The sequence below is a fragment of the Physella acuta genome, unplaced genomic scaffold (genome assembly GCF_028476545.2).
Source record: "Physella acuta isolate Inbredline_101_S28 unplaced genomic scaffold, ASM2847654v3 ptg000829l, whole genome shotgun sequence".
In the NCBI taxonomy this organism is placed as follows: Eukaryota; Metazoa; Mollusca; class Gastropoda; family Physidae; genus Physella; species Physella acuta.
In genome coordinates this window covers 64300-208478 of record NW_026732347.1, presented here as the reverse complement: position 1 = coordinate 208478, position 144179 = coordinate 64300, and the positions used below count along the sequence as shown (strand labels likewise).

Here is a 144179-nt window from a genome sequence, read left to right as displayed (position 1 = left end):
CATATATACTTTATTTCTTGGGGGGGGGGGGAGACACCACGAAGTGCCGCACCGGATGGCACCTGACCTAGCGACGCCACTGAGTGTGATTATTTGTATTTGAATCAGGTTTCCTTAAACAGCTGTACTTTCATGACAAGGAATTACATGTTTTCGTTTCTGTGGTAGATCAAGATTTAAATAGCAAATAGTACGATTATTCTCAGCCATATGGTGTTGCATAGAGGGGAATAATAGAAAAAATATAAATTTAATATCAGTTGGACTTTTTTGTTTTTTAATTATATTAAAAAGCAATAACATAATTTATAATAATAATAACATAATCTATACCAATTGAAATTCGAAAAAAATCACTACGTTTTAAATACATATAGCAATAAATAAGTGGCAATTACAATCACATGAGAAGAGCTTTGCTTTATACAGTTGATATTATTTTTACTCGTACCATGTCAAAAACCAGCTTTTAGTTATATGTCTACATCTGAGCACCAGATGAAATAAAGGCGAACAACAAGATGAGAGATTCACCCATCTTAATATCACAACTCACTTTCATAACGGGTGTTTGGTATCATAAAAACAGGAATCACAATCAAAATACCAATCATCTTCAAAACACAACTCAATACCAAAACACCAGTCACCTTCAAAACTCCAATCTCCAAAATACTAGCAATCATCAAAAAACTCATTTCTGTCAAAACATCAGTCATCATCAAAACACCAAATCGCCATAAAAGCAACATTCACCATCAAAATACCAATCACCACGTAAGCATCAGTCAACTTCAAAACTCCAATCTTCATAACACAATTCACCAGCGATACACTAATCTCTGTCAAAACACCAATCATCATCATAACATCAAACACCATCAAATCATCAGTCACCATCAAAACACCAATTACCTAAAGTTGGCGATCTAGTATGGAAACCCTCTATTTCAGACAGTGCATACGAAATTCGATCTAGCATGTATGTGTAGGCGGTCACAACCCATTACCCTTTGTGTTGTTTGACCTCTGTGGGTCAAACGTAGGGGAAACACACCGTGGGAAATGACCTGGTTTCCGGTAAGGTGAAGGTTGACTTACTTACACTTCGGGCAATGTGCTATTTTGTTTCACGTGTTTCGCCAAACGTGACGCCGGTAAGCTGCAAAGTCAGCTGATTTTATTTTGTATGAAGTCAAGAGTAGAACATTTGTTGCTTGGTTTACCATGTCTGTCATTCTCTGGGTTTGTTTGTGACAAATGGTTACCAATGAAGAAAATAATTTCAGGAGCATAAGGAATTAATAAAAAAAATTAGTAAGTTTAGTTTTTTAAAAAAACCCACAAAAACAAAACAAAAACACCGCTTGTGTAAGCGAGTGTGAGGTACGAAACCCGATATTAACTACTAATTAGTTGAGGGGAGGGTGTGTAGGAGGTGGTGTAGGGGTGGTGTAGAGGTGGTGTAGAGGTGGTGTAGGGGTGGTGTAGGGGTGGTGTAGGATGTGGTGTAGGGGTGGTGTAGAGGTGGTGTAGGGGTGGTGTAGAGGTGGTGTAGGGGTGGTGTAGGGGTGGTGTAGGGGTGGTGTAAGGGGTGGTGTAGGGGTGGTGTAAGGGGTGGTGTAGGGGTGGTGTAGGGGTGGTGTAGGGGGTGGTGTAGGGGTGGTGTAGGGGGTGGTGTAGGGGTGGTGTAGAGGTGGTGTAGGGGTGGTGTAGGGGTGGTGTAGAGGTGGTGTCTAAATTTATTCCTCATGTTACGCAGATTGATGAGTGTGAAGAACATATTCCCTTTCATGGGGAGTTCATTGATTGGTTTACGTTATATAAGTTAAAGCCTATGTTTAATGTTCATCTTGTCTTTTATTTCTAATACTTCCAGCATATAGCTTTAATAAGGTTCAACGAAACAATTAGCTTTTTACTTTTTAGTGTAGTTTATATTGTTGATTTTTTTCCCCTTAAAAAACAAATTTGATGTTAGATGTACTAAAGTATGGAACCATCAAATATGATCTGCCAAGAAAGTTGTATTGAAATGGGAATGGTGGTGGTGTGAAAAACCACCAAACATTTATATTGTTAATATAAAAATGTACCGTTTGATCTGAAAACTCCTGCCGTGTTAGTCTAATGTCAAGGTCACGTCATGTAGAGCAGTCATGTGATGACGTGAGACACGCTCTACTGGATCACGTGCCTGTTTCAGCTAAATTTCCTGGCATCCTTACCGGGTAATGCCGTTGGTCTAGGTGAGCACTGCGCCGTTTACTAGACGGTTCGTTTATAGTACAGGACTGGGTTTTGTTATACATGGGCCTATGTTATGTTATTTTATCTCACCAGTAGTTAGTGTATGGGGGTGCTGGAAAAAAGAAATATGCATGGAAAAATGAATGATAATATAACACTTTCTTTTGGACAAATATGAGCCAAATCTTGTGTTTCAATAAATTAAAAAAAAACTTTTCATTTAGTATCACTGCTATTTGATAAAACACAGACAAAGTACAACCTTTAAGCTATGTCTTTTTCTTTGTTTAACAATGCAATGATTCGGTATTTCAATAAAATACAAAATAACATCCGTTTGATACAACTTTTAGAACGTACATCACTTTTTACTTTCTCGTATATACGAAGTATAGAGAAAGTCTTGTAATCGTGCAAAAAAAAAATCGAGATTTTTACAAATCGCGACGTTTTACACCTCACTGATACGGAAAAACATAATTTTGCAATCTTGTCCGTATGTCTGTGTGTCTGTCTGTGTGTCTGTCTGTGTGTCTGTCTGTCTGTCTGTCCGTGTGTAAACACGATAATTTGAGTACCGTTACAGCTAGGTTGATGAAATTTCATATATAAGTATTTTATCAAAATCGTAGAATCACTTTACCCAAATCTTACACGATCTCTACAAAAGTTCAATATCCATCACCATGTTGTATTTGGCATTATTGGAAAACTGGATGTTCATGTATTTGTTTTTTGTATTTTCCTTCATTTGAGAAACAACCAAAGCTTACAGTGAGATTTACAAATTACTCAAAAAACGGTATTTTCTTGACCAGGTTTTTGCTACCGATTACTGTTTTTCTCATTTAGCAGTTATAGCACTCAAAAGCTTACTACATTTATTTTACTAATGATCCCACCGTATTTTTATTATTTGTTTTTCGTGTAATAATAAAACAAATCACGAGATAATTGTAATTGCTTTTACAGAAAAAACATTATGATAAAAAATATACAAATTTAAAAACTTTCGTATACTAAAAAGAGTGCAATTTTTCTGAACAGTAACTTCATAAAAAAAATGTCGGAACAAAAGTTTAAATATATACTGAAACATGAGCAGCCTAATTTGATTGCTATAAGAGCATACATAAAAGAAGCCGTAGTGTTTTAGTAGTGCTGAAAACTTTTAAATGGCGGACGTTTTTTCGGGGTTCTATGACAACCGAAGTAGTTTTTTATTGTGTATTACTTACTTTCATGTGCCACACTTGATATAAGTAATCTAAAGGCTGAAGACCTTTAATTGTAAAGAAAAAAAAAGACGCGCATATACGTTTAGCATTGGAAACTGTTAAGAACCGTAAATTCTACTACTATTAAACACCGTTTCTACGTTTCATAAAGATTTCTCTCATATGGAAGAATGTACCAATTTCCATCCCCCTCATCCCCTGCACGCTAGTCAATCAATGGCCACGTTTATAATCCATAGGCTTTAACGAGTTCATTAGACTTTACATCGGACTGTAGACGACACATGTGTTAATAAGTAGGCCTACGTCATTTGCTCCGTGTAGACTTTACTAACATTGGATGTTAATACCAGATGTGATGGTTGATAAGTATTGATTTAGTTTATACACTAATAACCATTTATTATACACCCCGAAACATGTTAAGTAGATTTAATTTTTTTTTTGTGGTTTGTATCCAGCTTGCAAAATAGATTTAACAGCACTTTGGAATATTTAGAATAAGAAAAATTAAAGTTTTATATTTCATATAAAAGTATTTAATTGGGAAATAAAGTTTTACTTCCTTGAACTTTGATGCAATTTTAAAATCTTACACAACCGATGTTTTTTATTTGTTAAGTAGTTAACAGGCTGCTTTAATCATTTCATATTTGCACAGCTATTGTTAACACAACAGTCGTGTGAACCTTGGTCCTATTTCTAAAACATGAGCCTACTTGTAAACTTAGTTATGAAAATTGTGAACTAACTCGCTTTTATAAAATTAAGAATAAAGTAAAAATAGTACAAAGGAAAGAAAACCATATGTTCTTGCAAACCAATTTTATTTCATTGTTCAGCTTTACACTGTAAAAAAAAAATTCAGTGGTCTCATTTTATATCATTTTATAAGAAGTTCATCTAAATTTAAAGCTAATTACTTATCCATAGCTATTTACGTGAATAGTGAACATGGGAATGGGGATGAATGGGAGTGAATGTTGTTTGTGCTGTGTACTATGTCCCGTTCCTCCCTGTTCAATCCTCGTGCGGTCAGCTGTGTCAGTCACTTAATCATATTTCGGTTTGTACCCGTTTATGTACGTGTGTACGGTGTTAGTACATGAATTGCTTGCCTCAGTTCAGTTAGTTACGGCTATAGCGTTAGTTAAGTTTAATACAGTTGTTCTATAGCCACTATATCTTACTTTCTTGTACTAGTTTGTTAGTATTTAGAATAGACTGTGCTTGCGTAGATAGTATAAATAGTATTAGTCTTTTTTTTTAATGTTAACGGCGCTTGTTTTATTTAGCCCCGTGTTTTTGTAAGCCGTCTGTGGTGGTTTGTCTTATATGTTGTGTGCCGCACTTGATTACTCGTAACGGAGTATCAGTGTGTTCACAACAACGTGTATATACATATATCTGTTTTCTTCTGTTTGTTGTTTTTAATTTAGTTTGATGTAATTTTTCTTTTCTATAGAAATAACATTATCTGCCTTAGTCATTAACATAAAGTATAAACTCGAAGACAGTCTAATAATAAAAACGATTAATTATTTTAGCATCTAGTAACATTTTAGAGGGAAATAAAAGAAAATACACTCATGTACACAAAAAAAACGTATTGACAAATATAGATGACGAGCCGACCCTTGGCGTAGCATACGCCGCTATTTAGTTGTTTTATTTTCTACTTTTCAGTACTTAATAATTTGTGGACACTACTAATGTTGCGAATGAAAATATTTTGATTTGAAACACTACCAGTAACTTGTAAAGGACGATTATCCTCATCCTCTCTCCCTCCCCCGCCCCCGTGAAGCAACCGCCCGTAACGACAGTTCACAGACGACAATGAATAGATCAAGCAGAACTTGTTACCTCCCCTTAAATTCAAATCCTTTAAAATCCACGTTATCTGCCCCTAATAACCGTCACTATTTCGACCGGGCTCTACGATTGTAAACATTTAACGTGAACCACAGCTCACCAGACTAGTGGGGGTGGGGGTGATAGCAATATAGTCTATTCCGCATGCCGAGAGAGCGAGGGGGGGGGGGGGCTGGTCGGCATGCGTACGTGATGTTGTTGACCCGCATGGTCCCCACGTAGAGAATTTTATAAATAAATAAATAAATAAATAAATAAATATATATATATATATATATATATATATATATATATATATATATATATATATATATATATATATATATATATATATATATATAATACAAGATACCTAAGTAAAAGACTAATACTTTGTCGAACAAAGTAAGAAATTGTAATCGGTTATTTTTAGATTGAAACATTCATGTTTCAACCGTCACAAATATAAAAAAAATGCTATGACATACGGAATTTTAAGTGACAATCTCCTTCATCTGGAAATCTAAATAAAGAAGAAATCAAATGAAACTATAATAATTGCTATGATATGAAAATTAACTATGTTTTTATTGTTACTGTTTAGTCGTTTTATTACCTACGAGCCAACCCGCGGCGTAGCATTCGCCGCTATATAATTGTTTTATTTCTTCTTTCCAGTAACTCATAATTTGTGATTCGACACTACCAACGCTGCGACTGAAAATATTTGCTTTAAAACACTATCAGTAGCCAGAAAGGGACGATAACCCCCATCCTCCCTTCCCCTCATCATTATCCCGCCCCCCTCCCCCATGAAAGCAGCCTCCTCTTAGCTACCTCCACTAAGTTTTACATCGTTTTAAAAAAAACATTATCTTTTCCTAATAGCCGTTACTAATTCGACCTGGCTCTAAGCTTGTAAACATTTAGCGTGAACCACAGCACACCATCCTCTTGGGGGGAGGGTGGGTGGTAGCGATATGACTAGAGTGGAAGGTAGGGGCTGCTAGGCGAGCTTACGTGGTAGTGGCGGTGTCCCGCATCGTCCCAAAGTAAATAATTATATATATATATATATATTATATTATATATATATATATATATATATATATATATATATATATATACATATATATATATATATATATATATATATATATATATATATATATATATATATATATATATATATATATATATATATATATATAATTATATATATATATATATATGTAGCTGTTTGTCATTGTATCTTTATTACTTCTTCTCTCATGCCGTAACCCTTTACATTTTCACTTCATTATGATATGCTTTTGGACGTATATAAAATTGACATTTAATAGGCTAATGCCAACTTCGTGTAATGATCATCATTAAAACGACATTTGCGAGAATAATTCTCAAATCATGAGAGTTGATATTACTGATTTTAGCGTTTTGTTTTTTACTCTAAATAAAATTATTTATAAAATGAGCATTTTATTTGTCACTTTATAAATAGTTCCCAACTTCATCTCTCGTGTAATTAGTTAATCTAAATTATATGGGGCAGTATGGCCGAAGAGACGGGCTTTGGAATGCTAACCCGAAGATCCAGAATTCGAATATGAGTTCAAGTCCGTAGGACGTCTTTGAGGTATTTCACATTAGGGAAAATAAAGTCAGTTTAGCATAGTGCACACCTCACTATCGACTCATATAACGATGTCACCTGAAACATGTGAACTCTTCTTCACCTGCCCCATCATTAAAATTTATTAAAGTTCATGTTTAATGTTTAGAATGGAATCAATATTTATTTCTTAATGGATACAAAATTAAAGTGTTTTACCCTTTACGTCGCTCACAATGGAAGTCAGGACAACAGTATTTACCAGTATTAGGGTCACAAGTACCAATCTTTGTACAGTTACTGTTTGTAGAAAAAAAAATTCATAAAAAACGTTTTAATAACAAGCTTTTATGTAATAATGCACTAAAAAGTAGAAAATAAATTATAGACTACTATTTAAATTACTATAAAGAAAAGCGTGGGGCACTTTAGTACTTTAGTACTTATTGGATACCATTACTAATATTTGAGAAGAGACCCATATTATAAAAGCTTCAAAAGAAGATATTTGTTTTGCGTTTAGAGATACATTTTAATTTAATTTCATTAAGCCTAATTTGTTTCATTTTATCAAGACAAACTTTTATTGGTTGTTTAGAAACACCATTATCGATCATTTGATAACCTCTCTTAATCGTCATTTTTATTCAAAACTTTGCCAAAAAAAAAAAATTGAATGACATTTAAGACTTTCTCAAACCGAATGACGTCAAGTTTATATACATTTTGTTTGAGAAAACTTAATGCTAATATACTTTTTAAAACAAATTCATAAAAAACGTTTTAATAACAAGCTTTTATGTAATGATGCACTAAAATTAGAAAATAAATTATAGACTACTATTTAAATAACTATAAAGAAAAGCGTGGGTCACTTTAGTATCTATTGGATACCTTTACTAATGTTAAGGAAGACACCCACGCTTTTCTTTATAGTTATTTAAATAGTAGTCTATAATTTATTTTCTAATTTTAGTGCATCATTACATAAAAGCTTGTTATTAAAACGTTTTTTATGAATTTTTTTTTCAGTACTTTACATGTTTTATCTACAATAGAGTTACATGACTAAAAACCATTGCGCGCCTACTGCATATCACGTTCAGTAGGCGCGCAATGGTTTTTGAACGCAGCCATTACGTGGTCGTGATGGCGCAGCTATTGATGACGCGTGTGGTGTGGTTGGCTAGACATGCCTACTAATTCGGTCCAAATTTTAATTAATTCATAAAAAATCAATTAGGCATCCAATTAAGTCAAATTTAGTTTCAGATTGCATTGTCTTCATGTCGTGACCCACGTGCCAACTGTGAATCGTGTCGGTCAAGTAGAACTGTCCGAATTTTCACTCCTGCGTTTCCGTCTAGACTGACGACAGACAGAGGAAGTGAGTTAAATAAAAGCTCGTAAAAAAATTCATAAAAAACGTTTTAATAACAAGCTTTTATGTAATGATGCACTAAAAAGTAGAAAATAAATTATAGACTACTATTTAAATAACTATAAAGAAAAGCGTGGGTCACTTTAGTATCTATTGGATACCTTTACTAATGTTAAGGAAGACACCCACGCTTTTCTTTATAGTTATTTAAATAGTAGTCTATAATTTATTTTCTACTTTTTAGTGCATCATTACATAAAAGCTTGTTATTAAAACGTTTTTTATGAATTTTTTTTCAGTACTTTACATGTTTTATCTACAATAGAGTTACATGACTAAAAACCATTGCGCGCCAGTAGAATATCACGTTCAGTAGGCGCGCAATGGTTTTTGAACGCAGCCATTACGTGGTCGTGATGGCGCAGCTATTGATGACGCGTGTGGTGTGGTTGGCTAGACATGCCTACTAATTCGGTCCAAATTTTAATTAATTCATAAAAAATCAATTAGGCATCCAATTAAGTCAAATTTAGTTTCAGATTGCATTGTCTTCATGTCTTGACCCACGTGCCAACTGTGAATCGTGTCGGTCAAGTAGAACTGTCCGAATTTTCACTCCTGCGTTTCCGTCTAGACTGACGACAGACTGACGACTTACGACAGAGGAAGTGAGTTAAATAAAAGCTTGTAAAAACTACTAAAACGCTTAAAATAACACTGATAGCTTGCAAACATGACAACGTCTTTAAAAGCTTTCATGTAGCTTTCATCTTTTAAATAAAATCACCTACCTGTCTGATAATACAACAATATTGGCAAGACTCATCATAAGAAGAAAAACTGCTATTTTCATTTTTATCATTTGCATCGGCTGTAACCAATTTAGAAAAAAATAAAGAATTCATTTATGTACGTTGTAATAAGACGAATAGAAACGTTCATAATAAAATTATATTGCTTACTTGGCGTATGGAGAAGAGGTCTACTTCAAGTCGATTACTTGCAATGTGCTATACGAAGTATGGCTGGATCAACGACCACTTATTATACCTTAGGTAATTTTAAATTAACCCACATTGGTTGATGGGATCAATTTCAATTTGTTGAATTCAAAACGTACAGTATAATCCTCTGTTGTAAATCAAGCTCAAGATAATCAGAAAATGGTTCTTGACTGTGAATGTTGACGATGGTAATTTTAGCAATCTGTCACAAGTGATAATGACGTACCAGCAGTTTAGATTAAATTTACTTACACCTGTTTTATATTGGACTTTAAGTATTGATGGTGCTGTACACTTACCTATGATACAGAGACAACACGTAAGCTTGTTGTATATGTTAAATACTATAATGGGACGAAACTCACAGTTAGAGTGTTAGTAATAATAGGATGAAAGAAGTCTATGTTATAGTGTAGATTGGGAAATAATTTGATGGTAGCAGATACGTAGCGGAGGTAGCGTATAAGAAATATATATTACGTACGCGTAACGTGAGTGTAGGTCATGGTAGCATAAATTGAATGTACGTGACCGTAGCATACAATGAGTGTAGATGGTGGTAGCATACATTGAGTTTACATCTATGCTACCCGTGTTCATATATTACAAAATACATGTATTGGCATGTGTTTAAGTTAGAATATAGGTAGGTCAAACGCCTGCATTTCCCGTAGCAGTGTTAACTATCTGCGAATGGTACACGTAATTTGAATAGGTAGTTTCGTATACAGAATCGATTTCAGTAGCCCCCCCCTCCCCCTATCCCTAGTGAATGGCGCTCGTTAAAACGAATATAGACGACATATTGCTCATTGTGAAACCCGGAGCGAGTTATATGACCGCCGAGGCGCCGGTTGATGCTCCTGTGTGTATAATTTATTTTCTCATTTTTAGTGCATTATTACATAAAAGCTTGTTTTTAAAACTTTAAAATTTTCAAGCTTTTATTTAATTCACTTCCTCTGTCTGTCTAGATCGAAACGGCCGAGTGAAATTGCAGGCACTTCTACCTGACAGATACGGTTCGTAGTTGGTACGTAGGTCAAGACATGAAGAGAATGCAACATGACATTAAATTTTACTTAATTGGATGCCTAATTAATTTTTTATGAATGAATTAAAATTTTGCCCGAATTAGTAGGCAGTTCTATCCACACGCGTCGTAATGACAAAAGCGCGTCATCACGTTCAATAGGTACACAATGGTTTTTAGTCATGTAACTCTAATGTAAATAAAAACATGTAAAGTACTAAAAATAATTTTATAAAAAAAAACGTTTTAATAACAAGCTTTTATGTAATAAGGCACTAAAAACATTTTATGAAATGTTTTAATAGTTTAAGTTAAGACAGTTTAAGTAATTAATAATGAATTAATATCATATCTAAATAGCAATGTGCCATCTACCCTTGTGTTATCTATACTAATAGTTTCGCTGTCTCTCTATCTATCTATCTGTCTGACAAGAACGCTCTAGAGAAAACACAAGGAATTTAAAAACCTGCACAGTAATTCGAAAAACGAAATATGACGTCGACACATTTAGCGTCGAGTAGAACATAATCTCAAACCAGAGAGTGCACACAGTAATGTAATGACGTCATTGAAACATTGAAAATAAACCGGTAGTGATCTCCCCTAAACTTTCTCGAATATTCTTATATAAAACAACAGGGGATGGTAACTGGGGATATAGTTATGATTTTTAATCCATTTTAAATACTTAAACTTTTAAAAATAGAATAGAATCTCATAAAAAAAAACATTGCGCACCAAGCAAACGCCGAATAAAAACGCGTATAATAGTGCGCAATATTATTAGTACTTTAAAAATTTACATTAGTTTTTTGAGAAATCGGAAGTAGCGTAAATTACTACTTCCAGTCGACGGAAATTACTCAAAATTTAACAGAAGGTAGAGAATTAGATCTTTTACTTACATGTGAAATTTCATTTATCTATCTGAAATAGTACTCAAGTTATAGGCTTTTGAAAAATTCAAAGTAGAAAAAGTACCACTTCCGGTTATCCGAAATCGCTCAAAAGTTGATACGGATCTACGATTTTGATAAAATACTTGTATATGAAATTTCATCAATCTAGCTGTAACGGTACTCAAGTTATCGTGTTTACACACGGACACACACACACACAGACACACACACAGACACACAGACATACGGACAAGATTGCAAAATTATGTTTTTCCGTATCAGTGAGATGTAAAACGTCGAGATTTGCAAAAATCTCGATTTTTTTTTTTTGCACGATTACAAGACTTTCTCTATACTTCGTATATACGAGAAAGTAAAAAGGAAATGTTGTCTAATCTAAATGGTTTGCGTGAAGAGTTTCTTGCATACAATTCTTCGGGTAGGGGCGAAGCCCCACCCCCGCGTAAGAACGTCTGAGGGGGGTGGGGGTGGGGGGGGGGGGTTGAGTGGGGGGGTGGTTTTAATTTAGACTTTTTCCTCCCCGGAGAGGGGTGGGGGGTACTTGAAATTTTCGGGGGCGGGGGTAGAATTTTCGGGGAGGGGGCGGACACTGGAAAAAGTATATAATTATATTTTGTTGAATGGGACGGTAGACATGCTTTTTTTGGGGGGGGGGGGTGGGGGGTGGGGGGGGGGTGGTGTGTGTGTGTGTGTGGGGGGGTGGGGGTGAGTGGGGGGTGGTTTTAATTTAGACTTTTTCCTCCCCGGAGAGGGGTGAGGGTACTTGAAATTTTCGGGGGCGGGTGTAGAATTTTCGGGGAGGGGGCGGACACTGGAAAAAGTATATAATTATATTTCGTTGAATGGGACGGTAGACATGTTTTTTTTGGGGGGGGGGGGGGGGGGTGGGGGTGGGGGGTGGTGTGTGTGTGGGGTGGTGTGTGTAGGGGTGGGGGTGGGGGGGGTGGTGTGTGGGGGGGGGTGGTGTGTGGGGGGGGTGGGGGGTTGGGGTGGTGTGGGTGGGGGTGTGGGTGGGGGTGGGGGTGGTGTGTGTGGGGGGGGGGGTGGTTTTTGTTTAGAGAAAAGAGACAGCACTATCAACCTAGCGCCCGGTGTATCCTTCCTCAACGGGCCATTTTTCTCGTACAAGAATAATCGAGAAAGTTAAGGGGAAGTTACTCCCGGTTTATTACACTGTCATCTCCTAAACACGCTAACTTCTGAATAACAGGATGTTGTTGTTTTCTTTTTAACCAACTCCTGAGTGTACCACTGCTAATCGCAAGCTAATTAACTCATAAATTCATTGTATTAATTAATAATATCTAATTAATTATAATGACTATAATTATATTGGTAAATACTAGACTCTGGCTATATAAAGAGCCAACTCCCAGTCACAACTCACCAGACCCACCAACTAAACAACCGTGTTGTAGCTACATCAGCAGATATTTCAAGATGTTCAAGGAAATCTTCCTGCTCTCTGTTATTGCCTGTGGTAAGTTTTTGTTTTTGATTTTAGATATTTTTTATCGTAATTTTAGACGGAATCTTATAAAAAAATTAAACCTAAATAATTATTTAATAAATAAAGTAGGCAATATAAAGATAACGGATGTGGCCTTAAGTTGTCCGACGAAATTTGCGTAAAGCTTTTCTTGTGTTAGACTTGCAATTTTTTAAAACCTTAGCGGGATAGTTTTTATTTGATGTAATGCAGAAAAAAGCTAATAAGTTATAAAGTGCAGGCTTAAACAGCGACTATTTAATAATCCCCTTTCACGGGAAATCGGCTTTAGATAAACAAAACACGGATTATAACTTTGTTTTGTTGTATAACTGGGCTAGTACGGTTGGGCATGTTTCTTCAATAGACATATTATGTAGCCGTCTAACGTATGATATCATGAATGTCATGTAACCGTCCATCGTATAATGTGGTAAAAAATTTAACTCTTAATCTTACATTTTCCAGCCGTCCTGGCAACAGAAAACTACTGGTGCCCTAAGTCAGGCGACGCATTCCAATGTTTCGAGTCAGCTAAACAAGCCAGATTTTGTTTGTCTAATGGCCAGGAGACAAAAACTATTTGCGGCAAATGCAGGAAGAAGTTCGAATTTTGCAGGTGGGTTCAGCTGGGTTTTTGTTTCTTAGTTAGACTGTTCATGAACAGTATGTGATCTTCAACTATCGCTTGCTCTATAAACGTATCAAATAACTTTGTGTATAGAGCCTAACCAATGTCCTAACTGTATCCCCCAGAAACGGCATGAAATCCTCCACCAGACCAGATGTTGACTGTGGCCCAAGTTGGCAGAGTACACCATGTACAGATGACATCTCCGAGGTTCCTACCGTTTTCTAATCACACAGGTAGGTTTTAGAACGAGTTATGACAAATTTTAAACGAACGGCTGTTTTCTTTACATGCTTAAATAAAATATTTTAAAAACTTTTTACTTTTTTTTATCCTATTGTTTATTTCTTGATTAATAACTACCATAATAACTTTCAATAAGTTTTTATTAGGTGAATCGAATCTTAGCCACATTTTAAAAATATTATTTTTTTAACAATGTTCATTGTTCATGTAAACCAATATTACAATAATGTGTGAATAAAAGTTTATTTACTTGTTTATTCTACCATGTTTGCCCAACAAATTCTCACGTTCTACACTAAAGTACGTGTTCATCTCTAACAGATGTTCCCTTTAATTTCTCCGCAGTTTATCGTAGAGTTCAACATGTGATAGATCTCCAAACGTCATCACCATACAGAAATATCACTGTCAAGTTTCATAACGTACTCAGCCAATGTTCAATGTTTTTATCATATTCTTTGTTTATGTTATAGCAATCGCTTAATTTATTATCTTAATAAATATTTGAAAAATTAATTATTTTTCTTTGTTTTTTTCTGCTTTACGTGTACGCAATTACATTAGAAAGGCTTTAATATTATTTTTGGAGAAATTTTTTGAAATGTAAAAAAAAGTAATTTTTATTCACTTATTTTTAAACTTTAAATGGTATGTTACAACAAACAAAAATGTTGTTAAAGGAATAATGGTTGTTTATGAAACATTTTATTTCAAAATTCTAATCTAATTTTAAATTTTATTTGACAAAATAAAAAGTAAAAATTTAAAAGAAATAACATTTGCAGAGAATTAAACGTAGTATAAAAGTAAATAAAAGTAAGGCAATGTCACGGCTTCATTGCGCCCTTGATATTTTAAATTAAAATGTTAGCAAAAAATACAAGAATCAATCAATCAATTAATTAATCAATCAATTAATCAGTCAATCAATCATCAATCATTCAATCGATCGATTACTTTATCAATTAACTGATTGATCGCGATCAATTAACCAATCAAACTATCAATCGAACGATAGTCGTCAATCGATCAACAACAAAAATCAATAGCGATTAATCAAACAATCACATATACAATCAAATGATCACTCATACTGCCTCCGTAGTTAATTAATCAATTAATTGATTGATATCAAGCTTAATAAGGAAGAAAAATATTGTATTAAAAATTGCTTTCGTCTACCTGCATGGGATCAGCAAAATCAACACGAGTAATTTTTATCTTTATCAAAACCTTATTATACAGCTAAAAACTTTGCTGTTCGTAACTTCAATGTCCTGCGCTGATCTGAAAAAATATTTACGAGTTTAGTATCGCCTTTGTCTATGGTAGGTTCAAAACGATGCAAAATTACCTAAAAAGATAATGTTTTTGGTTCATAGTGTTGTCGTATGATCAAAAGTGCTAACAAATTTTAGAGGAAAAGTTGGAATTTTTGTAGCACATTAAAAAAATTAATGATTCTGGAAAATTAATCTCTAATAGGGACCCTTGAAAAAAGACTTTACACATCATGGGGGGGGGGGGGGGTGGTATTCGAGTGTGGTATTAACTGTGAAAAAAAGACATCAAATTTTAACGTCTTTTGTGATTTAAAATATGATTGAAATTACAGATAAGAATCAAATATTGTACTTTGTTAGCGTGTTAAGTAAGAATATAGGTACTAAGCGAACTTAATAGTTAAAGTAGAAAAAGAATCCTAATTACTTCCACTTTTTAAAAGTTAACAAATATTATTGTTACTACAAAAGTGCTTTTGTTAAAATTCAGTTCTCGAGTCAATGTCCTGAAATTTGTAACATCCTTTAAAATGGGATCATTTTGCATAGATCCAATCAACGATGTCACATCATTGTCATTACGAAGGTGTTTTTTTTTCGCCTGTTTTTCAAAACTTTACCTTCTAAAATTCTATCTTTGACGTCATCACTTTTAACAACCAATTTATTATTAAAAACTAAAATAGTTAACTCATTACGATTCTTGATAGAAAAAAAGCATTCTTACATTTGAAATCAAACTTTTTTTTATTAGCTGTTCACTAGATAAATATCACTCACCCAAACTGGATAGAATTAACATTGGGTTGATAGCTTGTAAATGTCTTTCTTGTGTCGATACAACATCTTTTCTAAAAATAATTTAATCATATATATATATATATATATATATATAATATATAATATATAGGCCTATATATATATATATATATATATATATATATATATATATATATATATATATATATATATATATATATATATATATAACTTTTATTAGGTGTGGTCTTTAGAACTGGGTTGCAAAGTAATATATTTTTATATCAATTTTTTTTTATTTCACGTATCGAACATTGCAGTTACATAACCATCTTCAGCGACATTAATATTTTAGTGGAAATGAAAGCTGTTTCCGAATAATTGAAAAAAGAAGATGGCGTTGGATGGGGCACATCCCAATTCAAAATCCAGATGTTATCGCAGAAATGGCGCTAAACTGGAAACATCAAGGAAAAAGTAAGCAGGAAAGCCAATGGAGACATGGAGGCGGGAAAGCAGCTGGCAGAGGCAGGACTGTCATGGGGGACTGCCAGGAAAATTTCCGGTGACCCAAAAAAGGGAGGGAGCTCTTTGTGGCGGCCTCATGTGTCTTGGGCACAAAAAAGAAATGATGACGAGTAGCGTGGAGAAGTAAATGTGAAGTTATCCCGCAGCTAATGTAACTTACTCCTTGTTGTTGGCTTTATACAATTATCACTAGACTTGTCCTCACACAATCATCACTTTACTTGTCCATACTATCATCACTTAACAGTCTTCACTGTACCGAGCGTCACACAATCATCATTCTTTTTGGCCTCAAACAATCTACACTGTTTTAGCTGGTAGAAAATATTTCACTTTGCAATAGCCGTGTCAGTGAGGGGGGGGGGGGATTTATATGGATTGGAAAGGTTAGGGGGGTATTGGAATTGGGATTATTAACCTTATTTTATCTTTAATGCTAGCAGTAACCACAGTCAATTTATCAAAACTGTTAAAATCCTATTTACTTTTTTAATTACCATCATAATTTCTTGCTATACTATGAACTCTCCCAAAGTCAAGGTCATGTCTTGTAGAACACACACGTGATGACGGAAGACACGGTCTGCTGGGTCACGTGCCTGTGTGTGGGGGGTAAACTTGTCTGGCACCAGTACAATGAAAAGTCGTTGGTCTGTGTGAGCACTGCAGGCCGGTTAGTGGACAGTTCGCTTAAAGGTGGGGGCTTAAAGTTGTCGGTAAAAACCAGGGCTTAAGTTTGTTTTTCTAGTTCTTCTGTTGTGCCAGGGCTTTGGGTTTATAAACGAGTAGCAAATTAGGGCGAGAGTCTAAATTGTATTAGTTAAACAAGCAATTTGAAAACAACTCATATAAGACCAAACTTTGACTTCATATAACACGATCATAGAAACAGGTAAACTCTATTTCATCTGTCAACTCTATCTCATCTGCCCAACTGCCCAATGGATCTCTATGTCTAAAGAATATTTTTTGTATTTATTTTACTTATTGTCGGCCAAGTCCAAGTGTGTAACTTACATTTTTATTTCACTTTAATATTCACTTCGGCTTAATAAAAGATCAGTCAAGCATAGAATTAATTATATTGGTTTAACGTGAAATAATAAAATGTTACTCAGTCATAAGTACTGAAGTCATACGTGTTAGTTGTTCTATACTACTCTATAGGTTTGGAAGGCGCAAAGATGTGTACTCTAAATTCAACATCGATTTGTATTCGCCTCACAACAACTATTTGTACAACACACTCAAAAACGTTTTTAACACAACACTCAACAACTATTTCTACACAACACTCAACAACTATTTGTATATAACACTCAACAACTATTTCTACACAACACTAAACAACTATTAGTAAACCACACTGAACATAAACTTATACACAAAACACTTTTTTATTTTTAATGCCACCCGCAACTTCTGATAAACGGTGATTTTTTTAAAATCAGTGTTACAAACCCGTTTAAATAGGAATATCAATTACCATCTGATTAGCTTACAATTTTGTTGTGTTAATTACTGACATTCAATTACCTATAATTACCCAACGTAGAAGGCTAGAGACTGGCTATAAAAGAGTCAACTCCCAGCCACAACTCACCAGACCCACCAACTAAACAACCGTGCTGTAGCTACATCAGCTGATATTTCAAGATGTTCAAGGAAATCTTCCTGCTCTCTGTTATTGCCTGTGGTAAGTTTTTGTTGATGATTTTTAGATATTTTGTATCTTAAATAATTTTATATCTATTTACATTGTATGTGGATGAAAATTTTAAAACTTTTTAAAAATTAAACACAAATGTCGCAATTGTGGGTGCTTCTTTCAGTTTATTGCATACATTTGTAAAACTTATCGAGATAGGATCCCGGGCTCTGATGGGTACCTGTTTTACTAGTGTTAACGCCTATTTGTGGATCAAAGACGGTTCAACTTTACTTACTTCAATGCATCAAATAATCCTCTATCGTATGTGCTTTATTCTATATTTTACTTTATTCCAGCCGTCCTGGCAACAGAAAACTACTGGTGCCCCAAGTCAGGCGACGCATTCCAATGTTTCGAGTCAGCGAAACAAGCCAGATTTTGTTTGTCTAATGGCCAGGAGACAAAAACTATTTGCGGCAAATGCAGGAAGAAGTTCGAATTTTGCAGGTGGGTTCAGCTGGGTTTTTGTTTCTTAGACTGTTCGCGAACAGTATGCGATCTTCAACTATCGCTAGCTCTATAAACGTATCAAATAACTTTGTGTATAAAGCCTAACCAATATCCTAACTGTATCCTCCAGAAACGGCATGAAATCCTCCACCAGACCAGATGTTGACTGTGGCCCAAGTTGGCAGAGTACACCATGTACAGATGACATCTCCGAGGTTCCAACCGTTTTCTAAAACATGCAGGTGAGATATATCATAATTGGTCTTTTGGTTGACAAAACTCTAATTGAAGTAATTACTAAATCTTCTGATCTAGATTATAACGGATGATGACTATTATAAAAAGTAATCGATTATCGTGTAATTAGTTTGAAAATACAATATCGGTTCATCTTTAAAATGAGCCAAAGCTGTGTCATATTTAAAGATATATTTGTAACTTTTTTCAAGGTAAAAGCATTACCCTGAGATTATGACATTTAAAAGAATATTTACATGTTTATTCCAAGATCTGAGATTTAAATATTATTTACATGTTTATTCTAAGATATGAGATAATAAGTTCTTTTTATGTCATCATTGTTTGCCTTATTCAAAGTTCTTCTATAACAGCTGCCATTTGTTTTCTGTACAGTTTATCGTAGAGTTCAACATGTGATAGATCTCCAAACGTCATCACCATACAGAAATATCACCTTCAAGTTTCATAACGTTCTCAGCCAATGTCCAATTTTTTTATCATATTCTTTGTTTTTGTTATAGCAATCGCTTAATTTATTATCTTAATAAACAATTTAAAAAAAACACATTTTTCTTTGTTGTTTTTCTGCCTTTTGTACGTGCGCTTACTTAAGAAAAACTTTAGTTTTTTAGATTATTTATAAAATTGTAAAAAAAAAAAATTCTTTTATTTCTTAGTTTTATAGTTGTATTCAAGTAAACAAAAATTTTATTTAATGTTTGTTATTTAAACATTTTATTTAAAAAAATCAAGTTTAAGTTTTAAACTCATTTAATCAAAAACGAAATAAATGAAAGTAGGTGATTTAAGAAGTAACATTTACAGAGTACTAAATGCATAAAAGTAAGTCAATCTCACAGCATCATTGTGCCCTTGTTATTTTCAACAATACTATTAGCAAAGAATACATCAACCAACCAACCAACCAACCAATCAATCAATCAACCAACCAATCAATCAATCAATCAATCAATCAATCAATCAATCAATCAATCAATCAATCAATCAATCAATCAATCAATTAATCAATCAATCAATTAATAAATGAATGAATCTATCAATCAATCAATCAAACATCAATTATTTATTCGATCGATTACTTTATCAATCAACTGATTGATTCAAATAATGAATCGAACAATCAATCGAACGATAGCGGTCAATCGATCAACAACAAAAAAATAATAGCGATTAGTCAAACAATCAAATATACAATCAAACGATCACTCATACTGCCTCCGTAATTAACTAATCAATAAATTGATCGATATCAAGCTTAACATGGAAAAAATTAAACCGGGAGTGATCTCCCCTAAACTTTCTCGAATATTCTAATACAACACTACGGGGGATGGCAACTCGGGACATAGAGAATATTATTAATCCATTTTTAATAACTTAAACTTTTTAAAATAGAATAGAATCTCATAGAAAAAGGAATTGCACACCAAGTAAACGAACAACAATCTGTGTTTAATAGTGGGGAATAATATAAGTACTTTATAAATTCATATGCGTTTTTTGTGAAATCGGAAATAACGTAAATTACTACTTCCGGTCAACGGAATTATTCAAAATTTGATGGAAGGCAGAAAATTAGATATTTTACTTATATGTGAAACAGAGGCGTAGCGACCCTTCACGGCGCCCGGGAACAAACTTTCGATTTGCATCCGCCCCCTCGATCTTTTCATTTACACACCCCCCCTCAAACTTTCAATTTGTTTTTCCAACCCATTTTGGTGCCCCCGCCCTTTAAGGTCGGCGCCCGGGAACATATGTCCCCTCCCCGCCCCCCCCCCCCCCCTCGCTACGCCTCTTATGTGAAATTTTGTTTATCTTTTTAAAAAAGTACTCAAGTTATAGGCTTTTGAAAAATTGAAAGTAGAATAAGTTCCACTTCTGGTTACAAGAAATCGCTAAAATAAAAAGTTGATACAGAACTACACACACACACACACACACGGGCAGAGTAAACTTTTTCAGCCTCGATTACACGTAGTAACGCCAAAATTTTGATAAATCTGGATTTATTATTTTTGCCCGATTAAAATAAGTTCTCTATCCTCCGGATGTGATGAAAGACGGAGGTGTAAAACGGTGAAAACTTTCAAAATTTCAAGTGATTTTTGTGCACAATTCCAACACTTTCTCTATGCACTGTAAACGAGAAAGTAAAAATATTCAAAACGTTTAGGAGAAGATTTTTCCAGCCTTATTTCTGGGATTTTACATACTGGCTATTCGAGTAATTATTTTACTTGAAAACATTTGCACACCTCTTAAATTGGGAAAATTATTATTGGTTACACATTAAAGAACGCGCTTATTTTGATGCAGCAAAATGTACACAATATTTACATCAGACTAAAAAATTTAAAAAAAAGGTAAACGAAAATATAATTTTATAATAAGATCCTAGATTTATAATCCTTGCAATTTAGTTGTAAACATGAATTCGCGGCGTAGGCTGAGAAATGAATACGAAATGTCATTTTCAATTGAAATATCTAGTCATTGTCAAGACAATTCTATTTGAGACTCAATAAGCTGGATTTCATATTGGACTCACAATACATCCAATAAATGAAACGTTATGGACTTTTAATGAGATAACGAGAATCATTCAACTATTTTTGCTAATATAAATCTAGATAAGAAATCGTTGTTTTTTGTGTTTTTGTTAGTTCTGCCTTCATAGCGGGGAGAAAAAAAAACAATATTTTAAGAACCATATATAAATGTTACAAATGTAGGGAACTTGAAAATAATTATTTAATGTTTAGGCGGCTATGTTTCTGTTTGTTTTCATCAACCTTAATTCATAACCTAAAATTTGCTTTCGTAAGACAAACATTGATTGGCTGTAAAAAAGCTCCGTAATCGATCGGTTTTCTGAAAACCCCAACTTTATACTCGAAGCTTTGCCAATAAACTTTTTAATAAAGTTTTTGTTTTTAAAACCGCATAGCTAACTCATTCCATGTTTTTGTGCAGTTTCAGTGATGAGATGAACAAAAATATATTTTTGGCTTTTTGAATTGTTGATTAGTTCCCGAAAATAATAAAGAAAACATCAAAATTCATCCAATTTTTGTAGTAAAGTCCTACAAAAACCCCACAGAAATTACGACCACATTTATTTTAATAATATCACACGTGATATTTAAAATACTATTGGCGTTTCAACTTATCTCGATACTATTCTTGTATCCAGTGGGTATCATCCCAACCTCAATCATGCCAAAGCTTAAATCCAATTTTGAAAACTAATTAGGGGACATACATAGACTGGCCGTTTTCGTCCCATCTTACCTTTTAGACCTAAAACTACGTCACAATTTTCTACGCTATAAATAAAATGACACGGCGTTATCTAGTCTGACCTCACTCTACCCCCACCTAGCTGGTGGGGTCCCAACAGCTCGCTTATGGATATAGGGAGGGCGTATCGATATTTCCGAGTGTATGTGATGTCCTTTTATTGAAAAGCTTTTCATTTAAATCTATAACTATGTGTGTTTTAAATGTTTAAACAGTTTTTGAAATAAATATATTTCTAATTCAGGCAATACGATTTTACAGTATTATTCGTGGGGGGAAGACGTCAGATTCAGTTGAACATACGGAAGAGAAACCGAGCAAAGGCTTAACCTCAATATATGTTGGTATCTTGAACTACAAACGTTTAGAATAAGACTTCTAATAATAAGAAGAATCTAAAAGTTGTGAAACTACAGCAAGTGTGTTATCTCAGTCTGCAAATGAAAAAAATCTGAAAAGTATGTTTTATGAAAGACAGTGCATCTACTTGATGAAGATACGCGTCTTCCAACAAAGCGTATTGGTGTGTATAAAACGATTCTTCACAGAGTACCATGATTGGAAGAATGTATTTAATACTTGTAAACTCGAGCAATGAAAGCAGGCCAAAACGTCGTATACTTTAGTAAAGTTTCGCATTGGTGTCGAGAGTGCGCTTTTTAACTTGATGTAAACTTTCGAATTGCAAAACCAGTAAAGCTCTACAACATTTGTAGCTATTGTTAAGCTATGAACAAACAAAATATCAGCTCTCAAATCGTGAAGTGTCTGGGGAATGTGTGGGCTAAAAAAATGCTTTATGATTTCACTGTGAAAATCGGTGACGAAGCTATCGAATGTCATCGACTCATCCTGGCTGCCTGCTCGGATTTTTTCAAGGATCTGTTTACATCAGGCATGAGAGAAGTGACAGAGAACTGTGTTGTTTTACCACATGTTTCTAGTGATGGGTTTCGGTTAGTTTTAAAATGCCTTTATACTGGTGAGGATGTTTTAACTTTCGAAAATTTGTATGAAGTTTGGCTAGTAGTTCGTACGATGCGAATCAATTTTTTATTGGATATGACTGAAACATTTGCCATTGAAGCTATTAGTATAGACAAATGGGAAAACATTTACAAGATTGCCAAACTTTTAAAATCAGAAAAAGTACTGTATCAGATTCATGTATTCATGTTAAAAAACTTTGATCAAATTAGTCTTACATCAACATTTCTTCAGCTGCCTATCTATGAAGTACTTGATCTATTAAAGAGCAATGACCTCATTGTAAAAAACGAAGATGTTGTTTTGGAATCGGTGATAAAATGGGTCAATTACGTTCCCACTGTGCTGAACGATCGTGTAAGTAAAGATAAAAATAGCTCCAAACGGAAACGTTTAATGCTAGACCCCAAACCTAAACTGGGCTTTAGGATAAGTGAAGAATTTTCTAGAAAAGATAAATTTCCAGAGTTGTTGAGGGAAGTCAGGACATGCCTTGTAAGTCATCCACTTTTATTGCGTGTTTACAATATGGACGTGGTATCCACAAATAAAGATTCAAGAGACATAATTGTCAAAGCTTTACTATATCACGTGAAGAATTTTAGACAAGGTCATTGGCCCAGCGCTGCTATACACAGAGCTTGTAGTGGGTACACACATGGTGGAGTCTTTGCAGTTGACGGAGGAAACTTTAAATTTATAAGTGCACACGATGAGAAGATGTACACCATTACAAACAGCGATTTGTTGCAAGACTGTGTTCAGTTCACCACCGTTCAGGGTGAACTGTATGCTATAGGTAAACAACTTTCCTCTCCCAGTGGAGAGTTTAATATTGCTGTATTTCGGGAAAACAAGTGGAATTGTGGTAGAACAATGAAATTTTGTAGTTTGATATTTTTTTCAGACGGAGATTTACTTCACATTTACGACAGTGCACTTCCTGGTTTATACATCTTCAATCCAAAACCGAATAAAAACCGTCTAGATTTAAAGATAGCAACCTTTGCAAATTTTCCAAATGGTAATTCTATCGTGCATGCAATGAATCTTAAGAACTTTATTTTATGTTTTAAATCGGAAACTCTAGACGCCAGAGAATGGACAGACGTCATTAAAATTGATCTGTCGGCCCGAACTGGAGACCTTGCTGCCCATCTCGACGTACCAGCTGAACATTTGATCAGCTTCAAGAACGACAACAACCAATACATCTTGATTAAAAATGGCGCCCTCTATCTTGTATTTTATTCTTTTTCCGATAGAGACATCCAATTTCAACCTATTGTTAATCTTTGGGAATTGGAGAGGAAGTTGTATGGTGCTTTCGCTTACAAAAATAAACTTATAATTATTGGAGAACATCCAGGTCCCGATACACCTAAAGTGCAAACACTACCTGAAGTACCTAACCACTTTAAAGTGGTAAAGTACTGGGGCATGGAAACAAAATGTTCTAATATCGCTCCAATCATTCTACCCACAAATGACCTCAAAGTTGATAGCTACGATTCGTAAATATTTACTTGTGCTCGAACCAATCAAAATATTATATATATATATATATATATATATATATATATATATATATATATATATATATATATATATATATATATATATCCGGAGAAATTACCATTATCTTGAGTTCTGTTAATCGAAGGCCATAAAATACTACTACGCTTTTATATCACTACATTACTACATTTTGTTTAGAACGTCTTCCATTAAGATTGTATATGTTTTATGTTAAATGATGTATAGCAGCTGGAATAATATAATGAAGCGATTGGCAGAATGTTCTAATTTGCCACACGGAATGATTTTGAATAGCGAAATAATATAGTAACAGTGGATGTATTACATTTAACTAATTTCAAACTTTTTTTTAAAAAATCTGGTTTATTAAGTTACATACAATATCTAATAAAATACATCAACGTATATAATAATTTTATTTTATTCTGTAAAGGTGTTGAAAATTATTTAATTGGCTTTCGTTGTTTTAGGTAGTTTATAATAGGTAAACTTATTAGTAAATTGAAACTAATTGATATTGCATGATTTTAATTCAAGCCATTTTTTAAATGACCAGCCCCTGATTATTAGAGAATAACTAAGACTAAAATACGAAGGAATTGAAAATAAGTTTCGGCATTATACAGGATGAGGACGAAAAATTAGAAAGTTAACGTCTGCACCAGGTTTTTTGTTTCTATCGTACCACCATCAATGCAAAATGCAATTGCTGATTAAAAATTCATAACATTGTGTTTGACATTTCTTTGTTAATATTTCTATGTAACTAGCCAATACTATTTTTGTGTGTGGTGGTGTATATATATATATATATATATATATATATATATATATATATATATATATATATATGTATATATATATATATATATGTATATATATATATATGTATATATATATATATATATATATATGTGTGTGTCTGTGTTGGTGAGTGCGTGCGTGCGTGTATATGCGCACGTTTCAGTGTGTGTGCGTGTTTTCTATAAATTAACTCTGAAAGGTTTTCAGTTGGTAATGTAAGTATGAAGACTTTCGGTATTACTCCTACCACAACATTACTGACACATTTGCATCCTGATGGATCTGAGATTGTGTCGTCCAAGACAGTTCCTCACATCAATCCACATCCAGTTTTATTGATTGCAATAGTGTGTTTAATATCTCACGACAAACGAGACATTTTGAACCAGGGGCGGAACTACAGTGCTGCCAGACCCCGCAATGCGAGGGGGGAGGGGGGGTCCACGTCACTTAAGGGCTCACAGCCAACCTTAAAATAATTTTTATAGTTACATTTTTATAAATTTTCTTGCATTTTTTACTTGATGGTTGTTTTGAATTATCTTTATTCTATAGACACCACCCCACGCTATAGTATATTCTTTTTCCCTTTGTTTTTAAACCATTGCGAAAGCCGAGTCCTCTTTCTCCTACAATCAAACTTATCAAAGATAAGCAAACGTTCAAACCACTTCCATGACTTATTTCCCTTCTTTAAATTGTCAAATAGGTGTGTTCATTAGCTCCTTTTAATAGCTTTATACTAAACAAATTAAAAAGCAATTAGCTCTCTTCATTATTTATTTTTACAAAGTAAAGAACTGTATTTAAATTTAATAATATAAATACGAAAAAAAAAACATAAAAATAAAAATAACACGAGACACCATTACTAATAGAAGTTAAGATATCTTCCGGCAGAGATAAAATAAAACAGATTTTCAAAACAGACTAATGCACTCATACACATGACATGTTGTTGTAATTTGTTTTAATTGAAATTTTTTTTTTCAAAACACGACCAGGCCAGCAATGAGTATCTTATGTTCGTATTTTATGTTATATATATATATATATATATATATATATATATATATATATATATATATATATATATATATTTAGGCATATATATATATATATATATATTTAGGCATATATATATATATATTTAGGCATATATATATATATATGTGTGTATATATATATATATATATATATATATATATATATATATATATATATATATATATAGGCATATATATATAGGAATATATATAAAGGCATATATATATATAAATATATATAGGGGGGGGCAAAAAATTTTTTTTTGCGGGGTGGCTTTTTTTTTTAGTTCAGCCACTGTTTTGAACGCGCTTTGGTTTACCAAAAAATGACTCACTTTTTACTTTCCTATAACAACAAGTCAATCGGCTTCAGAATTCTAATGTTTACAATTCGTACCTAATTAGTCATTTGATTCAAAACGGGACATAAAAGGTGTTTCTTGTCTGCGCTCCGCCTTCTAACTTGTGTCTAAATAACGGAGACGTTTAACTCCGGAGATGCAGGAAATACTTTCATTCTGAAGTTTAAAAGTCTGGTGAATATTGTCGTATCGAATTGTTTTGTTCTGAAAGTGGGTGACCTTAAAAATTGGACGCCTTAATCTCACAGCAGATATGTACAGAGGATTATCTTAAATAAGCAATTTTAATAACTGATAAGGAATAATGGGCACTCGTTTCAAAAGGGCGCTTATTTAAACACTGACCTCAAAGCATTTCATGTGCCCGTGTCAACCAACAGATGATTCAGATGCTGACCTTAGGATGGACTGTCCTCGTTAAGCTTTACATTTATTTATTTATTAAGAACCGTTACATCCAGTTTTGATAAAATTTTAGTTGAATACATTTTTTTCTAAAAAAAACTAACCTAAATTGGTCGCGTGTGTGTTTGTGGGGGGGGGGGGTCAAATAAAATTAATGTTCCTTCTTAACATGTATTAAAGGTTGTCCATTACTGAGGTCAGACTACATAGGGGACGCTCAATCTTTAGCTATAGTGTGAGACGAGGGGTGGGGGAGTTTTCTGAAAGCTTAACACACACGTATACGATATGTTCAAAAATCAAATTTTAACCATAATTTCACTTTGGTAAAAGAATTTCTTTTTTAAATTACAATTTCAATATGATAAATGTACTTAATCTTGATCAAGCTCAGTAAATAGTTTAGAAGAAAAAATATTCTTATAGAAAACAACAGGGGATGGGAACTCGGGATATAGGCATGATTGTTAATCCATTTTAAATACTTAAACTTTTTAAAATAGAATAAAATCTCGTGTAAAAAGAATCGCACACCAAGTGAACGCCAAATAAAGATGAGCATAATAGTGCGCAATATTATTAGTACTTTGTCGAGATTTGTAAAAATCTCAAATTTTTTTTTGCACGTTTACAAGACTTTCTCTATACGTATATACGAGAAAGTAAAAAAAATCGCTGGATTTTTACTTTCTCATATATATGAAGTATAGAGAAAGTCTTGTAATCGTGCAAAAAAAAAATCAAGATTTTTTAAAATCTCGACGTTTTACACCTCACTGATACAAAAAAAATAATTTTGCAATCTTGTCCGTATGTCTGTGTGTGTGTGTGTCTCTGTGTGTGTGTCGGTGTGTCTGTAAACACGATAACTTGAGTACCGTTATTTCCATTGAAAACATGTTTTTTTAAATCCCTGGTGATGTTCGGGTCTACCACTTTAGTTTTAATAAGACTCAAGACAACTTGGGTACATAACTTGCTGTAGTAGAGTAGACAAGTCGACAAATGTAAAGTGATGCCTCAGCTTGTGTAACTCACACTATGCTCCTTGTTTCAAACAATCATCCCTTTACTTGTTTTAACACAATCATCACTTTACTAGTCCTCACACAATCATCACTTGTCCTCTCACAATCATCACTTGTCCTCACACAATCATCACTTGTCCTCACAGAAACATCACTTGCCCTCACACAATCATCACTTGACTTGTCCTCACACAATTATCATTTGTCCTCACACAATCATCACTTGCCCTCACACAATCATCACTTTACTTGCTCTCACACAATCATCCCTTTACTTGTTCTCACACAATCATCACTTTACTAGTCCTCACACAATCATCACTTGCCCTCACACAATCATCACTTGACTTGTCCTCACACAATCATCACTTTACTTGCTCTCACACAATCATCCCTTTACTTGTTCTCACACAATCATCACTTTACTAGTCCTCACACAATCATCACTAGTCCTCATACAATCATCACTTGCCCTCACACAATCATCACTTGACTTGTCCTCACACAATCATCACTTGTCCTCACACAATCATCACTTGTCCTCACACAATCATCACTTGACTTGTCCTCACACAATCATCACTTGTACTCACACAATCATCACTTGACTTGTCCTCACACAATCATTACTTTACTTGTCCTCACACAATCATCACTAAACTAGGACTAAAACAATCTGTTTGGTTTCATCTAGTAAGAATTTTTTTTTCTTGGTAAGAACTTTGTCTTACAGAAATGAGGAAAGGGGGTGGGGGTTATTCAAGGGGGGGGGGGGGTAAGAACTATTTTGAATTATTTTTATTTGGGGTGGGGAGGTGGTATATTCGCTATCTTGCTTTATTTCGCTAACGTTAACGACTGTTGATTTTTCAAAACTGTTCACATATTATTTCCTTTTAAATTTGCAAGCATACTTTCATGTGCCATACTATGTCTTTAAGTCAAGGTCATGTCTTGTAGAGCAGGCACGTGATGACAGGAGACACGGTCTGCTGGGCCACGTGCCTGTATGGCACCGTGACACGGTCAAGTCGTTGGTCTGTGTGAGCACCGCAAGCCGGTTAGTGGACAGTTCGCTTATAGGTGGGGCTTAAAGTTGTCGGTACAATCCAGGGCTTAAGTATAATAACTTTTATTGTGATAGTTGCACAAGCAATTTGAAAACAGGTATTTTATGACTACAGTATACATTCATATAATGTAACAACAGAAATAGGTAATCTCTATTTCAGATCCAAATGTGTAACTTGTTTTTTATTTTACATTTCGGCTTTATAAAGATTAAAGAAAAATCAAGTTCATTTTATGATAGATTTTTAGCGCAATTTCCATACTGGCAATTGCGTTTAATAATTCGTCATTTCTGGTTGGATGAATGCGTGGATGTGTGTCCGCAGCTTTAAGTCGTATCTCCTCCTCAACGAAGCAATATCGAGGACTAGTTCCAAAGCCAATATGTTAAGCAAGTTCCGAGGATGATTTTGAGAAAAAAGAAATTCCCGGAATTCCTTCCAGGATTTCCCGGAAAAGCCAAAAATTGTCGAAAAAATGCAGTTTCTGGCCCATATCTCGGCAACCAGACCACTTAGCGACTTGAAACATTTACCAATCGATTCCTGCCATAATTTAGAACAATATTGCAGAAGAAAGTTTTCAAAAATATCCTTTCGTTTGGTCACAAAAAATATTTACTACTTTTTTAAACTGAGTATCGTGTAGGCCTAGGATGATGTTTACTACTTTTTTAAACTGAGCATCGTGTAGGCCTACTCGTTAAAATAAAACTATTTCCGTTGATATAGGTTAATATAGTTGTCTTTTTTAGCGCAATTTCCATACTGGTTTCTATTTTGTTTTGAATTATTAAAACTACTTGTGTTGCATTATTTATATGCTGAATATATGATTTATCTCGATTTAAAATTGTTATGGATAACATAAGGAAATTGCGCTTAAATTGTCACTAGACTTTTTATAGACTTGTTTTTTAATATAATGTTTTATTGCTGAAAAGATTTTGTAGGCTGAAAGATTTGAATACTACACTAAATGTTTCAAGGGGTCATCCATAAATGACGTCACACTCGTAGGGGGGAGGGGGGATCCGTTATTTTGTGACGATGTGTGATGAGGGGGAGGGGGGGGGGGGGGGGTTCAGATGTTGTACGTCACATTTTTTAATTATAAAAAAAGCAATGTTAAAAAACGAATTTTAGACGTTATTTCGCGTTTTAGATAACTGTTTTAATAAATTGTAATAGTTTAGACAAGATTTTGGAAAAATATCGATGTTTTAAAAAAAATCAACTGCAATTTTGAGAGGGGTTGTAGGTTGAGGTGTGACGTCATTTTAGGGGGGGGGGTCTGGCTTATTGTGACAAACTTGTGACGGAAGGGGGGAGGGGGGAGGTAAAAATCGTCAAAACAGCGTGACGTCATTTATGGTTGACCCCCAATTCACAACACAGATTTCTACACATCACTCAAAAAAACTATTTCTACACATCACTCAAGAACTATTTGTACACCACACTCAACAACTATTTGTACACAACACTCAACAACAATTTCTACATTCTACACATCACTAAATAACTATTTGTACACAACATTCAACAACTATTTGTACACAACACTCAACAACAATTTCTACATTCTACACATCACTAAATAACTATTTGTACACAACATTCAACAACTATTTGTACACAACACTCAACAAGTATTTATACACAACACTCAACAATAATGTGTACACCAGACTCTGCAACGAATTAAACTGTTACACAAAACTTCTGATTAAGGGGATTTTGTTCTCAGTGTAAGAAACCGTTTATATGGAAATATCAATTACCATCTGATTAGCTTATATTTTTTGTGTTAATTAGTGACAATCAATTACCTATAATTATCCAACGTACAAGGCTAGAGACTGGCTATAAAAAGAGCCAAACCCCAGTCACAACTCACCAGACCCACCAACTAAACAACCGTGTTGTAGCTACATCAGCTGATATTTCAAGATGTTCAAAGAAATCTTCCTGCTTTCTGTTATTGCCTGTGGTAAGTTTTTGTGTTTGACTTTTTGATATTTTCTGCTATAAATTGTAAATTATTGTTATTGAGGTTGATAAAAAATGTGTAACTTAACATAAATGGCAAATTTGTTGCTGTTTTTATCAAATCGAATACTTAAAGAAAAAGTATTGTGGGTACTACTTTAAATTTACTGAATATATTTGTAAAAATATTCAAGTTCACATCCCGGACTCGAGTCACTAAGAAATCCCTGAGTTCACGAAGCTCTGATGAATACTTGACTGACGTTAAGCAATCAAATGCGGCTGGGCATAGGTTCGACCATACTCTCCACTTGTATTCAAACAAATGAACTCTACTTCACCTGCCCCGTGTGTATTGGACACAAACAGTAGAAGATGATGATTTTTAAAATTGAAATTGAAAACAAAAGATTTACATCGAACGCACTCTTTTTTTTCTTGAACGTATGAGAACTTGGTGAAAGGCATTAACTTATGTAAAAAATAACAATATTTTAAAATGAAGTTGCCATAGAACAGAAAATCTCTGCTACAAAATCTTTTGAAGGTTTTAAATGTCTAACTAGCGTTAATTATTTGGAGATCAAAGAAGGTTTAATTTTACTTACTTCAATGCATCAAATAATCCTCTATCGTATGTGCTTTCATCTGTATTTTACTTTATTCCAGCCGTCCTGGCAACAGAAAACTACTGGTGCCCTAAGTCAGGCGACGCATTCCAATGTTTCGAGTCAGCTAAACAAGCCAGATTTTGTTTGTCTAATGGCCAGGAGACAAAAACTATTTGCGGCAAATGCAGGAAGAAGTTCGAATTTTGCAGGTGGGTTCAGCTGGGTTTTTGTTTCTTAGACTGTTCACGAACAGTATGTGATCTTCAACTATCGCTAGCTCTATAAACGTATGAAATAACTTTGTGTATAGAGCCTAACCAATGTCCTAACTGTATCCCCCAGAAACGGCATGAAATCCTCCACCAGACCAGATGTTGACTGTGGCCCAAGTTGGCAGAGTACACCATGTACAGATGACATCTCCGAAGTTCCTACCGTTTTCTAAAAAATGCAGGTGAAAAAACATTCCATTTGTTGAAATCATGCAAGTGAACCAAATAAAATCTAATGTGACGTTTAAGATTACCTTTTAATAATCTAGAAAATATAATCTAACATACAGTTAAATTTATCTTCATGGAGATTTTATGCTTGACAAAATATTAATAAAATACTAATTAAAATAATTTAAGCTGACTATAAATTAGCAAAATAATAAGATTGAAACCTTACTTATATGTAACAGATAGTATATTACACTTAATTAATACGATTGAAATATGACTTAAATTTAATTGGCTGTGTATTACTTTAATGCAACTTTCATTGACCGTTAATTAAACTTAAGTAATACGATCTAAACTTTACTAGCCGGTTTCTTCCCTAAAATGTTTAGAATCCCATTTGTGTTGCATCAATGGTTTTGATGTTTTCACGGCTGAACAGGTTGTCACATAAAATCAGAGATCTCTACGAGTGAGCTTCCTTCAGAAATATCTCAAGCAGAATTTGAAGACTTGCTCAGCCTTTGTTAAGTGTATTAATCATTGTATTTATTTATGTTAATTGCCATCTGATAACTAATGATAATAAACAATACAAAAAAATCATTTTGTTTTAGTCCAATGTATTTAGACTCTAATAACTACAGCTACGTTACTCCGTTACTTAAATAAACGGGGGGGGGGGGGGGGGGGGTCTTGAGAGTTTGAACCCTCGGGTAGATAAGGCTCTTCAGTCAGACCCAGCAACCCATCTAAGAGAGAAAACTCCTAAATCAAACAGGTTTCCATTCGGCAGCTCCTACGACACTACTGATTCCAAGCTGTACAGGTAACGTCCTGTCCCTTGGATGAATCAGCTGGGCCACATCTGGTTATTCTCAACTTAAGGCCCAGCCTTTATGCTTGGATTTCCAATGCGCAATCATCCAATAATCTAGCACACTTTACAGCCATATACGTGGAAATAATTAATTGAGCAATTATTTAAGCACATATGAACGATAATCTTTATCGTGTTGTTAAAACCATGTGATAGTATTGTGAAAAGCAGAAAAGTGCCAAATACTAAACTCGCATTTCGATGTAATAACATAAAAACTTACAAACCGCTTCTACCTTTAGTAAATAATATAATTAAACAAAAACATTTAAACTAAGCTTATATATTTTCAACCATGCCAGGCAGGACATCAGGCTAGGATGGAGGTTATGATGATCAGTAGATAACGCTGGTAAGAAGAAAATTTTAGTTATAAAACTAGACTTACCCGTCATACCTTGGATGACTGTGGGTTTCGGTGGTCATCCATAAATGACGTCACGTCTGTGACTTATCAAAATAAGTTCTCTATCCTCCCGATGTGATGAAGTACGGAGGTGTAAAACGGTGAAAACGGTGAAAACTGTCTAAATTTCAAGTGATTTTTGTGCACAGTTACAACACTTTCTCTATGCACTGTACACGAGAAAGTAAAAAAATTCGAAAACGTTTAGTAGAAGATTTTTCCAGCCTTATTTCTGGGATTTTACATACTAATTATTTTACTTGAAAACATTTGCACACCTCTTAAATTGGGAAAATTATTATGGATGATACATTAAAGAACGCGCTTATTTTGATGCAGCAAAATGTACACAATATTTACATCAGACTAATAAATTTAAAAAAAAAGGTAAACGAAAATATAATTTTATAATAAGATCCTAGATTTATAATCCTTGCAATTTAGTTGTAAACATGAATTCGCGGCGTAGGCTGAGAAGTGAATACGAAATGTCATTTTCAATTGAAATATCTAGTCATTGTCAAGACAATTCTATTCGAGACTCAATAAGCTGGATTTCATATTGGACTCACAATACATCCAATAAATGAAACGTTATGGACTTTTAATGAGATAACGAGAATCATTCAAATATTTTTGCTATTATAGATCTAGATAAGAAATCGCTGTTTTTTGTGTTTTTTGTTAGTTTTGCCTTCATAGCGGGGAGAAAAAAAAATATTTTAAGAACCATATATAAATGTTACAAATGTAGGGAACTTGAAAATAATTATTTAATGTTTAGGCGGCTATGCTTCTGTTTGTTTTCATCAACCTTAATTCATAACCTAAAATTTGCTTTCGTAAGACAAACATTGATTGGCTGTAAAAAAGCTCCGTAATCGATCGGTTTTCTAAAAACCCCAACTTTATACTCGAAACTTTGCCAATAAACTTTTTAATAAAGTTTTTGTTTTTAAAACAACATAGCTTACTCATTCCATGTTTTTGTGCAGTTTCAGTGATGAGATGAATTTTTTTTTTTTTTTGGCTTTTTGAATTGTTGATTAGTTCCCGAAAATAATAAAGAAAACATCAAAATTCATCAAATTTTTGTAGTAAAGCCCTACCAAAACACCACAGAAATTACGACCACATTTATTTTAATAATATCACACGTGATATTTAAAATACTATTGGCGTTTCAACTTATCTCGATACTATTCTTGTATCCAGTAGGTATCTTCCAAACCTCAATCATGCCAAAGCTTCTAAATCCAATTTTGAAAACTAATTAGGGGACATACATAGACTGGTCGTTTTCGTCCCGTCTTACCTTTTAGACCTAAAACTACGTCCCAATTTTCTACCCTATAAATAACGTGACACGACGTGACTTAGCCTGACCTCACTCTACCCCCCCCCCACCTAGCTGGTGGGGTCCCAACAGCTTGCTTATGGATATAGGGAGGGCGTGTCGATATTTCCAAGTGCATGTGATGTCCTTTTATTGAAAAGCTTTTCATTTAAATCTATAACTATGTGTGTTTTAAATGTTTAAACAGTTTTTGAAATAAATATATTTCTAATTCAGGCAATACGATTTTACAGTATTATTCGTGGGGGGAAGACGTCAGATTCAGTTGAACATACGGAAGAGAAACCGAGCAAAGGCTTAACCTCAATATATGTTGGTATCTTGAACTACAAACGTTTAGAATAAGACTTCTAATAATAAGAAGAATCTAAAAGTTGTGAAACTACAGCAAGTGTGTTATCTCAGTCTGCAAATGAAAAAAATCTGAAAAGTATGTTTTATGAAAGACAGTGCATCTACTTGATGAAGATACGCGTCTTCCAACAAAGCGTATTGGTGTGTATAAAACGATTCTCCACAGAGTACCATGTAGGAAAGAATGTATTTAATACTTGTAAACTCGAGCAATGAAAGCAGGCCAAAACGTCGTATACTTTAGTAAAGTTTTCGCATTGGTGTTGAGAGTGCGCTTTTTAACTTGATGCTAACTTTCGAATTGCAAAACCAGATAAGCTCTACAACATTTGTAGCATTTGTTAAGCTATGAACAAACAAAATATCAGTCCTCAAATCGTGAAGTGTCTGGGGAATGTGTGGGCTAAAAAAATGCTTTATGATTTCACTGTGAAAATCGGTGACGAAGCTATCGAATGTCATCGACTCATCCTGGCTGCCTGCTCGGATTTTTTCAAGGATCTGTTTACATCAGGCATGAGAGAAGTGACAGAGAACTATGTTGTTTTACCAGATGTTTCTTGTAATGGGTTTCGGTTAGTTTTAAAATGCCTTTACACTGGTGAGGATGTTTTAACTTTCGAAAATTTGTATGAAGTTTGGCTAGTAGTTCGTACGATGCGAATCAATTTTTTATTGGATATGACTGAAACATTTGCCATTGAAGCTATTAGTATAGACAAATGGGAAAACATTTACAGGATAGCCAAACTTTTGGAATCAGAAAAAGTACTCTATCAGATTCATGTATTCATGTTAAAAAACTTTGATCAAATTAGTCTTACATCAACATTTCTTCAGCTGCCTATATATGAAGTACTTGATCTATTAAAGAGCAATGATCTCATTGTAAAAAACGAAGATGTTGTTTTGGAATCGGTGATAAAATGGGTCGATTACGTTCCCACTGTGCTGAACGATCGTGTAAGTAAAGATAAAAATAGCTCCAAACGGAAACGTTTAATGCTAGACACCAAACCTAAACTGGGCTTTAGGATAAGTGAAGAATTTTCTAGAAAAGATAAATTTCCAGAGTTGTTGAGGGAAGTCAGGACATGCCTTGTAAGTCATCCACTTTTATTGCGTGTTTACAATATGGACGTGGTATCCACTAATAAAGATTCTAGAGACATAATTGTCAAAGCTTTACTATATCACGTGAAGAATTTTCGACAAGGTCATTGGCCAACCGCTGCTATACACAGATCTAGTAGTGGGTACACACATGGTGGAGTCTTTGCAGTTGACGGAGGAAACTTTAAATTTATAAGTGCACACGATGAGAAGATGTACACCATTACAAACAGCCATTTGTTGCAAGACTGTGTTCAGTTCACCACCGTTCAGGGTGAACTGTATGCTATAGGTAAACAACTTTCCTCCTCCAGTGGAGAGTTTAACATTGCTGTATTTCGGGAAAACAAGTGGAATTGTGGTGCAACAATGAAATTTTGTAGTTTTACTTCACATTTACGACAGTTCACTTCCTGGTTTATACATCTTCAATCCAAAACCGAATAAAAACCGTCTAGATTTAAAGATAGCAACCTTGGCAAACTTTCCAAATGGTAATTCTATCGTGCATGCAATGAATCTTAAGAACTTTATTTTATGTTTTAAATCGGAAACTCTAGACGCCAGAGAATGGACAGACGTCATTAAAATTGATCTGTCGGCCCGAACTGGAGACCTTGCTGCCCATCTCGACGTACCAGCTGAACATTTGATCAGCTTCAAGAACGACAACAACCAATACATCTTGAATAAAAATGGCGCCCTCTATCTTGTATTTTATTCTTTTTCCGATAGAGACATCCAATTTCAATCTATTGTTAATCTTTGGGATTTGGAGAGGAAGTTGTATGGTGCTCTCGCTTACAAAAATAAACTTATAATTATTGGAGAGCATCCAGGTCCCGATACACCAAAAGTGCAAACACTGCCTGAAGTACCTAACCACTTTAAAGTGGTAAAGTACTGGAGCATGGAAGCAAAATGTTCTAATATCGCTCCAATCATTCTACCCACAAATGACCTCAAAGTTGATAGCTAAGAATCGTAAAGATGTACTTGTACATATATTATATATATATATATATATATATATATATATATATATATATATATATATATATATATATATATGGTGAAATTACCATTACCTTGAGTTCTGTTAATCGAAGGCCATAAAATACTACTACGCTTTTATATCACTACATTACTACATTTTGTTTAGAACGTCTTCCATTAAAATTGTATATATTTATGTTAAATGGAAAAATATAATGAAGCGATTGGCTGAATGTGCTCAAAAGCCACACGGAATGATTTTGAATAGCGAAATAATATAGTAACAGTGGATGTATTACATTTAACTAATTTGAAACTTTTTTTTTTAAATCTGGTTTATTTAGTTACATACAATATCTAATAAAATACATCAACGTATATAATAATTTAATTTAATTCTGTAAAGGTGTTGAAAACTATTTAATTGGCTTTCGTTGTTTTAGGTAGTTTATAATAGTTAAACTTATTAGTAAATTGATACTAATTGATACTGCATGATTTTAATTCAAGCCATTTTTTTTAAAAATGACCAGCCCCTTATTATTAGAGAATAACTAAGACTAAAATACGAAGGCTAATTGAAAATAAGTTTCGGCATTATACAGGATGAGGACGAAAAATTTGAAACTTAACGTCTGTACCAGGTTTTTTGTTTCTATCGTACTACCATCAATGCAAAATGCTATTGCTGATTAAAAATTCAGAACATTGTGTTTGGTATTTCTTTGTTAATATTTCTATGTAACTTGCCAATACTATTTTTGTGTGTGTTGGTGTATGTATATATATATATATATATATATATATATATATATATATATATATATATATATATATATATATATATATATATAGGCATATATATAGGCATATATATATATATATAGGAATATATAGAAAGGCATATATATATAAATAAATAAATAAATAAATAAATAAATAAATAAATAAATAAATAAATAAATAAATAAATAAATAAATAAATAAATAAATAAATAAATAAATAAATAAATAAATAAATAAATAAATAAATAAATAAATAAATAAATAAATAAATAAATAAATAAATAAATAAATAAATAAATAAATAAATAAATAAATAAATAAATAAATAAATAAATAAATAAATAAATAAATAAATAAATAAATAAATAAATAAATAAATAAATAAATAAATAAATAAATAAATAAATAAATAAATAAATAAATAAATAAATAAATAAATAAATAAATAAATAAATAAATAAATAAATAAATAAATAAATAAATAAATAAATAAATAAATAAATAAATAAATAAATAATCAAATAAATAAATAAATAAATAAATAAATAAATAAATAAATATATATATATATACATATATATATATATATATATATATATATATATATATATATATATATATATATATATATATATATATATATATATATATATATATGGGGCCTAAACAAATTTTTTGCGTTGTGGCCCTTTTTTTCTAGTTCAGCCACTGTTTTGAACGAGCTTTGGTTTACCAAAAAATGACTCACATTTTACTTTTCTATAACAAGTCAAGCGGCTTCAGAATTCCAATGTTTACCTCACGTACCTAATTGGTCATTTGATTCAAAACGAGACATAAAAGGTGTTTCTTGTCTGCGCTCCGCCTTCTAACTTGTGTCTAAATAATGCGGACGTTTAACTGCGGAGATGCAAGAAATACTTTCATTCTGAAGTTTAAAAGTCTGGTGAATATTGTCGTATCGAATTGTTTTGTTCTGAAAGTGGGTGACCTTAAAAATTGGACGCCTTAAATCTCACAGCAGATATGTACAGAGGATTATCTTAAATAAGCACTTTTATTAACTGATAAGGGAGTATGGGCACTCGTTTCAAGTGGGCGCTTCAGGAGGATAAGCAAATGCTTCTGGTGTGGAGAATGGGTCCACAAAAGTGTCTTTTGTGCAATTGTGGACAAATGTGTACAAATTTTTCTTTGTTGTTTTTCTGCCTAATGTATATGCGTTTACTTTTTTTGAAAACTTTCAGTTTTTGTTTAGATTACTTTTAAAATTGTAAAAAAATGTTCTTTTATTTCTTAGCTTGTAAAATTGTATAGAAGTAAAGTAAAAAAAAAAATTGGTTTAATGGTTGTTATTTAAACAATTTATTTTTAAAAATCAAGTTTAATTTTTAAACTTATTTGATCAAAAACAAAATAACTGAATGTAGATGAATTAAGAAGTAAGTAATATTTGCATTGATAAAACGCTTAAAAGTCAATCGCACTGCATCATTGTGCCCTCGATATTTTCAACTATAATATTGGTGAAGAATACATCAATCAATCAATCAATTAATAAATTATTATATTAATCCGTTGACCGATCGTGATCAATTAATCAATCAAACCTTCAATCGAACCATTTCGATCAAAAATTAATCAATCATTGGCGATTAATCAAACACTCTATAAATCAATCAACAATACTGCCCCGCTATCAGTTAATCAATTGATTGATCATTTAATCTATCAATCGAGATCAAACATTTAAAAATCAATAAATCAATCGCAATCGTCGAACAATCAAATAATCAATCAATCGATCACACATACTTCTTTCCGCATTTGTATTATTTCAACAACAAAAAATATTGTTGCAGAAAAAAAAATGTCTGCTGTCTACCTAAATGAAATCAACAAAATCAACACGAGTATTTTTTATCTCTATCAAAACTTGGTTTGTCCAGCCAAAGTCTTTAGTTGTTCGCAACAACAATTTCCTGCACCAATAGGGAACAGTGTTTCTTCCAGACTTTTTTCTCCGGTAGGGTCACTTAAAATTTTTGGGGGCGGTAGACTTTCTTCGGGGGGAAGGGCGGTAGACTTTCTTCGGGGGGGGGGGGGGGGGTAGACTTTTTTCGGGGGGGGCGGGGGGCAGTAGACTTTCTTCGATGGGGGTGCGGTAGACATTCTTCGGGGGGGGGGGGGGGGGCGACAGTAGACTTTCTTTGGGGGGCTCCGAACTCTGATAGGAAAAATTGTTCCTGAGTTTAGAATCGCCTCGTCTATGATATGATCAAAACGAGACTAAATTACTTGTAAAAGGCAATAATGACTTTGGTTCATTGTGTTGTCATATGGTCAAACGTGCTGACAAATGTTATACATTTAAATGTTGGAATTAAGTCTTAAAATGTTAGTATTGCATTTTTTATTTATTCTAGTAAAATTAATCTTTAATGGGACCGTTGAGAAATAACATTTTACATCACGAGGTAGGGTTTGAGTGTGGCATTAACCTTAAATCAAAGTACATAAAATTACATTTATTTGTTTAAAATATAGTTGAAATTACAAATAAGAATCAAATATGTGTACATTGATATTGTGTAGAATATACTAAGGGAACATAACTGTTAAAATAGAAAATATAATTCTTATTTACTTCCCTTCTTAAAATTTTATAAATTCTATTGTAAATACTTTCGTGCTTTTAGCACAATTCAGTACTCGAGACAATGTCCTGAATTTTTAAACAACCAATTTATTATTGAAAAGTAAATTAGTTCATTCATTCAAAACAACACGTTTTGAAACATACAAAAGATGTGAGCGAATCACCGGCAGAAGCTTGGTTCATATCTACCATGGCACACAGAATCATGGTATAAATACGACATCAAATTTAGTTCTCCACAAATATTATCATAATATCAGGAATGGAGTTCGTTCAATCTAATAAAGGTATTTTAATGTGATTTTTGAAGGCTGTTCATATCAAGCATTAGGTTTGTTTTTACTTTAAATAATAATTTTGATTCTCATTATCTCATTGGCTTTTTCTCACATAAACCTCAATCGGCTATTTTTTTTTGTCCTGGCGGTTTGTGTCAATGGGGGGGGGGGGGGGGGGGGGGTGTCCAGTGTGTTATGTCGCAGATTTTTTTCGAACACCTGTAACATTAGAGACAAACTTATTGATATCGAACCTTCCAAAGTAGCAAAGAAAAAAAAATCCGACAATGGATTAGACTATATATTGAAAACATATTTCTTTTTAAAACCCTTGGTGACGTTTAGTAAAACTCACGACAACATGGGTAAATAACCTGGCAGAAGTAGAGCAGACAAGTCAAATGTAAAGTGATCCCGCAGCTTTTGTAACTCACTCTATGCTCCTTGCTTCAAACAATCATCACTTTACTTGTCCTCACACAATCATCACTTTACTTGTCCTCACACAATCATCACTTTACTTGTCCTCACACAATCATCATTTTACTTGTCCTCACACAATCATCACTTTTCTTGTCCTCACACAATCATCACTTTACCTGTCCTCACACAAGTCCTCACACAATCATCACTTTACTTGTCCTCACACAATCATCACTTTACTTGTCCTCACACAATCATCACTTTACTAGCCCTCACTACTTAACTAGGCCTCAAACAAACTATTTGGTCTCATCTAGTAAGAAATATTTTGCTTGGTAAGAACTTTGCTATACAGAAATGAGGAAGGGGGAATTTATTTGGATTGAAAGGGGGGGGGGTGACTTTTTAAAATTATTTTATTTGGGGAGTGGTGAGGGGTATAATCTTGCTTTATTTCACCGTAGTTGCTAACTTTAACGACAGGGGATTTTCAAAACTGTTTACATCCTATTGACTTTCATGTTTACCAGCATACTGTCTATGTGCCAAACCATATCCCAAAGTGAAGGTCATATCTTGTAGAGCAGACACGTGATGACAGGAGACACGCTCCGCTGGGTCACGTGTCTGTGTAGGGTGGTAAACTTTCCAGGCACCAGTACAAGGAAAAGTCGCTGGACGGTGTGAGCACTGCAGGCCGGTTAGTGGACAGTTCGTTTAGTTGGAGAATTAAAGTTGTCGGAACAAAACATGGTTTCAATGTGTTTCACCAGTTCTCCTTTAGTGCTAGGCTTTGGGAACCAGTAAGGCGTAACAAAATGGAGGTTAAAGAGACTTAACTTTTATTGTTATAGTTACACAATCAATTTAAAAACAAGTAGTATATAAATACAGTATACCTTCATATAACGAAATAAACTATATTTCTGATCTAAATGTGTACCTAGTTTATTATTTTACTTTTATAATACTACACTTCGGCTTAATAATGATAAAAAAATCAAATTCAATTAATCATAGTTTTTTTTTTAATTTATACGTGAAATAATAGTGTTTTATTTGTTAAATAGTTTTTGTAGGCGGAAAGATTTTTACCCCACACTAAATCTTTCGTACTCAAACAGCGGTTTGCCTTCAACTCACAACAACGATTTCTACACAACACTCAACAACAATTTGTACACCACATTCTGCTACGAAGTTAACTGTCACACACAACTTCTGATAAAAGAGGATTTTGTTCTCGGTGTAAGTAACCCGTTTATATGGAAATATCAATTAACATATGATTAGCTTATATTCTTGTGTGTTAATCAGTGACATTCAATTACCTATAATTACCAAACGTAGAAGGATAGAGACTGGCTATAAAAGAGTCAACTCCCAGTCACAACTCACCAGACCCACCAACTAAACAACCGTGTTGTAGCTACATCAGCTGATATTTCAAGATGTTCAAGGAAATCTTCCTGCTCTCTGTTATTGCCTGTGGTAAGTTTTTGACTTTTAGATATTTTCTGCTATAAATTGTAAAATATTGTTATTGATGTTGATGAAATTTTTTTTTAACTTAACACAAATGGCAAATTTGTTGCTGTTTTCATCAAATCGAATACTTAAAGAAAAAGTATTGTGGATACTACTTTAAATTTACTGAATATATTTTTAAAAATATTCAAGTTCAGATCCCGGGCTCGAATCACTAAGAAATCACTGAGTCCACCCAGCTCTGATGGGTACTTGACTCACGTTAAGCAATCAAAAGAAACTGGGTATAGGTTCGACCATACTCTCCACTTGTATGCCGAGATCATTCAAACAAATGAACTCTACTTCACCTGCGCGTGTGTATTGGACACAAACAGGAGAAGATGATGATTTTTAAAAATGAAATTGTAAACAAAAGTTTTACATCGAACGTACTCTTTTTTTTTCTTGAATGTATGAGAACTTGGTGAAAGGCATTAACTTATGTAACAAGTAACAATATTTTAAAATGAAGTTGCCATAAAACAGAAAATCTCAGCTACAAAATCCTTTGCAGGTTTTAAATGTTTAACTAGCGTTAATTATTTGGAGATCAAAGAAAGTTGAACTTACTTACTTCAATGCATCAAATAATCCTCTATCGTATGTGCTTTCATCAGTATTTTACTTTATTCCAGCCGTCCTGGCAACAGAAAACTACTGGTGCCCTAAGTCAGGCGACGCATTCCAATGTTTCGAGTCAGCTAAACAAGCCAGATTTTGTTTGTCTAATGGCCAGGAGACAAAAACTATTTGCGGCAAATGCAGGAAGAAGTTCGAATTTTGCAGGTGGGTTCAGCAGGGTTTTTGTTTCTTAGTTAGACTGTTCACGAACAGTTCAACTATCGCTAGCTGTATAAACGTATCAAATAACTTTGGGTATAGAGCCTAACCAATGTCCTAACTGTATCCCCCAGAAACGGCATGAAATCCTCCACCAGACCAGATGTTGACTGTGGCCCAAGTTGGCAGAGTACACCATGTACAGATGACATCTCCGAGGTTCCAACCGTTTTCTAAAAAATGCAGGTGAAAAAAACATTCCATTTGTTGAAATCGTGCTAGTGAACCTAATAAAATCTAATGCGACTATTAAGATTACCTTTTAATAATCTGAAAAATATAATCTAACATACAGTTAGATTTATTTTCATGAAGATTTTATGCTTGATAAAATATTATTAAAATACTATTTAAAATAATTTAGAATGACTATAAATTAGCAAAATAATAAGATTGAAACCTTACTTATATGTAACAGATAGTATATTAAACTTAATTAATACGATTGAAATATGACTTAAATTTAATTGGCTGTGTATTACTTTAATGCAACTTTCATTGACCGTTAATTAAACTTAAGTAATACGATCTAAACTTTACTTGCCGGTTTCTTCCCTAAAATGTTTAGAATCCCATTTGTGTTGCATCAATGGTTTTGATGTTTTCACGGCTGAACAGGTTGTCACATAAAATCAGAGATCTCTACGAGTGAGCTTCCTTCAGAAATATCTCAAGCAGAATTTGAAGACTTGCTCAGCCTTTGTTAAGTGTATTAATCACTGTATTTATTTATGTTAATTGCCATCTGATAACTAATGATAATAAACAATACAAAAAAAATCATTTTGTTTTAGTCCAATGTATTTAGACTCTAATAACTACAGCTACGTTACTTAAATAAACGGGGGGGGGGGGGTCTTGAGAGTTTGAACCCTCGGGTAGATAAGGCTCTTCAGTCAGACCCAGCAACCCATCTAAGAGAGAAAACTCCTAAATCAAACAGGTTTCCATTCGGCAGCTCCTACGACACTACTGATTCCAAGCTGTACAGGTAACGTCCTGTCCCTTGGATGAATCAGCTGGGCCACATCTGGTTATTCTCAACTTAAGGCCCAGCCTTTATGCTTGGATTTCCAATGCGCAATCATCCAATAATCTAGCACACTTTACAGCCATATACGTGGAAATAATTAATTGAGCAATTATTTAAGCACATATGAACGATAATCTTTATCGTGTTGTTAAAACCATGTGATAGTATTGTGAAAAGCAGAAAAGTGCCAAATACTAAACTCGCATTTTGATGTAATAACATAAAAACTTACAAACCGCTTCTACCTTTAGTAAATAATATAATTAAACAAAAACATTTAAACAAAGCTTATATATTTTCAACCATGCCAGGCAGGACATCAGGCTAGGATGGAGGTTATGATGATCAGTAGATAACGCTTTACCTATATGAGATAATATAATAAACTTTATTAATACGATTGAAATATGACTTAAATTTAATTGGCTGTGTATAAAATGTAAATAATTACATCGAAACATTACTTAAATGCAACTTTAATTAACCGTTAATTAAACTTAAGTAGTACGATCTAAACTTTACTAGCCCGTTTCTTCCCTAAAATGTTTAGAATCCCATTTGTGTTGCTCTGTTATCAATGGTTTTGATGTTTTCACGGCTGAACAGGTTTTCATATAAAATCAGAGATCTCTACTTGTGAGCTTCCTTCAGAAATATCTCAAGCAGAATTTGAAGACTTGCTCAGCCTTTGTTAAGTGTATTAATCAATGTATTTATTTATGTTAATTGCCATCTGATGACTTATGATAATAAACAATACAAAAATAATTTTGTTTTAGTCCGCTGTATTTAGACTCTGATAACAGCAGCTCATTACTTAAATAAACGGGGGGCTCTAGAGTTCGAACCCTCGGGCAGATAAGGCTCTTCAGCCAGACCCAGCAACCCATCTAAGAGAGAAAACTCCTAAATCAAACAAGTTTCCTTTCGGCAGCTCCTACGATACTACTGATTCCAAGTTGTATAGGTAACGTCCTGTCCCTTGGGTGAATCAGCTGTGTGGAGAGAGGGGGTCTGGTACACGGGCCACATCTGGTTATTCTCAAATTAAGACCCAGCCTCTATGCTTGGATTTCCAATGCGCAATCATCCAATAGCAGACTGTAGAAATAATTAATTGAGAAAACATTAAAGCACACATAAACGATAATCTTTTATCGTGTTGTTCAAACCATATGATAGTATTGTGAAAAACAGAAGAGAGCCAAATACTCAACTTGCATTTTGATGTAAAAACATAAAAACTTACAAACCGCTTCTACCTTCAGTAAATAAAATAATTAAACAAAAACATTTAAACCACGCTTATATATTTTCAACCATGCCAGGCAGGACATCAGGCTAGGATGGAGATCCTGATGATCGGCAGATCGCGCTTGTAAGAAGAAAACTTTAGTTATAAAATAACGCTATTCAGCATATCACGATAAGTGCGAGATCTTGATAATCAGTAGATAACGTAAGTCAGAGTATTACATCAAATTTGTAGTTTTCTAACATTTGATACGTACTCTACCTTCCGTGTCTCAAATGATGATTACTTGAGTACCATTTAAGCTATGTTGAAGAACTTTCACATATAAGTATAAAATTGTATGTGCAGGTTTCGTCAACTTTCAATCTATTTCTTGTAACCCTAGGAAAAACATAACGTGAGTACTGTTTTAGAAAAAAATTGGATGACTTTCAGTTTTTGAGTAACCTCCGACATCCAGGAATGGTAATTTACTCTATTTCTGCCATCCCCATTACTCCTATAAATAAACCGGGAGTGATCTCCCCTAAACTTTCTCCAATTTTCTTATATAACACTACGGGGGATAGCAACTCGGGATATAGAAATATTATCAATCCATTTTTAATTGCTCAAATTTTTTAAAAATATAATAGAATCTCGTAGAAAAAAGAATTGCACACCAAGTGAACGAAAAACAATATGTGTATAATAAGGGGGAATATTATTAGTACTTTACAGATTCATATGCGTTTTTTTGTGAAATCTCTCAATGGAAATTACTCAAAATTTAACAGCAGGCAGAAAATTAGATATTTTACTCATATGTTAAATTTTGTTCATCTATCTGAAAAAGTACTGATGTTATAAGCTTTTGAAAAATTGAAAGTAGAATAAGTTCCACTTCTGGTTACCGGAAATCGCTCAAAAAAGTTAATACAGAGCTACAAATTTAATATAATACTTGTATATGAAATTCCATTGACCTAGCTGTAACGGTACTCAAGTTATCGTGTTTACACACACACACACACACACACACACACATCCACACATCCACACATCCACACACACAGACATACGGACAAGATTGCAAAGCTATGTTTTCCCGACTCATGGAGCTGTAAAACGTCGAGATTTGCAAAAAAAAAAAATCAAGATTTTTTTTTGCACGATTACAAGACTTTCTCTATACTTCGTATATACGAGAAAGTAAAAATATTGGATAACGTTTAGGGAAGATTATTCCAGTCTTATTTCTGGTATTTTACATTCTGGCTATTCGAGTAATTCTTTGACTTGAAAACATTTGCACACCTCTTAAATTGGAAATATTATTATCATGGGTGACACACTAAAAAACGCGCTTATTTTGATGCAGCAAAATGTACACGATGTTTACATCAGACTTATAGATCTACATTTTAAAAAAAAGGTAAACGAAAATGTAATTTTATAATAAGATCCTAGAGTCTAGGACCTAGACACTAGATTTATAATCCTTTCAATTTAGTTGTAAACATGAAACCGTGGCGTAGGCTGAATACGAAATGCCATTTTTATTTGAAATATCTATTCATTGTCAAGACAATTCTATTTGAGACTCAATACGCTGGATTTCACATTGGACTCACAATACAACCAATAAATGAAACGTTTTGGACTTCAATGAGCTAACGATAATCATTCAAATCATTTTTGCTAACATAGATCTAGATAACAAATCGTTGTTTTTGTGTTTTTATTAGTTTTGCTTTTATAGCGAGGAGAAAAAAAATGTAGAGAACTGGAAAATAATTATTTAACGTAAAGGCTACGTTTCTATTTGTTTTCATCAACCTTAAATCATAACCTAAAATTTACCTTCGTAAGACAAACTTTGATTGGCTGTACAAAAGCTCCGTGATTGATCGGTTTTCTGAAAACCCCAACTTTATACTCGAAACTTAGCCGATAAACTGTTTAATAAAGTTTTCGTTTTTAAAACCACATAGCTTAATCATTCCATGTTTTTGTGCAGTTTCGGTGATGATATGAACAAAAATATATTTTTGGCTTTTTGAATTGTTGATTAGTTTACGAAAATAATAAAGAAAACATCAAAATTCTTCAATTTTTTTGTAGTAAAGTCAAACAAAAACCACACAGAAATTACGACCACATTTATTTTAATAATATCACACGTGATATTTAAAATAGTATTGGCCTTTCGACTGGTCTCGATACTTATCTCGTATCCAGTGGGTATCATCCCAACTTCAATCATGCCAAAGCTGATATAAAATATTTAAAAACTAATTAGGGGACATACATAGACTTGCCGTTTTCGTCCCATCTTACCTTTTAGACCTAAAGCTATGTCACAATTTTCTACCTCATAAATAACGTGACACGACGTGACCTAGCCTGACCTCACCCTACACCCACCTAGCTGGTGGGGGTCCCAACATCTCGCATATGGATATAGGGAGGGCGGGTCGATATTTCCAAGTGTATGTGATGTCCTTTTATTGAAAAGATTTCATTTAAAATCTATAACTATGTGTGTTTTAAATGTTTAAACAATTTTTTAAATAAATACATTTCTAATTCAGGCAATACAACTTTACAGTAATATTCCTGGGGATGAAGACGCCAGATTCAGTTGAACATACGGAAGAGAAACCGAGCAAAGGCTTAACCTCAACATCTGTTGGTATCTTGAACTACAAACGTTTAGAATAAGACTTCTAATAATAAGAATAATCTAAAAGTTGTAAAACTACAGCAATGAACACACACAATATCAGCTCTCAAATAGTGCAGTGTTTAGGGAATGTGTGGGCTAAGAAAATGTTGTATGATTTCACTGTGAAAATCGGTGACGAAGCTATCGAATGTCATCGACTCATCCTGGCTGCCTGCTCGGATTTTTTCAAGGATCTGTTTACATCAGGCATGAGAGAAGTGACAGAGAACTATGTTGTTTTACCAGATGTTTCTTGTGATGGGTTTCGGTTAGTTTTAAAATGCATTTATACTGGTGAAGATGTTTTGACTTTCGAAAACTTGTATGAATTTTGGCTAGTAGCTCACAGGTTGAGAATAAACTTTTTATTAGATATGACTGAAACATTTGCCATTGAAGCTATTAGTATAGACAACTGGGATAACATTTACAGAATAGCTAAACTTTTAAAATCAGGAAAAGTACTGTATCAGATTCGTGTATTTATGTTAAAAAACTTTGATCAAATCAGTCTTACATCAACATATCTTCAGCTGTCTTTCTATGAGCTACGTGATCTATTAAAGAGCGAAGATCTTAATGTTCAAAACGAAGACGTAGTTCTCGAAGCGGTGATGAAATGGGTCAATTATGTCCCTTCAGTGACAAGTGAGTTAGTAGAGGATGATCTTTGCAAAAAGAAAGATAATACCAAAGGAAAACGTTCAATGTTAATCCATTCGAATGTATTTGGTTCAATTGTAGATAAGGAGTTTTCTAGAAAAGATAAACTTCCAGAGCTGTTGAAAAAAATCAGGACATGCCTTGTAAGTCATGCACTTTTAACGCGTGTTTACAAGATGGACGTTGTATCCACAAATAAAGATTCAAGAGAAATAATTGTCAATGCTATATTATATCACGTCCAGAAGTTTAAACACGGCCATTGGCCCATCGCTGCTCTACACAGAGCTTGTAGTGGGTACACACATGGTGGTATCCTTGCAGTTGACGGAGGAAATTTTAAATTTATAAGTGCACACGATGAGAAGATGTACACCATTACAAGAAGCGATTTGTTGCAAGACTGTGTTCAGTTCACCACCGTTCAGGGTGAACTGTATGCTATAGGTAAACAACTTTCCTCCACCAGTGGAGAGTTTAATATTGCTGTATTTCGGGAAAACAAGTGGAATTTTGTGATGAAGATAAAAAGTTGTAATTTGATATTTTTCTCACGTAGCGGCTTGCTGCACATTTTTAACAGAGACGAGCAGAGCATATACACCATTCCGAAACAGAAAAAATATATAACAATGGCAGAGAGACTTCGAGATTTTGATAAAACCAATTATGTTGAACATGCAATGAGTCATGATAACTGTATTTTATTATTTAGTTCTTTATCTCTCGATGACACAAAACGAACAGCCGTTTGCAAAATTGATGCTTTGGATAATTGTTGGCATAAACGGTTTCTTGATGGGCCATCTGAACACTTGATCAGCTTCAGAAATGACAACTTTAATTATATTCTGCAGAAAAATGGATGTATGAGTCTCGTATGTTTACCTCATTATGGTAAAGACATTCATTTTCGAAGTCTTGTCAAGCTTTGGGATTTAGAAAGAGAGCTCTATGGTGCTTTCGCTTACAAAAAGAAACTTATCATTTTTGGAGCGAAACCAAACCCCGATTGCCCTGAAATGAAAACACTACTTGCAGTACCTAATCACTTTAAGTTGGTGAAGTACTGGGGCATTGAAGCAAAATGTTCTAATATTGCTCCAGTCATTCTGCCAACAGCTAATCTCAGTGAGGATAACCACGATTCGATTATATAAATTTTCGATTTAAATTAGCAGTATATCTATAAATACATATCTACAGTACATTTTTATATTTTTATATACATACACACTTATCCATATATTAATTATAAAATTGTTTATATATATATATACACATGAATGTGTGAATTATACATATTGTATTGAAACATAATAAAAATAAACCGGGAGTAATCTCCCCTAAAATTTATCGAATTTTCTTATATAACACTACGGGGGATAGCAGCTTGGGATATAGACATGATGTTTAATCCATTTTTAATTTCTTAAACTTTTTTTAAAAAATTCATAAAAAACGTTTTAATAACAAGCTTTTATGTAATATTGCACTAAAAAGTAGAAAATAAATTATACAGCCAACTACGAACTGTATCTGTCAGTTAGCAGTACCCGTAATTTCGCTCAGGCGTTTCGATCTAGACTGACGACAGACTAAAGACATAGACAGTGAGTTAAATAAGAGCTTGTAAAATAAGCCGGGAGTGATCTCCCAAAAACTTTCTCGAATATCTATCTATCCATATATATAATTCTCTTCTTGGGGACCATACGAGGCAGCTTAGCCGTTCCTACCCCGCTTTCTAGGCATATCACTGCCACCCTCATCCCAACCTGTCAGGTGAGCTATGGTTCACCGCGAATGTTCACAAAAGTAGAGCCGGTTCGAATAAATGATGGCTATTAGGGGCAGATAATTTAGCTTTTAAACGATTTGAAACTAAGTGGAGATAATAAGTTCTGCTTGATATTTTCATTATCGTCTGTAAACGACTGCTTTCACTGTTGCGGGGTGGGGAGGGGGGGAAGGGGGTAGGGGTAGTGTCGAATTCCCAAGTTATGAATTGTTGATAAGTATAAAGTAAAACAACTAGATAGCGGCGTATGCTACTTCGCGAGTCAGCTCGTTCTTATGTAAAACAACAGAGGATAGCAACTCGGAACATAGTCATGATTTTAAATTCATTTTTAATTACTTAAACTTTTTAAAACAGAATATAATCTCGTAGAAAAAAAGAAATGTACCCCAAGTGAGCGCAAAACAAAATGTGTATAATAGTGCGGAATACTAGTAGGCCTACTTTAAAAATTCATGAGTTGTTTTTTTTTTTTTTTTTTTTTTTTTTTTTTTTTGAGAAATCGGAAATACCGTTAATTCCTACTTTCAATTAACGGAAATTTCTCAAAATTTGACAGAAGGCAGCAAATATTTGATTTTTTACTTACATGCGAAATCGCATTTATCTATCTAAAATAGCACTCAAGTTATAGGTTTTTGAAAAATTGAAAGTAGAAAAAGTTCCACTTCCTGTTATTGGAAATCGCACAAAATTCGATACACATCCACAAATTTGATATAACACTTATATATAAAATTTCATCAACCTAGCTATAACCGTACTCAAGTTATCGTGTTTACACACGCACGCACACATAGAGATAGAGAGAGAGAGAGAGGGGAGAGAGAGAGATACGAACAAGATTGCGAGTTCGGGTGTCACCCGATGCGGCACTTAATGGTGTCACCCCCCAGAGGCGTAGCGACCCTTCCCTGGGACAAACTTTCAATTTTCGATTTGCACCCCACCCTCAAACTTTCGATTTGCACTCCCTTCCCCTCGAACTTTCGATTTGCACCACTTAAAAGACTATTTAACACTCGAATTAATCACTTAATTAAGTGGAATTTTTCTATATATATTTTGCTATTTTTTGCCTAGGTGTCACCACCCGAGGGCAGCAAAGGAAAAATGAATGATGAATGATTCACTCACTCACAATAGATCCAAACGAGTTTGAGAAATTGCATTTCATTATTATGACATGGATAAAAATTGTGTTTTAGTCCATTTTGATTCATAACGGTATTAAAAAGCCTTAAGAATTGCATAAATTAAATATTAAAAATCATCATAATCATAAGTTTTTATTTTAGAGAACTTAAAAATAATTTTTTTTTGTTTAATGTTTTATTTGTATTATGCTTATATTTTAACTGAGGTTTTAGTATAGTAAGACAAACATTGCTTAGCTCTTTAGGACTTCCTCCGGTGTTTCTGATAAACCCACGTACTGGTAAATTGTACTCAAAACTTTGCCGATCAATTTTTAAAAATGAATTAAATTGTTTAAACTTTTTAAATTACATTACCGGGTTATTTCATGTTTTTGTTTATGTTTTAGTGAGAAAATGAAAAAAATAAATTGGGTTTGGCTTTTTTTTTAATAAGGTCCGATTGTTAGGTTCAGTAAAACCCTTACAATGAAGATTTTATAACCACATGTTTAAAAATATTTTCTGGAACATTCAAGATCTATCTTTTATTTCCATACTTTTTACACTTAAGCTCTGTTCGTTTTTAATTTGAAATTTAATTAAAGTTACGCACCAAAGAAACGCGCTAATTTTGATGCAGAACGAATGAACACATCCGCTTTGTAGTTTAAACATACATAGACTATAAACAAATGTAATTTTTTAAAAAACATCCAAAATGTGAAGTCCTTACATTTTCGTTGAAGGCTATACCCGACGCTACCTTGGGTGTGGCAAATGTACACGCTTTTTATTCAAGTGTTTTTATGTAAGGATAGCTTGGGATAATGTAAGTTCATTTAAGAAAGCACGATCCAATACTATTATTACTTATCAAATCGGTAGATCTAGATCTTGTAACACCCCACCTCTTCGTTAATCTTCACATATCTTCACAAATTTTGAGACCTTCTGAAATGACCTTACACTTTAGCCTAACCCTAACCCCAATCGCTTACATAAACCTTCACCTTACCCTACCCTCCCGTGTCCACCGCTCTCAATCGTTTGGTGTATGAAAAAAAAAATGTTACCAAAATGTTATACTTTCTTATCAGCTTTTTCCGATTGTAGCAAAGCGTAACAATAGACTAACGGCACGCAAAAGGATAAAGTCTTACACAAATTTCGCAAACATTAAGGGGTTCATGTGACAATAAAGTTCTGCAATAATCGTTGTAATTAATCTATTGCTGATTTTAAGGGAATGTAATTATAGGAACGATGTTTATCTATAGTCTGTTAATTATACAGTTGGATGTAACATTGTTTTCTCTATTGTTAGCACGCTCAAGGCATGGTGTCACCCCCGCAATTAGAGATTTATAATTTTAATTTTATTTGCTTTTAAACACATTCTTTTTTATTACATTTTTAATATAATAAAATGCATATTATATTGTATTCACTGACCTTTTCGAAAAGAAGACATCATAATACTGATTTCTAGCAATAAGGTCCACATACCCAATATGTCATGTTCTAGCGATATTAATAGGGAAGTAAGTTTTGAGACGTTCTTGAGTTATTAAAAGGGAAGTAAGTTTTGAGACGTTCTAAAGTTATTAAACAAGGAGTAAATTTTGAGACGTTCTAGAGTTAATAAAAGGGAAGGAACTTTTGAGACGTTCTTAAGTTATTAAAAGGGAAGGAACTTTTGAGACTTCTAAAGTTATTAAAAGGGAAGGAACTTTTGAGACTTCTAAAGTTATTAAATGGGGAGTAAGTTTTAAGACGTCTATTAAACAGGTGTAGACGCCTACGTCGGGGTGGAAGGGACGTCCAAAAAGCACTCTAGAACATGGGTTCCCAAACTAGGGGTTGCGACCCCTAGGGGAGTTGCGAAGGGCTTTCTAGGGGGTCGCAAACTGGTAGACTAAACCCTAGAAATGAAAAAAATATATATTTAGAAGAATATCTTAAATTCGGCTTTACTACGACGCAGGAAATAAAATAGAGAAAAACAATGCGTACTGTGCAAAGTTTTTCTCAGCCATAAGTCTATGTAACCTTCAAAACTTTAACTTCATTTTGAGACGAGTCATTCTGAACACACCGAAAAAGATATGGAATTCTTTCGTCGGCATGAAGCTAATTGCAAACGTCAGAGACTTAATCGAAGACGAAGTTTTCTTCAAGGAAACACAGCATTAGTGCAAGCATCAAATGAAGTCGCATTAGAAATCGCCGAGTAAAAACAACACAATAAGATAAAATCTCATCAAACACTGCATGTTGAAGATGGTGAAATTAATTGTCGGGGATTCCAGTGCAGTAAAGATGCAACAAATAGCTCTGTCTAATAATACTATTCAGCGGCTAATAATAGACATGTCCGTAAATTTCTGGGCATCTTAATCTCTAGGAAAAGAACCGCGGCGTTATTTGTCCTGAGTTGAAAGAAGAAACTGCATTGTCACGTAACGCATTCTCTGCGTCCCTTGATGTCGCCAGCATTCCCAATGAATTACAAGATGAAATCTTAAATGTGCGGTATGACTCCGCTTCGTATGAAAAACTGCTCACATTTTTTGGTATAGTAAGTACCATTTATACCCAAACGTGAAATTGATTGCCTTTCGAGTTTTAGTTCCTTTTATGTCTACATATCTTTGCGAGAATAGATTGTTCAACACTTTTCCAATTAAAAACAAAACAAGTTAATTAAAAAATAAATTAAATGTTGAGAATGACATGAGATAGGCGTTAACAAAACTAACCTGCAAATGTTGAAATTTTACTCATCTTATTAAAACGGTTATCAAGAATAATTCATTTTGAAAGTCTACGAAAAAATCTTACTTTAGGTCTTATAAATTTCATTACTAATTTCGACGTTTTAATTCCATGGGGGTCGCGGGTCACTTACTTTTTGTAAAAGGGGGTCGACACTCGAAAAAGTTTGGGAACCACTTCTCTAGAGTCTAGTGGATAGGGGAGGGGTGGTCTAAAATACTATGTTGAATAATATCATAAAGAGATAGGAAATGGGTGATTCAAACAACATATGCCTGTGTCGTAAATTGATACGGGAGAGACGGTTCAAACACCCTTGTTATGCCTGTGTCATATATATATATATATATATATATATATATATATATATATATATATAAACAAAATACGAAAATACGAACATAGAATACTCAATACGGGCTTGTTCGAAATTTGATAAATTAAAATATCGTAGTTGTTATTTTTAATTAAAGCATGTTACAACAACACATCTGTGTGAGTGCGATCAGCCTGTTTTCAAATTCTTTGTTTTAATTTCTGATATAATGCTTCCTAATTTACAAGTCGGTCAAAAGAATATGAAGCATGAAAGCTTTAAAAGTGAAATGGTTTCTCGCCTTATGTTTATTTTTATGTTTATTTGTGTGTTTATTATTATTAGTTTTGAATACATTTCCTTTTTACACTATGTCATTCTTATTGCGTATTTTTTTTTAAAAAATAATAATTTAGAGAAGTAATTGCTTTTTAATTGTATAGTGCAAATCTATTATACGTTTCTTAAGGTCACACATATTTAACTTTTTAAAAAAGGGAAATAAGTCATGGAAGTGGTTTGAACATTTGCCTTTTACACTTCAACTCATGTAGCCTATATATTTTTTCCTTTACGAAACAGCGTGTGTTAGCGAATGTAGAACATTACTACTGTAGTAGATCTGTTTGTTTTTTACAAGAAAATTATTTTTTTAACTATAAAAAAAATTGATTATGGTTGGCTGCGGGCCCCTAAACTGCATGCCCCCCCCCCCCCCCGCATTGCGGGGTCTGGCGGCACTGTAGTTCCGCCCCTGCAATGGATGTTCTCTTATTATAAAGCAATTGGTTTTTTAAAGCTAAATCAGACTGTGATTCAAATGTTAAAAGAATGTCATTTTTTTTTTTTAAATTCAGGCAACAAGATCGCACAGTCAGCTTTAAGGGAAGGAAACTCCAGATTAAGCTGCACGCACGAAAAACAAAAACATCGAGCCAATGCTTAACTTCCGAACCTGCGTGTATATAGAGCAACAAAGCATTGAGTATGACAACATCTTCTAATTTGAATAATATAAATCTCGAAAACCGCATCAGATGTGTCATCACAGTCGGAAAAGATAGCTGAACTAAAGACGTAAAATCTATTTGATCAAGTTACCAGTCTTCCAACAACATCTTAACTTATTGATGTGTATCATATAGCTTTTTACAGCCTATCACGATTGAAAAAGTTTTCAAAACTGTCTTGTCGGCGATAGATGGCCAATAACGTCGTATAATTTGATAATATTATCCTCATGGTATCAATAGTCTGTTGTTTATTTGAAAGTATTTAGAGTATTGCAAAAAAAATTACCGATATAACTTTCTGCAGCATTTTTTAAAATATGGACCGGCAAAGTCTCTGTTCCGACTTACTTTATTGTATAGGCAATGCATGGACTGACGAATTATTATATGATGTCAATGTGGAAATTGATGGTAAATCTATCAAATGCCATACATTTATCCTTGCAGCTTTTTCGGAATTTTTCAAGGATATATTTACATCAACAAATGAAAGAAGAAACGCGCATGTTTCTTTACAAAATATCCCTTTTGATGTGTTTGAGTCAATTTTAAAATGTCTTTATACCGGCGATATTATTTTAACTACCGACAATTATTTTGATATCTGGAGGGCAGCTAGTTTTTTTAAAATAAAAATTGTATTGAAATTGTGTGAAAAATTTGCTATTGATGCTATTAATATGGACACATGGGAAAGCATTTACAAAAATGCAACCATTTTAGAATCAAACAACGTTCTCCGTCAGATTCGAATATTCATGACAGAAAACTTTGAACAAACTAGTCTTACATCAACATTTCTTGAGCTGAGTTTCTCTATAGTACGCGGTCTGATAACAAGTCACAAACTCAACGTCAAAAACGAAGACGTGGTTCTTGACGCGGTGATTCGGTGGGTCAATCATGCCCCTAAAGCGACGAGTGAGTTAGTCGAAACCAACGGGGATGGTGTTAACAGCGAGAAAGGACCGAACTCTGTGGGACAGGTTGCTACAGACACCACGCAACCCCAAGACTGTCCGCAATGTTCGAGGAAAGCAAAACTTCCTAAACTGTTACGGTACGTCCGGACATGCCTTGTAAGTCATGCACTTTTAACGCGCGTTTACAAGATGGACGTGATATCCACAAATAAAGATGCAAGAGAAATAATTGTCAAAGCTATACTATATCACGTGAAGAATTTTAGACAAGGTCATTGGCCCAGCGCTGCTCTACACAGAGCTTGTAGTGGGTACACACATGGTGGAGTCTTTGCAGTTGACGGAGGAAACTTTAAATTTATAAGTGCACACGATGAGAAGATGTACACCATTACAAGAAGCGATTTGTTGCAAGACTGTGTTCAGTTCACCACCGTTCAGGGTGAACTGTATGCTATAGGCAAACAACTTTCCTCTCCCAATGAAGAATTGAGTATTGCTGTCTTTCGGGAAAACAAGTGGAATTTTGTGATGAAGATGGAGATAAAAGATTGTTTGTTTTTTTCACAAAGAGATTTAATACACTGTTACAACCAAGAAGATTATATTTTAAAATCCATCAATTCAAAATCGATTGAAATTGTGACTAGGGGAATAGCGATTAGAAATCTGCCGCATGTTGCTCATGCAATGAGTCTAGAAAACTATATTTTGTTTTTTTATGCAGATGATTTTGAGGGCATTTTTACGACTTGCGTCATTAAATTTGATCTCTGCTCCAAATCCGCAGAAAAAATCACTCGGCTCCAAGGATCCGCTGAAAATTTGACTAGCTTTAGGAATGATATATTTCATTACGTTTTAATGAAAGACGGCAGTCTGTGGCTAATAGATTATTGTCCATACAGCTGCGTGTTCGATTTTTATTTTGTTAAAGCGCTCTGGGAATCGGATAGAGAGGTGTACGGTGCGTTTGCTTACGCAGGGAAACTTCTCATTTTCGGAAAGCATCCGAATTCCGGTTCGCCTGACGATCATGTAAAAAAAATTCATCGTCACTTTCAAGTGGTGAAGTACTTGAGCATGGAAGCAAAATGTTCCAATATTGCTCCAGTCATACTACCCACAGCTGTTCTCAGCGAGGTTGAGGACGATTCGTAACAGTCAAGTTGTACAGTTCAACATCTATATGAAACACAAAAATAATGTTTCTCATACACACATATACACACACATCGACACCTATTGAAGTAAATATATTCTTTTATATTTAAAAAAAATAATGTTGAAATAATTGTCTCCCACATATTTCTACGTTGCTTTTAGCCAGTCCATTTCAGATAATTAATTAAATACCCCAATCAATCCTATAACTTTGAATCTTTGAACTACGAGACCATTATTTTGTCCTTTACAACATTGTTAAGGATGCTTCAAGCGGCTTTGAATGAAAGTAAAGCAATTTTTAAACAAAAAGCATGTGGATGTAAAATGTAATCGCCTGTATTTCCAACTTGTTAAACAAAACAAAAATGTATTTAGTGCTTTTCTTCAATCCAACTATGCTTCTCACCATCAGCATATGTAGTTGTTGATTAAATAAAATAAATGTTTTTTTTTCTCGGCTTAATTTGTTAAACATTTGTGTTTAAAAACTAGTTTTATGCCATTAATGACCAAGATATATATATATATATATATATATATAGTAGGTATAGAATGCTCTTTAGAGCTACCAATCCAAGATGAAGTATGGTTCATATGTTTCTTGGTAAAACCTTAGTTTAGCGTCAGTATTAATCCGTAAATCCGTATAGCAGTAAAAACAGTAAAACAATGACTAAGTCTGTCACACACTTCAGGAATCCACCGGAAGTACTGTAAACCATACTTTATTTGGCGTATTCTTTTATTTTTTTATACAGAATGTTTTAAATTTGGATAGTTTTATTTTATTTGCGTGTTAAATACTGCTTTATTAATCATTTTGTAAAACTAGTTATTTTTTAAGTGTTCCAGCTAAATATTTCTACTACTAAACATTGTTTAACAGGGTTCGTACGCAGTCTGGAAAAAGTCTTGCATTTAGAAAAGTGAATTTCAGACTTTAAAACGTCTGGACGGGTCTACACTGTGGAATGATGTTTTTTTGCTGGATCGTTGAAGAAACCCGATTTCTCAATTACTAAGTCATTTGGGGAGGGGGGGGGGGGGGGAAAGAGTGGCCATACAAATCTTGACCTCTTTTTTTTTTTACCCGCTATTATCTCTTAAGCTTGTCTGAGGTTGCAGGCAGGTAGTCCTATAAGAAAAATTATGAAGAAAGCTGTAAATGGTAGTCTACTTATAATTTAACCACCTGTATTTTGAAAAACTTCCCATTTACATTTGCGAAAAAGCGCGCCACGATCGACCACCTTACTTTTTAAAACTTTACTGTTACACAATACGCGTTAATACAATTATTTTATTTTCTTGGTGTTAAAACAAATCCAGAACAAATATTTTCGATTTTTGTTCTCGAAAAAGCTGGAAAAGCGCTTTTTTGCCGGTAACTGTTTCTAAAGGGTATATGATTTATAATTACACTATCAAAGTAGAAAATAGTTAAATAAGTATGTAAAGGCTTGTAACCGTTACTTTTCTCAGCTTAGACTGTTTATAATAAAAACAGCAGCATAGAATCAGCTTTAAAAAATTTCTCCACCCCTTCTGGCGCCCCCACTTTGGTTGGCGCTCGAGGCAGCTCATAAATTTTAGTATATTTTCAGTTCTTCCATGTAGCTACTAAGTTATGGGCTAATCCCTATTTGTTTTTACCACTATTACCGACCCAGTTGGACTCCTCGACCTACAGTCTCCCCCCCCCCCCCCCCACCCCTGCGGAGGCTGCCTACTATAATAGCCATAAAAATATTAATTTTATTTCACTAACCATCCTTGGGACCGGCATAATATATGCCCTAAGGTTTATTTAATCGAAGTTACTTGTGCTATGCAGGACCTCACGCCAGCGAGCCATCGGTGATCATTGATATTTAAATTCAAATACAGTGGTCACTCAGAACTGCCTGAACGGACCTCGACTGCTTCCCACAAGGTAACTCATAGCCCGGTAACATTTTACCATTAATAGTCTATGAAACGATTAGATAATGGGCTACACCCAAGTACGGACCCAGTTGGACTACTAAACCTACAGTCTCCCCCCCCCCCCCCCCACCCCTGTGGAGGCTGCCTACTATAATAGCCATAAAAATATTAATTTTATCTCACTAACCATCCTTGAGACCGGCATAATATATGCCCTAAGGTTTATTTAATCGAAGTTACTTGTGCTATGCAGGACCTCACGCCAGCGAGCCATCGGTGACCATTGATATTTAAATTCAAATACAGTGATCACTCAGAACTGCCTGAACGGACCTCGACTGCATCGCACACGTTAACTCATAGCCCAGTAACATTTTACCATTAGTCTATGAAACGATTAGATAATGGGCTATATTTTATTTAACACCCAAGTACCGACCCAGTTGGACTCCTCAACCTACAGTCTCCCCCCCCCCCCCCCACCCCTGCGGAGGCTGCCTACTATAATAGCCATAAAAATATTAATTTTATTTCACTAACCATCCTTGGGACCGGCATAATATATGCCCTAAGGTTTATTTAATCGAAGTTACTTGTGCTATGCAGGACCTCACGCCAGCGAGCCATCGGTGATCATTGATATTTAAATTCAAATACAGTGGTCACTCAGAACTGCCTGAACGGACCTCGACTTCATCGCACACGTTAACTCATAGCCCAGTAAAATTTTACCATTAATAGTCTATGAAACGATTAGATAATGGGCTATATTTTATTTAACACCCAAGTACCGACCCAGTTGGACTCCTAGGCCTACAGTCTCCCCCTCCCCCCCCCCACCCCTGCGGAGGCTGCCTACTATAATAGCCATAAAAATATTAATTTTATCTCACTAATCATCATTGGGACCGGCATAATATATGCCCTAAGGTTTATTTAATCGAAGTTACTTGTGCTATGCAGGACCTCACGCCAGCGAGCCATCGGTGACCATTGATATTTAAATTCAAATACAGTGGTCACTCAGAACTGCCTGAACGGACCTCGACTTCATCGCACACGTTAACTCATAGCCCAGTAACATTTTACCATTAATAGTCTATGAAACGATTAGATAATGGGCTATATTTTATTTAACACCCAAGTAGGCTACGGACCCAGTTGGACTCCTCAACATACAGTCTCCTCCCCCCCCCCCCCCACCCCTGCGGAGGCTGCCTACTATAGTAGCCATAAAATTATTAATTAATAATAATTAATTAATTAACTCATAGCCCAGTAACATTTTACCATTAATAGTCTATGAAACGATTAGATAATGGGCTATATTTTATTTAACACCCACTATAGTAGCCATAAAATTATTAATTTTATATATTTTATTTAACACAGAAGTGCGGACGTATTTGTGGCAAATTATTCAGAGCACTCGCATATTCACATCACTTTTCCCTGACCGTCCGCGCCCGCGGAGAGATCATAGCCCTTTCCATACAATTTAAACTTTGGTTTCAAGCGAGACCCACCGATCCATTCCAGGGTCTTTTTTTCCCACCATGATGGCCGAGACCCTGGATCAACCACAACTGGCGTCTCTGGAGAAATTACTAAGTTTCCGCCCCCGGACGCTGGCGGGTTGCTTAGCGACCAGATGACAATTGGGTTTCATTATGTGTGAAATGAGTCAGCTGAGCCGCAAGCTGCTCTGTGAGCTTGTCGACTTTGTCCTCTGTTAATAATTAAATTACCAGAAAAATGGCCCGTTGAGGAAGGATACAACGGGCGCTAGGTTGATAGTACTGTCTATTTTCTCTAAACTAAAACCAAAACAAAATCACCACCTAAATTTAATTTAACCGGAAACGAAAAATGTCATTGAAAACGGATTTTTATCCAGTATGGGTACTTTAATTTATACAAAATATAGTCATAGGCATAACCCTAAACCATGCACCTAATCGCATTCATGACAAATTTTACCTTTTTAACTATTTGTGACTACTGAATTTGACCGTCCCAGTTATTTGCGACATTGTACAAAATAAATTCAATTAGCGAATTAGTCATTTTTAAAATTTAAAACTAATTTCGCTAGCATTAATGATACCCAAAGTTTAAAAAATATTAAAATAATATTTTAATTTTAAGACTAAAAATAGATTAAGCCAACCGGACGTTGGAAAAAAACATTAGTGCTAATAATATACTTCTGCATATGTCAGATTGAACTCTTATTTATATTCACAAAATTAATGCAGATACTAAATTTTAAATAGATTTAACAACACCGATAGTAAAAAAAATGTTTTTGTTAATTTTATTTTTAAGATCTATAGTCTTTTTGTGTTAAATGTCTTCGCTATAAAATTATGCAATTATTTGTGTATAAATGGCAGCGAACATAGTTATTATTATATGTAAAAATCTGGCAATGTTGATGATCACAAGATTTCAACTTCCGTGAGTCTTGTGAGCTCAGGAAGAACTTGGAAAGACATAGTGAAGCCAACGGGCACCTTGAATTTCTACAGTTCTGTTACTTTAATACATTCTTGAAAAAAAAATGGCTGGAATGAGTGATGCAGAAGTCCAGGGGCAGGTATGAAGAAATGTATTATCTGTGAAATGTATTTTTTTTACAAAAATTTGTAGCGACCTGAATAGTGCTCTGCCAAGCTAAGCAGACTGCTCAGCTGTCAGTGTCACCATTGAAGTGTAATTTCTTAGTGTATCCCATAGTCTAGTCCCCTACTCTACAGCCTACTCTAGGCTACTAGATCTAGTCTAGGCTCCAAACTTGACTTACGATAATAATCTAGATTATGTTGAATTCCTGTTTCAGTAAAGTTGAGTAAAGGATAGGTTGAATTATGGATTTTTTAAAATAAAATATTCTGTTATTTCAAATACACTATTAACTTCCTTACCCCTTAAGAGAACATTTGACACCTCATTTAAATATCTAGCTTACTCGGTTGACGAGAAAATAGAGAATTTGAAAATTAATCAAAAATGGAAAATGAATGACAAAACAGCATTCTTGGCCCTCGACCGGCATAACATGACGTCGTGGACTTGTGTGCACGAGCTTTTAATTCCCGCCATGGTAATTGCGTCAGCTTAGGTAATTTACTCACCGGAAAATAACAAAAAGCAACTCGTTGATAATAAAACTAGATCTAGTTATTTTATTATTTATTAAATTCTACTCCACATGATATTCATACCATTTTATGAAGTAATGAACACCTGCATAAATCAAATGACCATAATAAATATTTTTATTTCAAATTCTAATTTTAAATAATAAATATGCTTAAAATAATATGATAGTAATAGTTATGATAGTTTATAAATACAAATACATTTTACACTCATTTCACATTGTATTGAGTCAACAGCGTGGCAGCTGAGGTTCATACATGGTATTAGTGTCTTTTTTTTTTTTCATCTTGAAAACATGACGTATGTGATTATTTTTTTAACATAAAATCCTCCAAACATCGTCACTCGCGTGATTGCTTGCTTACGTTTACTATCCTGTGGATGAAAAATCCCACCACGGTCGCGGGGTCACCGTGACCTATAGTACACGTCATAGAATGAACACGCGTACACGAGATGGTCGGTGTCTTCACTTCTCTCTCTCCCCCCCCCCCCTTCTTCAAGCAAATTGAATAACAGACCTACTTCCCTACTTCTGGTCATTTTTTTTTTTTAAGTTCGGTCATTTTTTTTTTTAAAGTTCACATATCAGGCATGCTAGACAGCCAGCTGTATAAAAAAAAAATTTAACTAGATCTACGTCTAGCTTAAAAAAATAAATAAATAAACGCTTAAAATGACCGTAAACAGATTATTTAGCGCCAAAAAAAAAAGGCAGCTGAACGAGCATTTTTTAAAAATACGCAGCAATGAAAAGGGCTAACGGCCGATCAATTAAGTCTAAAAATCGCCCGTAATTAGGCCTAGCTCTGAAAAAGGCCACTGAACGAGCATCACTGATTATATAAACGAATAGGCCACGCAGCGTTGACGAGGTTAACCACCGGTCACGAATGCAGCAACTGTCGGCCCACAGTGAAGAAAAAATCAATATACTAATAAAATTACTAATACAACAATAATGTCCATAATTTTACTTTTTCCACACATGCTACAATTGAATTATAATTAAAATACTAGACTTAACAGTTCATTCCGTAAAAAACTAAAACTAGTTGTTTCAGTCTGGCAACTAGCGTAGCAATGACGTCATGATACTAAAAATAGCGGATAGAAATGTCAGCGTGGGTACCTCATTTTGGGATAAGATTTTGGAAACCAGAATCAATAATAATGTAAATATACAAGGTAAATATCTCAATTATATATTAATTTAGAGGAGGTCGGGCCGTTTTCCCCGGAGGTCAGTCGTTTTTAGCGGCGGTTCAGTTTTTACGGAGAGCGCTCCACTAGAAATCCTCTCATTATTTACAACAACAAATCTTTCGATTTTTTCTGGCATTCTAAGGCATATTATCCATTTTATTAGCATTCTGCATTAAAATAATGATGAGAATTTGCGAGATTAACAGTTTTTTCATTTGTCGTGGATAGGACCCCTAAAATAAACGTAAAAACCGTCTAAAAACGACGCGTGACGTTTCAGGGTCAGAGGTCAATCCAGCCATCTAAGCAACGCGCCAGACTAGTAACAGTTTTCCCCGGAGGTCAGTCGTTTTTAGCGGCGGTTCAGTTTTTACGGAGAGCGCTCCACTAGAAATCCTCTCATTATTTACAACAACAAATCTTTCGATTTTTTTCTGGCATTCTAAGGCATATTATCCATTTTATTAGCATTCTGCATTAAAATAATGATGAGAATTTGCGAGATTAACAGTTTTTTCATTTGTCGTGGATAGGACCCCTAAAATAAACGTAAAAACCGTCTAAAAACGACGCGTGACGTTTCAGGGTCAGAGGTCAATCCAGCCATCTAAGCAACGCGCCAGACTAGTAAAGGAAGATAATTTACACATTTTTTAGTAAAATTTTACTGACTACTCCGAAAAAGTTTTGCCTCAGTTCTCCATCTGGTCGACTGATGTGCATGCACAGTGACCTTTATAGCTGCGCAAAGGTTACAGTTAGGGTTCTGTGGTTTGTTTATAAACACACATGCACAATTTCACAGTACCATCGAAAACATCGCTGCCAATGGAGTAGTTTCTCTCAATTGCAAATGCATATCTTTTTCCGGCTAGAATCTGCCTAAATTTTATTAATGGCAATGGGAAATGTGTTATTTTAATGTCGCGGCTGTGGTTACAGTATTTTACTTGCAATTTGTTTTTGGTTGCATGTCTTTGATTACCAGTTGGAATACCATGTTTGGGCCTGCTACCTATTATTAAAACATCCTGCTACAAAATTGTAACTACCTTGGGAAAGAAGCTGAGGCATTTTGTGTTATCAAAATTCTCATTACGCCTAATATTTTTGTGACTAATCACTATGTTGTCTTTTCGTTTTAGATTGCCCATATGATCGCTTTTATTGACCAGGAAGCCTCTGAGAAAGTTGAAGAAATTGATGCAAAGGTATTATTTTTGTTTATAGGTGTGATATTATTAAGTGAGAAAATATTTATTTACAAAGGTTTTGTAGGCCTTGATTGAATTAATTTGCTTTGAATTTGAGTATTGAATGTTTACTGCCAATTTCTTTTTCTTTGCTATTTTAAAATTGTGTATTACAGGCTGAGGAGGAGTTTAATTTGGAGAAAGGTCGATTAGTACAGACTGCTAGGGCTAAAATTATGGATTTCTATGATAAGAAAATTAAACAAGTTGAACTCCAGAAAAAAATGTAACTAAAACATTCTTCATTTTTGTTAACATTTGGTTTTGGTTTCTTTTAGTTTTGATATTTCTCTCCCATTGCCTTTATGTCAGACATCTGCGTAGTCTACTTGTCACTTTATCACTTCTTTATTCCAGTCAGCAGTCTAATCTTCTTAACAATTCACGTCTTCAAATTCTGAAGAGAAAGGAGGAGCTGCTCAATGTAAGTGTGGGCCCCATTTATTTTAGTGTTAAAAGCTGGTCTATACTAGACCATGTGTTAAAGCCGCCCTGTACAAACCACGCATGCAGACAGTACCCCCATTTTCAGAATTGATCCTCAAAATTACAAACATTACATATCTTGTTCAGCTTAATCGACAGAAGATGAGTGGACAGGAGCAATTTTAAAATAGCATTTATCAAAATGAATATTTAGTGGGGGATGGTGGTTATTTCCTTCAGGATTTTGTTTCGGCTTCTTTTTGTGCTTACAATATGTTAATGTGGAAGGTTTGCTGCTGAGGTTGGCTTTAAAAATGATCGCAATTTTAAGAAACTTTCATTTAAAGAACAGGAAGAAGTTTTTAAATGTTCTTTTTGTCATTTGTAATTGGAAATTATACATTCAACATTATGTAGGAAAGTATAATCACTAACTGAAAATAACTTTTGTTCATTAACATTTAGTCTACTGCTGGTCTAGTGTATACTAATCCAGTACCTTGTGAGCATGGGAAAGCAAAGAATCCTTGGTAGTTTAAGTTTGTTGTAGCACAGACTGTTAAAGGGAACACAGTAATCTTGTTACAGCTAAAGTTATGCTTGTACTAATATGTATTTTTATTCTGGGTGGAACATGATTTTTTTTTAAAAAAAAGTAAATTCAGCAGTTTTTAGATGAAAGCGGATACCAGCCATATTTAACTATAAACTATAACGTTTTTTTACCTGGCTATAGGATCTTCTGGATGACGCCAGGAAGCTGGCTACCAAGACAGTGAATGAAGACCCACAGAAGTACCAGGAGACCATGATTAAACTGACACTTCAGGTTGGATTATATTTTTAAAAGTTTTTCTCAAAGCTATTGTTTTGTGTGTATAACTTTGTATTCATAAATATTCAAAAATAAATTTCAGGGTCTTTCTGCTCTGCTGGAACCTAAAGTTACTGTTCAAGTTCGTCCCCAGGATGTTGATTTAATGAAGGTATGGTCCTCTTGTCTGTAGATATTTGGTTCTGTTAATCTTTTTTTCGTAATATGTTTTTATTAACATCTAACCAGTTGGAGCTTAGATGAAATATAATGAAATAAAATGTCAGTTTATCATATTTTTGTAGTGGTCCACCTTGCATTTAATTAGATAATGGATTAAAGACCTATGAATTCCAGTGTTAAAAGAGCATTGTTATAAGTTTGATTTATTTTGTCTTTTAGAAAATCATTCCAGAAGTTATAACAAGATATAGAAAGCTGACTCAGGATAAACACGATGTCAAGATTATTGTTGATGATCAAAATTTCCTTGCTCCAGAGATGTAAGTAACTTTAGTGCAAACTTAAAAGCTTTTTTATTTTTTAGGTAACCAACTTTGTATGCATGTTTTTTTATTACAAAACAAACTATAGTCAATCTGCCTCATGTTTTTTTATAGTATTGGTGGAGTTATTGTCTCAGCTCATGGTGACAAGATCAGAATTAACAACACAATGAATGAAAGGTTGAAGCTTATATCACGACAGGTGAATTATCTTGTATTTGTTTGTTATATATCTCCCTCTATTTTACATACATGTCTCTCGCTGTGACTACTGTATCTACTTTGTCACATGTAAATTTTTTTTTCTTTTAGTATTTCTGAAGAAGCTGTTCATCTGTTATATTTATTTAAAAATATTTTGCTTTTAGTATTAGCATTTCTTTAATGTGTTATCTCCTTTCTTACTTTTTCTAGATGCAACCAGAACTCAGAGAGACATTATTTGGACCTAACCCCAACCGTAAATTCAAGGATTAAACTGCCGGCCAGAGTTAGATTTTATGTAACAGTTCAGACCATTTTAGCTTAGGAGAACCTGAGAATCATTGCTTGTGCTCTACTGTAAACATTGTATCAGTTGCTCAAGCAATTTTTTTCAGAGAAACATTCCATAGTTTAGTCATTTTTTATCATGAGTCAAATGTAATCCAGTCAGCTAAAATATAATTATTGGGGAGACAGATTTCACCTTGTTTGAATCAAAACTTTTTGTCTGTATGTTTTATTGTAAGTAGAGCTTATCTCCTAGTGTGGAGGGTGTCCATGACATTAAGTCCTAGAGGTTATTGTAAGTAGCAGAGCTCATAAAATTTATTTGGGTTGAATGTCTACATTTTTTGTTCATGGTTTGGTTGGTTATAGTGTGGATAGATCAGTGTGAGATGAAAGCATTGATTGGTGTCTGGTCTTTTGAGTTACGGCTAAGCTAGAACAACTTGGATCTGGTTCTGACATGTATTAAAGCTTCTCCTTATGATTTTAACCTTGTAACAACTTGGGTGGTCCTTGGCATACCCAGTTCTTGATTACCTGGTGATAATCATATTGGCAACCTGTCTAAATATCATTATGCAAGGCTTTTTTTTTTTCATTCTGTACAAAATGGATGGTGTATTAAAAGTGCATTTTAGCAGCACTGTATGTAAAAATGGTATCTGTAAAGATTTTTTGTTTTGTTTACCTCACTGTATATTGTACCACAGATGACATTTAATCAATAGCACTCCAATAACTGCTGGTGTAGAGAATGTAGCCCTTACATTCAACACCCCACCCTCATCATTCATGGCTGTGATCATTCAACAATTAGAGCAAACTTGTAACCCAGTGGTGTGTGTCCATGTTCTGTAGTAGTCAGGGTAAGATAATCTAGAGTTGTAGCTGTACAGCCTATGGTGTTTGTTTTTTTTTGGGACTGTTTCTTGCATATGGTGTTTAGACTGCACAATTATTGTACAACCTTCATGTTAGTCAGGAGTATTTTTTTTAAAATCATTTATCATGGCATTGATTTCTTCCATTTGGTGATTGAATGTATTTTTGGATTCTTATGATTGTTTGTGTGATTGTACTGGACAGATTGCTGGACCAAGACCTGTCATTTAAGTCCTTCATTCTGTACTTTGTTTACCTGTTAATATTTATTTAGCTCATTACCTTTATCATTTTATCATATATTAAATATCAATAAACCAGAAGTTTTACCTGTTGGGTGAATTTTTTGCTGATTACAGTTTTTTCTAGTGTGGTTTTTATTCTTGTGTTTAAATATTGTTTGTAGAACTGCATTTATAGGTTTGGTTGAGTACTGCTTCTGTAGCATTTGGAAAAAAAAACCTACATTAGTTATGCTATGTCACAAATGTTGATGAAGGAAAATATTGGGGTGGGTTAATAGAGCTTAAAAATGTTGACAGCAGATCATGTCTGTATCGGAGGAGATGAAATCGGAAGCGAGGGGCTTTTTATTATTTTAAGAAGGAATAGTCATTTCTTTGGTGGTGTTGTCTAGAGCCTCTGCCACTAATGGAATTTTATGGTCAGGTATTGTACTTCACACTGAGTTGTAGCCTTAACTAAAGATTATAATTGTTCATTCAAGAAAAACACATCAAATTTAGGATATGAATGAATCATTTTCTTGTGGCATAAAAATACATAATGATAAATAATTAATTTTTTTCAAATTTACCATTTAAGCAAAAGTTTGTAATACTTCTCGTAACATTCAAACACTAGTTATAATCATGTATTGTTTGCTTCCGGTTTGAGAGTTATTTTAGAACAGTTGGAGACACCAATGATAACTTCAATGTATTCTCCAGTCAAGAGGTTATTTTGGCGTCATCTTCTTTTCAATTGATCGATGGGAAAGGGGGTGGAATTCCTTTACAGAAATCACAAATTGTTAGAATAATCCATAGAGATCAGGGTTGGAACATCGTCCAGTTGGTTCTTCAGTTTTTCCCCCGCTAAAGGCTGTTCATTGAGTGTTGACCTGAAACTCAACTTGGCGCCTTTCTTGGCAAGTTTCAAACCGTTTCTTGGTGAGCCGTTGACGTTCGGCCTTCTATTTTTACCCCCAGCGTCCTTGGAATGCAGGTCAAGGTCACTGGGACCCGGATGTCGTCTGGCGTCAGCCAGCTGCTTCTTCTCGGAGACAAGGTGAAGCTGTGTAGTGCTTCCGGTGTGAAGTGCAGATTGGTGCACGCTGTGTTTGGGTTTGTCAACAGCCGGCGGGTTGTTTTGTGGGTTGGCAGGGTTGGGTTTAGCTGGTTCGTGTCTGCCGACATCCGACGCTTCCCGAGACACCGGTGCATCAACCACCCCGCCCCATATCCGTGGCAGGAACAGGTGAATCTGGGTCAGGCTTTGTTTTTTCCCGTTGGGTTTTTGAACTTCAACCAATGGCAGCGCTTCCTTGTCCAATGAAAATTGGGGATTCTCTTCGGTAGGCGAGGGCCGATTGGCCTCAGTAGTGGTTAATTTGATAGGCTGGTGTAAGTCTAGAGTGGAGATTTTAGCCATTGTTTTTTTCTCTACGGATTTCAGTTTTTCTGGAATCTCATTACTGATTTTCGAAAGTATTTTCTCTGAATCTTTTTGATTTAAACGTTTAGACCCATTTTCTTCGGAAGATGAAAGACTATGAGCCAAGCTATGTTTCTGTTGAAATTGTTTACTTTTTTCTTTAAACTTTGATCGGTCGGTTAAAACAGTGCTCTTAGTTTTTGCGGCTATAGATGTTTCTGACCGTACCTGAAGCCCTTGGAAACCAGACGCCTCTATAAACTTGCTCAAGTCGTTGCTAGGGTAAAGTGCATCCGGGTACGAAAAACGAGGTTTGTTAGCTAAAGGAGGCTCGTTGAGCAGCTGAGAGGCCGCGAGCAGACGCTTGAAGGTTGGGGACTGACTTCTAGGATGGTAGCCGTGCTTTGATGGGGTTAAAGTCCTGGATGATTTTTGAAAACCCGAGTCTTTTCGTTGGTGTATTCTAGACGCCATATCGCTAGAGTTTTTTCCCTTGTCTGAACTATCATTAACTAAAGGGACACAACTTGACGGTTTATCATTCTTGAAACCTGGCTCAACCCTGTTGACAGAACCGCTTAAAAATGAATCAACCCTAAAACGATGAAACAAAATGTCAGAGTTCAGCTGGTTAGATGTTGTGTCACTACGATGGGATCCCGGCGTGTAGGAGTAACTACGGTAAAACTCGTCTCTTAACTCACTTGTCAGCCCGGTACGGGTAGGTCGACATGTCTTTATAGCAGAGCTCCAACGCCATTGTCTTTCCCCGGCTGTGACATCCGGTTGCTTCTTCTGAGCCTCCGCGCCGGAGCGAATGATAAACGGCGGTGCGGACTGCAGCAAGAGAGAAGGGGGGTCCGCAGCTAAGACAAAGTTTGGCTTGACGATGCGGTAGAAAACTGCTTTGGTGTGTCTGGGCTGGGTATAGGGGTTGTTTTTTAAGGCTGGTATTCTGTTCACTGATGGCGTGTTTGGCTTAGTAAGTTCCGCGTTTTCTTTCTTTGGCGTTTTGTTTACCGCTGGTGTGTTTGGCTTGGTAAGTTCCTGGTTTTCTTTCTTTGGCGTTTTAAGTCTGGCATTGGTAGCCTGGTCAGGTGAAGAGTGTGCAGATGGTCGCGAGTCGACATCTGCGACCGTTCTCTCTAGACTTGAGCTTTGCTCGTCTTCGGTGTGACGCAGAGAGTAGTCTTTGTCGTTCTCAAGACTACTGACGTCTTTGCTGTCTCTCTCAAGACAGCCACTGTCTTTGCTGTCTATCTCGTGGAAACTGTTGTCTCTGCTTTGTCTCACATGACTGTCGACTTTTATGCCTGTTTGATAAAAGTTGGTGTCTTTGGGCAACCTAAAAATACAAGTAATTATAAGTTAAAAATAACTTCTTTTATTTCAAATTAATATCAGGTTTTAATAAATTGTTTACAAAGTAAAATAATGTATAGATATAGTTAACTGAATCAGACACAAATTTAGCGAGGTTTTAATGGATTGTATTTAGTTCTTGTCTTTAGCTTAAATTGACTACTGATGGTGATTTCCTGCAACACCTTTTGACACCTTGCAAAAGACGTCACGGGTCAGTCAGTATGTAAACATCCGCCATTGTGGTGTACCTGATATACGTTCTAAATGGTGATCTGCGCTGAGTTGTACTACTCTTGGTGGAATTTATAAAAGAAATTTCTTTGTTTCAACTTAATAAAAGTTATAATAAACCAATGTGGGAGAGAGATGGAAAGTGGCCATTAGGTATGTGTTAAGACCTATGTTTGGGGGGGGGGGGGTGGAAAGTGCCCACCAGGTATGCGCTAAGACGTAAGACCAATATTATGGGTGGGGGGGGGGGGGTGGAAAGTACACGCAGGGTATGCGATAAGATCTAAGACCAATATTGTGAGGAGGTGGTGGAAAGTGCCCATCAGCTAAGACCAATGTTTTAAGAAGGGTGACTCTGGACGATTGTAACAAAATACGTCTAGATCTATATTTGAGAGATGTGGTGTAGGGGAAGGGAGAGGACAGGCTACCATGTACAGTCGCATCCATGCTGGACGTCACGAAGAGAAGCTGCCAGCACACGCCAACCTAAACATGCACAAAGTAAGTCACACAATGTGTTCCGTGACATTGTGTGTTGGTCAACCATTTTAAAAATGTAAAAAAAAACAACAGAAAACACTTGAATCCTTGTTAATGTGGTGCTCTAGAGTGATTTTAGACGATATCGATTTGTCAAGGGCTGATTCTTTCCTAGCTGAAAACTGTTTTGTTTTTTCTCGTCATGTTGATTTCCACCTGAATCTGTCGGAGAGACGGACCGACAATGTGGAGAGACGACCGACAGATTTAGGAGAAACGACCGACCGATTCTGGAGAAAACACCGACAGATTTGGGAGAAACGACCAACCGATTCTGGGGAAAACACCGACAGATTTAGGAGAAACGACCGACCGATTCTGGAGAAAACACCGACAGATTTGGGAGAAACGACCAACCGATTCTGGAGAAAACTCCGACAGATTTGGGAGAAACGACCAACCGATTCTGAGGAAAACACCGACAGATTTAGGAGAAACGACCGACAGATTCTGGGGAAAACACCGACAGATTTAGCAGAAACGACCGACCGATTCTAGGGAAAACACCGACAGATTTAGGAGAAACGACCGACCGATTCTGGAGAAAAAACGACCGACAGATTCTGCGGAAAAGGCCGAAACAGTCTGGGGTAAGGACCGACAGAATTTGAAGAGTATCGAACCATCAGAACAATTTCGTTCTAGATTTTTTAAACGACCTCAAAAACTAATTACAAGAATCGGCTCTAAAGCGTTAGCCAGGATATTGATTTAGATTACAGGAACAAGGCTTTCGGGTTTGTTTTTTTTTATTTTTTTTTTTGTAAAAGACAAAGTAGGTATTTATTTTTAAACCCAATTCAGTTGTCTTACAGGGAATGATAAATTATTATTCCGTTATAAATCATTAACTAGAAAAAACCTAAACTAAATCTGAAATAAAGTTTAGTAGGCTCCTTATCCTAACATTTTAAAACATGAATGGTAGTTGGTAGCCTAGTATATTCGAAGAAAATGTCTAAACACATTAAAGTCAACACAGGTTTTTGTAGAATTCTACAGCTCTTATTTAAAGTCCTTTCATCAATAATTAGAAACGGATACATTTACGCAGCTTGTTTATACGGCTACCGTCTGATTTAGTGTGTTTGAGGGTTAGAGCGCACGATTGCCAATTTAAAAGTATCGAGTTCGATTCACTAACACATCTCTCAGTTCCCCGACATCTGATGGGTACCTAACTTAAGTCTGGAATCTAAAGACTGCTGGAAATGGTGCCGAGGTCAGATAAACAAATGTCCAGTGTGATCTGAAAGTGTAGTTTTTTGAACGTCTGATTAAACGGAGTATATTTGTTTTACGCGAGCTTTTTAATTAACGAAAACTTAAGTATGCACCGTTCTATACTATACTTATTTATTTTGTAAACAGGCATGTCCCTTCAGAAAATGTCTAAACATAACAATAACATTATGTGGTAAATTATTATTAACGTTTTTTTTTTACACATTTACCTGTTTGATGAGACAAATTCTTAGAGCTATGAGTATTCATGACATGGAAATTAATTTTAAATCACTACATTATATATATATATATATATATATATATATATATATATATATATATATATATATATATATATATATATATATATATACTAGGCATACTGCCTAGCTTCGCTTAGGTTTTTAAATAACATTTGAGAATTTGAATACTTAATTATTTAGCGATGGATTGGGTGTTGAGTGCTTTAATTTAAACAGTAATGCTAACTTTAGAAAAAAAATGTTTTTGTTTGTAGTTTAAATACAAATCTCGGAGATATATTGGAAAGTACGCAATGTATAAATAAAATGGAATTAGAACTACACAGGTTCCATGAACAGTACATCTCATAGTTTATATTACATTGCCTTTTGAAATTTATTTATTTATTTAATTGGGATACGTAACTAAATTAACAACTTAATTTTGTACTAAAACAAATGCTATACTTCGTCATTTTCTGTTTCTGTTTAAAATAGTATACAATTATTTGAAAAATAATAATTTAAAAAACGTTACCTCCCTTGAAAACTGAACGTATGACGTATGTCTTTGTTTTTTTACAAGCTTTTATTTAACTCACTTCCTCTGTCTGTCGTAAGTCTGTCTAGACGGAAACGCAGGAGTGAAAATTCGGAAACTTCTACTTGACCGATACGATTCACACTTGGCACGTGGGTCAAGACATGAAGACAATGCAATCTGAAACTAAATTTGACTTAATTGGATGCCTAATTGATTTTTAATGAATTAATTAAAATTTGGACCGAATTAGTAGGCATATCTAGCCAACCACACCACACGCGTCATCACCTTCAATAGCTGCGCCATCACGTAATGGCTGCGTTCAAAAACCATTGCGCGCCTACTGAACGTGATGTTCAGTAGGCGCGCAATGGTTTTTAGTCATGTAACTCTGTTGTAAATAAAACATGTAAAGTACTGAAAAAAAAAATTCATAAAAAACGTTTTAATAACAAGCTTTTATGTAATAATGCACTAAAAAGTAGAAAATAAATTATAGACTACTATTTAAATAACTATAAAGAAAAGCGTGGGTGTCTTCCTTAACATTAGTAAAGGTATCCAATAGATACTAAAGTGACCCACGCTTTTCTTTATAGTTATTTAAATAGTAGTCTATAATTTATTTTCTACTTTTTAGTGCATTATTACATAAAAGCTTGTTATTAAAACGTTTTTTATGAATTTTTTTTTTTTTTACAAATAGTTGCTATGCTTATATAAGAAATTGCGGTATATGAACATATTTAACAACTATAATGGCTCTTTCCGACGGGAATAAAGTTTTTTTTTGTTAGCCTCCAGGGTCGGTCTACGACGTAACATAATATTAAGGGGATCGTTCTTCGATTTCTTTATATATATATCTCATATAAGGAGAATTTCACTCAAGATCATCTTTTAGCCCTCGTCGAGGGCTTTGAGTCTGACCAACAGTTTTTCCATACGGCCTAGTCATCTATAGTAGTGTATGCAAAAAATTAGCCAGATATACTGAGCTTAAGTACCCTAAAGTCTGCGTTGAAATGACCCTCTGTTTTTCCCATAAAATACAAAGATTATATAGGGAAATACAACTGGTCAGTTTTGACCGCTTTACAAAGTTTTCCCAGATATGCCGAGTTTTTTGTGACACCCCTAGGTGTTCTTCTACCACCTCACAAAATATCAAGGGGGGTCGTCGGAGGAAATTTTTTTTCGTAATAGAGCTCATATAAAGAGAATTTCACTCGCGGTCTTTTTTTAGCCCTCGTCGAGGGCTTTGAGTGTAACCGACAGTTTTCCCTAAAGGTCAAGCCATTGACCTAGGAGCGTGCAAAAAATTAGCCAGATATAAAGAGCTTAAGTACCCTAAAGTCTGCGTTGAAATGACCCTCTGTTTTTCCCATAAAATACAAAGATTATATAGGGAAATACAACTGGTCAGTTTTGACCCCTTTACGAAGTTTTCCCAGATATGCCGAGTTTTTTGTGACACCCCAATGTGTTCTCCTACCACCTCACAAAATTTCAAGGGGGGTCGTCGGAGGAATTTTTTTTCGTAATAGAGCTCATATAAAGAGAATTTCACTCGCGGTCACTTTTTAGCCCTCGTCGAGGGCTTTGAGTGTTACCGACAGATTTCCCTAAAGGTCAAGCCATTTACCTATGAGCATGCAAAAACTGAGCCAGATGTAAAGAGGGTAAGTGCCATAAAATCCGTTTTGAAATGACCCTCTGTTTTTCCCATAAAATACAAAGATTATATAGGGAAATACGACTGGTCAGTTTTGACCCATTTCCCGATTTTTCCCGGACATGGCGAGTTTTTTGTGACACCCCAAGGCGTTCTCCTACCACCTCACAAAATATCAAGGGGGGTCGTCGGAGGAATTTTTTTTTCGTAATAGAGCTTATATAAAGAGAATTTCACTCGCGGTCACTTTTTAGCCCTCGTCGAGGGCTTTGAGTGTAACCGACAGTTTTCCCTAAAGGTCAATCCATTGACCTAGGAGCATGCACAAAATTAGCCAGATATACTGAGCTTAAGTATCCTAAAGTCTGCGTTGAAATGACCCTCTGTTTTTCCCATAAAATACAAAGATTATATAGGGAAATACAACTGGTCAGTTTTGACCCCTTTACGAAGTTTTCCCAGATATGCCGAGTTTTTTGTGACACCCCAAGGTGTTCTCCTACCACCTCACAAAATTTCAAGGGGGGTCGTCGGAGGAAATTTTTTTTCGTAATAGAGCTCATATAAAGAGAATTTCACTCGCGGTCACTTTTTAGCCCTCGTCAAGGGCTTTGAGTGTAACCGACAGTTTTCCCTAAAGGTCAAGCCATTGACCTAGGAGCATGCAAAAAATTAGCCAGATATACTGAGCTTAAGTATCCTAAAGTCTGCGTTGAAATGACCCTCTGTTTTTCCCATAAAATACAAAGATTATATAGGGAAATACAACTGGTCAGTTTTGACCGCTTTACGAAGTTTTCCCAGATATGCCGAGTTTTTTGTGACACCCCTAGGTGTTCTTCTACCACCTCACAAAATATCAAGGGGGGTCGTCGGAGGAAATTTTTTTTCGTAATAGAGCTCATATAAAGAGAATTTCACTCGCGGTCACTTTTTAGCCCTCGTCGAGGGCTTTGAGTGTAACCGACAGTTTTCCCTAAAGGTCAAGCCATTGACCTAGGAGCATGCAAAAAATTAGCCAGATATACTGAGCTTAAGTACCCTAAAGTCTGCGTTGAAATGACCCTCTGTTTTTCCCATAAAATACAAAGATTATATAGGGAAATACAACTGGTCAGTTTTGACCGCTTTACGAAGTTTTCCCAGATATGCCGAGTTTTTTGTGACACCCCAAGGGGTTCTCCTACCACCTCACAAAATTTCAAGGGGGGTCGTCGGAGGAATTTTTTTTTTCGTAATATAGCCCATATAAGGCGCCGGTCAGTCGAGGTCAGTTTTGACCCCCTCTCCGAAGACTTTTCGGCCAACCGTCACCGGCCCTCGTGTTCTATCGCCCCAAGGCACCATCGTGCCAAATTTGACGCGCCTGCGGCGCCGGGAAGTGCCCTATCGGGCACCCGACAACTTTGCTTTATATATATAGATATATATATATATATATATATATATATATATATATATATATATATATATATATATATATATATATATATATATATATATATATATATTATACTGCAATTACAATATTTTGTATACTTTACATTTGTGGTACAGATAGCCTTTTTATTTCTAAACATCAACTTATATTATTGTCATATATTACAGTATAAAATATTTAGTTTTTTTTTATTGCAACCCCCACATCCTAACCCAACAATCCGGCGTTTATATGAGATAAGGTTAATTAGATCACTTACATAACTGAGTCGAGCAAAGAGCTGGTCTAAATACCGCCAGGCCACCAACAAACCGGCAAGTAAATGAGGGCAGGCAGGGCTTGGCAGGACATAGGGTACAACAACAACAGTTCACCTGCAGGGGCGTGTCCGTTGGACGTCAGAGGGGGTGGCATTATGTCGTTAATATATGTGGTCTAAAGGATCGAACATTCCAGGGGATTTAATCGGACTATCGGAGCGTGCTCAGAGTAACGAGGAAGTAGCGAAATTTATTTCAATAACATTTTGTTAAATTCATATTGATTACAAGATGCGATGTAAAATATTAGTCTAGTTGTGCAGCTCTTTCGTTTCCAATAAATGTGTGTATAGCTTAAAATATATACAGTGTACACGATATATATATATATATATATATTATATATATATATATATATATATATATATATATATATATATATATATATATATATATATATACAGAGAGAGAGAGAGAGAGAGAGAGACATTCAACATAAATGATATACATATTTATACATATATATATATACATATTTATAGTCCCTATACAGTATCTTTTGCACGTGTTCGAGTGTGTTTAAACCCTCCCCCCACGCCCCTGCCTTGTTAAAGTGACTTGTCAAAAGTCCAACATTCTCCTACTGTAAACACTTGGCTACTTGCCGCCACTCAATTTGACCGTTGGACATTACGGTAAACGTTTTTGTACACCTTCATGCTTTAGACATTCAACAAGCTATACCGATGTTGTTATTAAATATTCTGTTTTGCCTAATAAAGTATGAACGGTGGTTTTGTTATTGTTTTAAAAACTAATAACTTGTTTGACTTGATATTGACAGGACGTTGACAGCGTATTGACTCTTGTCTAAACTCAGACACACGAGAAAACGGTACAGACAGTGGGAAGATTTATTGGTGCTTGTAGTTGAGGACTTGCAGATAGACGCCGTCTGTAGAGATATGCATATGTGTCTCAGAGATTTAAATTTACGACAGTGGTCGGTAGGACTTGAAACTGTTGTAAGACGATAGAAGTTGAATTTAAATTGTAACTTATTGTTCGGTAAGTCTGGAGTGAGTTGTAGAGCGACGGAAGTTGTCTTAGTATTGTAACTTACTGTCGGGAAATCTTTATTGAATTTATAGGACGATGAGAGTTGTCTTTATATTATAACTGTCTTGAAACAGTTATAGAATGGTGAAAGTTGTCTTTCAATTGCAACCTTATGGTTCGCAAATATTGAAAAAAAGTTGTACAAAAAAGAATTCAGAAGTTTTGTACAAATTATGAAGTCTACCAGTATAAAAATTAATGTAGAATGACAAAGTTTTCTGTAAATCAGTTGTTGTTTAAAGCCTGTATTGACCGTGTTGTTCCCCTTAAAGTTATTTTGTCTAGACGTACCAAATAAGCAGTTAGGGTTATTTTAGCCCTCGGAGCTTAACCATGTCGTGGTCGCAACATGCAGGTAGTGTTTAAAGAATGGACGAGAGGTGAAGGCTGTGATTATGTTGGGGACTGGAGATTAGGTTAACACACAAGGGAGGTAAACCTAGAGGTCATAAAGGGACAGTACAAACATAAAGACAATACGTTTATTGTTTTCAGAGGCTTGATATCGTGGCTTAAATTATTTGAGGTATGGAAAGATATGCGATGTTGAATAAGAAGAAATAATGATATATTATTTATATGAGTGCGATCTTTGTGTTAATAATATAAAATCATGGGGGAATAATACATTATTTTAATATTAACAAGGGTGTTGGACTCATAAAGGTATTTTATAAGTATTTAAATATAGGCCTTCATTCTATAATAAGGGTTTTGGTTAGTATGTATTAAAGGCTCTGTATTCGGAAAAAAAGTATGTATTAAGGGCTCTGTTTGTATGTATTAAAAAAAAAGTATGTATAAAGGGTTCTGGTAATATGTATTAAGAGCTCTTGTTAGTACCGTTAGCTTTAATTGCTAAATTTGATCGAACGTATGTTGTTTCAAAACATCAGATGTTTCAATGTATCAGGTTAACTTATACCCGTAGTTTCCAGTAATGTTATGTAAAATGAGTTGTTTTTTGTGGCTATTTTGCCTCTATCCAAATTTTAACGCAACATACTCAAGTAAAGGATCCTTATCTCTGTATGTTTAAGTAAATAAGACATATGGAGAGAGAAGTATCTGAATCAACATGGGTTAATGTACGCTTCAATGTAGACGAAATAAGAGAGAAGTATTTGAATCAACCTAGTTTAATGTACGCTTCAATGTAGACGAAATAAGAGAGAAGTATTTGAACTCAACCTCGTTTAATGTACGCTTCAATGTAGACGAAATAAGAGAGAAGTATTTGAATTCAACCTCGTTTAATGTAGACTGCATTGTTGGCGAATGAAATAGATTTATCCAGATTGAGTGGCTAGCCTTGTGGGGAGAAGAATCAAAGACGGACAGAGGATGTGATCGATATCGATCGGATTATCGAGTTTAAAGATTTACTATTCAAATTTTAAAATTAGTTTAGATACAACAATTTTTTATGCTACTCATGTTCACACGCATGCTGATTCATTAGGAGGGGTGGGGTTTGGGAAGTAGTAATATCGGTATGGGGGGGGGGGTCTTGATACATGTTCAGCTATACATGTTCTCCATAGATATGTCCGACTTGAAGGAATTCTTCCTATGCTGCTTCAGGTCCCATCCTCACCTTATAAGTCCTCAGTTATATACTTTTTATTTTAATCCTCAACGTTTTCTCAACTCATTTTAATCGCAATGAACAATCCTAAATCGCCGAAAGAGTACATTAAATACCATATTCTTAATTATTTCATTATTATCTTAGTCCTAAATTTTTTCCTCTTCAGATTATTATCGCAACACACTAGCATAAATCATCAAATGAGTATATTAAACACAATAAAAGCCTGTTGTTTCTGTTAGAATTCTAAGCAGCAGAAGATTGGCAAAAAAATCATTTAATAGACATTGTTATACAACCTGCCTCGCTGCACCATTAAACACTAGAACAAGCGGGTAACACAAACATATTGATACACTAACATGAACTCATTGGCTGTTCTAACAACAATAAAATCGGGGCAACGAGAATTATCTTATGTTCACCATGAACTTAATTTAGTAAAAGTAAGTAAAGTTATAGGGCAAGTGAAGTAGAGTTCACTTGTTTCTGTGACCTCTGCATATGAAGAGATAATGTGGTCAGCACTTTGCCCAGCCACCTATCTTTCCCTAACGTGAGTTGGGTACCCATCAGAGCTGGGTGGACTCAGGGACGGTCTACTGACTTGAACCCGGATTCGAGCTCGAGGCTTACGGTTTAGCAGTCTACCTCAGTCTAGCTCTCTACCGCTAGACCACTCCGTCCCCACTTAATTTAGTACTCAGAGTTTATTTCAAGCATCTCTCCCGAAAAAAAATTGTATAGAGAATATATTATACCTTAACCCCTCTCACCCCCACCCACCCCACCCCCGCCCCCAGAGAAAAATGCCTGAAAGAAACCCTAGGCAACACTGCCTTAACTCCCAGCATTGTTATGAAGTTCTTCCCCTCCCTACCATAGCCGCCTTGTCCTTAATTATGTGGAGAAGAAAAAATTTGTGTTGACACGGACGAGAACAACGGACCAGCTTTGCTTAAATTTTTTAATGAATTGACTTTATTTGATTCTTGTGTCAACACAGAAAATGCATTAACTTCTCGTTTTTTTTTTATTCCATAGAGAGGTTAAATTGGCAGTTCAGCTTTTATTTAAAGTATTGACATTTAATTTACACACGGGGTGGAAATGGTTGCTAAATCAGTCAATTCCACTCACAGTGTTGTGCTCAGCTTTAGAGGTATTAATCGATTGCTTTAGAATTACATGTACACGACTAATACTACTTCGATTAATTTTTTTTTAAATTTCAAGGTTGATATGAAAACAGCTTTATTTTTTTCACAGTGCTTGCAAATAATTCAAATACGCCTAAAATCATGTAAACACAAACATAATTTAAAGAGCTTAGTAGCCTTTGAATAAAACCAGTTAACCTTAGCTCACAAGTAAGACTAGTTGATGTTTATAGTAATCAAATTCATAACAGGTTCGTAATATTGTGCGTTTTTAAGCTGTCATTAATTTAATATACATACACAGGTAATATAGATAAGCTTATAATTATGTGTTAGACACATACGTATGTAAATAGACACGTTTTTACCAAATTGTAAACCATGAAATTAACTTACCAAGTAGCAACTACAGTACATAAAAACTGGAGTTCCCAGCAACTGTAGCTAAAGTCTAACAAGCAGCATAAAGAAAGCCACACAAAAGGCGACGAGAGTACCACTAGCCTGAGCATAAATCACAACACAACCTTCTGATCTCTCTATTGATTCAATCCCAGTTAGCTCACAGAAACTCGCGATTTATTCCTGTTTTAGCTGAATAGGATACCAACACCACCCGACTGCCCTATCACCACAAATCATTGTCAATGGCTTCGGACTGAGGGAAAAAAACGTATTCCTACTGAATGTGTGTTTATACCATTACACAATTAAATTAGGCCACGGTGTTTTAATCTAACGGCAGACAATCCTTGTCAAGTCCCAGAGTTTATAAAGACGATTGCATAACTCAGATTAATCACGTATCTTAATCTAATCATTGATTTACCGAGGTCTATGAAGCTTAGACATGACTCCCCCCCCCCACCTCTTTACACACCCAGCCCCCACACACATTCTTTACACTCAAAGACGTGTTCAATTATTCCATAAAACATTTGACTGGAGCCACACAAAGTGCGCAACACATAAAAATCACACAATATTAAAACCATTGAATGGAAGAATAAGAAACAATGGTGTCAAAAGTTCTTAAATTAAAAAGCATACGTTGATTTATTTATAGCACTGCAAGAGACCTTTATGTAGCTTGCAGAAAATAATAAAGGATATATTCAAGTTAAGTATAAGTAAAAAAAATCCTTCGCATTCGTGTGTTAAATTCCTTGATGATTTCAATTGGACTTTAAAAATTTGGGGTTTAATGACGTTAATAATCGATAAAACAAAGTACCAGAACTTAATACAATAAATGAGGGGTGGGAAGGGGAAAAGAGAGAGGGTGGTTTGGGGGGGGGGGGGGTAATCCAGTAATCCGATAATGACTTTAAAACAACGGCACAGCTGGGTAAAGCTAAGATAAATTTACTTAACCCCCTTGGAAGTGGGTAAATAAACAAGCCATATTGGTAGGGGAAATCACTCGTGCTATTGTTTCCTAGGTCGAGACAATCTACATGTTAAACGGGTTAGCTTCGTTTATATTCCCCTGTAGGTCTGTAGGGGGAGGACTAGAACATACTCAGTAGAGTGGAATGGTGGGTTAGTTGTTGAACGAGTATTAGTATGGGGTTTTGTTTGGTATAATGTTGGACAAAGATATGGGTCGTTATTGAGCTAATGTTATACAAGGTGTGGGGTCGTTATTGGGCTAATGTTGGACATACAGTGGGGTCGTTATTGAGCTAATGTTGGACTAGGTGTGGGGTCGTTATTCAAGCTAATGTTTGACATACAATGGGGTCGTTATTGAGCTAATGTTGGACATACAGTGGGGTCGTTATTGATCTAATGTTGGACAAGATGTGGGGTCGTTATTGAGCTAATGTTGGACATACAGTGGGGTCGTTATTGAGCTAATGTTGGACTAGGTGTGGGGTCGTTATTCAAGCTAATGTTTGACATACAGTGGGGTCGTTATTGAGCTAATGTTGGACATACAGTGGGGTCGTTATTGAGCTAATGTTGGACAAGATGTGAGGTCGTTATTGAGCTAATGTTGGACATACAGTGGGGTTGTTATTGAGCTAATGTTGGACATACAGTGGGGTCGTTATTGAGCTAATGTTGGACAAGATGTGGGGTCGTTATTGAGCTAATGTTGTACAAGGTGTGGGGTCGTTATTAAGCTAATGTTGGACATACAGTGGGGTCGTTATTGAGTTAATGTTGGACATACAGTGGGGTCGTTATTAAGCTAATGTTGGACATACAGTGGGGTCGTTATTGAGCTAATGTTGTACAAGGTGTGGGGTCGTTATTAAGCTAATGTTGGACATACAGTGGGGTCGTTATTGAGTTAATGTTGGACATACAGTGTGGTCGTTATTGAGCTAATGTTGGACATACAGTGGGGTCGTTATTGAGCTAATGTTGGACTAGGTGTGGGGTCGTTATTCAAGCTAATGTTGGACATACAGTGGGGTCGTTATTGAGCTAATGTTGGACAAGATGTGGGGTCGTTATTAAGCTAATGTTGGACATACAGTGGGGTCGTTATTGACATTTAAGCGGATTGGCTAATAAGCAATTGCGGAAGTAGAAATTTGTTATTTTCGAACTAGTGTTGGGAATGGGATAGTGTGGTTGAAAGGTCGCTCATAACATTTGTCGTAGAAGAAATAAGTTCACTATTGAATTTCGTATTGATAAAAACTGTTTGTAGTTACTTAATACAAATAAATAATGCTCACATGGGTCACACATACGGGCCTTAGAAAGTTTGATTAGTTTGATAAAGTCAGAGAGCCTAAACAATTTAAAAAAAAAGCTTAATGAAAAGTATGATACACTAAGAGTTCAGAAAAGAACTTTCTTGGCCAAATATCTAAACTAACGCTCATGTACATTAGGTTAATAACATGCTTTATCTGGATTAAGACATGCCCCCCCCCCCCCCCAGCTTATCACACGGGCATTAAATCACAGCAGCTGTTATTTAAAAATGTTGTGTTCAAGATATAAATAGCCATCTACCATTAGGTAAACCAATGGACGATCGATTTTTAAAACTACTTCACTATTAGCTGTTCCACTGGCTCAGAGCCTATTCCATAAGGCATTGTTTCATTGTATCTAAGCATATTGGCACCCCGAAACATAGTTAGGGGTCAACAATACCTACATGAGGCCACATTCCTAGGGTGGACTGGAGCTCGGAGTTTTGTGACGATTTGTGCGAAATCTAGATTTGGTTAAATTACGTGGGGGGGGGGGGGGCGTATTGAAAGCAACGTGTCTGTTTGTCTGTGTATGTGTGTATTAACACAGTAACTTGAGTATCGTTTCAGATCGGAGGAAGAAATTTCATGTAGGCCTATCAGTATTAGATCCTAATCAACTTTTGAGCGATTTCCGGTTACCGGGATTGGTTCTTTACTCAATTTCCGGTTTCTCAAAAAACCTTTAGAATTCTATAATTTTATATCATATCTAGCATAATGTGAGTACTTTTCGACTCGATGTGTTTTCTCGAAAAACGGGCGGTTTTGTCACTCGAAGTCACTGTAAATTCCGCTTAATTTAGAAAGGAAACTCATAAAAAAAGCAGATTGGTTTCTGAATTAGAAATGTTGCATTAGGAATATCTGCAATAAAAAAAATAAACCGGGAGTGATCTCCCCTAAACTTTCTCGAATCTATCTATCTATATTATCTATCTATCTATCTATATACTACTAAAAGTCAAGTTTGTTTACATGTTTGAATATTTATTTGTTTGTTTGCCTGATTGACTATTGTGATATGTTCGACTCTATCTGGAAAGCTGTAAAATAGTATGCAGGTAGAGAATAATTTTTTAATGCAGACAGACTGTTGATCACAAATTTATTTAAAGACGTTAATTAATTTATTGATTTATTCATAGTTAAATTAACCGTATTTTTTTAAAAATGTTAATACTTTGAATAAACTTTGTGGGGATAGTGACGTCCCTTGATGTGTTTACATTTTTGGTACAATAAAAATGGCGGACTACATCATAGACTTTGTGGCCCATTCAAAAGTTTAACGCGTTACAAAGCTAATTTTCTGCTGGCTATAACTTAAACAATACGTCCGTTTGCTGTATTTATTACGTTCCAACACTTATATCAATTTTCAACTGTCTTTTTCATTTAGTTTTACGATAAATTTCTCTAGATCTAAAGATCAGCTGTCGAGAATCTAGCCTAGGGCCTAGATTCTAGATCTAGGTCACTAGACTCGGGTGTGGGGAAATTGCGAGACGCGAAAAGCGAAATGGCGAGGCGGGAAAATGCGAGAAGATCATGCGAGACATACCTGCGGAATCAAGGGTAAATAGCGAGACACTTTTTGCGAAAAAAAGTTTTTTTTCATGCTTATTTCATCTTTATTTATTTAAATTATTTTTTTTTTTTGTTTTAAAATAAACTAGCATGTAGCCATACCCTTTAACACGAGTGTTGTATGTTGTTATTTTTTATCTAGATTTTATTTTATATATATATATATATATATATATATATATATATATATTATATATATATATATATATATATATATATATATATATATATATATATATATATAGATACTAAGAAGATAGATCTAGATCTATTAAAAAATCCTAACATCGTTGCTGTGCTACTGTCATCGCCCGTTCTCGTTAGCGAGAGGAAAATCCCGTTTCAGTCGGCATTAATTTTAAAAATCTAGCCCGCTCATGTTTATACAAACGTGAGCTGTGTCATTGTGAATTGGTATAATTTTGTCAGCAGGAGAGATATTCTGCAACATGTATTCATGGATTGTTGTACTTGCAAAAAGTGTAAAAGTATAAACAATTCTTAAAAGTGTAATTTATTTTTTATTAAGTAATTTTAATTACAAACAAAATTTACAAACAAAATCTTCTGAAACAGTCCTAGCATTAATCAAACACACCTCGTCACACCATCTTTCACACATAGTACATCCAACCCACCAGTTCATTAGACTCCCATTTATACTGTGCTAACACAGAACACGAATATGAACATAATGGAAAAAAATGTGCGTCTGTAGATAATCTGAATAAAGTCCGCTATGGACGAAATTACCATTTAATAGCTAAAAGGGGTCATCCATAAATGACGATTTTTACCCCCCTCCCCCTCCCCTCCGTCACACATTTTCATAAAAATCCAGACCCCCCCCCCCTCCCACTAAAATGACGTCACACCTCAGTCTACAACCCCCCCCCCCCCCCCCCTCAAAATTGCAGTTGAATTTTTTTTAAAACATCGATATTTTCCCAAAATCTTGTTTAATTTCTGTATTTTAATCAATTCCTATTACAATTTATGAAAACAGTTTTCTAAAACACGAAAAACGTCTAAAATTCTTTTTCTAACATTGCTTTTTTATAGTGTGACGTCACACATTTCTATGCAACAATACTAAATATGTTTGCGGCGGCACGGCGATCTTCAAAGACGGTTTCGGCGGCTTCGGCGTTCCACACAAAAGAAAGAAGTTGATCTATCGTCGGCGGTATTTCCGTCGGTTTCGAACAAGGTGGTATTCTAAGTCGACACAAAAGATGGGGGGGGGGGGGGGGGGGGGAGTTGACAAATCATCAGTATGTCTAGCGACGGAAAAATCGGAAGTTTTAACAATGTAAACGAAACGTCTTTGAAGTCTGGACCAAATACCACTGAAAATCGGGTGCGGTAAATTTTTCGCAGAAATCTTCGCATTTCAACACCACCCAGCGTAAGTATCGGGTTGTGGTAAAATGCGAGACAAAAAAGTCACGTGACCGACCGTTTTCGCGCCCTTCTCGCATTTTCCCGCCTCGCCATTTCGCTTTTCGCGTCTCGCAATTTCCCCACACCCACTAGACTCATTGTAAATTCTAGATCTAGACTTAATGTAAATTCTACATCTAGAATCTATTTCGGGCCTTAATTATTTTATATAAATCTTTGTTTAGCTTCAATGATCATCTAATTCGAGAATACATGGGATTTTTTTGTTATCTAGGTTTTATATCTAGATATAGTAGGATTACTCACTAACTTGGAGGCGTGGTCGGCTGCTAACAACAATATGGCGTACGGACCGGACGAATGACTTCCTACCATTTTTAGGCCATGTTTACCACGAGCAAAATGGCGAGTGTTCACATTATTTAAACATGGTATAGGTGGCCAGGGCTAGATATGCCAGAAAAGCATTTTAAAATTTGCTTTGGAGAATGAAGGCTAAATTTTAAAGCCAGTGTCATAAACATTAATAGAACTTTTTTTTTTTTTTACGTTTTCAATTATTTTTTCTTAAGCCCTATATGTGAATGATAAGGTTGACTATCAGGACCTCGCGGAGTAGGGTTCATCTGTTTCTTTGTCCTAAGCAAATGAAGGGATAGTGTGGTCAGAGACATGCTTGGCTGGAATCGTTTTTGTTGTCTGAGACTTTGCGGGACACTGGGCAGGTGAAGTAGAGTTGAGTAGGTCACCTGTGACGTCAATATATGAAGGGATAGTCCGAAATCGTTGTTTTCGGTGTTTTTAAAAGATAAAAAACATATTTTTGAATGTGGGGTCTGTTTTTTGTGACGATAAGTGACACTGCAGTAGCGTAGCGAGGAGGGGGGGGGGGGCGGGAGGGAGGGAAGGCGAGGCGAGGCGGGGGGGGGTGGGGGGGGGACATATGTTGGGGCGCCAAAATGGTTTGGAAAAATAAATTGAAAGGTTGAGGGGGGTTCAAATGGAAAGTTTGAGTGGGGGGGGGGGGGTGCACATCAAAAGTTTGAAGGGGGTGGGGGGGGGGTTGAAAATCGAAATCTTGGGGGGGGGGGTTCAAATCGAAAAGTTTGTCCCCGGGCGCCGGGAAGGGTCGCTATGCCTCTGAGTGACAGACGTGATGTTTTTTGATGGATGACCCCCGAAACCCACAGTTATCCAACGGATGACGGGTATTCTAGTATACTACTAAAAGTCAAGTTTGTTTACATGTTTGAATATTTATTTGTTTGTTTGCCTGATTGAAAATTGTGATATGTTCGACTCTATCTGGAGAGCTGTAAAATAGTATGTAGGTAGAGAATAATTTTTTAATGCAGACAGACTGTTAATCACAAATTTATTTAAAGACGTTAATTAATTTATTGACTTATTCATACGTACAGTAACCCATTTTTTTAAAAAAGATTTGAAAAGCCACTAGACTCGGCGGGACCGTGACGTCACAGGTTTTTGTTTACTCTTTAGTACAATAAAATGGCGGCGTCTATCGAAGAAAATTGTGTTCCCATTCACAAGTTTAACGCGTTCTAAATCTAATTTTCTGTCGGTCATAACTTTAACAATACGTCCGTTTGCTGTATTTATTACGTTCCAACACTTATATCAATTTTCAACTGTCTTTTTCATTTAGTTTTACAATAAATTTCTCTAGGTCTAAAGATCAGCTGTCGAAGGAAAGTTATTTATAGATCTAGATCTAGAATCTAGAATCTAAAAATCTAGGTCAAATCCAAGATTTATTAGTTATAAATACAATAAAAAAAACGAAACTTTAGCAAACCAGTCGTAGATCTAGAATATAGATAATTCTATCTAGATTTAGATAATAATGAGTTTCTATATACTAAACTATTTTAGACCTTTATTATTTTATATAAATCTTTTTTTGTATAGCTATGAAATATGCTAATTAGGAAATGCTGGATGCGGGGCCTATTTGCATAACTTAAGATTCATACGCGGCTTCTATACCGCTAAGTGTGCAAAATTATAGACGTAAACTCTAGATATAGCTCAGTCGTAGATCTAAAATATAGATAATTTTCTATCTAGATTTAGATAATAATGATTTTCTATATACTAAACTATTTTAGACCTTTATTATTTTATATAAATCTTTGTTTGGAATATGGTAATTTTGAAATGCTCGCTCCGGGCCTATAAGCGTAGCTAATGATTAGATCTAGATTCTAGGTCTAGCAAGAAAAACTAAACATAAGAAGACTTAAGCAAAAGAGTCGTAGAATCTAGACTAGATCTAGATAATTCTATCTAGATCTAGATAATTTCAGACCTTCTTTATTTTATATAAATCTTTGTTTGGCTAATTTAAGATAAAATTTAATTTGAAAGTTACTACTACTAGAACTAGAGTTAGATCTAGATCTATGCGCGTAAGGAGACTCAAAGTATAGTATAAAACTTCACTTATAATGTCAAGAGTAAATAGCTAACTTGGTAGTGAGGTCGGCTCTCATGTGGGTGGCACAGGTTCTAGACCAATTCGTCAATGATTTTTTTTTTCAATTTTTTTTTTTAGATGTGAATAATAAAGTTGCCCATCTGAACTTGGCAGGATACAGGGCTGGTGAAGTAGAGTTTGTCTGTTTCTTTGTCCTAAGCATATGAAAGGATAGTGTGGTCAGAGACATGCTCGGCTGGAATCGTTTTTTAAACGATAAAAACATGTAGTCTGAGACTTGGCGGGACACTGGGCAGGTGAAGTAGAGTTGAGTAGGTCACCTATGAAGTCAGTATATGAAGGGATAGTCCGAAATCGGTGTTTTCGGTGTTTTTAAAAGATAAAAAACAATTTTTTGAAAGTGGGGTCTGTTTTTTTTGACGATAAGTGACACTGCAGTAGCGTAGCGAGGAGGGGGGGGGGGGGGGCGGGGGGGGGGAAGGGGAGGTGGAGGGGGGAAGGGGGGGGGGGGCGGGGGGACATATGTTGGGGCGCCAAAATGGTTTGGAAAAATAAATTGAAAGGTTGAGGGGGGTTCAAATCGAAAGTTTGAGTGGGGGGGGGGGGGGGGGTGCACATCAAAAGTTTGAGGGGGGGGGGGGTTGAAAATTGAAATCTTGGGAGGGGGGGGGGGGTTAAAATCGAAAAGTTTGTCCCCGGGCGCCAGGAAGGGTCGCTATGCCTCTGAGTGACAGACGTGATGTTTTTTGATGGATGACCCCCGAAACCCACAGTTATCCAACGGATGACGGGTATTCTAGTATTCTTATATAACTTGGAATGTAGACATGATTTTTAATTACTTAACTTTTAAAAATAGAATAGAATCTCATAGAAAAAAACATTGCGCACCAAACAAACGCCGAAACAAAATGTGCATAATAGTGCGCAATATTATTAGTACTTTAAAAATTTACATTAGTTTTTTGAGAAATCGGAAGTAGCGTAAATTACTACTTCCGGTCAACGGAAATTACTCAAAATTTAACAGAAGGTAGAGAATTAGATCTTTTACTTACATGTGAAATTTCATTTATCTATCTGAAATAGTACTCAAGTTATAGGCTTTTGAAAAATTCAAAGTAGAAAAAGTACCACTTCCGGTTGTCGGAAATCGCTCAAAAGTTTATACGGATCTACGATTTTGATATAATACTTATATATGAAATTTCATCAACCTAGCTGTAACGGTACTCAAGTTATCGTGTTTACACACAGACACACAGACACACACACACACACACACACACACACAGACATACGGACAAGATTGCAAAATTATGTTTTTCCGTATCAGTGAGGTGTAAAACGTCGAGATTTGTAAAAATCTCGATTTTTTTTTTTTGCACGATTACAATACTTTCTCTATACTACGTATATACGAGAAAGTAAAAACAACCTCGCGGTGCGACTAAGCAAAGAGATACATGGTAAAATGTAGCGTATTCTTAACATGGGTTCAATCGAACCTCAGGGGTTCGGTTAGTCAGTTTCAGGGGTTCGGCAGAGGTATAGACACACACCCGACACATATGATTCACAATCGGATTTTATCGGTGCGGACGATAGAACTATTAAGTAGGGTTCGGTGCATGAGCATATGAAACTGGTGGGGTTCGGTACCTCCAGTCAATGTTACGAACCACTGCTCTAGAGTAAGGTAATTAATTACCGTCATCGCTGCCTGTATATTACTCTGATTGTTGAGGTAGTAATAAGTAAGGGAACACAGGTTCAAACGAAAACTAAGGGGAATCAATCGACTTATTTTCAATCAATAACCAGAACAGAGTTACTTGTTAGTGGTTGTTCGTTAAAAAACACCAAAAGAAGAAATTTTAAACATTTGCTTTTTTTGGAGAGGGTGTGTGTGTGTGTGTGTGTGTGTGTGTGTGTGTGTGTGTGCGCGCGCGTGCGCACGAGAATGTGTGTGTGTAACAGATTTATGATTTTCAATTGGACTGTGCTTAATGCATGCCACCTCATTTAGCTATTTGGATCACTTCCCATTCAGCTAATATCAACTGCTAAATTTAGCCAACATAAAAAAAGAATGAAGACATTATTTCCTTTTTCAAAAAAGTGGTTAAAAAATGTCAGTAAAATTATTTCCGTGTTTATTTTTACGCGAGCATCAAACCATATTTACATCGTGAAAACAATTTTCCCAATAAATCATTTGAATAACGTCAGTTTCAATTTTCACGCGGAACTGTGCCCCTTGTTTCTCTGGCGGAGTTATGCCCCTTGTTTCTGGAGTTATGCCCCTTGTTTCTTGAGTTATACCCCTTGTTTCTCTGGTGGAGTTATGCCCCTTGTTTCTCTGCTCCACACAGCTGCAATATGGATTAACTAGGTTAGCTTAGCCACGACTGCGAACAGCCAATCAAAGTTAATTAACTCTTCACCTCGCAATCGATCGTGATTTATTGATCGATCTAGTTCATCTATTTGCTCTAATCTTCTCAGTTTATTATTGGTAACTTGAGTAGACCTAAACGAGTTAACGAAGTCATTAGCGAGACACGTAATTCTCGGCTTGTTCAAACCGGTGTTTCTTCGTGGCATCTCTCTGAGATGGGCGGGGGCGGGGGAACAGGGGGCGCTGGCCCCTGAAGCACACACCCCCCCCCCCCCAAATCCAGGACGAAATAGAAAAAAAAAATTCATAGTAAATATAACCTTTAAACAGGGCCTGCAACTTCCGAATGTTTCTACTGCATCCCCGGAAGTTTCAAGAGCTCCCCCTTTCACCCCCGTACAAAAATGGCTTATAGACGCCCTGGTTGAAACGCGTGGCTGTTTAACTTACCGTTAAACTATGTTGCGTAAGTTCAACTCCTTACTCTGCCAACAAACAATTTCAGCCAAATCATCTTTTTATTAAATGACTGATAAACTTAAAGAGCAGTAACGCAAATGATATTAGTTTACAATTTAAGGATATTTTTTAAGTTAAAGTGATAACATAACTATTTTAAAGTAGAGGGGGGCTTAAACGAAAAATCAAATCAGTGGTCCACCGTGTAATGTAACGAACACTGAAAAACGTGTGTTGATGAATTTCAAAATATAATGTAGATGGGAGGTTGCTATCTCTGAAATACTAGTTGTAGTTGTATGATAGGAAGGTTAGCAGATAATAGAGCACTCAAGTTATGAGCGACCAAGATTGTAATGACTGTATGACTTATTCATTTTATAGTTTAAATTTAAAAAAAAAAAGAAATGTACTATTTCATTCGGCCTGAGAGGTCATAATAAGCCGAGTCACACTTCTAGTGGGTCGGGGAAGTGGGGGTCGGACTTTAGTGAGATGTATGACAAGAGTGGGGAACGAGTGACGACACGCTTTTACATTTAAAAAAAAAATTCCGTTAGAAATTAAATTTAACCGTTATTTCAAGTAGATTAAATACTTCTCAGACTGCAATAAAAATGTATCTTTATATTAAAAATTTACAGATGTTCATAAATATTTTAGAAAGAAATCTCTCTTCAAAGATAAAATAAACATTGCATGATAACTATCTGCAATTATCTTGACCTAATCGTATGTTTTATATCTATATCATCTATATCTATATCTATATCTATATCTATATCTATATCTATATCTATATATATATATATATATATATATATATATATATATATATATATATATATATATATATATATATATATATATATATATATATATATATATATATACATATATATATACTATGCTACTATCTGAACTCACCAAACGTTGGTACGCCAACTATGGACTACATACTCAGGGTCCTCTCCATGCCGGTCCAGTTCGGTCCGCTGGTCAATAGCAGGTTGTGTCTTGCTGGTGTTCTCGATCTGTGATTGATCTCGTGACATCTGACTTGACATTTGGCTGTCCAGCGTGGCCATTCTGTCGCCAGTGGAGTGGGGGGTCATGACTTGTGTGTACAAAGACGTTTGACCAGCTAAAATACGCGAAAGTTTACAGCGGTCCAGACGTTCGTCTCACTGGTCGAGCAAAAATGGAATTTGTTTATAAGGAATGCATATATGAACATGCATGCATACAAACATACATGGTTACACACACAAACACAAACACACACACACACACACACACACACACATATATATATATATATATATATATATATATATATATATATATATATATATATATATATATATATATATATATATATATATATATATATAAACATACACATACACACACATATATATATAGATATATATACTTTGCACGTATTATATTTAACAACTAGTTCAGCACTTGAAATACAAATAAACTTCAAAATACACTTTGAAACACAAAGCCTTAATATATAAGTACTAAACTCAGCACATGCCACGAAAGAACCGTGTAATCGAGATGGCTATCAAAATGCAGAAAACGTTCCCCTTATTTGAACATATTTCCATACCGTGAACAAACGTGAGTGACACCTCACGACCCCTCCAGACTACGGCCCTGGTCTGCAAGTGTTTATGAAGTCACGAGAGAGTCCATCGATCGGCATACATTGTAGCTTTGACGTACTTAGCAGTGGGGCCCGGAAGCTGGATTGAAACGTCATTCAGCCCCAGTCCATTTATCGATATCCTGCGCCTAAATCCTGATCACGTGAGAGGAATCACACCCTTCTATGGCGACTAAGTAATCAAATGGTAAATTGTTCGATAATCCCGCAGAGGTTTATGACCAGGGTGAAATTAACCTTTGAAATTTGTATTTTTCTTTCCTGACCTGCCGATTTTAATTTGGTCATAAAACGTCTTCAAAGGGGACATAATCACGTGCTTGTGTGAGCAAGAACCACCAGACGTCATATATTAAATACGCTGTAAGCATATCAGTGTATCAAGCAGCGTGGGAGCGGTGGTATCAATGACTTTAGGCTAATAAACAATCCGCCATGTACATTTCCAAGTAACTTCTTAAAAACGAACGCGTCTCAAAATAAATACAAATGGTAGCTGCAGTGAGTTTAATATAAATAGTAGTAAATAGTAGTAAAACATAAAGTGTTAGTTACCTCACAAGTTAAAGACAGTTACAAATACCATGGACGTTTCGAAATAAACAAGTTATTTAAATCATCATCCAGTACGCATAGTGCTTAACACATTCGAGTGCCCATGATTATGTGCCCTTATATCACTAGCATCAGGCCATCGCAGATTATGTTGACATTTTGCCCTATGCCTGGTCTAATTTTTCCCCATCACGATAAGATATAGATCTAGGCCTACCTTAAAGGATGTGGTAGAATACACTTTTGCCCTATGCCTGGTCTAATATTTTCCCCATCACGATAAGATATAGATCTAGGCCTACCTTAAAGGATGAGGTAGAACACACTTTGAGAGTCCGAGAAGGCCTATACAGTAAGCCTAATTTAATCAAATGAATTATATTGTGTAACTTGGGGGTCATCCATAAATTATGTCATGCTTTTTTGGACGATTTTTATATCCCGCTCCCCCCCCCCGTCACACATTATCACAAAAACGCAAGAACCCACTCCCCTAAAATGACGTCACACCTAAGCCTACACCCCCCCCCTCAAAATTGCAGTTGAATTTTTCTTAAAACATCGATATTTTTCCAAAATTTTGTCTAAACTCTGTCAACTTAAAGTATTTTAATCAATTCCTATTACAATTTATATAAAACAGTTTTCTAAAATGCGAAATAACGGCTAAAACTCTTTTTCTAGCATTGCTTTTTTATAATGCAAAAGTGTGACGTCACACCATCTGAACCCCCTCCCCCTCATCACACACCGTCTGAACCCCTCCCCCTAATCACACACCGTCACAAGATTACGGACCCCCTCACCCTACGAGTGTGACGTCATCTATTGACCACCCCTTGATACACCTACTGGTTCCTTCTTCAGCATGATGAATAAATACACCAGACATACACACACACACACAAATATACGGACAAGATTGCAAAGCTATGTTTTTCCGACTCAGGGAGGTGTAAAACGACGAGATTTGTAATAGGCTGTTGAAGTGGAGTCCAAATGGAGTCCTGCCGGTTGGCGTTTTTTTAAACCAAATCTGAATATTTTTATTAAATCTTTTTTTTTAAGTTAGGAAAGCTACTTTCGCTTTTGGCTTCAAAACAAACTCAAGAATTTAGAATCAGAATTTCGTGAATTTAGATCTAGAAATCGAGATAGTAAATTAAAATCTAATCTAGATCTAAATCTAGATCTAGATAAAGAATTGACTTTTCAAATTTTAATATAGTCTAGAATCTAGAATTATATTTAGAATATAACCGACTCGTTAGATTTAGTTTTAGAGTTAAGAGTTTTAGATTTTAGAGGTAGAATAGATTCTACTAGATCTAGACTAGTACAATAGTACTAACTCTAGATCTAGAAATCTAGATCTAGATCTTGATCTGATCTAGGGACCGTAGTCTAAACCGATTTTATTAGAAGAGTAAAGAAGAGGTTGTAAAGTCAAGTGACCAAGTCTAGACAAGAATTAAAGATTAAAGAACTTTAGTAATTATATAATTAGTTAGACTACTAATTAGATTACTAATTAGAATTAGATTCTACTTTAGTGTACTAACTTTACTTAGTACTAAGTACTAGGCCTAAAATTAATATTAATTATTAATGATACGTCATACACTCATACTTTAAGTTTAATTAAGTCTAAAGTTTAAGTTATAAACAGTAGATCTAGATACAATACAATAATATATTATAACAAATCGTCAAATAGTATTATTTACTAGATCTAGGGCCTATGTATTTTATTTAGATCTAGATCTCAGCCTTATTTTAGTTAGACCTAGATCTATAATAATAATAGTATTAAGTATAGGCCTGTTACTGTATATTATATAGACTATAGCGTATTTTCTTTTATAGTGAACTAGGCCTATATGATTAATATGAATACTTTTATTAATATAATAGTAATAGGTGTTAGTATTAGTTTAGTTAGCTAGCTAGTATTTAAGCTAGATTTAGTAATAATAGAATAATTAGCTAGATTTATGTAAAACAGAAACCTTTAGACTTAACTTTTGAATTTAGGCCCATAAATTTTTTTCTAGACTTTCTTTTGCTTAGAAAGTTAAGAACTGATTAAATTAGTAATTAGGCCCTATGTATTAATCATATTATAGTTAATTATAGGCCCCTGATTTAAATTAGGCCTATTTAGTTATAAAGACTTTGCCTTTATTCATTTTAATAAATAGGCCCCTATTTTAAATCAATGCCATATTTAAAAAAAAAAATCCTTTTCCTAGTATTTTTTCTTTTAGTACTAGATCTAGATGTAGATAAACTAGATATTACACGGTGACAGTAGGCTAGACCTAATAACCGTAATTACTAATTAGTCGTCTGCTTAGTAGTTAGTCCTCGTAGAGATAGTTATCGTTATATATATATAGACAAGTTATAGTGTACCAGTATTACTAGATAAAATTCTATATCTAGTAATAGCTCTAGAAATTCCAAATTTGATTTAAGCCCAAAGTGGGCCTAAAAATTGGATTAATCTAATAATTACTAACATTAGGGCCTAATTAGTTTAATTGTAATAAGCTTTGTTTGACTTTGTGTTACTGTCATTGAGCTTTTAGTTTAACATTGAAAATTTAATTCAAAGATTTAAAAAAAAAAATCAGCAACTTCAATTAATCTATATAGCTAGATTCTAGATATTCATACTGTTGTACAAGGCTTACTTAGTAGAAATTAAATATGCTATAATTACAGAATTCTGACTATATCACTGAGAATAAACAGATATGACTAAATAAGCCTAATGTATATTACATTGTTTTAGAAGAATTACTTTTGCTTTACAGTAAGCATGTATTTTTAGTGTCTGTGTACACTAGTTAATATTTATTTTTACTGTTAATGAAAGTATTATTCCACAGATGAAGCATGTTCCACTTGTAATAATATTAATAATGTCTTGTTTTTTTTACTTAGACCAATAAAACAGTTGTGTGGTTTACACTTAAAGTCAGTATCTCAAGCCAGTTACCCTTAATAATAATGTACTCAAGCCCTCAAACCACTTCTCTGGTTTATCAATTGTGTGCTCTACTGCTTGACCAATGAATCCCAATTTAGTAATTGTAGGTCATTGTAAAAATATATATTGAAATATCCTAAATAAATCTTTTATCAAGTGTTAAGATTTATGTTATTTTTATTGAGTGTTGTTTTAATACGTTCTTTGTGTTTGTGTGTGTTAGTTCAGTGATTTTGGAAAGCTGTAGTGATTGAGGAAACTAAACAGTGTTTAACTTGCAAATTTTATTTAAAGCAAAATACACTGGCGCTAGACTGCCATTACTACTAACCCAAAGTCTCAAGTTAAATTGAGGTTTAAGTCAGTAAAAAGTCCCTGTGTGCACCCAGCAATGAGGGGTACCTAACTCACATCAGTGAAAGTAAAGGCATTGTCATAGTGCTGACCACATCATGGCTTTGAATGCCAAGTTCACAGAACAGTTGAACTCTTTGCAATCTGATCCATGGACAAACAGGCTAGAAATAGAAACAGGAACTTTACAACTCTCACTGTTGTTTACAATATTTTCATACACTAACAATAACATTAACAATTACAATCAATAAACAAATTCAATGATTAAGACAAGTTCAATTTTTATTAAATAAATTAATAATTTATTTAGTATTTAAAGATAAAGGCACTTTATTTAATGTAATATTTGTCCCTTAATTTCAGGGAATTTAATTTTTTCCTGCATCAAATATTGTTATTCATAAATTGCAGACTCAGATGAAATCATTCTAAAACACATTTTGATTTCCTATGTTTTGTTGATAGTCTTAGTTAAGGTTGCCTGGAACATGTGTAGGGTACTTTCTTCTGTGTTTACTAGAGGTCTATATGCACTGATTTAATTCAGGTATTCTGAAAAATAGATTTACACACAATATTTATACTTAAAATTTTGTCTCATAATCATAGTTTACATTTTTATACATAATAAGCGTATCAAAAATATAAATAAAATTGCAATCAAAACTAGCCATTAAATCTATAACTTCAGGTCAATATTGACAAATCTCTTACTAAATCTAAACTCTAGACTCTAGATCTAATAACCATAATTCAATGCCTACTAAAATAACTGGGTCTTGCTAGATTTACACATAAACTTCCTACATCTAGATTTCTAAGTAAGCATATGCCTACTACTCTAGTTTGTAGCAGACTTTCTTAATCTTTAGCAGTCAACTAAACTTTAAATCTACTTCTTAAATCAAATCTAGATAGGTTCGCAGTAGCAACAGATGTCAACATTTTAATTTTATTAATATTATAATATTATTATTTATAATTATTGCCTACTAAATTACTAAATAATTCTAGATCTAGATTTCTCTAGACAAGTTGAAGTTACTAACTAGATTTAGCACTGTTGTTAACTAGCTACATCTAGAAAAAAAAATATATAGACTCAGAGACCTACTCACTGGATCTAGAATTATAGAAAAATCTTATTCCGGCTAGTCACTTCGTCATTAATTATTAATTATCATTAGGTCCTATTATTAACTTTTTAATTTATTACACTCACAATTGTTGCATTCACTCTCTAGTCTCTACTAAGTCTACTTCAGTAACTATGCTCAACTGAACTACACTAACATCCTCAGTAGTCTACAGTCTGCACTTAGTTAGACTAGTCGTAGTCACTACTTGTACTTAGAAGTACTTACTAGAATCTAGATTGTAGATATTAGATAGATAAGTACTTGCAATCAGATCTCTACAAACAAACATACACTAAATCTAATCATTGTCATTTTTTATTTAGAGGGATCAGTATAGATCTAGACTCTAGTTAAGGAAGTATAAAGAACAGATTTAGGATCAGGTAGATTGAGATCTATTACTAATAACTATTAGATATCTAGATCTAGTTGCAATATGCTGAAATAAAGTGTAAAGTCGAACTTGATAATCGTTTGTTTACTGTTTACCAAATCGTCCAGTAGGAGTAATGTCCCCTGGGGCTAGGCTTGCTAGGTCTTAGATTTAACTTTTAAAAATAATTAATTTACTTACCGCCACAAAACTTTTCTGTCAGAATTGAATGCAAATACATTACTTCCCAACCGTGCGTACACAATAGACTTGAAATTGTGTATATTTGTTGCATATTGGGAGTTCATGATGAGTTTAAAATCTTGAAGCGAAGTCAAGAAACAAGCAGCCGCCATGTTTTTTTATCAATGGGAATCATGATCGCAAAAATTCATTTAGTTTGAAAAATTTTATCTCTCCCTGGCGGAAGTTTTTCCAAAACTTTGAATGGATTAATGAATTAATATTATTAATTATTTCAAAAATTATTTTCAATAGTTTATCTTGAATTAAAAAATTCAAAACACGTAAAAATCAATACTTAATATTTTGTTTTAATTTTTGACAGCTAAAACATAATTTTAGCGCTTGCCAATTAATTAATATAATTTTTTGAAAAATAGCATGTTATATAGCAAAGTATTACTGCAACACCCATTTTTTTTTTTTGCGCGCGATTATAATACTTCCTCTGTACTTCGAATACGAAAAGTAAAAAGGCAATAAGAAAAATAGTTTTTTTTTTTTGCATGGCGGAGGGGGATGCAACATAGAAATGTATATATTCGATCGGTGTGTATGGGTTCTTGAAATGAAAAACAGAACCACTTATTTAACCCATATTCTGCTAGCGTCCCACTTATGGGACGCTTGTAAAAAAAGTTGCTAAAATTTATTGCTAACTAGTTAAAACACACACTATGTTTCATTGTATTTGAAAATGGCTAGACTATTGAATTTATGTGTGTTTTGTGAAAAAAAATAAATTAGAAAAATGTTATAGTGCCGGATTTGCAGGACTTGTCAAAATGGCGGAAAAAAGAAAACATGCGCACAGGAAAATGCATATCTTCTAAAATATTAACATTTTAAGTGCAAAATACATTTGAAACTTGTAGCAGTACCATATTTCTATCTGATGAAAATTTAAGAATAACAATTTTTTTTTTACTACTTCGTTATATCAAGTGTACAACAAGCGTCCCATAAGTGGGACGCTAGCAACGAATGGCCCCATGTAGATTGTTACACAAACTTCACATTTATTGGACACTAGCGAGAAATACAGATGCAAATGTTTATGTTAAATGGTTATTTATGGTGAAACAATTGTTGACTTTGTTAACTGCTGACTTTGGGGTGTTAAGTAGTATTTATAGATATTTAATTATGACCTTGACCGATATTTATGCAGATTGTTACACAAACGTCAAATTTTTTTGACACTAGCGAGAAACACAGATGCAAATATTTATGTTTAATGGTCATTTATTGTGAAACAATTGTAGACTTTGTTAACTGTTGACTTTGGGTTGTTAAGTAGTATTTATAGATATTTAATTATGACCTTGAGCTATATTTTCTTATATATTATTGTATTAAAAAATTGCAAATATTGAAAAACTTACATTTTATTTTTAAGTTTTCAGAATTACACTTACTGAAGTATTTAATACCATTGAATACAAACTAATTTAGTATTGCTGTAAATTTACTAGCGCGTGATATTAAAATTATAACAAACCAGAATAATAACAATGGCCACGATGTAGGTGAAATGATTCAGTCATGGGGGTTGGTTAACTCTCTTCATATAAGAGAGCTTAAGCTACATATAGCAGAAATGTGAATTAGCTGTGTACAGTTGTCATGCCCCAATAATATTCCCCTCCAAAGGTTCCCAATACCAGTTTTACTTTGTTAACTTTTTAAGGAGATTCCTGGTGTTAGATTGGGAGCCGTTTGCATAGTGAGGTGCATACATGGATGAGAGCCATGAACACTCAATACAAGCCCCCAGAGACTGATCCGGGCCCTAGAAATAAGATGTCTGAGGTCCTAATGTACGTCTGTGAGGGGGGGGGGGGGGGATAGCGAGGGTAACAAAAGAGAAGATGGCTGGATGACATCTGGGACTGGACCGGGTCATCTTATGCAAATTCACTGAGGGCAGTTTCTTGCAGGCATCATTTCGGAGGAGGGGGGGGGGCTCTGCCCCCAGAACAAAATGGAATTTATATACAAAACATACTTTTACCAATGTCCACCCTTCCCCTGAAATGTAAGCCCCCCCCCCCCCTTGCAAATTTCAAGTACGCACACCAAAAAATCAATTATTTATATTTAATTATATTACAGTTTCGATGAATAATAACAATATTTGTGATCATGTGTGTCTAATTAGATGTACCAGTCACAGCTTTACTTATTTCCAAGTGTAATTCACCTTGATGGATGCTAGATTGAAAGAAAACTAGACTTTTGAACATAATTTCTGCATTTTAGACCATGGTATGGCTAACCCAATTGATCATTATCAGTATTTTTAGCTGTCCTTAACAATGTAATCATTGGTCTAACAATACAAAATCAGTATACAGCTTAATTTTCGCGTGAATAGCCATATTTCGTGATAAATGATTTTATGGGACGTTTTTTAAAAAATCGATATTTAAAAAAGTATTGATTTAAAAAAAAAATCCATAGTCATTCCTTCATTCAGTGCCCAAAAGCTAAACCATATCAAAAAATTATAAAAATTTGAGACCTTGGGATAATATGGGTTAATAAATTAACAAGAAACAAAAATTATCACACACAAAAAAGCGAAAGGTTTGTTAATTTTAATAATTAAATATTCGCCATAAAATTCATGAAGACCCCCCCCCCCCCCCCCTTTCCCCGCAGAAACAAGTATATGATATTTTTTAATTATTAGTAATACACATTATGTAGACCTCTAATAATTCAACGAATATATTTTACAATAACTTCTTGTTTTAAATCAACATCATAATTTATATTACCCTTTTGTGTAAGGCCTAATGTTTTTTTTTTGTTAATTTGTTTTGGGTCGTTTTTAGGTTTATGATTTTAATCATTTTAAAAATATTTCTTACTTCCCTTTGTACATGATCTAGAATTTTCGCGATTTTGTTTACTATAACGACAACATGGATTCATTATCGGAACCTTTAACATGCTACAACAAAGGGTGTGGCAAGAAATTTAGATTTGATGAAAATTCTGAAAGTGAGTTGATCTAGTGATAAATGAAAACGTTTTATCCAGTCAAACTTTATGAAGCAGTAGATTTTTAACAAAGTTTTAAGTTTTTTTCCCCACAGAGATGTTTAAGACAAGAGACCACCACCCGAACCGGCACCACATGATTTTCGAAATAAAACATTCCTTAGTCCAGAAAAAAAAAATAATTGCCGCCGTAGTCGATCACAAGACTTTCTAGATCTATTACTTTTTTTACTAGATCTAGATCTAAAGTAAAGTTAGATCTACTGTCTGTGTTAAGTAACTTAATATAAAGACTTACTAAGTCACTTAGGCCGTAGGGTAGGCCTAACAGTAACAGTAACAGGGCCTAACTTATTTTTAGTCTATTATTAGGCCTAATTAAATTAATTATTGACGAGCTGACCCACTGCGAATCATACTCCTCTATTTAGTTGTTTTATTTTCTACTTATCAGTACTTCATAGTTAGTGAATTTGACACTATCCTCCCTTCCATTTTCCCTCCCCCGCCACCAATGAAAGAAGTCGTCTGTTAAGATAATTTACGGACGACAATGAAAAGATCAAGCAGAACTTCTTACCTCTCTTTAGTTTCAAATAGTTTAAAAGCTAAATTATCTGCCCCAAATCTGTTACTAATTCGAATCTTACTAATCTTAACTCACCAGAATGGTGGGGATGGAAGCTAGTATATGCCTAGAGAGCGGGGGAGTAACAGCGTGCTTTTACATGGTAGTGTCTCGCATGGTCCCCATAAAGAGAATTATATATATAGATTGTGTTGTTGGCTGGGGTTAAATATCTTAAATAGGAAAAAATGAAGAATTTCAATCAATTTAGAATATTTTAGATGTTGCTAATGAATGCTAAGGGCTAAAAACGGCTAATTAAATTAGTGATATTACATTAGCCGGCCTATAATTTTAATTGGATCTTTTAATTTGGTAAAGTTTCTTTTGTATTTTAGTTTGTAGAATAGTTGGCCCTAAATTTTTTTTTTTTGGTTAGGCCCAACTTTTTTTTTTTTTTGGTTACTTTGCTGTCTTTATGACACTTGTCTTGAATATTGAATGTCTTGTCTGGTTATTGAATATTTGCTTTCTCTGGAGATTTCTGAGTCCTTTAGGCCTATACTTTATGACTTATTTTAATATTTTATGTTAGTCACGCTATATTTATAGTTTTCTGGACTAGGTAAAAGGCAAAACTACTAAGACAGAAACTAAATTAATTTCATTAGAGCAATGCACTTTGATATTGAAATACAAGGTAGTTAGATTTGCTCTAAAGTACCTTGGGTGAAAATTCAACATAGATCTACTTATTGAATTTAAAAGTTAAAAGTTTGACAAGCATAGTTGAGGTTGAGGGTAATTAGTTTTTTGCTTATGTTATTGTCCTGCTTTAAACAGCCAAACCAGTAGAAAAAAATCTTGATTGGCTGCTGTTGCCTACATTTTTCTTGCTGATATCCATATAGATTATACTTCTTTAGTTCTTAGCTTAACAGTTATGTTGATATTGTACAATTTTTTTTTTATGTAGGTTGTTTTAATAAAGACAAAATCTTTTAAAAACTGAGTTAAATATTCTGAATAGCTCATCAAGAATGCAATCGCTACAATGCAATACAAATCATCAATTTATTTTTAGATGCCTGTGTTCATCACCCTGGGGGCCCAATATTCCATGACGGTCGACAAGGGTGGTCATGCTGTAAAAAACGTGTTTCCGACTTCACAGAATTTCTTAATATTAAGGTAGGAATATTATAATTTTAGCGATTACATTTAAATATATTAACATTTTAATGAATGGAATATTATTTGAGTTGAAGTTGATTAATTTGAAATTAATGATTATTAATTTAAAGTTAATGATTAATTACTATGTACCTTCTAGGGCTGCACAACAGGTTATCATAGTAATGTCAAGCCTGCTGTACCAGAAAAAGCTGAAAAAACTCCGGTGCAGGTAATTTGTTTTTTCCACATTCAGTTACATAAAGAATATTGTTTTCAATTACTAAACTTTTATATATTGAAGTAACAAACAACAGTATGACATGAATTAATTACTTGTTACGCTATTTTCTAATTTTACATGGACTTAAATTGAATAGTTCATTGTAATATCACTAGATGACATAAGCTGTGTATTGATGCAACATTTTTTTTCTCTACACTGAATCTTAACATTTACTTTTTATCTGACTTTTCCAATCAACTAAATAAGTCTAAAGAGCCGATGTATCAACTGGAAGTGAAGCCCCAACATCGGCCTCCAAACCCAGTCCTGGCTGAGAGGCCATCTGAGGATGAGCCTTTGGTGGAGTTAACTAAGACAGTAGGTGCATCACTCAAGACACAACTTGAAAATTTGAACCTAAATGACAGCAGTGATGCTGCACTAAAAGATGGTATGTTGAATTCATAATTTATCTAATACGAGCCGGCCCGCGGCATAACATATGCTGCTATTTAGTTGTTGTTTTTTCTACTTTTCAGTAATTCATAATTTGTGAATTCGACGGTACCAATGCTGACACTGAAAATATTTCTTTAAAACACTATAAGTAGCTCGTTAAGGACCATAACCGACCCCCCCCCCCCCCCCCAACATTTAAAATCGTTTCAAACTAAATTATCTGCCCCTAATAGCCGTCACTAAACCCGACTCCACGAAGGTAAACACAGCGTGAACCACAGCTCACTAAGACCATGTAGGGGTGGGGATGGTAGGGAGCGCGTTTACAGCTTGTTTTCTAGCGTCTCCCAGAAGAGAATTATATATATAGATACCCCCATACATTCATAGCGTAATCATACTTTATACTTACCAGAAAAGGGACTAAATTCAGCATTTAATCATCATTTTCTAAAATATTTTAAACACAAGCATAAATAAAAAGGGGAAAAAAAAACTGAGGAATAAGACAATGTATTTTTTAAAATTAAAAATATATATATATGAAATCAACCTAAAATGTTAAGTCAAAACTGTTGCCAAAATAATTTTTGTCTTATACCCAAAATTCTAGTTACAGTAAACCTCTTAATAAATTATGTAGCTTAAAATTGTTAATATTAACACAATTTTTGTTTGTTTTCTTATTTTTTTCCCTCCTTTTCTTATTGTATGGTTATTTGTAAACTCCTTTTATTTGCCCAGATGGTACAATAAAAATTGGAACCTGTTGTAACAACAAAGGCTGTAAAGCTGTAAGTTTTCTTTGTTAAATGGGTAAAAAAATTTTTAGTTACTACTGACAAATTCAACTGCTGTTTTGGTATAAATGTTTCTATCCTTGTTTTTTAGTTTTAATGTTTGGACTCTTGTGTTGCAGTGAAATGTTACCAGACTTGAGAAACTTGATGATAAGTTGGCTTTTATCTTATTTCAGTCCTATGAGGGGGAGCACAGTAACACTGAAGACTGCATTTATCATTCTGGAGTTCCAGTGTTTCATGAAGGGTGCGTCATAGAGTTTATCATTGTTTTAGCTGGTTTATAGGAATCTTTTCAGTTCAGTCAACAAACAGTATTGTTTTAACTATTATAGCTAAATGAAATTTAATTTAAGCTTATGTTCATATTTTTTAAGTTTATAATTACAAAGAATTTTGTAATTGTCTTGTGTACCCTCTCTTGTATGTAGCTAGAGTAAAGATATAAGAGTAAGTTAATACTAGAGTTCTAAAAAACAATGAGTAATCTTATTTTATTTATTCTTTCCATCTCTAGTCTATTACTAATATTTGTTTATAAAAGCATAAGTATTATCTACCATTTGTTAGATTGTATCTAGAGGCCTAACATTTTTGTACAATTATATAATGGTTCTGATATTTGGCTTTCACCTTGTTCTTAGAATGAAGTATTGGACTTGCTGTCAAAGAAAAACAACTGACTTTGATGTTTTTTTAAACCAAGAAGGTTGCGAAACAGGACGGCACAATTGGCACAAACCTAAGGTGAAACTTATTTGTTTCTTCTTCTTTCAAGATCACTGCTAATCGAATATTTCACCTCTCACTGGTCGATACGGGCACTAACCTACAGATTAGCTTTCTTTTTTATTTCCTTTTTATTGATCACATTTAATGGGAAACTTGACCTTTCATTGACTGATCTCTTTTATTGCTGTGTGCAGGTGACAGAAGAAAAACAAGTTCGTGTTGACTGGCATCAGACAACATCCATTGTATGTATATCCATCTTTGCCAAAGTGGCCATTCCAGACAAGACAATAGTGAAAGCTAACAGGGTCAAATGTCAAGTGACTCTAGTCTATGAAGGTGGGAACAGCATTTACCAGAAAGATTTTATACTCAGAGAGGTAAGCTTGTCATATTAGTACCCAAATATATTGTAAACTATAGGATAAAAAATTATTTAAACAATTTTATGCTGGTCTAGCTGTCAGAAAAATATCGTACATTTACTTTTAGGCAAAGTGAAAGCTAAACAAATTTTAAATATTTCAATGCATCTTCCATAACTCTTTTCTCACTAGGCTATCGACCCCCTGAAAAGTTCAGTGAAGCTTCTGGGGACAAAAGTGGAGCTTGATCTAAAAAAAGCTGAGGCATTTTCCTGGCCAACTCTTGAAGTTCCAGCCACATCCTCTTAGTTTTCACTTAACTAATTTTATACTCGGTGTTCATTCATAGTTCATGTTATCCCTCAAGTTTTGTTTTAGAAACAGATTACAATCTTCCTGCATCCAATACAAACAGTATTGGTTTACCCTCATAAGTTTTATAGTTGTTATGAAATTTTTTGAGTAATACACTGTTAAAATTTGTTTTAGGGTTATTTTTAGAAAAAAAAGTCTAATCTCATGTGTTTGAAGTTAAATAAGTTTAAACTTTTCATTTCCTGATCTCTCTTGACACCAGTATCACAACTTAAACTCTTGTCAATGTATTTGCTTAGTTAAGACAAAGCACACAATTATGTTGTTACTTACTGTATGGATGTAATGCTGCAAATGTATTGCTGCCTTAAATTCTGTTCTGTTGAGTTTATTTGTTAAAGTTATAATGTCAACTTTTAAAATGGAAATTCAAACCCTGTTTTTTTTTTAAAAACCGGTTAATAGTATTAACATTTAAAATGTATTAGCGTTTATATTAAAACACATTTTTTAAAATGAAACTGTTGTACATTTTCTTAAAATTGTAGCACATTTAGTAACTACAAAATTATAAAAGCTGTACTGTAAGATACAAACTGACATAAAATTTTGCAGTGTCCTCTTGTGTTGTTTGGTTTATAATATAAGCATTGTAATTTCAACCATTTCCTTACATTAAATCACACGTGTGTGTGCCAGTGGCTAAATTATGGAAATAGCTAGCAACTCAAATTTTAAAATGTAATGTACAGGGCTCTAATAAGCTTGATATGAAAGGGAAATGAATGCGATTGGGCAAAGCTGCCTCATGCCAGTTTTTCTCTCATACCCTTAATGTATATTTCCATAGCAATGGGAAGTGATTTAGTTGCCAGAAGTAAATCTTTGTGAGAACTACTAGAAAATGAGAGCACAGAAAATGAAAGTAATTTTAAGCTTATCAATTTGTCATGTGTTGCAAGGGGTAAAATATAAAATGATAACAAAATTATACCCATTTTATTTTCATGAACTTTTAACAAGATTGTTTAATTCAAAACATTTTTTTGTAAAGCATTTGTTGGAGAAAAAACTTGTTTAATTCAAAACATTTTTTTGTAAAGCATTTGTTGGAGAAAAAACTAACACTTAGCAAGTACATTAACCTCAGGTTTAAATGATAACAATTAGATTGCCAGCAATTTATATCTGTTGGTCAATTCCATACATAATCAACATTCAACAAAAGAAAAAGCGCCATTGTAAAATATATCACTCAATTAGATATGGATCTCATGATGAATCACTAAAACATCAATGACAAATGTTAGGGAATAAATAAAAAACAAAGCAAGATTGTAAAAGAAAGAAAATCTTCCAAAACATAACTCATAGACTACACCTTAGTGAGACTATTTGAAAAGGCAAGACATCAAAAGAAAACGTGTAGCCGTGTTCATCTTGTCGGAGCTTGATGTCCACTTCCCTGTCCGTGTCATGCAGGTGCAGAGAATCTTCCAGACCATTGCATGCATGGACGTCCTTCAGTGTTAGGTGTGTTTGGACATTTACTGTAGTGCTGCCTCCATAGGCTTCGTGTAACCTCAGTATGATTGTCTTGCTGCCATCTTCAGCCTAAAGAACAATGTTTTTAGCAGTAAATTCACTGGATCAATGAAAGTTCACAACACAGACCTAAAGACTCTTGCTTGGGAGGGGGAAGGAATTGTTATTGTTATAGATGACATGTAAACAGAAGTAGACCTATAGCTGAAAGTTGAACTGACTGAAAATAAAACTCAGACTAGGAATTGAAAGTTACAAACACCCCCTCCCCCCCCCCCCCCCCCCCCCCCACTTTACCCTAACTACAATTTCACTTTTTTGTGAAAAGCATAAAAGTTTGGGCATAATTGTAATTCATTACTTTGGTATCCAAAATTACAAGCAAAACCATACAAGTAAGGGGGGCTGTGCTGTGTGTATTTAACAAATAATCTGTAACAGCCATAAGAATAAGGTAGATTAACTGATGTGCAACAAGTTTTACCATTTTAACAGCTTGAACAACAACTTGTTTTGTATCAACTGTGAAGAGCCCTTGGGAGACAAATGGCTCCAGATGATTGGAAGATGGGCCACTAAACAATCTCAGTGGACAGTTGAAGGCCACAGCTATCTGGATGACATCAGATTCCTGGAATGTGCCTGTGTTGGAGTTTTAAAAAAAATATCTCCATCATTAAAAACAGAAACTTTATTTCTAGAATGTTAAATACCTGAAAACATAATTTGTGAGACAAACCTATTTTAATAACTACAAAATTGTCATTGCTAAAGTTAAAACATATTTTTAAGTGTTTCAGTGGCTGCTATAGATCCCAAAAATGATTCAAGCCTTATCTTTTTTTTTGTTGGAAAATAAAATGACTTTTAACCTTTAAATTTGATGTAGAGCTACTTTCTTATCTTGTAGTAATAGTGATTAATAGTTCTAGTCTAAAACAGCAAAGCAATTGATACAATATTTAGCACTGCAAAAAATTACCCAGACAATAAAAATAAATTACCAATATGTGGCATCAGAGCGTAAGAGAATGTGTGGACTCCCATGTCAGCCTTGGGGTCTGGTGTTTTGGGTGATCTTAGCCTGGAAATAATGAACAGAAATCAAAATGTATGCGCTCTACCAGGATATTTTAAAACTTAGCACTCACATCAGTAATATCTTCAAAAGTACTTTTGAACAATAATGATCATTGCAATTTTCTCCTATGGCAATAGTGTTTTGACAGAATAGTTTTAAATATTCAAACTAAAATGATTTATGTGGTAGATTTAAAATACTGATGCCAAGTCAAACAAGTTAAATTGTTACTATTAAAATAAGATTTGCGTATATAATTCTTAGTTTTAAGTTTTAAATAAATTTTTCTCTTACATGCTTTTAAGTAGTTGAGAATTTTTAAAAATGCAGTCTACTAAGAAATCAATGTTATACTCACAGAGAGAGACGCATGACTCCATCAACTACTGAGTGACCATATTTGCAATTGTTTATCACACTGACACCAAACCCATGTTCAGATAGGTCAACCCACTTGTGTCCACACACCTACACAATTCAAAACAAAACTTTTTTATTTAATATATTTACTTATATCTTTGTATTTTCATGCTGTAGGCCTACACTTCTGTTAAACTATGCCTCCCTTGCTGTTGTCCATGCCCTTGATCCCACAAGAGGAACCAATAAAATTTAAGTGTTTAACTAAAATAAACCGGGAGTGATCTCCCCTAAACTTTCTCGAATATTCTAATATAAAACTACGAGGGATGGCAACTCATGACATAGACAATATTTGTAATCCATTTATAATTACTTAAACTTTTTATAATAGAATCTCGTAAAAAAAAAGAATTGCACACCAAGTGAACGCCTAATAAAATGTGCATAATAGTGCGGGATATTATTAGTACTTTAAAAATATACGTGCGTTTTTTGAGAAATCGGAAATAGCGTAAATTAGTACTTCCGGTCAACGGAAATTACTCAAAATTTGACAGAAGGTAGAGAATTAGATCTTTTACTTACATGTGAAATTTCAATTATCTATCTGAAATAGTACTCAAGTTATAGGCTTTTTAAAAATTCAAAGTAGAAAAAGTACCACTTCCGGTTATCGGAAATCGCTCAAAAGTTGATACGGATCTACGATTTTGATAAAATACTTATATATGAAATTTCATCAACCTAGCTGTAACGGTACTCAAGTAATCGTGTTTACACACGGACACACAAACAACTGACAGAATTGCAAAGTCCAGTTTTAAGACTCGATAACGCATAAAACGCCAAAATGTTAATATATTTGTATTTATAATTTTTGCCTGATTAAAATAAGTCCTTTATACTCCGGATGTGATGAAGGACTGAGGAGTAAAACGGTGAAAACTGTCAAAATTTCATGTTATTTTTGTGCACGATGACAATACTTTCTCTATACTTTGTATATACGAGAAAGTAAAAAGGTAAAATGGTTTTACATATGGTTTTACTCAAGGTTTTTTCCTTACTGATTGTAATAATGATAATCTAAGTAAAAATAAGCACCAGACCTCAAATCTAGCAGAGTCCCATGAAGTGTTGTAATGATTAGGTCGTTTGAGGAATCCACTCTGGATGTCATATGTGGCCTCTGTGGCATGTACAGTTGTGGGGAACTCTACCTTGAGGAACTTGTGCGCTTCATACCAACTCACCTGAGATGTAACATTTTGTAGCATTATGTGATTTTAAAACAAGTTTAAAATGAATCATATGGTTGCTACCATAAACAACACATTCATTCAGCACGTACACATCAATGTAACAGTGATCAGATCAAATTATGTTTTTCCACTCAAAATGCAGTTGATTGCTTTAAATATTTTAACTTCAATATAAAATGTTATAATAACAAAATTATAACTTGAATAAAAGTGGTTGTTTTAATACAATCATAACTCCTGTAAGACAGCTGTTTTAGGAACTAACTTGCAGGTTATTATAATTTAACCCATTAACGTCTTCACACAACACAAAAACACTAAGGAGAAAATAAACATTACTGTGAGGGTTGATGAATATCCAAGAAATACACAACACAATTGCAGTTAGATATCACAGTCCTTTATTTCTCTATCCTTCAGGCACCAAATCAACCTGCCTTCTTTCGTGCCCAACCTTCCACTGCCCGCCGCATTCATTCCTACACACCACATTTCTCTCGCTCACCACACAGCCACTGTCACCCGACCAGTCGCTTCCCTTGTACCCTCGTTCACTCCGTACAACAACATACACGTCAACACACCCGGCCTCGCGTCACACTACAAGCTACATACACACACGCAGTGACCCGTTCCACGTATTCACCTTTCATACACATTACATCACCACACACCCTCCATCTGTCCCTAGCTGATGCAATCAGCGGAATTATCAACACAGAAACAAAAAAAAGAAAACCAACAATTCAACAGAATATGTACATATTACATTCCAGATAATAGCTACATAGTAGCTCTATATAGAACATTTGAGATATGTTAAAACATCACACATAAACGACAACCGATTGTTGGCTCGACACCACCCGTAGCATACTTTTGTTGGGTACAATCCACCTTCAGTCTCTGCAAGAACATCATCATTTACATTTCTCGTATATAACAATTAACAATATACATACATACGACAAAAAACCTTAACAAAAAGGATACCGGTACTTGTTTTAAACTTTGGATACGACGTCGATTTTTCTCTCCTTCGATACAACTTGTGGAAGGACGCCATGCTACATAATGTATATTGTATAACAAATGTCTTACACGTGTTGTCTCACCGCCGTCTTGTTGTGTGCTCCGTCCCAGACTGTGACCAGATCAAATATCACCTTACCGCTGCATTAGAATGATAGTTTTGTGGTATTGTCTCTCTCCCGATATCATTCCCGATGATTACGTCGAATGATCCTCGTTCGAACACTAAGGCTCGGACTTGTCCCGTCACATACGGTGATTTAATGTTTATCAGTGCTATCGGTAGGCGTATGACCGTGCCACCAAACACCTCTACCATTTTCCATTCGCCCGTGTATTGGTGCTGTTCAACATAGCTACTTTTTACAGCAATAGTAGAGCACCCCGTGTCTCTCACCGCCTCTACCGTATGAGCTCCCACATTCACCATTAGCGTTGGTATTTTCGGTGTGATCTGTAGTAACGGTGCTTGTTCTACACCCTCCTTATCTGGACTACTGTTGTAATCATTGTTATGATTTCCGTCCTGCCGCGGTCTATGTTGTTGGCTGTAATAACTGTGTGCCGCAGGAGTGTTTGTGTCTCTGGGGTATTCTTGACCCGCCGCCTGGTTATTGACCCCAGCGTTTGAATTTCTATGCGGACAGTTCCTTCTCATGTGACCTGGTTGTTGGCAGTTAAAACACCTCCCAACGTATCTTGTGCCGTTGGTTTGTGTTCCATATCTCATTGGCCGACGATTGTCATATCCGTAGTTTCCTGCCTCTAGACCAACATACTCCGCTGTATCGCCTGTCGCCTTCGCGTAGAATATTGATTCATACTCTGATTCTTTGTTAGCTATTGGTCTATCCGTGTGTGCAACAATGTACTTTTGGCAGTGGTCAGTGAGTTCCTTTAGAGTGGTGGGCTTCCTTTCCTGTATGTAACTTAGTAACTGCTTATCTACTGAATTTAATACTTTGTCTATCAACATGAATTCAATTATATTCTCCACTTTCATCTCCACTCTAGCCGTTTCTAGCCACTTCATAAACGTGGTTTTTAGATCCAACACGTAGTTCTTGAAGTCCTCCGCATTGGATGGTAGTCTGTTGTGAACCTTTTTTCTATACGAGTCTTCATTATGTAAGAAGAACTCAAGGAGAGTTTCCTTTAATGTTCTGTAGTCTTTCATTTGATCCTCACTCAGGCCCTGACATGCATCCAATGCCTTCCCTCCTATTAAGACAAGGAGTTGAGTTCCCCACTGCGTATTGCTCAAGCCTGTCGTCCTCGCCACTGTCTCGAATCTCCTGATGTACGCATCTATGTTTTCCGAATCTTCCTGAAATTTCGGCAACTTTGATAGGATGTTTTGATGGTTCATGTCTATGTGTGGTATGTTTTTCATACCTTCATTCTTCATTCGTGCCAGTTCGAATTCCTGCCTTTCTTTTTCGATCGCTGCTTCCGCCTTCATTCTTTCCACCTCTATTCTCGCTTCCGCTTCCATTTTTTCTTGCTCCATCTTCATTCTTTCCACCTCTATTCTTGCTTCTGTCTCCATCTTTTCTCTTTCCCTCCTGCACCATCTGTCCCTCCTTTCTTCACTCTCATTCATTCTTTTCTCCACCCACTCGTCCAACTTCTCTCCCTCGTATCCGTTGCTTTTGCCCAGTCTATACATCTCTGACAAACTCATTGGTTCCTCCATAATTCAACTAATTCAAAAACTCAAAAAGTTGTCACTTACAGGAGATCTGTTCTATTCCCCAATTGTGGGTCCCGCAGCTCCACCAAGTGTGTGAGGGTTGATGAATATCCAAGAAATGCACAACACAATTGCAGTTAGATATCACAGTCCTTTATTTCTCTATCCTTCAGGCACCAAATCAACCTGCCTTCTTTCGTGCCCAACCTTCCACTGCCCGCCGCATTCATTCCTACACACCACATTTCTCCGCTCACAACACAGCCACTGTCACCCGACCAGTCGCTTCCCTTGTACCCTCGTTCACTCCGTACAACAACATACACGTCAACACACCCGGCCTCGCGTCACACTACAAGCTACATACACACACGCAGTGACCCGTTCCACGTATGTACCTTTCATACACATTACATCACCACAATTACCTCAGTGTGGAACACTAGACAAGGACTGCCAGCATCAAGAACAATCTCCTGTTTCAAGTAACTCTGGTCACTGATCTTTAGGCTCATCTACAGAAATAGTTTTTCAACACTTATTTACATCAAGTATAACCAAAAGTAAAATTTCCAGATGTCTGAAGTGGGTAAATTAACAAGAAATAATAGCTGACAAAAACAACTTACAACTAGTGCCACTCTTGACCTACTTGTCTCCTCTTCAATAACAATTCTTTGAATTGGAGTCTGAATAATTTTTCTAAAAAATCGGGAGGGAAATGATAATAAAATGTCTTTATATTAGACATGATGAAAGTTGAGAATAGGTATAGGAAAGATAATTAGACACATATACAGTGCATGGTAACAAGTGTTTTAAATGATCTCACCTTGTTTCTAAGTGGTAGTCCATAACATCCCAGGCATCCCAATACAAGGGGACATCATCATAGATCAGAAACTGGTTGGCTGGATAAGTGTGATCTACCCCTTCTTTAGACCATCTGAACATAAGGGATAAATATCTCATGATACAGAAGAAACGGGTTGGCAGGATAAGTGTGATCTACCCCTTCTTTAGACCATCTGAACATAAGGGATAAAGATCTCATGATGAATATTTCATTATACAGAAGAAACTGGCTGGATAAGTTATCTACCCTTCTTTAGACCAGCAGATTCCAAACTACATGGCACATCTCTGTGACAGGCACAGACTAGTGCTAATTTAAGAGAGATTGTACAGTATTCAATTTTACAGATGCCAGTACATTTTTTAAGTCATAATAATACTGTGTCACCCAGATACTAAATAAAAGAGGTTTGCAACAAATCAGCTAGTAAATTATAGGATATTTTCATATCTTTGCTGACCAGTAAGATTCATTTATCTTTGAAGGTTTATATGAGTTAATTTTTAAAAATGTTCTAGGTCGAAAAATCTGTGGTAAGAATCGTCCAGGTATCAAGTTTTGTATAAAGGTTTGTTTGCAGACTGTTGGAGGCCTGTCATCTAAAAAAAGGCTCAGAATACTAATAATATCTCAAGTTCTTTGTGAAAAGTTTATCAATTAACTGGATACTACACTTGTTGTATAATAAATACTTCAAATGAAGTAAATTTAAGATGCTTATTTAATAGGATCTATTAGTTAAGTTGAAAAAACACATTTGAAAACTCCACTCACAAGGAAGAAACATCCATTGAAACTTTTAATAGAATTGTGACATTTTTGGTGTGAAGTGACAACACTTGTACAATACTTTACAGCACAAAGCTATTGTGAAGCACTGCATACTTCAATAAGCAGATCTTTGTAAAATTAATATAAGCAAGGAGCTTATCTACATTTTTACATTGTAAATTTTGCCAAGACTTCTATCCAATTATATTGTGAAGTGTGATAACTTTTAAATAGAACTATAGTAAAAAAAAAATTCTTTTGAACACAAGGATGAGAATTGTTTTTCAAATCATAACAAAGGGTCTAATATACTTTAGAATGAGAATTCATAAAGAAAGACAAGACACAATTTATGAAGACGAAAAAAAGAAGATCAAATTTAGTAAAACATATACATGTATCTACTTTCAAGGGATTCTACATTTTTACAGTTGGCTTGAGAGGAAAGCTAAGTGTTGAATGAACAATGAGAAAATTGTAAATCTTCATCTATTAAGCATAAATATTACACTATGTCTATAAAACAATGCCAACATATCAATTTAAAAAAAAATGTCATATAATATTGAATAATTAATATAATAATGTATTACATTATACTTAAACATGTTAAGGATTTTTACATTGTTAAAAAAATAGTTTGAAATACCAGAAATATGTATTTGTTGTTTCCCATATATCATTTCAAAATAAATAATAATATCCAAGGGAGAAAACCTATAATTATGCTCCAAAGAAGTCATCAAATATAAGGAAATTCAGTAGGTGTTTAATTAGAAATCAAGATTAATTGTTTATTATTTCATTAAACAGATATATCTACATCTTTAAATGAAAGCTTGTCTATTCTTATATTTCATAGTTTTTAGAATGATTAGTTGACTATAGTTTAAATAGAAAACCATTCACAAAATTTGATTCCTAGTTCTTAGACATGTAAAATTTAATTATAATAAATGATTAAAACTACATGTTATGGCAACTTTTTACTTTCTTCTAAACAAAATACTTTTTAAAAAAATATATATACAAAATATTTAGAAAGTATTGTAATCATGCAAAAAAAAAAAGTCACAATCTTTTACTGTAATTTCATTTATCAGGATGATATCAAATTTGTAGTTCTGTAACAACTTTTCTGCAATTTCCGGTAACCTGAAGTGGAACTTATTCTACTTTTAATTTTTCAAATGCCTATAACTTGAGTGCTGTTTCAGATAGATGAACGAAATTTCACATATAAGTAAAAGTAGTAATTTACGCTATTTTCAATTTCTCAAAAAAACGCATGTGAATTTATTAAGTACTAATAATATTCTGCACTATTATACACATATTATTTGGCATTCACTCAGTGTGCAATTATTTTTCCTACGAGATTCTATTTTATTTTAAAAAGTATAAGTAATTAAAAATCATGTCTATAATCTGAGTTGCCATCCCCCGGAGATCATTCCCGGTTGATTTAATTAAAAAATAACAATACTGTGAATTTCAATAATACCAGAAATTTGTGGTTAATAGATGAAACATGATATTCAAAGGACAACTCTCTGGCAGATGAGGCTCATTAGCTGGGGACAGCCACTCTTCTAGGAGAGACAACTCCAAAATTAAACAACTGCTGTCTTGTAGTTTGTTCTTGGTTGGACAAAGGCTATGGAAGCAAATCCAAAAAGAAAAGCAGGCTGAAATCGGAGTCAATGGCCTCAATGGCGCATAACCAGTTGACACGTAACGCTTAATTGTGTTGGAGGCGTGGTCGAGTCGGCAAAAAGCTCATGGTTGATAAATTCGAACAAAGTCTCGAGTTCAAACCCACTGGCAGATAAATCTCGATCCCCTTCAACACTAATAATTAAGAACGAAGAAGAAGAAAGGACAACTGCCAGTTGATAAAAAGCTTGCAAAGATGTTCATGGCACATCAATAAAAAAATTTTATAGTATGATTTCACAATTCATTTCTTCTTTAATTTCATAGAAAATCACACTTAAGACCACTTAAGGGATAAATCTGTCTTGCACAAGTTTGTCTTATTTGGATTTCACCGGACTTGCTTTAATTCTTCTTTAATTTCATAGAAAACCACACTTAAGACCACTTAAGGGATAAATCTGTCTTGCACAAGTTTGTCTTATTTGGATTTCATAGGAAACTAAATTTTAGACCTCTTAAAGGATAAAACTGTCTAGCACATGTCTTCCTCTTTTTTGTTCCTTATTGTAGAGTTGGACAGGATTTCCTCCATCACAATTAAGTATTATGTGTCAACACATAAAGCACCTTATGGCCTGCTGACTTCAATTTCAGCTTGCATTTCTTTTGGATGTGCTTCCATTGCCTTTGTCCATCCTAGAACAAACTACAAGGCAGCAGTTGTTTTGGAGTTGTATCTCCTTGATGGGTTACTATACTCAGCTTGTGAGCCTAGTCTACTTGAGGGCTTAGATCTTTTTAATTTAGCAGCCATGAGCTTTACTGCCCCAATCACATGACCCTTTATATTATTATGTCCATTTGGTTAGATTATAAAATAAGATTCATTAGTGGAAGAAGTTGAAGAAAAGAACATAAAGATAAAAATGACAGCTTACTTTTGCGTCAGCTTGTCAAAACATTTCAGTGAAGTTACTCTGCCGAGGGGGTCAACAACTGCCTTAATTAGCCCATTGGTCATTACATAGTGGTCATCCTAAATAAAAATTTCAGTTTCCAGAAAGATATGGTCAAACAATAAAGGATAGGGTTGCTATCAGAAAGCTCTTATTATAACATGTAGATATGGCAGTTTTATTATTATTTTTGGCTGACATTCCTCAGCTTATAAAGTTTAAAAGGGCACTAAACAAATCTGATAGAATCTGTTCTGAGTACACTATACTACAAGCTATATTGAAACTTAACAGATAATGTGGGTTAATCTCATGTGAAATGATATGTGTGAATAAAACATAACAAACAAAGTGAGTTATATGTACGCCCTACACAGAAGAAACAGTATAGATAGCTACTTTTCTGAACAGATGACAAATTATATCAATACAGAATAGACTAAGTTAGTTATACACATTCCCTAAATGTATATTCCTTAACAAATAGTTGTTACTGAACATTGTGTTTAAGTTAAGTTTAAAAACCAGAATAGACTAAGTTAGTTATACACATTCCCTAAAGGTGTAATCCTGAACAAATAATTGTTACTAAACATTGCATTCAAGTTAAGCTAAAAAACCAGACACAAACCTCTCTGTAAACTTTCATCTCAGTGTCATCGTGTGCTGGCACCAGACATTCTTTTAAAGGCTTCACTGACAGTGCCGGAACCCTCACTTCAACTGGAGGTTTATACATTGGATTTCATACATGGAGGTTTATACATTGGATTTCATACATGGTGGTTTATACATTTGATTTCATATATGGAGGTTTATACATTGGATTTCATACATGGAGGTTTATACATTGGATTTCATACATGGAGGTTTATACATTGGATTTCATACATGGTGGTTTATACATTTGATTTCATATATGGAGGTTTATACATTGGATTTCATACATGGAGGTTTATACATTTGATTTCATACATGGTGGTTTATACATTTGATTTCATACATGGTGGTTTATACATTGGATTTCATACATGGAGGTTTATACATTTGATTTCATACATGGTGGTTTATACATTTGATTTCATACATGGAGGTTTATACATTTGATTTCATACATGGAGGTTTATACATTTGATTTCATACATGGAGGTTTATACATTTGATTTCATACATGGAGGTTTATACATTTGATTTCATACATGGAGGTTTATACATTTGATTTCATACATGGAGGTTTATACATTTGATTTCATACATGGAGGTTTATACATTTGATTTCATACATGGAGGTTTATACATTTGATTTCATACATGGAGGTTTATACATTTGATTTCATACATGGAGGTTTATACATTTGATTTCATACATGGTGGTTTATACATTTGATTTCATACATGGAGGTTTATACATTGGATTTCATACATGGTGGTTTATACATTTGATTTCATACATGGAGGTTTATACATTTGATTTCATACATGGAGGTTTATACATTTGATTTCATACATGGTGGTTTATACATTGGATTTCATACATGGAGGTTTATACATTTGATTTCATACATGCACAAACAAAAACCAAACTGGAAAAATAGGCTCGGATGAAGTGGAGACAGACCTACGGCAACTTGGAGCCCACGCATAGAAGAACAGCAGATAAGTTTGAGTGAAAAACATGCTGACTAATGTCCTACTTGGGTTGTAGAGCCAGAGGGATGGGTAGATTGATGAAATACAAACAAGTATACACAAAACAATTTTTAGCCATTGAATTTGTACAAAACCATTCCTCATCATCTTTTTAAATTCTTGCCCAAGACACATGAGATAGATGAGAAGTAGAGTTCATCTGTTTCAGTGACCTCAGCATTTAAGGGGATAGTGTGTCAGCACTGTGGCCAGTACCTTTGTTTCCCAAATTGAGTCAGGTGCTCATTAGAGCTGGGTGGACTCTGGGACATCCTACAGACTCGAACCTGAAATCCAAACTCAGCAGACATAAGCTCTACCATTTGACCATGCTGTCCCATACAAAACCATTAAACTGTGTTAACAATTCTGACCTCATAGAATCATTACAAATTTATAAAACGAACCTCATTTTGAGTAAAGAATTTTAAAATCAACATGCTTCCAGAGAAAAAGAAACAAAATATATAGTCTAAGTTATGAATGTATTTTTGTTGCCAAAAATAAGTGGGTGGTTAATACTTTAACTGCTGAAAACAAAACTGATCACATCGACGAAGACAATTTAGCTAGTAATTGTAAAGTTTACCAAAATCACACTCCTCCCTATGGGCCCCCATCACATTCTCAGCCAGTTTTCTTTTTTTGGCCACAGGACTAGCATGAGATGAGGCAGGAACTTGTATGACTTCATGCCTGGTGAAGCCCAGGGTGTTGATGACATACTGCTCCTTGGCTGTCACTTCAGTAGCTACCTGATATCAGGATTCACCATTGTAAGGCTGTAGTAAAGCTGAGGTATACTTGTTTACCAAACATGAATTTATTTCAATGACCATGCACATTGCAGAGTTATTGTAAAAATAAAAAAGCCTCAAAAAAAAAAAAAATCAGAATTAAAAAATACAAGTGTTTCATATTTACCAAAATGAGTATAAAGGGTATTTTTATTTTCAAATTTTTTTTTTTTTAAATTTTTTAAATGTTAAAAAAAAAATTAGATATACCTGTGGTTTAACACAAACTTGCAATGCCTTGTTGATAAGTTCTGTAGCATTTTGCTCAACATCTGAAATATACACACAAACATTCAGGTTATGCCATGAGTACTGATCTAATCTAGACTTGCTTATATATTATTTATATATATGTAAAAGAAAGTCTGATATCTCTTGTAAAATATTCCTACACAAGATAAATTATATATATATATATATATATATATATATATATATATATATATATATATATAGATAGTTATAAACAAACTACACCTATCTTGCTTTATCTACACTTCTACTCCTACCAAACCTACTACGATCGTGGCTTACAAAACTTATAACACGTAAGACCACGTGGCGCACGCTTTAAGGGTGAATATCCATTTCACAACTATCCCAATTCTAATACTTTGTAAATTTCCTATTGTGAAGAGTTCCCAAGATTTTTTTTTATCCCCTTATGGTCACTGAATAATCCTTGTTTTAACTACTATGACAACACAACTGTTATACATGTGTCAAATAATAAACACTCACCAAGTATGTGAGGTGAATTAATTTGTTTAAATTATTTTAAAAAGTTCTTGATGTAGATTTATTTACTTACAATACAGATACTAAAACAGTAACTATAAATGAACAAGCTTTTAATGAATTACCTTCATAGTGTTTAATAGCATCTTGAAATACCTTTAAAAACAAAACAAAACATTTATATTTGGGAATTTATTCAAAACGTCTTGAAAAGACTACAAATAAATCTAGTCCACAATAAAAAATGCTGGTTCAAATCTTGAGGACTGATCAGATTTTGCATAGACTGACCAATTTTGAACAGAAAACTCACCATATTTTAAATTGGAAAACTGACCATATTTTGAAGAGAAAACTGACCAGATTTATAGAGCTGCCAGGTAGAACATCATGAAACTGGTTGAGTAAGAGAAGCTTCCAGAGCCTGTCTATCTCTGTCCTGGGGTAGTGGAAGCTGGGATCTCTGATGGCAGCTGTGGTACAGATGGTCTCCAGCTCCTGCAGCAGGACCTCACATTGGCGGTTGTACTTTTTTACCTGGGTACAGAATAGGGAGGTTGGACAATGGTGATCATCAGTTGGTCAAGATTGGTGAGTTGTTGGTGAGTTGTTGTTGGTGAGTTGTTGTTGGTGAGTTGTTGTTGGTGAGTTGTTAGTGGTGAGTTGTTGATGTAGAGTTGTTGGTGGTGAGTTGTTGATGGAGAGTTGTTGGTGGTGAGTGGTTAGTTGTGAGTAGTTGGTGGTGAGTTGTTGTTGGTGGTGAGTTGTTAGTGGTGAGGTGTTGGTGGTGAGTGGTTAGTTGTGAGTAGTTGGTGGTGAGTTGTTGTTGGTGGTGAGTTGATGGTGGTGAGTTGGTGGTGGTGAGTTGTTGTTGGTGAGTTGTTGGTGGTGGTGAGTTGTTGTTGGTGAGTTGTTGGTTGTGAGTTGTTGGTGGTGGTGAGTTGTTGTTGGTGAGTTGTTGGTGGTGGTGAGTTGTTGTTGGTGAGTTGTTGGTTGTGAGTTGTTGGTGGTGGTGAGTTGTTGTTGGTGAGTTGTTGGTGGTGAGTTGTTGGTGGAGAGTTGTTGGTGGTGAGTGGTTGGTGATAAGTGGTTAGTTGTGAGTAGTTGGTGGTGAGTTGTTGGTGAAGAGTTGGTGGTGAGTGGTTAGTTGTGAGTAAGTGGTGGTGAGTTGTTAGTGGAGAGTTGGTGGTGGTGAGTTGGTGGTGGTGAGTGGTTAGTTGTGAGTAGTTGGTGGTGAGTTGTTGGTGGAGAGTTGTTGGTGATGAGTTGGTGGTGGTGAGTGGTTAGTTGTGAGTAGTTGGTGGTGAGTTGTTGTCAGTGGTGAGTTGATGGTGTTTAGTTGTTGGTGGTGAGTGGTTAGTTGTGAGTAGTTGGTGGTGAGTTGTTGTTGGTGAGTTGATGGTGGTGAGTTGACGGTGGTGAGTTGGTGGTGGTGAGTTGGTGGTGGTGAGTTGGTGTTGGTGAGTTGGTGGTGGTGAGTTGTTGTTGGTGAGTTGTTGTTGGTGGTGAGTAGATGTTAGTGAAATGGTGGTGGTGAGTAGTTGTTAGTGAAATGGTGGTGGTGAGTTGTTGGTGGTGAGTTGTTAGTGGCGAGTAGATGCTTTGGTAAAAAGTGGTCATCAGTGGTAAGTAGTTGGTGGTGGTGGTGGGTTGTATGTCAGGAGTGGTGTTTTGTAAGTCAGTCATCAGTGGTAAGTAGTTGGTGGTGGTGGTGGGTTGTATGTCAGGAGTGGTGTTTTGTAAGTCAGTCATCAGCCAAGAGTTTATCAGTGGTCAGTTGGTCAATACAAAGTTTTTTGATCACATCTCTGGCTATTTAGTAACTAGATTAATTTTGTAAAAATAAAAAAACATTCAAATGCTCACAGACCTTGGCCCAGGTTGTATAGGTGCCATTGTGCATCTCTAAATAGAGCTCACCCCTCCATTTACACAGGAGCTTGGGGCTCTCAGCTTCAATGGATGAGAAGAATTCATCAGACCCTGTTAGTTTCACTCTAGAGGGAATATAGGGGATTCAATGTTACCTGACAGCTACGTTAGTGCTAGTTAGCTTCTGGGTTAATGTTAGTTGACACCTGCTATAGTGCTAGATAGTTCTAGGTTTATATTAGTTGGAGCCTGCAATAATCCTCATTAGATTCTTAGTTAAAGTTAGAAGATATGGTTTAAAAAAAAAATAGGATGTGCTTTGTTACAATTGTAGCAATTAAATTCACTCAGTGCTACAAATATCTACTAACTTTATAAGCATCTAGCTAGCAGAGAGAAGGAACCTACTTGGGTATCCCATCACAGTCCTTCAGTCTAGCCAGTCTGCCTAGCATGTCCTCGCTGGAATACAGACAGACAGAATGATCAGACTCATGCTACACATAGAACACTAACACAGCCAATCTTCTCGTTAACTAAAACCTCACCTGGGGCCATGACCACCATCACCATAACCATAGAGAAAAGCTGAGCGGTTAGAGCGCCCTTTGTCTCGGAAATTTCTAGAAGTTTTCAGCATCTGATTAAAAAAAAATTATTATAAAAATAAAGAAATACATCTGTTGAAATTTTTGTTGTTTTGGTTACCTGTGTAGGGCTGGAATGTAAGAAAATAACATTTTGGTGGTTAGTTCATTTCATGATTTAAAAAAAAAATCTGTAAAGGGAATTAATCAGGTAAACAAGTTGTGCAAGTTATGGAAACTGCTTCATTTACATTCTAATTAGCTATAAATATATAAAAAAATAATTTCGAATCTAACCTTTAAATTGGGAGTATTTACTTTTGAAAATTGATGGTTTACGGAATTATTATAAGCGTGATACAGAAAAAGAGTAATATAATAATAATTATATTCATAAAAACAATAACAGTATAAAAATAATAAACAAAAACAACAGAAAAAATCCTTTGAAATTATAATATTGCTTCCATTGAACATTTGTGTGTCACAAATACTATATCTAGTATACTTTTTAAAATAACATTTGAGACCTAACAGTAATTATAACTTAAGTACTCAAAAATTTTATTTTTAGTTTGAGCTTTTAAAAAAGTTAAGGTAAAAATGTTATGTTGGTATTTAAATTAATCAAGTCCAGAATCTTCTTTACTGATCTCTTCTTAATATTATCCACTTGTTATAAAGTTATTATCTAATTGAGGAGTAAAGTAATGAAAAAATATCAGATTATACTGGAGCTGATCTACTAATCTTTACCTTGACCTTATTGAATTAGGCTGGTATTATCACAATCCGTCTAAGCATGAATTTATATTATCTTGCTAACGGAGAATAAGTAAACACTTATATCATGGGTTACATCTAGAACACATATAAACACTCATATCATAGAACTAGAACACACACACTAACACACACATATATATATATATATATCAGTTAACATATATATATTAGTAAACACATCTAAGATATCAAAAAACTTTTATATCATGGGATACATCTAGGACACAGATATTAGTAATAAATTATATATTGGGACACATCTAAGAAATCAGTAAACTTTCATATCATGGGATATATCTGAACAGATATCCCCACTTTTCATGGTACATGCTTAAAGAAATGTCTCTCTACCTCTTGGACCTTTCCCAGCATATTATAGCTGTCACCTGGGGGAAAATGAGCCAGGACGCTGCTCCCGTCTACCCCCTCCCAGTAGAAGGTGTGGTGCTGTGGACAAGCAAGGGAGGATAACTAGGGGAGAGTAAATCTGTGGTACCTCGTTAACTTTTCCTGTCATGTGGTAGCTGTCCCCAGGGGGGAAATGCGCCAGGGTTGTTGACCCATCGATTCCTTCCCAGTAGAAAGTGTGGTGCTGTGAGGGAGATGCCACATTAGCAGAAAATAACTTGGCTTGCACTTTTTATACTCTACGCCATTAAATCTTCTCCAGAACATTAAACTCTAAGTACGATAATTTAACTTGCAGTTTTTTTATTGTAAGCCATTAAACATTCATCAGGTATTTTATATTTTAAGTAGAATAATTCGGCTACAGTTTTATACTCTAAGATATTAAAAAGATAACAAGATCATTAAGTTTTAAGTACAATACTTTTGCTAGTTTCATTTTTCAAGATATTAATAAAAGTTCACCAATATGTACAATATATGAAAGGATCTTGACCAAATCACTTAAAAATAAATTTCTCCAAGATGAATAAAATATTTTCCTTTAAAATTAAGACAAATTGTATTTTAAATGAATTTGCACCAGACAAAACATTAATCAATTTATTAATGATGATTTGTGGAAACTGAAATAAATTGGCACATAGTAAAGTTGCTTGGATAAATAAAGTTTCATAAAATTATTAACAAAATCCTAATAAAAATTATCATGCGATAAAATCACTATCAACTGTTTTAAGAAATGATATTTTATTTTCTTGTTTTCTTGAAAATTGTGTACATGCAATATTTGCCACTCCCCTTATTTACACATGTATGTGTTTACATACTGCAGCGGAAAACAAAGACCACTCACAGGAAACTTATTGACCAGGCTCCAGCTCAATTTCTGGGTCAAAAACCTTGTGACCCCACAGTGTCGCATAATTTGTGGGAACTGGGCAGAATAACCAAACGTATCAGGGAGCCAAAACTGAAAGGCAATACAAAATTTATTTTCACATAGAAAATGTTGAGCTACAAGATTAGAGTCCTAGCATTAAAGGGGTGTGGGGTTATAAACAGCTGAGGTCTTAATGTGACAAGGATAATGTGATATGATGTGTTTAGTGAGAAACTGATCTACCTCCTTGCAGTGAATTCCAAACTCTTTGGTAAAAAACTGTTGTCCATACAGGAACTGTCTAATGCAGGCTTCCCCACTTGGTATGTTGCCATCCTAGATGAAATTCAAATAGAAAAATAAGATTTGCCTTTCTGACAAATGGCTGAGTATATCACAATACATTGGTATTTTGCATTCAATTTTTTTTATTTAGCCAGATTTATTAAACAATTCTAATCATCTCCACTCAAGTTCCACGAAAATTTTTTGTTTAAAACGTTGCCAGATTTATTAAATAATGCTAACAATCTCCATCCAAGTTCCACAAACAAAATTTTTTTTTAAATGTTGCCAGATGTATTAAACAATCCTAATCACCTCCACCCAAGTTCCACCAACAAATTTTTTTTTTAATGTAGCCATCCAGATTCCACCAATAATAATATTTTTTTTAATGTAGCCATATTTATTAAGCAATGCTAACCATCTCCACCCAAGTTCCACCAACACATTTTTTTTAATGTAGCCATCCAGATTCCACCAATATGTTTTTAATGTAGCCAGATTTATTAAGCAATGCTAACCATCTCCACCCAAGTTCCACCAACAAATTTTTTTTTTAATGTAGCCATCCAGATTCCACCAATAATATATTTTTAATGTAGCCAGATTTATTAAGCAATGCTAACCATCTCCACCCAAGTTCCACCAACAGGCACAAATTGGCCCTTATGAACAAACTTGCAGATGTCCTTCCAGATGCTGGGGTAATGCTCTTTTACCCATGAATATTGCTGTGCCTAAAGAAAATGAAACAAATCAGTCACAGCAACTTAAAAACACATCAACCAAGAAACTATAGAATGTAAATGCAGTTTTTAAAAAACATTTTTAAAAAAATGTAGCTATTTTGCTTCAAAACTAAATTTCACAAGCTATAAAAAACAAATTGAGCTGAAACATAGATTGGGTTGTGTCCCCTGTTGCTTTGTTCATTTTCAAATTCCTTTGTCATCATTACTGAGGCAAAAAAGAAACTTGCAGAAGGTATTTTGACAAAGCAATTTGTGAAAAGTGAAAACGAGGAACAAAAATAATTACAGGTTTTGTTTTAATGAGATTTACATTTCAACACCAGCCCGAAGCTTGAAGTGGTAAAAAATGCAAAAATGATTACCACTGGCTATTTTTAGAACAATTTTTTTAACAGGTAATTTGTTTTCTGTCAACCAGGGAAAGTTAACACCTCTGTAGAGTGAGTACACAGAGGTAAGGGAAAAGCAATTACGCATGTGGGTAGGAGAAGACGACCTACATAGGTTTACCTGTGAACACGTGAAGATAAAATCAGAGTATCGCTCCATCAGGCGAAGGGTGCATGACCAGGACCTGGCACACTTTCTGATTGTTTCAGCGTAAGGCCACAGCCATGCTGTTAGCAGGAGAAAAAAAGCAGCAGGAATTTGAAAGTGTAATTTTTATTGTTAGCAATTATAATCAATTTTATTTTACTTCATGTTTTCAATTACCCCAGGTATTAATTTTAATTTAAAAAAAAAAAAGGATTTATTTTAATTTTAAACGTTTCCTGTGCATGTTTTTAAAATAATAAACTTAAACACAGCCATAATATTGGTTAATGTAAAAACCAAATTTTCTTTCGCACAAATTATTTTTATCTTTAGTAATTACATACTATGTATTTACATTTTTTTAAAAGAAATGTTTTTCGGCTTAGACCACTTATATCACAAATTTAGACACAACCACACTTTAAGCTACAGATATGGGTTTGTTTTGTCTACAGGTTCTTAAGCATGTGTTTTAAATCAGGTCTTATAAAAACATAGGAAGACAGCCACAAGTACTGTTGTGTAAGGTGGTTGTGCTAAAAAGGTTAGGCCTTGACTACATGGACAAAACAAATCACAGGTAAAGAAATAGCAATGTGAGCTAAATTACTTCAACTCATCCTACAAGTGTGGTTTAGAGATTAAACCAAATTCCCAAGATACAAAAAGTACTAATTTTTCTACAGATTTCATTGGAGAACTTGTAAGGCTAGAACCTAATTTTTTAATCTAAAGTAGCTAACTTTTAGATGTAAGAAAAATGTTCATGATTAAATAATAAAACTCCCAGTGGAAGACAATAGTTCCAATTTAGAGCAACATTTCAACTGTACCTGTGTCAATGTGTGCATGTCCCATGGCATACAGTGTATGCTGGCTCTGTCCATTCCTCTGGTCAAAAAAGTTTTGTGCCACATCTTGTGCTCTGAGATTGAAACAAAAACTATCAAAACTTTTTTCTTGTAGGTACAGAACTAGAACAATACTAAATTTAATTTATTTGATAATACATAAGACACATAAGAGATGCTACAAAACTGAATTTAAAAAACCAAACCTACAAGGAAACTGCGGATTCATCTGATTTTAGTTTAAAAAAAAAAAACAACCTTAAAAGCATGTTGATATTTATGTTTGCTTTATATTTATGTTCTGTTTAAACTTGGAAAAATGTAGTTTAGACTAAAGACTGTCCTAAACCTTTCATTAAAAAATGTGGGGTGGTTGAAAAGAAATGATTAAAGCTTCAGTAAAAATGTAGAATATTTGGCCAAAAAATGTAAATTATCTGGCATACAAAAATGTAGAATATTTGACCAAAAAATCATAGATTATCTGGCCAACAAAAATGTCAAGCATTCGTTCTAAGCTGCTACAACAAGGCACAGTTTACCCTCTAAATGTTCTCCTGTCTGTTACATCCAAGTGATTGATGATGTCATTGACAGCATACAGAGCTTGATATCCCCTCTGGTTATCTTCTGGTAGCTCCTGTTTAGTGAACAAAACAAGTAAAACTGTTAAGAATTGCCGCAAACAAAATTTTATTCACTGGAAATCTGAGCAACTAAAAGTTTGCACTTAGACAAATAAAACTTTTTTTTTTATAAAATTGTTCCAGCATTAATTAAGAAATGTAGTAAACCTATATTTGTAAAACTTGTTTTAACAGAGTAAAAAGTAAAGAATTCTCTTTAGACCAAATGATCTGTAGGGCAGATGAAGTAGAGTTCATGTTTCTTGAAGGGAGCTTTACTTTCCCTAACGTGAGTCAGGTTCCCATCAGAGCTGGGTGTACTCAGGGACATCAACTGACTTGGACCCGGATTCGAACTCTAAACTTTCAGGTTAACAGCCTAGAGCTCTATCTCTAAGGCCACATCGTTTAGTAGGGTAGTTAGTAAATATTTTCCACTTTAACACAGCTTCTTCTATCCAAATACTTGTGTGATCTAGTGTAAGGATTATAGTTTATCCTTTATAGTTAGTGACAGATATTGTATGTAAATCTTCATATTCGATTCTGTTTGACAAATTTGGATGACAAATAAAACTCAGAAAACTGTACCTCGGCAATGTCATGCAAAGTCTCAACATCCAGGATAAGGTTGTACACATCTCTGTCAAACACAGCTACTTCAGCCTGGGCCAGAGTGAATGTCCTCTTGTCGTCCTCAGGCTTGACCAATGCCAGGCTGCCTATACCAAACAGGTGGTTGCAGGCCATCTCAATGTAGATGGTGTGACTAGGGGGAAACAATAGGCAATTTTAATCAATGAAGATGGTGTGACTTAAGAAAAAACAACAGATTCAAGAAAATATTAACAATCTGGAAATAAGGTGTTGACATTACTTCTCAGACTTCACAGTACCTATTAAAACACCTGTTAGGTGTATTAAAAAAATGCAATTTCGCTAGTACTTCTACCCCAACCATAACCATATTATGACAGTGATGCCAGTTGATAAAAAAAAAACACAGGTGGCCCCGACAAGAGCTCACAACAATGGAGCACTGAGTTGCCAGGGTACCTGGTAGAATTTAGGATATGTAAATAAAATTTGGCAGGTTTTTTTTTTTCTGGACCACTTGAACACTGCACTCTATTAGTGGTTCACAATAACATGAAGAAATGTTAATTAAAATAGTAACATTTGACACCTTCACAAAAACTATCATTTTACTTTGAGTAAAAGTCAACATTTAAGGATGCAGTTATACCTACAAATGAACATTGAGTTAATGGCATGACACAATTTCTTTACTTTTTAAAAAAAGAAGAGTTAGGCATTAGAGTTCAGAGATAGTTGTCATAACATAAATCTTGCAGTCAAATGTAAATTTTTGTTATGTAATCTACTCTTTGACTTACTTCAGCTCTGATGGCTTGAGCTTGTGAGATATGATGTAGCTGATTCTGTCATTGTCTGCACTGAGTCCCTGCAATGATAGATTATAGTCGCTGACACCAATCCTTCAGTCATTAGTTTTCTGAAGGCTCTAAATCTTCTCTGACTTTTAACAACACAGAAGTTACTTCTTCATAAAAAGAAGTACATAAGCAGAGAAAATTTAACAGCACCTTCAGATGTATCATAAACAAAATCTAAATGTATAAAAAAAAAATACTGACATATAACCTTTAAAAAAACTGAACTGCAAATGTGGTAAATCTACTTTTTTAGAATTGATCTGAAATTGGCACTAAGAAAATATTCTGATATCATTCATAATAATTAGTAAATTATTAATTTTCTAATGTTTATATTTCAACTAAAAAATTAAACAATTTATTTGTGCTTGGTGAGTAACCCAACAGACCTCTAATTAGTTTACTAGGTTCACCATTGACCGCGAAAATCTGATTAGTTTAATTGATTCTCTGCTAACCAAATAAACCCCTGATTAGTTAATTGTTTCTATACTGACCCAACAAACCTCTGATTAGTCTAGTTGTTTCTATACTGACCCAACAAACCTCTGATTAGTCTAATTGTTTCTATACTGACCCAACAATTCTCTTATTAGTCTGTTTCTATTTGTATACCTGTTGTGGTTCACCATTGACCCAAACTAAGGCTTCACTGCCAGAGTTCCATAGCAGGTGAATCTCTTGACCCTTCCAGTCAGCAGGTATGTTTACCTGTAATTCAAACCAATGTGTACTCCACCTGTGGATAAATTGCAATGATCACACATAACGTAACACCTGAAAATACATAGTTTTTTAAACTATTAAGTGTGTGATTAACGCACACATTTTGTACAGCCGTTATTGAGTTATACTGATGATTAGTAATTTAGAACCAAGACATTTTTATTTCCATAAGTAGAAATGGTTTGCTATTAATTGATCAATTAATTATGATTAACAAAGTTAAAGTAAATATATTTCTCATCATAAATCTTTAAAAAAAAAAGTTGACATATTCCTGATTCTAAAAAATTTAATAAATAATTAGAATATTTCAAAGTGTATGAAGGAAATAATAAAATAATAACTAAAAAAAATGATTAAAATACTCTTGATTTTATTAATGTAATTATTATAACAATAAAATATAACTACTGATAAAAATCACATTAAATATTTAAAATATTTCACCAATGAAATTAATCTTACACTGGGCCAAAGGATTGGCCAATGTTCGCCGCCTCAAAGTTCCCAGTCATAGCCTGCTTGCAGCTGACTCTGTCAGGTGCAGCGAAGTGTTTTATACTTGACAACGGCGCTCGTTCTTTGTACAACCTGTTGTGTCGTTAATTAAAATGTTTAATTTTAATTCCTAATAATTTGTGCTTAAAAAAATTAAACAAAAAAAAAAGAAGTTGCTTACTTCTTCCTAGTTTAACATCAAATATTATGTAGATATGATCAACTTACTGATTTTTAAAACAAAAAATAAAACAGAAAGCAGCTTCTTACTTTCCCCTTAGGTTAACATCAGTAAAATATAATGTAGATATAAATTTCTCAGCTCTTTCAAGGGTCGTTCGTTTGTGTTTAAAAGGAACATGCTCCATTTCTCTGAAGCAGAAAGTGATGGTTTAAAATGACCTTACGTTAGAAATGTCTTTGGTAATCATATAAAATAATACAAAGCATGACTAATAATTTATAGCAGCCTGAAAATGATTTTTAAGGGTGTTGGCTACGAGATCTAGCCCAAAAAAGCCAGCTGATTGAAACCAAATTGCCTATAGCCCATTTTCTTAAATTAAAAAAAACTTCCACTTGTTATTCAAATGCAGCTAATAATACCAATACCTTATTTGAATAAGAACTAATTTACATGTATAAAAAAAAACAAATTTTTCTTTGAGAATATGTATTAAACAAACAGAGAATCTAACCACTAGCGTATTAGTTATTGCAACCAGTGTCTGACCTATGAAAATAGGTGTTAGGTTTATAAAAATATTGTGACATCAGTTTTAGGACCAAAGGGCTATGGAGAGGCTTAGGTTAGCATTGACATTAGCAAGGTATATTAATAGTATTCTTCTTCTTAGCATTAAGATTAACAAGTTATATTAATAGTATTCTTCTCCTTCGTTCTTAATTGTAATGCTGGATGGGTTTTCCTGCATCACAATTAAGTATTTCATGTCAACCTGTTATGGGCCATATAGGCTGTTGACTCCAATTTAAGCCTGCTTGTCTTTTTAGATAATTTGTTGGCAGCAGTTGTTTGAATTTGAAGTTTTATCTCCTTGATGGGTTGCTGTTCCAAGCTGTAGAGCCTCATGGGGGTCAAACTTGGGACTGCTCTGTTAATATCTGAATATCAGTAGGTATAACCCAACACCCTTCACCTTTTAGTTTTAGGAAGGTTCCATTTTTATGACATAACCAGTCTCATTATTATCTTTAAACACAATTGAGTTACTCGGTTAACTTAAATATAATTTATATTTTATTTAGACCTATAAGATAATTATTTATAATTATAATTAAGAATTGCAGTAGCAAAGTAATGAAATCTTCATATTGCTTCAGCTTCGCAGCTTTAGCTTAGCGCCCCTCTAGATCATTTTGTAGTACTTACTTATGTTACACCCCACAAACTAATAGTAAAATAGGCTAATAATATGTACTATAATAGTAATTATTAGTAATACAACTAAACTTAAATCTAGATAGTAGATATTTCTGATCTATTAAATAAATAATACTTATATTCTAGTAACTAACCCCCCCCCCCCCCCAACACAATTAGTATCAATTACTAAATAAAGTAGTCAACTGTAAAGTAAAGACTAAAACAACGGTAATCTATCGTTTTGGGTACGTAAAATCGCCCGCGGCTATTAATGTACGAAAACGTTACCTCATTATCAAGGCTGTAATAGAAGTATATTGTGATATGTTTGTGTCAAATATTATAGATAAATGAATAATAAACCTAAATCAATGGCTAAATATATCAATATAGGCCAGAAATTAACTTTAAACAGCAGTGTCTGCAAGCAAGATTTGCTATATAGGCCTAATATAAAAAAAGCAGCCATTTGTAAAATAGAGTGACTTCCGCCTGAATCTTGCGCTATAAGTCTATAAAAATAAAACTTTAACAAGATGGCTGCTATAGTAAATGAGCATGGTTGCATCTGTTGGAAACATCGCTGGTGTTCATTTATTACTGAAAAGTTTTAATTCAATTGAATAAAAACAGGTACATAAATGAAACAAGGAAACATTTTTGTATTTTTCAAAACATAAATCCTCCTCAAAATGTGAAAGAATTATTAAAATTTAAGGAGTCACCTGGTTTTCACATTACAAATTGCGGGCGATTTTACGTACCCAAAACGATAGATTACCAAAAAAACTATAGATCTAGATCTAGATCTAAGTGTAGTAAAGTCTTTTTTTTTCTTTAGGCCTATTCTTTAATGGGTAGTAGGCCTAGAACTTAGATCTATATACTATACTATATAGATCTAGATCTACTAGATCTAGATCTATATAGATCTAGATCTAATAGTAATAATCTATATATTTATCGGTAATCTATCGTTTTAGGTACGTAAAATCGCCCGCGACTAGTAATGTGAAAAACAGGTGACTCCTTACATTTTAATAATTATTTCACATTTTGAGGAGAATTTATGTTTTGAAAAATACAAAAATGTTTCCTTGTTTCATTTATGTACCTGTTTCTAAACAATTGAATTAAAACTTTTCAGTAATAAATGAACACCAGCGATGTTTCCAACAGATGCAACCATGCTCATTTACTATAGCAGCCATTTTGTTAAAGTTTTATTTTTATAGACTTATAGCGCAAGATTCAGGCGGAAGTCACTCTATTTTACAAATGGCTGCTGTTTATATAGCAAATCTTGCTTGCAGACACTGCTGTTTAAAGTTAATTTCGGGCCTATATTGATATATTTAGCCATTGATTTAGGTTTATTATTCATTTATCTATAATATTTGACACAAACATATCACAATATACTTCTATTACAGCCTTGACAATGAGGTAACGTTTTCGTACATTAATAGCCGCGGGCGATTTTACGTACCCAAAACGATAGATTACCTATTTATCTACTATTATCTAGTAGATCTATATCTAGATTCTCTAGATCTAGAATCTAGATCTTCTAGATCTAGATCTAGAATAGTAGTAAAATGTCTAAAATATCAGCCTTTTAGATATAGTCTAGAATCTAGATCTAGAGAAGAACAGCGTGACAGTTATTATTATTAAGTTGTGTACAATAATCTTACAATCATACAAACAAATAGGCCTACAATGCAAACAAAAATTATTGCAGCCACCGGCTTGTACTCAGAACCTTGCACCTTTGAACTTTGACCCACTCAATTTCATAAAGGTATATTACTTCCTCGCATTCAAACATTATGGTCCAGCATTTCCCCATTTTAAAAGTTTAAACTATGTGGAATAAATAATTTTGGAGGTGTGTGTGTCGGTGGCAGTGTTTCTTCCAGGCATCTCTTCAGGGGGGAGGGGGGCGAACGAAATGGAATTTATATAGAAAATATATACTTTTAACAGTGTCCCTCCCCCCCCCCCCCGGGATTTTTTAGTACCCCCCGTCGGAGAAAAAAGTCTGGAAGAAAAACTGGTGGGGATGGGGTGGGGAGGGAGTGGAGTGGGGGTGGAAATGCTTTTAGGGAAAATGTATAAACAACTGCATATTGTAATGATTAACTTATTAATCTATGGATTGGGCCTAGGCCCTAAACAAATTAATAATTTATTAAAACAGTACAGTATCTCAAATGTAAGCCTAAAATAGCTTAGATAAAATAGACTAGACTAGGTAATGTTGTGTGTGGTCAACTACCCAGAATCATAATCGCGGGCAGGGTGGGGGAGGGGGGAAGGGAAAGTCACTTAACTAGCAATATTCCTAGTAATTATTGAACAATTAATGGCGAAATATATTTTATTAGAGATTTATTTAGAGGGCGAACAATAATGCATGTATGAGACGGTCTTAAATAAAGGACCAAAGGAAATGCTTACTTTGAAGACGTGGAATGTCTGATTAGTGGTAGGCACATAAAGTAGACCAGAATATATAAATCAGTGTTTTAATCTTGTTTTAGCGCTAAGACGGTATATTAATATTTTCAATTCATAGTGCATTGTCAACTAGTACAGTAGTCTAGTACTTTTAATGCTTTTCTTATGCAGTCTACTGTTATGTCATACTTCAGTAGTCGAATGTTATGTTATCCTTTAGTAGTGTATAAATGTTATGTAATACTTCAGTAGTCTAATGTTGTTATGTTATCCTTTAGTAGTGTATAAATGTTATGTAATACTTCAGTAGTCAAATGTTGTTATTTTATCCTTCAGTAGTCTATAAATCTTATACTTCAGTAGTGTAATGTTGTTGCGTCCTACTTCAGAAGTCAAACTTTATTCATGGCTGGTCCTACTAATGCTATACATTACTTATTAATTTGCTCTTATATTTGAGCAAATTTTCCCCACAATAACGTGGTTTATAAGACATCGGCATTCAGTATTCACATGTGAGAAAATCAATAGCCTACAGAAATTCCAGAATGTTTTATTTTATCCCACATTTTTAAGCTTCAATTTTTTTAAACAATCCGCTGTGTTCAACAGACCACAAATCCGGTAGGACATCTTCACATACTTGGCTCCGCTACAAGACATGATGTGTTCTACAGGGATTGTTCTACGTGGTACGTTGATAGAGTGTATATATGTATATATATATATATATATATATATATATATATATATATATATATATATATATATATATATATTTGGTTGTGTGTGGGTGGGTGGGTGTGGATGTGGATGCAAGACTGAAAAGGAGAGTGAGGGTGTAGAAAGAGTAAGAGAAGGAATTAGAAGTTAGATGAAATCAAGTTTTTTATGAAAAGAGGAAGAAATCAAGTTTTTTTATGAAAAGAGGAAGAAACTGTGCTCATGGATAGGGGGTGGAGTGCAGATTTAAATCGGGGCATCTGTGCAGCAATTCTGTGATCTTTGTCAACTTGATGGCTTCCCTTTGTTTAGATCAGATTTCTGTCATGCCAGTGGTTTCCCTTTGTTTCAGACAGCTTCATTCATGTTTATCACCACATAGTCTTTAGTACGTTAAACAAAATTCAAACTCTGAAGCTCATGACAGTTCTATAAAAACATTAGTCAACCAATAACCAGAAGTTTTTAGTGTTTGATAAACGGGCTACTGCCAATATCTTTCTAGCAAATATTAGGAGCCTAACATGTCTATTTAACAGTTTAAAATATTTGCAACCGTATTTAAACAAGCAAACGGCTAAAGATATAATGTGCCCAGCTAGAATTGGTAACCAGCTAACATGTTTGGCGCCTAGCCTGAATTGGTAAATTGCTGAAAGTATTTGAAACTCAACTTGGTCGAGTGAAGTTAGTAAATAGCTAATAAGATTTAGAGCTGACTTAGGCCGAGTAAGTAGCTAATAATATTTAGACCCGACTTAGGTCTAGTAAATAGCTAAAAAATATTTCTGTCACAGCAGTTGTTTATTGGTCAGGAGACGCCATCGATTCACTTGCAACTCTCGCATTAAGGCTAAAATTAGTAACGGCACCACGAAAATCAACGGTCATCGATCTCACGCAGACTCGAAAACAAAAACAGACAACAGGATAACAGTCTTCGGGGCAACGACAGACTACATGACAACAGACTAAACACGTGCGGCGTCAATTCGGCCAATGACGAAACGGCCCCGTCAAAACGACCCCGACAAAACGACCCCGTCAAAACGACCCCGTCAAATCGGCCCCGTCAAAAGGGCCAGCGACATATGGACCCCGTCATATAGGCTCCCGACAAATAGGCTCCCGTCATTTAGGCTACCGACAAATAGGCTCCCGTTATATAGGCTCCCGACAAAAGGGCTCCAGTCAATAAGGCTCCTGACAAATAGGCTCCCGTCATTTTGGCTCCCGACATATAGTCTCCCGTCATTTAGTTTTTTTCCACAAAACGGCCCCCGTCATTACGACTCCCGACAAATAGGCTCCCGCCATTTAGTTTCTCCACAAAACGGCCCCCGTCATTACGACTCCCGACAAATAGGCTAGCGTCATTTTGGCTCCCGACAAAAAGGCTCCTGTCAATTTGGCTCCAGACAAAAGGACCACTGACACAGTGGCGTAGCTACCGTAAAGCTAGCTTAAGCAAGGCATGGGGGCCCAAGGCACATAGGGGCCCTTTTCCCTCATAAAAAATTAAAACTTTTACAATGGAATTTTAATATTTGTTACATATAAATAAATTTTAAAAAAGAAAAAGGTTAAAAGTTCCAAAAAGCCCCCCCCCCACCGTTTCGGCAGTGTGTGTGTGTGGGTCAAACAGAGCCCAATCGTTATAATAACACTACAGGCTATATCACTTTGTCGTGCAAGACATTGAGAGAATCAGCCTATAAATAAACTTTTTAGCAGTAGTAGGCAAGCATAATAATATAGTATAAATACAAAATCAGGACATATAAAATACAAAATGTTGCCTTCAGAATATTTATATATTAAAAAATATCCATCGTAAGTAGAAGTTGATCTCTTCGTTTAACTCCTCTGTAGCCTAACGCAGAGGCGTAGCGAAGGCGAGGCGGGGGGTGCGGACCGCAACGGGTGACACCATTTAGGGGGGGTGACACCAAAGGCAAAAAATTGTAAAATTTATAGAATGAAATGCCATTTTCCAGATCCATTAGTTAAAGTTAAATAGTCTTCTAAGTACAAATCGAAAATTATATCAAGAGGGGGGGGGGGGGGGTGTGTGACACCACGACGTAAACGTAAACTATAAAGAAAACAATGCTACATCCAACTGTATTATAAACAGACTGTAGATAAACATCGCTACTATTAAGTCAGCAGTGATTAAAGCTTAAACACGTACGTGTACCAGTATGTGGTATATATATAAATTTTAGGCCTATGTAGGCCGACACACACACACACACACACACACAAACACACACACACACACATATATATATATATATATATATATATATATATATATATATATATATATATATATACATATATATATACATATATATATATATACATATACATATACATATATATATATATATATATATATATATATATATATATATATATATATATATATATATATATATATATATATATATATATATATATATATATGCTTTGTTTCCTGGGAGGGGGTGACAATACGAAGTGCCGCACCGGGTGAGACCCGACCTAGCGACGTCACTGGCCTAACGGCTGACGAAGGAGCCCACTGATAATTTTTGCATAGGGGCCCAAAAATCCTAGCTACGCCACTGCACTGACAATACCGTTTCTGTAGAGACTAAGTCTCCCGGCAAAGCGGTCTCATTGAATATGACATCTGCCAGTGGGACCCCTTCATCAATATTCTTTAGAGTTAGCTTATCCAACACTCTTATGTAATACAACGTATGCATCTCTTTGTTCGGCAGGCCTTAATTTTATATTAGTTTATCTATTATAAAATATAGTATGTTTTAATTTAAGGGTCATCTATCTATGACATCCATAATTGAGTCGGTTATAGGCTGTTCCAACTCATTGTGTGGGGAGAAGGGTCCACGCTGTACCTTCCTAACTGCAATATGCTTGTACAGGGGCGTAGCGAGGGGGGGGGGGGGCGGGGTGCGGACCGCACCGGGTGACACCATTTAGGGGGGTGACACCAAGGCAAAAAATAGCAAAATATATAGAGAAAAAGTTGAGGGGGTGGGGGTGCACATCGAAAGTTTGGGGGGGGGGTGCAAATCGAAAACTTGAAAGTTTGTCCCCGGGGGTGACACCCGACCTCGCTACGCCACTGTGCTTGTAGGTTATCAAAACAAAATGCTGTTATCATGTTAACATCATGTATATCATACATTTACACTTCTGTGCTCGCTTTTAAGCAACAGATCTTTTCTGTTGTAAATTAAACATTATCAAAACTTTAGAATTGGTGTAATTTAGCTGTTAAGGGCTCGATTTGTTTGTGAATTAATGTTGGTTCATGAAAAAATAATTTCATTCGGGCATTAAAAAGAGGTTATGGTGGTATTGGAGGTAGGACACAATGGTTACTTTTATGCCAATAGTGGTCATATCATTCATTTTTCTGGAGCCAATATGTCGGGAGTCATTTTGTCAAAAGCCAATATGTCGGGAGCCCAATTGCCGGGAGCCAATATGTCGGGAGCCCATTTGTCGGTAGCCAAAATGTCGTGAGCCCATTTGCCGGGAGCCCATTTGTCTTGAGCCGCTTTGTCGGGAGCCAATATGTCCTGAGCCTATTTGTCAGGGGTTAATATGTCGGGAGTCCATTTGTCGGGAGCCTAAATATCGGGAGCCCATTTGTCGGGAGCCTATATGTCGCAAGTCAATATGACGGGAGCCCATTTGACGGGAGCCAATAAGTCGGGGCCCTTTTGACGGGGCTATTTTGACGGGGTCGGTTTGTCGGGAGTTTATTTGACGGGGTCGTATTAACGGGGCCGTTTTGACGGGGCCGATTTGTCCCGGGCCGTTTTGACAGGGCACCGACTAAACAACATAATAAACGAAAACTTACAACGTCGACCTAAAGAATACTAGTGTAGACGAGGAAAAGATCGTTAAGGGCTAGTGCTCAAATTTTTAAATCGCCATAGTCTAATTCTATTGTAGGCCTATTATTTGGGGTAAGGTGTAGTATGCTGCAGAAAATATATAACTTTTTTTTTTTAACACAACCTTTGAATTATATTGATTTAATTCATAAAAAGTATTCAGCAATTCTTTTTCGATGCAGGAACATGTTAACTGCCCAATACCAAATTGAAAAGAAAATAAATATTTAATGCATTAACTGGTTTCTTTAATTTAGATAGAGTCAAGTGATAATTTAAAACTAGTTTAAACAAGAAATAACATCAGTTTTATGTTTTGAATCTTATTTTTAATAAAAATAAATAAATAAACTTTGTTTTACAAAATTAAATTTTTACTAAGATTGAGTTTTTCTTAGTTTTACTTTAAAAAAAAAACAACATATGAGGTTATTTCCCCTGATCTTTAAACCTTTATAAATGGGAAGTAGCTACTATAATTTGGGGTTAAATCTTAACTCTATTATTTGTTAACATTGGAATAATGCCTCAACCAAAGCGAAAACCTTAGAAAATGCTCGCCCGCAGTTCGACCTAAGCAAAAAGTGAACTGGAAATGTGACGTTTCTCTGGAAACGAAAAACCGACTGATCTAATCCATCATATCTCCAGGATGTTGGCGGGTATCGAATCAATGTCTGGATGGCGTCTTACTCGCGGTAATTCCGCATATCGATCTACCAAATAGAGGAAAAAAATGTGAGTGGAAAAATATATTTCTCACAAGAATCCTACTGTATCATACTTATATAGGCCTACTTTGTTAAAATCAATATTGCATGTGTTTCTTAAGTTAAGCAATCTATAAACAATATTAATAAGGCAACAAAGTACCAACGATTAGAGTATTACATGGTCATCGTGATAGTTTTAGATGTGTATTTTATATATACGCTGTCCCCAACACGCAAGAAGCAGAAAAAGCCAAAACTTGCATAAAAAGTAGAAATGGCCCAAACTTGTATATAAAAAGCAGCTTTGGCTCAAACTTGTATATAAAAAGCAGCATTGGCCCAAACACGTAGGGGCCTATACAAAAAGCAGAAATGGCACAAACATGTATACAAAAAGCAGAAATGACCCAAACTTGTATACAAAAAGAAGAAATAGTCCAAACTTGTATACTAAAAGCAGAAATTGCCCAAACATGTATACAAAAAGCAGAAATTGCCCAAACATGTATACCAAAAGCAGAAATTGCCCAAACATGTATACCAAAAGCAGAAATAGCCAATATATGTATACCAAAAGCAGAAATAGCCCCATACACGCGTACAATAAATAGAGCTAGCTTCCTACACGTGCGCATCAAACAGATAGCAGAACGAAACAGCAGGGTCAACATTTGACATGACGTGTTTCCTTTTCTCCACAATCTGATGAATGCTATTAAACCATACCCCTCCCTGTGTGATTTCCACCCCCCCCCTTATCACCACACCGCTGTATGATAAACACCCCATCCCCTACACTCCCGTCCACCCAACATATTTTTAAAAAAAGTTTTGTTTCTTTTCATTCATTTTCTGATTCTGGTTTTTAAATATCCCCGGCATGGCACATTGTCAAAGGTAATATTTGATCTTCCAGCTATCCTTGCAGCAATTAAGATGCTTACTTCCTGTAGAATGCAGCGCCCCCATGATAGATATTCCACATCGAATGTCCCATGCTGGACACCTAAAGAAAAAATAAAAGAAGTTTGAAGACAAGCTATCATCATCTCTCGTGCATTCCAGAAACCTGAAATTTGTTCTCTGAAGCTGTTTATCAATCTTGAATTTTTTTTTATGGAACTAATTCAAAGGACGTGCCTGGCCATCCATCGTTTCTGATACGCTGACCACACCGCATTTAACACACACAAGTGCTGGGGGAGACGCCCTCTTCGATTTTTTTGGGGGGGGTGGGGGTGGGGGGGGGGGTGAAAGGGAAGTGTGTGTGTGTGTGGGGGGGGGGGTCTGATTTTGGATGTTGTCTACGGACCAAGCTCTGGAACTATCTGGAATAAAACTGCGTGGTAAAAGATAAAAAACCAGACTGGCTGAGTAAGATAAAAGATAAATTTTGAAAAGATTTAGATTACACTTGAGAAATTAAGTTTTAAACTTCGGAAATTAATGGCGATATAGATAATATTTTAACGTGAGTACTTAAGTGTAAATTATGACTTGGGAATCATGAATTTTTATACGGATGGTTGATTAATTAAATGGTCGTTAAAGTTTATGCTGCTGTATCACTGAAGATAACCGTAGCTGCATGTATATGTATATGTAATTCAATTCAGATAATTTATTTATGACTATTGATGAAGGAGCTAATGAATATATGAAGAATGTGCTTATTGTTAATATATCTTTCTCAAACAGAAAAGTTTGAAGCGAACGGGCTTAATGATGAGGGCTGGAGGGTGAGAGCGATAAATGGGGGCTACCGGGGCTACACACAGAGAGAGAGAGAGAGAGAGAGAGAGAGATAGAAAGAGAGAGTGAGAGAGTCTGAGGAGAGCCTTTTATGATAATGTCTGA

General features: G+C 34.8%; 10 protein-coding genes and 1 long non-coding RNA gene across 15 annotated transcripts; 8 read left to right on the top strand and 3 right to left on the bottom strand.

Moving 5' to 3' along the window:
- Positions 1 to 4298: 4298 nt before the first annotated feature.
- Positions 4299 to 9440, bottom strand: LOC131951809 (uncharacterized). Its single transcript, XR_009388445.1, has 5 exons — positions 9298 to 9440; positions 9127 to 9206; positions 7174 to 7254; positions 5831 to 5865; positions 4299 to 4337 (listed from the first exon to the last, which is right to left on the bottom strand). It is a non-coding gene; the product is annotated as an uncharacterized LOC131951809 (long non-coding RNA).
- Positions 9441 to 10171: 731 nt separating this feature from the next.
- LOC131951800 (schistosomin) lies at positions 10172 to 14162 on the top strand. Its single transcript, XM_059314200.1, has 5 exons — positions 10172 to 10204; positions 12642 to 12775; positions 13253 to 13403; positions 13541 to 13651; positions 14007 to 14162. Exons 1-4 carry the CDS (start codon positions 10197 to 10199, stop codon positions 13641 to 13643), a joined length of 396 nt encoding a protein of 131 aa, XP_059170183.1. The 5' UTR covers positions 10172 to 10196; the 3' UTR covers positions 13644 to 13651; positions 14007 to 14162.
- A 3677-nt stretch (positions 14163 to 17839) lies between these two features.
- LOC131951805 (schistosomin-like) lies at positions 17840 to 19170 on the top strand. The gene is made up of 4 exons (XM_059314206.1): positions 17840 to 17927; positions 18239 to 18389; positions 18523 to 18634; positions 19026 to 19170. The coding sequence occupies exons 1-3, from the start codon at positions 17888 to 17890 to the stop codon at positions 18623 to 18625; spliced, it is 294 nt and encodes a 97-aa protein (XP_059170189.1). The 5' UTR covers positions 17840 to 17887; the 3' UTR covers positions 18626 to 18634; positions 19026 to 19170.
- An 11917-nt stretch (positions 19171 to 31087) lies between these two features.
- On the top strand, positions 31088 to 32843 carry LOC131951804 (schistosomin-like). Its single transcript, XM_059314205.1, has 4 exons — positions 31088 to 31190; positions 31859 to 32009; positions 32143 to 32254; positions 32686 to 32843. Exons 1-3 carry the CDS (start codon positions 31151 to 31153, stop codon positions 32243 to 32245), a joined length of 294 nt encoding a protein of 97 aa, XP_059170188.1. The 5' UTR covers positions 31088 to 31150; the 3' UTR covers positions 32246 to 32254; positions 32686 to 32843.
- A 1021-nt stretch (positions 32844 to 33864) lies between these two features.
- LOC131951794 (kelch-like protein 13) lies at positions 33865 to 50753 on the top strand. Of its 2 annotated transcripts, none has more exons than XM_059314192.1 (2): positions 33865 to 33916; positions 48727 to 50753. In XM_059314192.1, the coding sequence occupies exon 2, from the start codon at positions 48902 to 48904 to the stop codon at positions 50681 to 50683; it is 1782 nt and encodes a 593-aa protein (XP_059170175.1). In that variant the 5' UTR covers positions 33865 to 33916; positions 48727 to 48901; the 3' UTR covers positions 50684 to 50753. The 2 variants fall into 2 exon arrangements, with proteins under 2 accessions (XP_059170175.1, XP_059170174.1); XM_059314191.1 differs by lacking the exon at positions 33865 to 33916 and adding an exon at positions 47509 to 47567.
- Positions 42851 to 45663, top strand: LOC131951802 (schistosomin). Of its 2 annotated transcripts, none has more exons than XM_059314203.1 (4): positions 42851 to 42986; positions 43661 to 43811; positions 43940 to 44051; positions 45505 to 45663. In XM_059314203.1, the coding sequence occupies exons 1-3, from the start codon at positions 42947 to 42949 to the stop codon at positions 44040 to 44042; spliced, it is 294 nt and encodes a 97-aa protein (XP_059170186.1). In that variant the 5' UTR covers positions 42851 to 42946; the 3' UTR covers positions 44043 to 44051; positions 45505 to 45663. The 2 variants fall into 2 exon arrangements, with proteins under 2 accessions (XP_059170186.1, XP_059170185.1); XM_059314202.1 differs by lacking the exon at positions 45505 to 45663 and adding an exon at positions 44484 to 44629.
- Positions 50754 to 53115: 2362 nt separating the features above from the next.
- LOC131951795 (uncharacterized) lies at positions 53116 to 59103 on the top strand. The gene is made up of 2 exons (XM_059314193.1): positions 53116 to 53292; positions 56412 to 59103. The coding sequence occupies exon 2, from the start codon at positions 56885 to 56887 to the stop codon at positions 58649 to 58651; it is 1767 nt and encodes a 588-aa protein (XP_059170176.1). The 5' UTR covers positions 53116 to 53292; positions 56412 to 56884; the 3' UTR covers positions 58652 to 59103.
- A 3922-nt stretch (positions 59104 to 63025) lies between these two features.
- On the top strand, positions 63026 to 69661 carry LOC131951799 (V-type proton ATPase subunit E 1). The gene is made up of 9 exons (XM_059314198.1): positions 63026 to 63182; positions 66100 to 66165; positions 66324 to 66433; positions 66565 to 66631; positions 67370 to 67462; positions 67551 to 67619; positions 67850 to 67950; positions 68068 to 68155; positions 68368 to 69661. Exons 1-9 carry the CDS (start codon positions 63147 to 63149, stop codon positions 68428 to 68430), a joined length of 693 nt encoding a protein of 230 aa, XP_059170181.1. The 5' UTR covers positions 63026 to 63146; the 3' UTR covers positions 68431 to 69661.
- A 445-nt stretch (positions 69662 to 70106) lies between these two features.
- On the bottom strand, positions 70107 to 95098 carry LOC131951793 (uncharacterized). 3 transcript variants are annotated; one of them, XM_059314187.1, is made up of 3 exons: positions 95038 to 95098; positions 94344 to 94560; positions 70107 to 72328 (listed from the first exon to the last, which is right to left on the bottom strand). In XM_059314187.1, exons 2-3 carry the CDS (start codon positions 94529 to 94531, stop codon positions 70351 to 70353), a joined length of 2166 nt encoding a protein of 721 aa, XP_059170170.1. In that variant the 5' UTR covers positions 94532 to 94560; positions 95038 to 95098; the 3' UTR covers positions 70107 to 70350. The 3 variants fall into 3 exon arrangements, with proteins under 3 accessions (XP_059170170.1, XP_059170171.1, XP_059170172.1); XM_059314188.1 differs by lacking the exons at positions 94344 to 94560; positions 95038 to 95098 and adding an exon at positions 82778 to 83035; XM_059314189.1 differs by lacking the exons at positions 94344 to 94560; positions 95038 to 95098 and adding an exon at positions 78511 to 78563.
- Positions 95099 to 103644: 8546 nt separating this feature from the next.
- On the top strand, positions 103645 to 109022 carry LOC131951798 (cysteine and histidine-rich domain-containing protein 1). The gene is made up of 9 exons (XM_059314197.1): positions 103645 to 103765; positions 105418 to 105524; positions 105667 to 105738; positions 106000 to 106183; positions 106936 to 106985; positions 107168 to 107238; positions 107636 to 107738; positions 107918 to 108103; positions 108281 to 109022. Exons 1-9 carry the CDS (start codon positions 103687 to 103689, stop codon positions 108395 to 108397), a joined length of 969 nt encoding a protein of 322 aa, XP_059170180.1. The 5' UTR covers positions 103645 to 103686; the 3' UTR covers positions 108398 to 109022.
- Positions 109023 to 109482: 460 nt separating this feature from the next.
- LOC131951807 (alpha-mannosidase 2C1) lies at positions 109483 to 136265 on the bottom strand. The gene is made up of 30 exons (XM_059314209.1): positions 136198 to 136265; positions 133384 to 133485; positions 133081 to 133206; positions 132505 to 132628; positions 131830 to 131897; positions 131024 to 131201; positions 130349 to 130446; positions 129789 to 129880; positions 128929 to 129035; positions 128293 to 128403; positions 127625 to 127717; positions 127355 to 127471; positions 126442 to 126537; positions 125266 to 125357; positions 125126 to 125179; positions 124716 to 124842; positions 123206 to 123382; positions 122971 to 123001; positions 122318 to 122379; positions 121900 to 122065; positions 120253 to 120344; positions 119604 to 119701; positions 116212 to 116325; positions 116009 to 116081; positions 115808 to 115894; positions 112502 to 112645; positions 111388 to 111497; positions 110953 to 111032; positions 110433 to 110590; positions 109483 to 110017 (listed from the first exon to the last, which is right to left on the bottom strand). Exons 2-30 carry the CDS (start codon positions 133479 to 133481, stop codon positions 109772 to 109774), a joined length of 3219 nt encoding a protein of 1072 aa, XP_059170192.1. The 5' UTR covers positions 133482 to 133485; positions 136198 to 136265; the 3' UTR covers positions 109483 to 109771.
- Between the last annotated feature and the right edge of the window lie 7914 nt (positions 136266 to 144179).

Coding starts and splice junctions, on each gene's coding strand:
- LOC131951805 (XM_059314206.1), top strand. CDS start 17,888: ATGTTCAAGGAAATCTTCCTGCTCTCTGTTATTGCCTGTG. Junction 17,928..18,238: donor GCTCTCTGTTATTGCCTGTG/GTAAGTTTTTGT, acceptor ACTTTATTCCAG/CCGTCCTGGCAACAGAAAAC. Junction 18,390..18,522: donor AAGAAGTTCGAATTTTGCAG/GTGGGTTCAGCT, acceptor TGTATCCTCCAG/AAACGGCATGAAATCCTCCA.
- LOC131951804 (XM_059314205.1), top strand. CDS start 31,151: ATGTTCAAAGAAATCTTCCTGCTTTCTGTTATTGCCTGTG. Junction 31,191..31,858: donor GCTTTCTGTTATTGCCTGTG/GTAAGTTTTTGT, acceptor ACTTTATTCCAG/CCGTCCTGGCAACAGAAAAC. Junction 32,010..32,142: donor AAGAAGTTCGAATTTTGCAG/GTGGGTTCAGCT, acceptor TGTATCCCCCAG/AAACGGCATGAAATCCTCCA.
- LOC131951807 (XM_059314209.1), bottom strand. CDS start 133,481: ATGGAGCATGTTCCTTTTAAACACAAACGAACGACCCTTGAAAGAGCT. Junction 133,207..133,383: donor GATGTTAACCTAAGGGGAAA/GTAAGAAGCTGC, acceptor ACGACACAACAG/GTTGTACAAAGAACGAGCGC. Junction 129,881..130,348: donor GACAGGAGAACATTTAGAGG/GTAAACTGTGCC, acceptor TTTCAATCTCAG/AGCACAAGATGTGGCACAAA.
- LOC131951793 (XM_059314187.1), bottom strand. CDS start 94,531: ATGACCCCCCACTCCACTGGCGACAGAATGGCCACGCTGGACAGCCAA. Junction 72,329..94,343: donor AGTTGGCGTACCAACGTTTG/GTGAGTTCAGAT, acceptor TTGTATTTTTAG/GTTGCCCAAAGACACCAACT.
- LOC131951798 (XM_059314197.1), top strand. CDS start 103,687: ATGGATTCATTATCGGAACCTTTAACATGCTACAACAAAGGGTGTGGC. Junction 105,525..105,666: donor CAGAATTTCTTAATATTAAG/GTAGGAATATTA, acceptor TGTACCTTCTAG/GGCTGCACAACAGGTTATCA. Junction 105,739..105,999: donor CTGAAAAAACTCCGGTGCAG/GTAATTTGTTTT, acceptor CAACTAAATAAG/TCTAAAGAGCCGATGTATCA.
- LOC131951794 (XM_059314192.1), top strand. CDS start 48,902: ATGAACACACACAATATCAGCTCTCAAATAGTGCAGTGTTTAGGGAAT.
- LOC131951799 (XM_059314198.1), top strand. CDS start 63,147: ATGGCTGGAATGAGTGATGCAGAAGTCCAGGGGCAG. Junction 66,166..66,323: donor TTGAAGAAATTGATGCAAAG/GTATTATTTTTG, acceptor TGTGTATTACAG/GCTGAGGAGGAGTTTAATTT. Junction 66,632..67,369: donor GAAAGGAGGAGCTGCTCAAT/GTAAGTGTGGGC, acceptor ACCTGGCTATAG/GATCTTCTGGATGACGCCAG.
- LOC131951802 (XM_059314203.1), top strand. CDS start 42,947: ATGTTCAAGGAAATCTTCCTGCTCTCTGTTATTGCCTGTG. Junction 42,987..43,660: donor GCTCTCTGTTATTGCCTGTG/GTAAGTTTTTGA, acceptor ACTTTATTCCAG/CCGTCCTGGCAACAGAAAAC. Junction 43,812..43,939: donor AAGAAGTTCGAATTTTGCAG/GTGGGTTCAGCA, acceptor TGTATCCCCCAG/AAACGGCATGAAATCCTCCA.
- LOC131951800 (XM_059314200.1), top strand. Junction 12,776..13,252: donor GCTCTCTGTTATTGCCTGTG/GTAAGTTTTTGT, acceptor TACATTTTCCAG/CCGTCCTGGCAACAGAAAAC. Junction 13,404..13,540: donor AAGAAGTTCGAATTTTGCAG/GTGGGTTCAGCT, acceptor TGTATCCCCCAG/AAACGGCATGAAATCCTCCA.
- LOC131951795 (XM_059314193.1), top strand. CDS start 56,885: ATGGACCGGCAAAGTCTCTGTTCCGACTTACTTTATTGTATAGGCAAT.